This window comes from Aphidius gifuensis, linkage group LG4 (genome assembly GCF_014905175.1).
Source record: "Aphidius gifuensis isolate YNYX2018 linkage group LG4, ASM1490517v1, whole genome shotgun sequence".
NCBI classification, from domain to species: domain Eukaryota; kingdom Metazoa; phylum Arthropoda; class Insecta; order Hymenoptera; family Braconidae; genus Aphidius; species Aphidius gifuensis.
In genome coordinates this window covers 7,453,942-7,598,120 of record NC_057791.1, presented here as the reverse complement: position 1 = coordinate 7,598,120, position 144,179 = coordinate 7,453,942, and the positions used below count along the sequence as shown (strand labels likewise).

At 29.1% G+C, this 144,179-nt stretch overlaps 4 protein-coding genes and 1 long non-coding RNA gene across 10 annotated transcripts; 3 read left to right on the top strand and 2 right to left on the bottom strand.

Annotated features, from left to right (window-relative positions):
- The first annotated feature begins 41,297 nt into the window (after nucleotides 1-41,297).
- On the top strand, nucleotides 41,298-43,587 carry LOC122854958. 3 transcript variants are annotated; one of them, XR_006374019.1, is made up of 5 exons: nucleotides 41,298-41,462; nucleotides 41,550-41,599; nucleotides 41,664-42,100; nucleotides 42,228-42,987; nucleotides 43,059-43,587. XR_006374019.1 is itself a non-coding variant. In XM_044155997.1 (5 exons), exons 3-5 carry the CDS (start codon nucleotides 41,742-41,744, stop codon nucleotides 42,296-42,298), a joined length of 327 nt encoding a protein of 108 aa, XP_044011932.1. In that variant the 5' UTR covers nucleotides 41,298-41,462; nucleotides 41,550-41,599; nucleotides 41,664-41,741; the 3' UTR covers nucleotides 42,299-43,587. The 3 variants fall into 3 exon arrangements, 2 of the variants coding, with proteins under 2 accessions (XP_044011932.1, XP_044011934.1); XM_044155997.1 differs by having other exon boundaries at nucleotides 41,664-41,799; nucleotides 41,903-42,100; nucleotides 42,228-43,587; XM_044155999.1 differs by having other exon boundaries at nucleotides 41,530-41,599; nucleotides 41,664-41,799; nucleotides 41,903-42,100; nucleotides 42,228-43,587.
- Nucleotides 43,588-46,048: 2,461 nt separating this feature from the next.
- Nucleotides 46,049-48,775, top strand: LOC122854953. The gene is made up of 3 exons (XR_006374015.1): nucleotides 46,049-46,473; nucleotides 47,466-47,815; nucleotides 48,681-48,775. It is a non-coding gene; the product is annotated as an uncharacterized LOC122854953 (long non-coding RNA).
- A 626-nt stretch (nucleotides 48,776-49,401) lies between these two features.
- LOC122854952 lies at nucleotides 49,402-59,818 on the top strand. 3 transcript variants are annotated; one of them, XM_044155991.1, is made up of 4 exons: nucleotides 49,402-49,700; nucleotides 57,428-57,596; nucleotides 57,718-57,884; nucleotides 59,664-59,818. In XM_044155991.1, the coding sequence occupies exons 1-4, from the start codon at nucleotides 49,511-49,513 to the stop codon at nucleotides 59,666-59,668; spliced, it is 531 nt and encodes a 176-aa protein (XP_044011926.1). In that variant the 5' UTR covers nucleotides 49,402-49,510; the 3' UTR covers nucleotides 59,669-59,818. The 3 variants fall into 3 exon arrangements, with proteins under 3 accessions (XP_044011926.1, XP_044011927.1, XP_044011928.1); XM_044155992.1 differs by lacking the exon at nucleotides 49,402-49,700 and adding an exon at nucleotides 57,198-57,215; XM_044155993.1 differs by lacking the exon at nucleotides 49,402-49,700 and having other exon boundaries at nucleotides 57,208-57,596.
- Nucleotides 51,236-56,267, bottom strand: LOC122854951. Of its 2 annotated transcripts, none has more exons than XM_044155989.1 (4): nucleotides 56,161-56,267; nucleotides 55,892-56,076; nucleotides 55,054-55,322; nucleotides 51,236-54,964 (listed from the first exon to the last, which is right to left on the bottom strand). In XM_044155989.1, exon 4 carries the CDS (start codon nucleotides 53,730-53,732, stop codon nucleotides 51,276-51,278), a length of 2,457 nt encoding a protein of 818 aa, XP_044011924.1. In that variant the 5' UTR covers nucleotides 53,733-54,964; nucleotides 55,054-55,322; nucleotides 55,892-56,076; nucleotides 56,161-56,267; the 3' UTR covers nucleotides 51,236-51,275. The 2 variants fall into 2 exon arrangements, with proteins under 2 accessions (XP_044011924.1, XP_044011925.1); XM_044155990.1 differs by having other exon boundaries at nucleotides 53,275-54,964.
- A 3,390-nt stretch (nucleotides 59,819-63,208) lies between the features above and the next one.
- On the bottom strand, nucleotides 63,209-86,995 carry LOC122854950. The gene is made up of 4 exons (XM_044155987.1): nucleotides 86,821-86,995; nucleotides 63,857-64,171; nucleotides 63,527-63,782; nucleotides 63,209-63,441 (listed from the first exon to the last, which is right to left on the bottom strand). The coding sequence occupies exons 2-4, from the start codon at nucleotides 64,061-64,063 to the stop codon at nucleotides 63,314-63,316; spliced, it is 591 nt and encodes a 196-aa protein (XP_044011922.1). The 5' UTR covers nucleotides 64,064-64,171; nucleotides 86,821-86,995; the 3' UTR covers nucleotides 63,209-63,313.
- Between the last annotated feature and the right edge of the window lie 57,184 nt (nucleotides 86,996-144,179).

Here is a 144,179-nt window from a genome sequence, read left to right as displayed (position 1 = left end):
AGAGTATACATATAAACGAATAAACGAAAATATAGAAAAATCACTGAATATAAAGAAAAATACGATAATTATAGAAAAATATTAGAAAAATATGAGTAAACAAAAAAGAAAAGTATAGCAAAATATCATGGAAAAATCGTATTTAACAACAAGATTTTTCAACAAAAAGATTTTTAAAAAATTATTAACATGACAAATTATTAAATATTCAAGTTAAACAAAATATATACGATCACTGGAGGATTAGTGAGAAAAATTAATGAACAATATCCATCAATAAATAATAAAGAAATAATCATACCAGTAGAAGCTAATATAATATTCGATGACGATAAGGAAAATAAAAATTACCAAAAATTAATTTCGAGATTAAAATACAAGAAATTGTACATCTACTAATTAATTCATTTGCAGGCAAATAATTTTAGCGAAAAAAAAAAAAAAAAAAAAGAAAACTATTCACCAATAATAATGACATTATTTAGATTTCATCGCAATCATAATAGCAATAAATAAAGTGGAATTTATATATGCAATGTCAGGACGGTTATTAAAATAAAGAACAATAACATTAGCAGACGACAGTGATTATGAAGTAAAATAAAATTTAAATGAAAAAAAGTTTGATTAAACTAAACAAAGATAATAAATTTACCAAAGGAAAGATATTCTAGATTGAACTAAATTTATGGAATGAAGAGGCAGAAAATTTCTAGGGAAAAAAGGGTGATGTGATAGCATTAAAGGAATTGAAAATAAATGAATATAAAAAAATCAAAAATATAACGACGACTTCAGCAACAACTAAAACGTTAAATCCTGATTCAACCGAGAGAAAAAAGTAAATAAAATAAATACAATCGAACTCGACAATTTTGTAATAAATATTTAACATTGACAGGCTAAAATCATAGTACAACAAAATGAATAAAAACGGAGAGTTTATAAGCTTAGAAGAAAGCGATTCTGGACATAGAGATGACCGATTAGAAGGAACAAGCAAAATGAATGAAAATTAAATAAATTTTAGTTGTAACAATAATCATTGTAACGATAGAGAATGAAATAAATTTGTAGTCACGAATTTCGATATATATTAAAGAAGAAATTAAAATTCCCCCCGCAGTGAAGGCACAGTTTCTTTAGCAACTGTATGATCATTTTTTTTATTGTCTAGGGTTGCCAATAATTTTGGAGTTTCCCTGGTTTTTAGAGGTGGTTTTTCGCGTACTGGCGCTAACGGAAAATCTTTATGATGATGATCTTACAGGATGATCTAAATCAAGTTCAAGAATATATCCATATTTCCATATTATTCAAATAAAAGTACATTAAAAATGACTCTTCTTCCTCAGGATTATGGATTATATTTGTTTCCCATATATCGATTAAAAATTGAATTGACGAATTGGAGGACGTCAAAGTTGACTCGATGGTTTCATTAGAAAAGATAAGAAGCCCTGTGGTTTAGTGGTCAAGGCCCGGTAAGCAAAAGACCCGGGTCTGATTCCTGGCGGGAGAACTTCGTTTTTATTAATAATAATTAGCCGTTTTTTCCATACTTCAATTTCATTTTTAACCACTTTGCGCATCTGCAGGAATTTTTTCCGTATTTTTCCGGTAAGCGTGAGAAAATTTTCTATAAAAACTAAATAAAAAAACATGTTGTCTGGGATCAAGAGGCACTACCCTCGCGTCAAGTATGAGAAAAAAAAAGAAAGTGGGGAAACGAGATAACTACCGTGCCTAATATACATGGCATAGAGCTAACCCTGACCCTCCAATTCCTTGGGAATTTATTTTAAAATATGATTGATCAGATAAAAGAATTTTGTCTTCTGATCATCTTATAAAATCAATATCAAACTTTTTATTAAAAAAAAAAATTTGTGAGCCATCTAGACTTGCGGGTTTATTATAATATTATAAACGCGGACTTAGAATAATTAGGTGCAGCAATAGAGTTAATGATTGAATATAGTAAATTGATTTTTGCAATAATTATTAACAAATATGAATATAGTAAATTATAATTTATTTATTTGGCTATCTCCTTTTCTTAGCTATTTTTTCTATAATAAATTGAAAAGCTATTGGCAAATGGCTAAGGGAAAGATGTAACCAAATAAATTAATTAGTAATCTTCATTAATTCCTCAGCAACATTTGCCATAATTAATTAATAAAAAAACTATTGGCAAATGTTTCTAAGGAAAGGATGTTGCCAAATAACATAACTATATAATAATTTTACAGTCCCTATAACGGAGACTAAGTAAAAAGTCTAGTGGCTAAGTAAAAAATCTAGTCGCTCAGTTAAACATCTAGCGGTTTAAAAAAAAAAAAAAAATTGAATATATCGAAATTTTCATTTTGACGTTCTTTTTTACTCGAAGAGTTTTATTATTAGCCATTATTATATTTGTAAAAAAAATATATATATTGAAATTTATAAATTATTATCTAAATTTTTATTGAAACATTTTTATCTTCTTGACGAGCTTCATTGATTGATATTAATAAATTTCAGAATTAATCATTATTCTAATAACTATACGATATATAACCGATAAATAGCCGTTTTTTCCATACTTCAACTCCATTTTTAACCACTTTGCGCATGTATAGGAATTTTTCCCGTAATCGTGAGAAGATTTTCTATGAAAAACCGAATAAAAAAACATGTTGTCATATGATAATATTCTCTGAAAGTGTCGATATAAGAGATTTGTATTTGTTTCATTCATATTAATACGTCTTCACTCTTATACGCCGTGTAACATACATAACAGCACCTCAATAGTTCAGTTCCCAAAATATACTTACAAACACTATCTTGCATTTAGTATGTTCAACGAACTTGAATAATTTAAAATCAATAAATATCGACAGATGAAATATCATATGTAGTTGAATCCTAATAATATCGATATTGAAACTTTGAATATCACTGTGTTTTTTCAGACGTAATACATTATATACTTATTAAAAAATGCACTTTTTAGTTTAAATCAAAAATTATTATTTAAATTAAAAAATACCTTTTTTAAAACACTATTATAAACATAATAATTATGAATATGAATATTTATCAAGTATACCATTTTTCTTTTACTTTGAATAAAAAAGTATAAATAAATTATATTGTGAAATTATTGTACAATTACAATAATATTTTTCTCTTCCAAACACATTAATGTCTATTTCTCGTTTTTTAGAACATAAAATTAGTCAATATTATAAATAAATTATTGTATAATAATTCAATATTATGTTTTGTATATAGGAAATATTATTTTATATAAACAATAATAATAGGTATATTTATCTAGTAAATGAAAAATACTCGCATACGCATGTATATATATGTACAATATGAACTTTACTTCGCCTAACAAATGCAAGTATAACTGATACTACAAATAAAATACTTGTATATTAATATATACAACGGCGCATATATACATAATTATAAATAAATTAAATATATGAATACTCGCATTTAAATTCATGTGTATTCAATATCGCAGCAATGGTGCGCGCTATATGAAGTTGGGATATGGGCGCGAATCCTGCTCATCAGGTGTGCTTATGTACTAATATACAACATACACATGCTTGCTGATAAACGTAACCTTTTGTTTATACATCCTTTTGTCTTTATCGTGCCTTTGTTTCTTGTGCCTTATGGAATATATTATTTAATTGATGTGAAAAATATTCTGTCTTCTGATCATCTTATAAATTAATTGAAACTTTTTAATAAAAATAAAAACAGATTTTTAAGATGTATACTTTTTTTTTAAACTTCAAAATCATTTTCAGAAATTGCGTTTTTCTTGAAGATTATTTAAAATCTTTCTGCACTCTGACAAACATTATAAAAACAAATCAGATCAAAGCAATATGGTTTCCAAGTCCAGAGCAATTTAACAACATTGTAAAAATAAAATTGTGCAAGGTGTGGGAAACCTTCATATTTACTTCAGTATCCAATATCGCATCGATGGCGCAAATTAAATAATGATACTTTAAGCTATGTTCCCAAGTCACATGTTATTGTTTATTTTTCTTTCCATCAAGTTTAATATAAAAATATAAAATAAAGGATTTATTTTCGAATATCTAAATCAGCTGCCAGAAGCATCGGTCTATAGAACTGCAAATCCGTGGTGTCTCTCCGTGACTGCAGAACAAGCTTGTTCTAAAATCACGGATTTGCGATAAATTTAGTAAATATAGTTACTTTTTGGTGATTTTTATAGCCGCCATGTTTACAAGCGGAAATTTTAGCTTGTCGTGGGTTCGCACCCTAAAATTGATGTCAAGTATTGGTTATTTGATTGAAGAAAACCTTTAATTTTCGAAAAAAAACTGTTTTTGAAAAAATTCCATGTTAAATGAAGTGTATTTTATATTTTGTTATTTTTAGCTTATTAATATTATTTTATTATTGTTTTATCAATTATCGATATTTTATATATTTTTTCATTGTTGTCAAGTGTATTACATTTTAGATCGGTGTGTTCACACGCAAGTTTTTGCTGCAATGGTTTATGCTTCATGAATGAGTGCCTTTACCGGTAAGTTTTCTCGCTCACTGACGAATCGAGTCTCCGCTCGGTCTCTACGACTTTACAGCTCTATGGTGTTATTCATTTTCCGTTAGCAATGTACAATTGCAGCTACGAAAAAAGTATTTAAAAAACTGTGAATCGTGTTCATATGTAAATGTTTCCTTGTCAAACGAATTTATGATAAATCTTTTAATACCAAATAAAAATAACACATTCACTTTACAAGAACTAATTGATCAATCACTATTATTGTGGCACGGAGGGGTTGGTGTCGATTGTTTTAGATCAACGAAGATTCTAAGAAAGATTGAAGTCCTCAAAATTAATGATATCATTGTTTTAAGTCTACTCTACATCAATAAATTTAAATGGTCAAGTAAAAATGATAATTGCTTAATCAAAGGAATACCCACTAATTCATCTACCTATTTCATTGATATATCATGAGACCCGGTAGAGTCTCTCGTTAAAGTTGTTCAAAAATGAGAGACTGCCGGGGATATATGTCTTTTAAGTTCGTGTGTGTGACGTCATTGAATTATAGTCAAGTCCATATCTTTTGATTGAGCAATCGAAAAAAAAAAATAACAACAGTTTGACTATATAAATCGAGGTTCCTCTTTCAAATGAGCCTATTATCGAATTTTTCGGTGCCTTATTTAAAAAGATATAAATATATGATAAACCGGCCCCCCGTTTTTTTGTAAAAAATTAATTTCTGTCGATTTTGTCGATATTTGAAGTTTTTACCAAGTTGGCGTCCTGTATCTGATAAATTCACCCCAGAATATTGGTTGGTCATCCTGCTCTATCTGATTAGCAGTATGTCATATGGCAGCGAAAGTTTAAAAATGGCGTAGCGATGCTGCGCGCACCATACCTTGTTTTTTATCATTTCCTGTGATTTCTAGGGCCTCTCATTATTATTACTAATCAAAATAATAATTGTATGAAACGACTTATGTTAAAGATTGTAAGTACATTAGTTAACAAATTCACATTGGCAAGCACAACTGTAGTTGCGTACGCTGGTTATCGCGCAGGATTGTTTTGCCAATATTTTTGAATCTTTGCTGCGATCTGCGATACTGCAAGTCAGTATTAAACGTATGACATTGTCAGACATTATCGTCAAACTATCCAACGCTGAACACTGCCTCAAAATATTGCGGTAAAACGTTTTATTGTGAATCCCGATGCGATCTGAAATACTTCCAAGATTCTCCAGTCAGTATTTCAGATCATAGTGTGATAAAAATTATTCATCAATCAACTAGTTATTGAATTTGTAGCTATTGTTGGAATAATATTTATAAAATAATTATAAAATAATAATATTTATTGATGATAGTAATATATAGAGCTTTTAGTGCCTCTAATTTATACAAAGTTAAGTCTCGATGCGATCTGAAATACTTCCACGAATTCCCAGTCAGTATTTTAGATCATAGTGTGACAAAAATTATTTACCAATCAACTAGTTATATTAAATTTGTAGCTATTGTTGGAATAATATTCATAAAATAATAATATTCATTAATGATAACCATATATAGAGCTTCTAGTGCCTCTAATTGATACAATATTGAAGACCGCAGCAAGAAAATAATTGGTGTATATACCGAAAAACCTAGCTTCAGACAGTATTTTAGATCGCAGTAAAGTGACTATTGATAGATGGCGTAAGACACCTGCGTGCGCCGTTTGTTGATAAATTTTTTAAAAAGATGCCTTCGTAATGGTAAATTAACGGCCTTGCCACTAAAATCGGTATCACTCTGAACTATATTAATTTCTAATGGATTTTTTATTTTTTTATTTCTCTTATATTTTTAAAATTATTTTTTTATTTTTTGGTAATACAATCATTCATGAATTGATTGATTATTTTTACTTTTAAGCTGAATGTTTAAACAAAAGAAGTGAAATAATATACAAAATCAAAAATATAATTTTTGTAAAAAACAAACTCGTTAAAGTTGTTCTTTACGTTAGCTTAGTACTACTGTATATACTAAATTTTTATTCGATTTAACAAAAAAAAATAAAAAATTCAAACAAACGATGATAAATAATTTAGGAAATTAAAGCTGCCTGTGTTTGAAAAATAAAATCGAAATAAAAAAATATCACGTTTTATCCTTATTACACAAACAAACTTGAACGCCGCAGTTTTCTTCACAATTCCAAGATTAGGTTTTTCAGACGAAAACTTTCCAGCAAAGATGCAATTCGATGATCAACAATCTCACTATTTTGCATATATCTTGTTATTGGATTAACTTTTCAGCTTGTTTTTAGATGAGCTTGATATTAGATTTTTTGGTATTTGCAGGGTATTTCATATAAATTTTTTTGGAAACGTAAATTATATTTCTGTTTTTCTGTATTTTTTTGATGACTCCACCTTCCATTATAGTTATCACAACACTAGTACAGCTGTAATTGAGTTGCTGATGAATAACAATCAAAAAATCAATCAATGCAAACGACAAATATTCTTGTTTACCTGGGATAGGCATAAAGAAAAGATTTTTTAATTTCTTCATTTTCAATTTAAAATAGGCTATTTTGGAGTTACATCACATATTTGAGTCCTCTTAAAGAAAAAATTTGTCAGCTGTACCTGATTAATAATCAAAAAAAATTTTTGTCAAATACGCCCTGGTAGAAATATTTCTCCGACGTTTCACCTCTTTACGAAAATGACCCATAGTTGGAGAAATGGCGGACAAATTTCTGAAACCTTTTTCCAGCTAAAAACTTACTCAATTTTTTTCCGACTTTTCTCCAACTTTTTTCCGCCAATTCTTCAACCTGAAATTTACTCCAACTTTTTTTCAACTTCTTTCCAACTTTTCTCCAACCATGGGTCATTTTTGTAAAAAGGTGGAGAAAGTTGGAAAAAAGGCGGAAAAAGTTGGAGAAATATTTCTACCAGGGTGTGCATACGATATCTGTTTTCTAATAATTTGACGTTTCTATTGAAAAATTAATCATTCGCATGTGATACAATATCGAGTCTTAGATAAAAGTATTGTCGATTATTTTGAATGGACATATCATGAAATTATATTAAGTCTTAGCTGTCTGTCAACCTGATCTTGGAATTGTGAAGAAAACCGCGGCGTTAAAGTTTGTTTGTGTAATAAGGATAAAACGTGATCTTTTTTTATTTCAATTTTATTCTTCAAACACAGGCAGCTTCAATTCTCCTAAATTATTTATCATCGTTTGTTTGAATTGTTTATTTTTTTTTGTTAAATTGAATAAAAATTTAGTATATACAGTAGTACTAAGCTAACGTAGAGAACAACTTTAACGAGTTTGTTTTTTACAAAAATTATATTTTTGATTTTGTATATTATATATATTTTCTTTTTCATTTCTTATAATTTTCATTTTTTTTCGCGGTTTCAGTTACATTTTATTTGCCTGGTATTAAAATTTCCGTTGGCTCGACGTCGAATCAACTCAGACTTAATATACTTATACATATACTTATGCATTTAAAGTCGATTACGTAGTATTATGTAGTAAAGTAATTTACCACATAATAAAAAAATGCATGGAGGTTTCATCTTTCATGCCTCTAAGCTCGACGACTACATGTTGAGCTGATGCAAATTGTAGAGTATATATATATTTTTATCATGCTATGCAGACGCGATTCTACTGCTGCACAAAAATATGTTTATCTTTCTTGATTGTCAATTTTTAATAATTCATCTACCTATTTCATTGATATATATATATTTTCTTTTTCATTTCTTATAATTTTCATTTTTTTTCCCGGATTGAGTTACATTTTATTTGCCTGGTATCAAAATTTCCGTCAGCTCGACGTCGAACCAACTCAGACTTAATAAATACATATACTTATGCATGTAAAGTCGATAAAATGACTCTACTTTGACCACATGGATAATCCATGGAGACAAAATAATTTACTACATAATGAAAAATTGCATGGAGGTTTCATCTTTCATGCCTCTAAGCTCGATGACTACATGTTGAGCTGATGCAAATTGTAGAGTATATATATATTTTTATCATGCTATGCAGACGCGATTCTACTGCTGCACAAAAATATGTTTATCTTTCTTGATTGTCAATTTTTAATAATTCATCTACCTATTTCATTGATATATATATATTTTCTTTTTCATTTCTTACAATTTTCATTTTTTTTCCCGGTTTGAGTTACATTTTATTTGCCTGGTATCAAAATTTCCGTCGGCTCGACGTCGAACCAACTCAGACTTAATAAATACATATACTTATGCATGTAAAGTCGATTAAATGACTCTACTTTGACCACATGGATAATCCATGGAGACAAAATAATTTACTACATAATAAAAAAATGCATGGAGGTTTCATCTTTTATGCCTCTAAGCTCGACGACTACATGTTGAGCTGATGCAAATTGTAGAGTATATATATATATATATTTTTATCATGCTATGCGGACGAGTAGTTATACAAGGCCGGTTTCCGATCAGCGGTGAGGGGTTAAGGGGACAGGGGTCGGGATCGGGGGTGTAAGATCGGGGTTCGGGATGGGGTAGTCTCAATCGGGGGGTCGGGGTCGGGGAGTCAGATCGGAGGTGTGAAGCGATATCGGGGTGACAGATCGGAGGTGTGAAATGAAAGAGGTCTGACACCATATATCGAAGGTGTTGAAAGGTATTGTAGTCTGCCACCATGTATCGGGGTGTCAGATCGAAGGTCGAAATTTCGAGGTGTTGAAAGATATCATAGTCTGACACCATATTTATTCAATCGTAATTTTATTGAAGAATTCTGAGAAAAATTAATCTCGAAAAAATTTCCAGAATATTCTTTGTTATTTATTTTGGAGGGGCAAGTTCTATAAGAATGTCAAGTTTTTGATTGAAAAGTCAGTCGATTGCAAACTATCGTGATCGGGATATCTGAAAAAAAACTGAGTAATTAAACTATTGCATAAAAATGGCAATGTTCGTTGACATTCAAGGTTTCCAATTATCCGATACGTTTATTCTGAAAGAATTCGCAAGCATCGGTTTACATGATGATACAATCGATCACATGATAATTACACCACCTATACCATGGAAGGAATAACATCCAAAATATCAATCGAGTAACAATCGTCATACACTATCCTGGCAAGGTAATATTGTACCATTTGAAGGTTCATTCAAAAAAATCAATGAAATTTTGGAAAAAGCTGATTTTATTTGTGTCAAAGGATTAGAAAAGAAAAAGTGGTTAGATAATATCATGAATTATTCAAACTTGATCTTCATGATTATGGTTGTTCAGCTTTGAAAAAAATACGAATTCCTCTTTATGAAAATCACAAATGTGGATACAAAAAAATGAGAAGTAGAGAAAACGTTGTACATACAAACTGTGCTGCAAAAAACGTTTTAAATTCAAGACACTGGTATATATCAATGTAAGTATATGTTCAATGAAATAAAAAAATAATTATATTTAAAATAATTAAAAAATAATAATTAACTTTCATTTTAGGTTATTAGAAGTAGACTGCTGGGGTGAATCTACACTTTTTTCAAAATTTTTATCATTATACCCAGAATACATCCATAAGTTCACTCAAGTGAAAAGTTTTCGTGAAGACTTACGACTCTTCTGGGAAAGTATGGAGCTTCTGAGAAAAGATTTCGGTGTCGAAAAACAGGAACAAGTATTTGACGACGATAGCCAATCACCTTTGATTTATTTGAGTACAACACGACCATGGGTGACAGATCATCATCAGCTTGTTGAAAAATATTTTGATAAATCATCATATGCGGACTTCAAACAATTGATAAACTATTTATTTAAGTTATGGGACAAAACTGAAAAACTGAAACTCCGCATTCAAGAAAAAGAAGAAGAAGAAGAAGTTGCAGATGATGATGAAATGAAAGAATAATTATCGAAATAAATATTTAATTTTTAAAACTAAAATTTTTTCCTATAAATTTTTTTCCTATCCTCATTATATTTAAAAAAAGTTAAATAAAAAACAATAATTTCTTATTTTTTTTTCAAAAAAAAAATTTTTATTTTATATTATTTACAAATTGATAATATTTTCTTTATTAATATTGGACTGATGATTTCACTCAATCGTTGAATTCGTTGATGATCACGAAATGTTGAAACGTTCATGATCACGAGCAAGTTGTATCCATTCTCCACATCTTGCAGCTTTGTATGCATACAACCATGTATACATCATATGAATTGTAGGTGTTGAATTGAAAGAAACTTGACTTTTATTTATCCTTGAGTCTTTCATATTTGATGTTTTCATATTGATTTGGTTTCTTCTCTCTCTCCCAATCATATGACTTTGGTTGACTGAATTTTTTTTCTTTTTCTTCATTCAACAAACAAGTTTTATCAGAATTCTCCTTGGCAGATTTATCTTTGCTTTTAAACATTTTTATTGTTGTCTCATCAAAAGATAAATGATATATGAGGAAATTTTTTGCTCACACTCCAATTTATAACAATTTTCGAACGGAACCACTTATGGGTTTGTATTCCACAATTCGATCATGTAATATTGAACAATAAGCTGATGTATTTGCGGGAAACTGTTCCATTGATTCAATTTCCAAACGTATATCCACAGGTCCACTTTTTAGAAATTCATTTTGTTTAGAGCAGTCTATGACAATGAGTGGTGCTTGCTCTAAAAATTCTGTCTTTGTTAATAATGGTTCTGGCTCTTTTTCAAAGTATGATAATTGAAAATTTGTAAACATATCATAGAGCAAAGCAAATTGATTCTTATTTATATTAATATTCAAATTTCCATATGGGTAGGATTGTGAATTTAAAAATAATTTTATATCTCTCAAATTACAATGATCAAAATGACTTGCATTTTTATCAGTTTGATTTTTGCGTGCAGTTTGAAATCCTAAAACCACATATCTTGGTTTCTCGAGTTGTGTTGATGTTTTCACACTCCATACATGTTTTGAAGTCGCAGGAAGTAGAGGGTAATCATACAGCTCCCAAGCACGAAAACTTAGTAAAATAGCTGGATCTTTTGATATGTAGTTTAAAAGTTGAATTTTATCTTTATCTGAGACTCGAATGTATGGTACAACCCATTCTATTTTTTGAATAGCAATTTTTGCAATTTCTGCTGCTGTTGTCTTTAGGTATGCATTGGTATGAGTCTTTGATCTTGTAAGAATGAGTTCATGTTTTGCATTGATTATCACTTCGCGATAATCTTCAGCAAATCCAAGTAGTAAGTTCAATGGTATTTATTAGGGTGTTTTTTTTTTTTTCGATATTTTTTTTTTTCTTCACCCATCTCCATACAAGTTTATACAACTCTAAATCATGCCCAGGAAAAATTTGAACTCAATTAAAAAATATCTAGAGGTGGTTCAAGGGTCATTTGTTTTTTCCATTTGATTAACATGGGGTTAATACACTTCCTTCACTATTTTGATCATGGAGGCTTTAATTTTCGACCGTTCAAGTTCGCGTTGGTCTCATTTTATAGAGTATTGAATTTTATAGCATATAATATTCATAGTTTTGATCATTTACAATTTTGTTTTTCAGAAAAATTGAAAATACTGCCTTTTTTAAGCAATATTTCACTATTGTTTTAAACTTTCTCATTCACAATAACTTAAACATGAATTGAATCTTAAAACCGAATGAATATACTTCTTTTGTGATATTCAAAAGTAATAACTGAGCACAATTGTCATTTATGATGAAAATAAGTGAATTTTACAGGGAATAGAATGAAAATCACCAAATGATAAGAGAATGAATCAGTATTTTTTATTGAAATTACTATTCAACCGTCGACTTTAGGAAGAAATAAATGTTGAATTATTACAGATAATAATAACAATAATAGAGATACCAATAAAATGACAATAATAACAATTGTAATATATATAATTATAATAATAAATAATAGGGTGGCCGTTATTTTTTTTTTTTTTCGAAAAATTCTGCTCCTAGGGGTTTTTTTTTCTTTAATCCGTGAAAAAAAAATATACGCAAAATTTTAAAGCTTTATCTCAACTCTAACCCGTGCCGCTGGAATATTGATTTTTGCATTTGAAATAACATTGCATTCTTGTGATTTTCAATTTTTTTTTTCTGGAGGTCGTAAAAAAAATCGGAAAAATATGAAATTTGCGGTGTTGAATTTAAGAATTAATGCACTTTAAACTAGGAATTCTCAAACTGCTGGATCGTATATTTTGCGCTTGCCCATAGACGTTATCCAGTGATTTTTTCTGATTTCACACAAAAATGACGGTTTTTTTCCATTAAAATGGTTTATACGAACTGTAATCACGTTTTTTCTATTAATTTGAAATAAACTACTCGAAATTATGGTAAAAGTAATATTCCGTAAAACATTCTACAGAAAAAATTGTGATCCATTATTTTAACAGCAAAACCCTGGTGAAAATATTTCTCCGCGATTTCTCCTGAATTTCTCCGTGATTACTCCGAATTTCTCCTCATTTACTCCGAATTTGTCCGTGATTACTCTGAATTTCTCCCGAATTGACCCATGCGGAGAAATGAGTGGAGAAAGGTATCAAAATTTTTTTCCGAATTTTCTCCGAATCGACTTGGGTAGAGAAACGTTCGGAAATATTTTTCCACGATAAGAATACGCGGAGAAACATGTGAAAAAGAAAATTTACCGCGGAGAAATTTTTTACGAATTTTCTCCAAATCGATTTGGGCGGAGAAACGTTCGGAAATATTTTTCCGCGATAAAAGTACGCGGAGAAACGTGTGGAAAAAAAAATTATCACAGAGAAATTCTTCCGAAATCAACGACGAGGAGAAATTTTTCCACTTATTTTCCCACATTCATCAATTGATGAAACGATCACGGGAGTTTTGTAGACCAAGTACCTCAGGTATATCAACTTTTTTGAAAAAAAGTGTCTTCGAATTTTCATTTTTTTCAAAAAAAATAAACATCATTATGCTTTGCGTTATGTAACAATTAATAATTAGTCATTCTTTTTTTAAATAATTGAAAATTAAAAAAGTTGGAAAAAAATTGAACAAATGGTGGAGAAAGTTGGAGAAAGGGTGGAGAGATTCGTCCGCCATTTCTCCAACCGTGTGAAAAAAAAATTTTACTGCTGAGAAATTTTTTCTAAAATCAACGAAGAAGAGAAATTTTTCTTTCGTTTCTCCGAATCAACTTGGGTAAGGGAACATTCGGAAATATTTCTACGCGAAAAAAAATACACGCGGAGAAACATGTGAAAAAAATAATTTTACCGCGGGGAAATTCTTCCGAAATCAACGACGAGGAGAAAATTTTTCCACTCATTTCTCCGCATGGGTCAATTTGGGAGAAGTTCGGAGTAATCGCGGAGAAATTCGGAGTAACCGCGGAGAAATTCGGAGTAATCACGGAGAAATTCGGAAAAATTCGGAGAAATATTTTTACCAGGGAAATATCAAAAGAATAGCAGTAGCTAAGAAAAACATGTTTCTAAGAAATTAATGTTGCAACAAACATAATTATTTTGGCTACATTAATTCCTTAGCTCCATTTTTTCCTAAGTCCTGCTTCTCCTTGAGATTTCCATATATTAAATAAATAAAATACATGTAATTGTATTTTTAAAAAATACAAATGTCAAAAGACAAGCAGTAGCTAAGGAAAAGATGTAGCTAAGGAATTACTTAAGCCAAGAAAAGTATGTTTGTAGCATTATTAATTCCTTGGCCACAGCTTTTCTGTAGCTACCGCTTTTCTCCGGACATTTTTGTTTTTGAAATAATCAATCACATGTATTTTATTTATTAAATAAATGGAAATCTCAAGGACAAGCAGAAGCTGAGGAAAGGAAGGACTTACTTGTTCTCGGATTTTTCATTTATACAATAAATAAAAAACATTTAATTCATTATCTCAAAAACAAAAATGTCCAAAGAAAAGCGGTAGCTACGGAAAAACTGTGGCCAAGGAATTAATAATGGTACAAACATACTTTTCTTGGCTTAAGTAATTCCTTAGCTATATCTTTTCCTTAGCTACTGCTTGTCTTTTGACATTTGTATTTTTTAAAAATAAAATTACATGTATTTTATTTATTTAATATATGAAAATCTCAAGGACAAGCAGGAGCTAGGGAAAAAATGGAGCTAAGGAATTAATGTAGCCAAAATAATTATGTTTGTTGCAACATTAATTTCTTAGACACATGTTTTTCTTAGCTACTGCTATTCTTTTGATATTTTTGTTGTTAAAATAATGAATCACATGAATTTTATTTATTAAATAAATAAAAATACCAAGGACAAGCAGTAGCTAAGGAAAAGATGGAGCTAAAGAAGTATTGTAGCCAAAAAATTGTGTTTTCAGCAACATCGATTTCTTAGCAACATCTTTTTCTTAGCTACTGCTATTCCTTGCCCATTTATATTTCTTAAAATTGAAATTACATGTATTTTATTCATTCAATAATACGGAAAAATTTTTTCTGTAGAATGTTTTACGGAATATTACTTTTACCATAATTAGGAGTAGATTATTTTAAATTAATAGAAAAAACGTGATTACTGTTCGTATAAACCATTTTAATGGAAAAAAACCGTCATTTTGTGTTAAATCAGAAAAAATCACTGGATAACATCTATGGGCAAGCGCAAAATATACGATCCAGCAGTTTGAGAATTTCTAGTTTAAAGTGCATTCATTCTTAAATTCAACACCGCAAATTTCATATTTTTCCGATTTTTTTTACGACCTCCAGAAAAAAAAAATTGAAAATCCCAAGAATGCAATGTTATTTCAAATGCAAAAATCAATATTCCAGCGGCACGGGTTAGAGTTGAGATAAAGCTTCAAAATTTTGCCTATTATTTTTTTTCACGGAATAAAGAAAAAAAAACCCCTAGGAGCAGAATTTTTCGAAAAAAAAAAAAATAACGGCCACCCTAATAAATAATCATGTATTCAAATTAAAATAAATTATAAATTTATTTCAACAACAACGTTATAAGTTAGAAATTCATAACTCCATGGTAGACAGAAACGTTTTTTTATGTTCATTTGGAATTATTTTTCGGTGATGGCTAATAAATTGATATATAAATTGTTTCTGTTCCTCATTTCTTGTTAAACCATCGCCTAGATATTGCATGAGAGCAATACCTCTCTCTGCGACGTCATTTACAACTTGTAAATTTTTAAATACATGCAAACATTTTTTATATGAATCAGCATTTTTCCATTGACTCTGATCTGTTTTCAAAAAATCGTACGATAAATCAAAATTTCTAAAGAGATCAAGGGATTGTTTTGTCACAAAATCACTCACATCTTGTGATAAAACGAATGTATAGTTTTTTTCTTTCAACAGCGGTTTTCGTTGATTGTCAAATTTTTCTCTAGAAAATATAGCATCAGTCATTTTTTTTTTGATCTCGCAAGATACATTTTTATCGAAAAAACCTAGTCCTACGAGTTCTTGTGACAAATACCACATGTGTGACGTTACTTTATTGATAGCTGCCTTCGCCATCGTTGAATTAATTTCACGATATTTTACTAATTCTTGCAATAACGTTAAATCAGTGTGCGGAGCTTGAATTGCACTTGGTGCAGTAAACCAAGATCTCAAGTAGAAAAGTATTATGAAAATACAAATTTCTCGTAAATTATTCAAGTCGTCATCTGCTAACTCAAATAATTCTCTGAAAATAAACATTTTCAAACTGTATATGGCTTTTGATAGCCATCTTGCAGTACTTCTCCCAAGAATATAAATGATAACTCTAAAAACTCGGCGTAATCACATCTTGGTTGTATTACCTGAAATTTGAGTTCAGACGATTAATTATACATAAATTAAATATAGAAAGATGTTAATTAACCGAGTAACGGGTCAAATTTTTTGAGTTAGCTAAAACTTGGATTAGAACGGAAAGAGTTAGTCAAAATTTTCCTGGGCTTAAATAAAATTATAAGTTATATAAAGATGAAGTAAATTGTATCGTGAAAAAATTCCAAGTTTTTAATGAGTATTTTTAGATTCTACGTCACGAGACTAAAACTCATTCCTCTGCGTTAGTATACTTTTTTTCCTCTATAATTTCCTTGCTCACCTCAATTTGATTAGAGATAAAACTAATAATTTCTTCTCGTTTTTCCCATGATATTCTTTGAACTACTATATTGTCTTCCATTCCTGATTTATAATCCTTTGGATTAATATTACACCAGACATTTCTAAAAGATTCAAAAATTGGTACTTTTGGACCAACCGTTTTGGGCCAGCATGTTTCAAATACACTTCGAAGTTTAAGTTCTCGTGTGTGGTGACGACAAGCAAAATAAAATAATTTCTTGTCTAACATTTTCTCGATGAGAGCACAACCTCCATTTTTAGTTCTTGTAAAATAAGAAAAAAAGACTATTAATTGTTGCAAACTCTATACAAGCTTATTGAAATATTCATTTTGTGTTTTTTTTAATTATTTAATCAATCAATTTTTCCATATTGTAAATAAAGTAAAGAATTAGAAATTTTTCTACATATTGTATTTTGAGAATGAAATAAAATTACTTTTGAATGACGCGAACATGTGATCAGAAACAGAAATTTGATGATAATCGTAGTATAAGTAAGTATGAAACGAAAAATCCTGAGTTATGCGTTGCGAACCAAAAAATAGTGTGACAAGTGCTCAAACTTTACCTGTATTTGTAGCAGTCGTATCAAAACACATGCCCTTTACTCTATCTGTAATATTCCATTCATTTAATGTTTCAACAACTATTTGAGCATAGTTAATGCCTCGAGATTCATTCATTTTTGGTATTCCAAGAAGCTGTTCGTTTCCTAAACCCGTTAGAAAAATCGCTACTCGATCAACTTTTTTTAACTGTGAAACTTCAGTGGTCATTTTACCATCCCAATGCACCACTAAAGAATCTGCTGTTTTTAAATTTTTTTTTATTTCGGTAGAATACGCTGTTCTATATTTGATTTGACGCTCGTATATTGTCGATGCACTAACATTCACTGTATCGAGGTCAATATTAAGTGCTTTTAAAGCTGCAATTAAAATCATCGAAGCGGCTCTGTTTGTAGTCTTCGTTCGATCGAGAACTGCGGCAAGTTCCGGTGTGATAATATTAATTTTCTTTGTTTTCTGAGTAAACAATATATCGTTCTCAAAATTAGAAATTTGTCTTTCTACTTCATGATGAGATGTCATAGATGATTCACTAGTTGCTGTCGAAACTTGGCTACAACCTTCGCAGAATGGAAAAATTTAACTATGATTTAGTAAAAACAAAAGTATACGAATTTTTATTACCTGTTATTGTGTTACTTAAAACATTCGTTCTGTTAATTTCAATGCAGCCAGATTCACTTGAACCTGTTAAATTAATTTATTTACTTTAATTTAATTAATTATTGATGTTATAGATATAGTTAGTATATTAATTATTTTATTGTTTACCTGCGTCATTATTTTCTTTGCCTAATACTAAACCCGAAAAATCTCCACTCAATGTGCGATTCACTATGTCTATGTGAGAAAAAAATGAATTAAACCCAAAAAAACTTCAACTACATCTATTGTTGTGAGAGAAATATTTATTCTTTTAAAAAAATCGATAAGTAAAACAAGTCATCCTTACCAGATTCAAGTTGTTTTTCCCCCAATATATTTGTATCCACCTCTCTAACTTGCAGCACTGGAGTTATAATTCCACGACGGTGACAATCTCTTTGCGATTTTAAAAAATGAGTTGTCCGTGGTGACAAGGATTTTTCAACTTTAATTAAAGCAATATCGAAACATGTGTTAAGAGCTTTAATGAACTCAGTGTATTTCACTGAAGCACTAGAGGTTTTTTGTAGTCTTTTTTTTTTTATCACTATCCAAGACTTATGTAATTCAGTTATTTTACGCAGAACAGATGACTTGGAACATACTGGGATACCAGCTTTTTTCCAAAATTGTTCAACTTCATTATATACATTTATAGCAGACTCTCGGATGGTTTGTTTTAAAGACAAGTGTTTGTATAAAAAAAGCTGTATCACTTGACGTTTCGTTGGCAACTTTCGTGAAATAATTTTTTCAATTCTTTTTCCAATAAGATACTCGTTTTCACTTTTTTGTTTTTTATTTTCCATATTAATCAATATTCCAACTTATAAAATGTAATTACAATGCTTTTAGATATATTTTTCAACTGAACAACAAGAAAGAAATGTCAAGTAAAATATGTCATCCTTACTTTTTCCGTTGGACTCATAAAAATTAAGATGGCGGCCTCACTATAGCCAATTAAAAACGTTCAGATGAAAATATTAAAACAACTAATAAGAAAACCCTTATATAAAATAAATTCTATTTGATAGATGATAGTATCCCAAGATAGAAAAGAAAAAAGAAAAATAATAATATCCAAACGAAAATTATATAATCATCATTATTATTGTTATATTATTGTTATTATTATTGTTAATATTTCTACTAAAACGAATTTACTTTTCTCGTTTGATTCTAACTATTTTTCTATATATTTTTATTTATATTAGTAGAAAAAGCATTCAAAATACAGGAAAAATAAAAAAAATAGTGAAATAATGCTTCAAAAAGGTAGTATTTTCAATTTTTCTGAAAAAAAAAAGTGTAAATGATCAAAACTATGAATATTATATGCTATAAAATTCAATACTCTATAAAATGAGACCAACGCGAACTTGAACGGTCGAAAATTAAAGCCTCCATGATCAAAATAGTGAATGAAGTGTATTAACCCCATGTTAATCAAATGGAAAAAACAAATGACTCCTGAACCACCTCTAAATATTTTTCAATTGAGTTCAAATTTTTTCTGGGCATGATTTAGAGTTGTATAAACTTGTATGGAGATGGGTGAAGAAAAAAAAAAATATCGAAAAAAAAAAAACACCCTAGTATTTATATATTAAAGTATCCATCAGCATTATTAATAGCAGAATCTGTCCAGCCTGAATTTTCCAATAATGATTTTTGGTTAGGTGTGAGTGATACATAACCTTTCATTAGAGTTGTGAGTCCTACATTTTTAGTACGATCTATTTCAACAGCATTTATTTCATAGCGGATTTCTTCAAATAAATGAGCAATAGCCATTTTTACTAGACTGGTAGTATTTGCAACAGCAGCTACATCATTTTTTGTAAATTTTCCTTGAATGTGTAGAGTACTTTTAGATGGTAGTATGCACAGATCTTGATGTTGAATTCCAATTCTTATTTCATCATTATTATTGAAAGATGGCGCTCCATATGGTTGATGATCATGGAGTTCTATAGACTCATCAAAAACAATCGATTTTTGAATGTTTAAGATTTCTTCCATGGTATAAAACAAAAAAGACAACCCAATTTTACTTTATTGGACGTAGTTTGAGACCAAGGCTCTTGAGAAATTGAACGTTTTGACGTGTTAGCTTCCTGATTGTCTGATGACGACTGATGGGTTTTTGGCATGTTAATTTCTTTATAAACTGCTTCCAACTATTTTCTTTTGAAAGACAATACCCATCATTTTATACTCTTTACATGTAGTCTTATTGTTATGACTTCTCCTCGAAAATTTATTAAATCTCCGTCTTGATCAACAATTTTCAGCCGAAGATGGTGTATTGCTCGGACGGCGACTGGTAGATAAATGATATGTGACGGCACTTCTATAATCTTATAACCTGGTGGAACACCAGGAAAAAATTCATGAATAGTATGAACTTGTTGATTATTTAAATATGCACCTGTTGTTATATTACATTCAACACGTAGAGCATCAACTTTCAATATTGTCACTGGTAAATCAGATTTATGAGTCACATTAGGTTCCAAGATTTGAGGTGAAAATCCTAATAATTTTCCAATAGAATCTTCAGGAATAAAATTTATCGGACGATCACATTTATCTTCACAACACAGTTCACTATTATTTGGTTTAAGACTTATTGAGACCATTTGCAGAAGGTATTTTTCAATGTCTTCAATTTCATAACTTCCTGTTGGTATATATAGAACAATTTTACTTTCATAACCAATATAAAACTTATTGTTATGTAAATCAATATTAGGTATTGAATTAGAAGTAAGTAACTCGACAAGTCCAATAACATAATTTTTCTCATGTGATAATTCAATTGGTGGATAATATTGTGCTTCTAGAACGGACGATGTTCCAGACAACGTTAACGTATACGAGTCATCCATGACTGATGTATTAATTATGTTTGTTTTTGTATTTATAACTCTCCAGTCAAAAATTTTAAACATAAATGTCCGCATATGACTGTATCATAATTTTGAAATTTTTGATAATTATATTTAATGCTACCAACATCGAGATATTTTACAAGATCTGCAGGTGGTTGTAAGTCTCCAAAGCTATCGAAATAAATGACTTTATTATTTCTTTTTTTATATGCTACCCAGTGTGTACCAGAACCATCTTTGTCATCAAGATTTATAATGGCTGATTCGTATTTCCATGGTTTAGTAGTTGGTAAATCATTTCTCATGAAAACTCCTCTAAAATATGGGATTTCCATAGCTTTAGCATACTTCAATAGATCAATATTAGTGAGTGCCCGATGTGGTAGCTTTACATGTTTTTTGATGGCTTTGAAAAAAGACCCATTCCTCTTTTATGAGGCTGAAGATATAAGCCTTTACCCAATGCAATTGTTTCCATTTTCGTGTTGTGACGTTTATTTTCTTCAAATTGTCGTTTGGCAGCACTAGCATCATTTATTGCTTTCGTTATACTAGCAGCACCCCCACTTAATGCTCCAACAGCACTTAAACCAGCAAAAAGTGGCATTACAAATGGTAAAAAACCACCTATTTTTGATGGCAATGGTAAAATGAGTGGCATCCGTATTTTTCCTCGCCCTCCTGCTTTTTTAACAGCATCGTGTGCTCCTTCAAGTGCACATTTAATTGGGTCTTTGCCTGGTTTAATAAATTCTTTCGATGCATTTATAATTTTTCTGAATAATGTTTTTTTTTTTTCACCAATCTTTTTTTTTTTAATTTGTACATTTTGACTTCTATTTCTTGTCTTTCTTTTTTTCTTAAGACTCATACCTAATTTTGCTTTAGCTTTCATTGTGTTAGCTATACCCCAAGCAGCTGCTTTTTCACCTATGGAAGAATCTTTTGCAAGTACACGTTTCCAAGCTCTCTCAACAAGGTCTCTATCAGCTTGATTTCTGACGCTGATAATATCTCGATTTTCAGAATAAGCAATATCGTGCTGTTTACAGGCAGCGTCTAATGGATTATACCAGGATCACCTCGAGCTAACCTTTTCGATAATCTAGTACCTGGTCCGCAGTATTGGTAGCCCATAACGTGAAGTTCAATAGGCAGTTTATTGATTAAAGTATTTATGAGACCTTCACCTCTTTTTTTCCGACGTCTATGCACAAGCATAGTGTTGTGATGAATGAAATCAAAGCTATAAAAACCTAGTATTTATAGAAAAATATTCAGTCGTGAACATGGAGTTTGCGGAGCAGAATGTTAAGTTGCCAGTAGTCAATTGTGATAATGTTGTTCAACAAAGTTCAAATAAAAAAAATCAAAAACGACATGGGAAGCTTTTACCTAGTAGTGTGCGAGGAATTTTTTGTGGTCCATCTAATTGTGGTAAAACAAATGCCCTCCTAGCTATAATTACTCATCCAAATGGGCTACGATTTGAAATTGTATATGTCTATTCGAAATCTTTAAATCAACCAAAATATCAGTTCCTAGAGAAATTACTTGAATCTACGAAATGTATCGGTTATTATCCATTTAATGAAAATGAAAATGTAATTGAACCTCAAGCTGCTCATCCAAATTCATTAATGATTTTCGATGATGTTACGTGTGAAAAACAAGACAATATCCGGGCTTTTTTTTGTATGGGTCGTCATCAAAATGTTGATTGTTTTTATCTTTCTCAAACTTATGCACGTATACCAAAACATTTAGTACGAGATAATGCAAATTTTCTTGTACTTTTTCGACAAGATGAAATGAATTTAAAACATATTTATAATGATCACGTGAATACTGACATGTCATATACTCAATTTCGAAATTTATGTCTAGCTTGTTGGGATAGTGATAAACATGGATTCGTTGTTATCGACAAGGATAGTGAAATCAACAATGGCCGATATCGGAAAGGATATGACTGTTTTGTTACTATAAATTTAAAAGAACTTCTGAAATGAAAATAGTTATGTAGTAAGTGTGAGAGCATCAACATGACGAGTAAAATGTTCGATAAAGAAAAAAATAATCTGTATCAGATTACAGAAGCTAGCGATGCAATACGCCGTAAACATAAAATGTTAAAAACGAATCAAGACGCTTCGGAAAAATATGCAAGTGATATATTTAAACCTATTGTCACACCTTTGGAAAAATTGGTAAATCAAAAAACAACAACAAGTGATATAAAAAACGAAGTAAAGAATGAACTTGACGATAATGTTGTGAAAGAAGAACAAACAAAAGAGGAAGATGATGATGATAATGATGTTTTTTATGAATCGTTTGATAAGTTTGATGAGGATTCTGTAAAAGAGTCACTTGATCAAACATCTTCTCCACTCGATAATGAAAAATATATGGAAAAAATCGATGTCAGTAAAACTCGATCAACAGGATTTCTAGTACGGAAACTTGATAATAATCTTATGTTTGGAAACTCAAATATTAAATTTTCAAATAACAAAATCTACATTGAAGATAAAACTTATCAAGAGACGCCAGGTTTATTGGAACTCCTTTTCAATTATAAAGTTGATGACTCATTAATAAATAATGATGATAAAAAAAATTTTATTAAAATTATTAAATTAACAAATGCTCAGTATAGATATTTTAAACCTAATGGTGGACTGAGAAAAGAAACAAATCCCAAGTATGAAAAATATATTTTGCCATTCATGAAACCTTCAACAAAAACTGGTACATCATTACCTCGTTATAAGATTACAAACAAAAGTAACAAATTTGATTACGTTCATTGGGATAATCCAAATGAACTTATTGATCGTCTTCGATTAATATTGGCTTCCCAAGCAGCCGGTAATCCGAACCATACTAATGAAATCGTTTCCATAATTGAAGAACTGAGAGAAGCTGGCATTATCTATTAATTTATATGCATATGACGCTTAAGCTCAGTTGCTCATCGGCTGTCAAGATGAGTATACATATTTTTGGACGACAATTAAAAAATAAAAGTTCATTACAAAGTGTTCGAGGTCCTCCAGGTGATAGTTTTTAACGAACATCAGATAGACATTATGATATAAATAATAAACGATTAAGTAATGTTGCTGATCCTGTAGAATTGAATAATGCAACATCTGTTAAAATTACTAAGCCAATCATAAAAGAAGAAACACGAATTTTATATCAATTAAATAAATCTCTACGAGATGATGTTGATAATAATAATATAATAGCCAATTCACTTCAGTCTCAATTTCAAGAATTCATTAAGAATTATCGTCTTGAATTTGAAACAATACAAAGTCTTTCACTCCAGAATATAGAATCCATTCAGACATTGAAGTCCAGATTAACTTCATCGAATAGAGCGTTTGAGAATTTCAAACTAAATTTTGAAAAATCACTCAACACATTGAGCACCGAAATTGGCAATTTGGAAATTAAAATAATAAAGAAACTGACAATCTTAGATAATCATATCAGAACACTTAAAAATCGTTTAAATGGATCATAAAAAAGCTGTGTTGCTCATGAGCTACACAGACCCGCTCGGAGAAATTATACTCGCCGTCATGTTGATATTAGAGGATTGGATGAAACTTGGCAAGCAGATCTAGTTGACATGCAAGCTTATACATCTGTTGATCGAAACTATAAATATTTGCTCACAATTATTGATGTATTTTCAAAATTTGCATGGGCTATACCAATAAAATCAAAAACTGGAAAAGATGTTACAGCAGCAATGAAATCTGTACTTGATGAAGGACGTATTCCAAAAAATTTACATGTTGACCAAGGAAAAGAATTTTACAACAAGGAATTTGAAGCTCTTATGCAAAAACACAAAATAAATATGTACTCAACATACAGCAATCTTAAAGCATCAATTGTTGAACGTTTCAATAGAACTCTGAAAAATAAAATGTGGGAAAAATTCACTTATGAAGGATCCTACAAGTGGTTAGGAATTTTATCGAGCCTGCTTGAAAATTATAATAACTCAAAACACAGAACAATAAAAATGAAACCAATAGATATAAATGAAACAAATGAAGAGCAACTATTGAAGAATGTTTATAAAAATTTTAAAGTAAATCGAAATATTATAAATAAATTTAAAGTTGGTGATAAAGTTCGAATTAGTAAATACAAAAATGTTTTTGAGAAAGGATATACACCAAACTTCACAACAGAAATTTTTACAATCAAGGAAGTAAAAAATACGGATCCAGTGACTTATAAGCTCATTGATTATGAAGATCATCCGATTGAAGGAGGATTCTATGAGGAAGAATTGACAAAAGTTAAATATCCTGACATTTATTTAATCGAAAAAGTAGTGAAAAAACGTGGTAATAAATTAAATGTAAAATGGTTAGGTTTTGATGACTCGCACAATAGTTGGATAAATGAATCAGACCTGTAAATAAAATATATATTATAATTTTGGAATAAATATAAAAAATCATAAAAATATGTTTATTATCTTTTTATTTTATAACCCCATAGCACAGTATCAGTAGTATTTGGTAACAATTGTCTCTTATCATCTAACCAACTCAATGCTATTTTCTTTTGTGCTATAGTATTTACTTTATGTATCTTACTTCTAATTAAATACTGAGTTTTTGTTAATAGTTCATGGTCAAAAAGACATTTTTTATAATCCTCAAAAGTAATTTCATTTAAAGTTGAACTTTTTACCCCTTTTGCTCTTTTAGTATCTTTTTCTTCTCCAAGAACACGAAATGTATAGAGTTTAGCTCTCAAACCAATGAATTCTATAATTTTTTCACAGCTTTCATCTTTCATGAGTCCAAATACTTTTTTATTTACACGAGGCATTTCGAAAATATTATTCTCAGAATAATCTGAAGTAGCAAATTTATCTAAATTTTTTTTTATTTCTTCATAAATATTAAAATTAAAATTATATAATAAACTATCTGTGTCGTGATACATTAATTTTGCATTGTTACCAAATTTAGATTTTATATAATTATAATAAAAGTCATAAAGACATGTTTTTGATATATCAAGTATTGAAAATCCTACATAGACTGGTTTATTAAAATTAATTTTTGTTCGATTCATTTCAATAATAACAATATCTTCCCCAAATACTGTTAGACTATGGAAATTTGGTTGTTGAATATAGTATTTAGCACCATATCTATTTTCCCACCTAGTAACCATTTTAACATCTTTCTGTTTTCTTACACTTTCAATACACTTTCCATATACGGCATTATTTAAAAGTTTATAATAATCTTTTTCGAATTGCGTTGTTGCTTCTTGTCTTTTTGTGGTATTCAAATCTATGTATTTTTTCAACCAAGGTGATTGTTTAAATTTGAGAACTCGATAAATTTTTAATAATTTCATACCGAGTTTTAAATATTGCTTGAGGTTTTTATAATGGATGATGTATTTTTCTTTTGAAAAAAAAGTTGTCATCAGTTTGCATTGTTTAGAATTAGGTGGTACTTTGTGTTCTGGACACAATGGAAGATCTATATGTAAATCATATAATTCTTCAGGATATTCTAAATCAACTTCATAAATATAACCTGTCGTAGAATCATCAGGATTTGATAAAATTTGTTCTACTGACCATTTATCATTGTCCCACTCAAAACCACCGTATGGCAGATGCTGTGACTTTGCCAATCCATATAAATTGTTTACATCAAGGTACATGAGATACGAATCCTCTTTGGTCAAATCATATTCATCACCCATGTATTGATTGTTAGCTTTTCCATATCTGTTGGAACATACAGCTACTCCACCGCGTATTCCTTTTTCGATAATCAATAGTTGTTCTACATCTGTTAGTAATTCTAATTCTACACCAGTATATTTCAACATACAGTCCCATGAAAATCCTGGTGTTGTAAAGTAATGGAGAGGATCTAAGTTGTATGATGACAAACAATTTTTACGAAAATTTTCAAAAATATCAGCTAATAATCTATAGCTAAATAAAGATCTGAGTTGTCACCGAGTGTTTTAATTCCAAATTTTTGCCAAACTGTTTGAGCATGATTATAGTCATCATTTGAAATATTGCTATTGTTTAATCTTGAATAAAATTTATCAATTGATGGTAATTTTGTATCATCAAGTCTTTCCCAGTTATTTATGTATTCATATGGGAAGATTCCTTTTCTTTTTAGTAATTGAAATTTTTCTGGACTTTCACAAAAACGTCTTGTAATTATTTTATCATTATCAGTTAAGTTCGATGCTAATTTGCCATAAACCTGTAACAGTCAATAAATCTTAAGTTGACAAGTCGATAGCCTTTTGAGCATGGATACTTGACTTCTTTTGTGAATGATATATATTTTTCTTTGTTGATTGGTAATATTCTAATTGAGCCTTTGAACATGTTTGCTAAAGGTTTCAAAAAAAAATGTGAATCATAACCTGAAAGATTATGAAACACGACTGGTATCGTATGTGAATCTGTATAATTCACGTTACATTCGGGATGAGCGGCACCACGGAAAAATCCGGTTCTGTGATCGTGATCGTGATGCCTAATGTCTGTCGGTAAAAATTTTTCTTCACAAATATGACATGTTTGAGCTATTTGAAAGTCTATAATTTGTTCTCTAGTAAGAGGTTTCATTGGTATTGGATGATTCAAAATATTATTAACTTGTTGAGTTCTCTTTTGAAGTTCTTCAACAAACCATTCTATACAATCAGGACCACGATGAGTCATATATTCTGACAGAGAGTCGTCATAGGTACAATGGAAATAATAGGCAGCACTGTATGGTATATGATTGTCCGAGTCATTCTCTCCAGGTTCCAAAATACATTCAAGATCTCCATATATAACAAATGGTACTGGTAGTTTAAAACGATAATTTTTAAATTTTAATATATTTTCACCAATTTCCGGTAAAATCATTCTTACTTTATTGTTATTTTTACAGTCTGCTAAATGTTTTTTATATGAGTTTTCAATCTTAAAATGACAAAGACAACGATCACATAACCATTTTTTATGATTATTTTTTGAAATTTGCGAACTGACAAGTCGAGATAAATTTCGTATCCAAGCAAAATGAAATATCGGTTCATCAGTTGTCAGTTCACTATTCATAATTAATAAATGAATTGTTGGTTTCAGCGAATTATTTTTACTCAAATATACAGGTGACACTTCACATTTTTTTTTATTATTATCATCAATACCGTAGACATTAATTGATAGACCATTCATAACCTCAAACTTCAAAATGTCACATAACATTATTGGAAAATTTATCCCATCATATTTTAAAACTGTTCTAAAATCAGGGTATGATGAAACACGGCAACTATTTGTTTTAACTGGATGTAATGCTGCTGTGACTGCATACAAAAAACAGAACTTATCATCATTCTTTATATTGACAACTGCATTTTTTAATCGGATACTTTCTGGTACTTCAACGAATGTTGATAGAGCACCTCTGAGTGGTTCATACTGATTAATATTAATCATGAGATTGACTATTGCTCTAAGTGTCCATCCAGAATCTTTCTCTTGAAAATCTTCTATTTTTGTGAGGAATTTTTTTATTAAATGATCGTTAAACCAATTATTTAAATCAGTTGTCGGTAAAATTACTTGATTTTTCGTATTAAAATATTTTGTTTCATCATGAGTTTCATTATTTTTTACCATTCGGAATTTACACGCTAATACACCATTTACTTTCAAATTCCCATTATTTTTAAGAATATTTTTTAAACAGTTAATTGTCATTTTTTTTGAATCTTCTAAAAATAATTGTAAATCGGTATGTTTGAGATTCACTATGGTTCCTGATCTTATACGTCCCTGAAAAGCTGAATTGCCATCTAACCACTTGACTCTATCACTTAGTTTTTTGATATTATTTCCCATGCCAGCACCATTTTTTTGTTCACATTTAAATTGTTCATTCAATGATCTCAGCTGACATATTGTCGTTTGTATTCTTATTTTTTCACCATTATTTTTCGCAATTTTTAATGCTTTGTTTAAAAGCCGAATATTTTTTGATTCAAATTTTAACCAATTCGCAACTTGTTCCGGTGTACGAATTATTTTGTATGCTTGCTCCATAATTTTTATTAATTTAAGACACTGTTCTGAATTCATTTTAATTGTTATTGAACTACCTTGCTATCAAAAGGAATAGAATAGAACTGAGCATGCTATGTAAGTCTCACGCTTTATATAGAACGAGTTTTTCTTCGAGAAAGATCAAGAATATTCTTGAGGAATCGAGAATCTTCGAAAAGCTTTGGAAATGATCGATTAATCGATCGATTCAAGATTAGTATATTTTCGAGATAATTATCGATCTTTCGAGATAATTATCGATCTTTCGAGAGTGTTCTAGACTGTTCTGGACCTTAAAAAAATCTGATGCAATTTTTTGAGACTCTCGAAAACATTCTCGTGTTCATTTTTTCAAAAAAATGAATTGACGCATAGAAGGACGTCGGAGGTAACTTGATGAAACTTAGAAAAAATAAGAAGCCTCGTGGTCTAGTGGTCAAGGCGTTTGCCCGGAAAGCAAAAGACCCGGGTTCGATTCCCGGCGGGGGAACTTCGATATTTTTTCTAAGTTTCTGGTTTTTTTTCAAAAAAATGTCTAGAACATTTTCTGACTATAAAAAGAGTGCGATCGGAGTCCTCATCATCAATTCAAGTCAACCATTTGAATAATATTCATCGTGTCAAAAAAATCAAGGTATACAATGTATACTATTTTTTTTTTTTTATTAATCTATTATTTCATATGAATTTTAATACTGATCATTTGTTATTTTTTTCAAATTATTCTTACAGAAAACATGGATTTTTCATCAACAATCAACGAAGTTGCTTCTGCCAGTAACCATCGACCATTGAAAAAAATATCTGATTTAACACCTGGAGCTGAGTACAAAATTACTAAGATACGAAAAGCGAATACAAAATATGGATGGAAAGTTATGGTGACAATCGAAAATGAATTCGATATATTTTTACCCAACAAATTATCTACATTTTTGGAGGCAGATGAAGAATTTAAAAAAATGAAAACGATGGTGGATGCTAACAATCTTGGGATGCGAACTGAAGAAACTGCTCCAAACAGTTATAAATGTAAATTTATTGCTGTTTAATTCATGGAAAAAAAAAAAAAAAAAATTCTCAAAAATCATGAGCATGAATAATAAAAAATATCTAAATTCTGATAAAATAAATGTAATTGAATATAAAAATTTTAAAATGTGTACTTCTCTTTAAAAACCTGAAATAAATAGAAATTATAAAAAAATAAAGAAAATTTTTCATTGAAAAACTGAAAAAAAAGCTGGCTGAAATATTTAAACCTTGATTTTAAAAAAAAATTCCCAAATACATTTTTTTTTTCCAGAGAAACCTGAATTATATAAAAATTGAAAAATCTTTTTATTGAAACTAAAAAAACTGAAATACTCTAATTTTAAATTTAAAAAAAAAATTCACTTTCAAAAAAACCTAAAATAAATAAAAGAATTATAAGAAAATAAAACAAAGAAATCTTAAACTGAAAAAAAAGCAAAATTATTTTCATTAGAATTTGATGAAAAAAATACAATTATATTTATTCTTTTTATTTATTCATGATATTTAAAGAAAGAAAATAATTGAATACATAATCATCCAAAATAAAAAAAAAGGATTGTTATTATATATATATTTATGATAATATTTTTTTAGAATGGATGATTAAAATTAATTTTTTATTCTTCAGGATCATTTACTGGAATGAAATACATCTCGTTCCCTGATTTTATTACTCTTGCATTTCTGTTCATATAATTTATGTGCACACATCTTGTAGTCGGAGTAAATAACCTCTTTGCTGTTCTTATAATACGATTGAGTGTTGTAGTATCAATCGATTGTACCCATTCTGATGGCATATAAGCTTTGGTAACTGGATTTCCATTGGAAACAAACAGAATATATAATCTAAAAAAAAAACAAAAAATAAATTATAAAAATAATCATTTACATTTAAAAAAAAATGATTAATTGTAGTGTAATGAAATTTTCAACAAAAAAAATATTTGAAAATAAAACTTTAAATTTGAATTATTAAATAACAAAAAAATAAAAAAAAACTTCAAGATCATTTACACATTCAATCACTTAAAAAATAATCAACTAAAAAATTATTGACAATTTGAAGACCTTGAAAAAGTATTTACATTTCATAAATATTGAAAAATTATTAATTTTAGTGTAATAAAATTTTCAAAAAAAAAAAAAAAAAAAAATATCAAAAAATAAAACTTTAAATTCAAATTATTGAATAACGAAAAATTAGAAAAAACTTCAAGATAATTCACACATTCAATCACTCAAAAATAATCAACCAAAAAATTATTGACAATTTCAAGACCTTGAAAAAATTATTTACATTTTAAAAATATTGAAAAATTATTAATTTATTGTAATGAAATTTTCAAAGAAAAATATTTAAAAATAAAACTCCAAATTCAAATTATTGAATAACAAAAATTCAAAATCATTCACACATTCAATCACTTAAAAAAATAATCAGCTAAAAAATTATTGACAACTTCAATAGAAATAAAAAAATAAAAAAAAAACAAAAAAAATCTGAACTTTCGATCTTGAAAAACCTAACCGTAACAACAAATAACATTTGACCCCTTTTTCCTTCAGAAAACCAATTATTCACTTTCCGATCAATCACTCAAAAAATAAATAATTAAAAACCTGCACTTCCAAATTAAAAAAAAAAAAAAAAAAACCTAACAATAATAACAAATTTTAATATTCAACTTTTTCCCAACAACACAAAAAAACAATAAACTAAAAAAAAATTAACACTTCAAATACAAAAAACCGTAAAAAAAACTTGCACTTATAAACTTGAAATAAAAATAACACAGTTATCACGGCTCCAACTTACCCTGACATCTTCCTTTTTTTTTATTCCTTGATGTAATGTATGTCACGTCAAAATAATTAATGATGATGCTAATGAGGCCGTGGGTCTTAATTAAAGGTCTAAAAAATTTTATAAGAAGAAAGGGGATGCACGAGAAATATGCGACTAAAGATCGGTCCAGACTAAACAATTTTTTAACCTTGATAAATAATTGTCAAATGAAATTGATCGTCAATAAAAGATTCTTATAACAATAATTATTTGATGGATTCTCGATGGATTATTTTTTCCGAGGGATGATTTTTCATACGATATACCGACATCATATAACACCTCATTCATCCCGACTTGTGATAAAAATCTGTCATATTGAAGATCAATTTTATTTGAAATTATTTTATCAAGGACAATATTTAACATATAATAAATGAGTGGAAATATTTTATTGAAAAAAAAAATTATGATTTTTTATTTTTGATTCATTACATAGTTTATATATATCAAACTTACTCAGTTTTTTTTTTATTTTTTTAAATTTTTTTTGGAATAAATAAAGGATATTTCTCGATCACGTTTGACAACTTCTACTTGTTTTCTTCCAAACTGAACATTTACAGTATTTAAAAGTTGTCTCCCACTTGTTCTTGCAACAATTTTTATTACATATTCAAGTGTATCAATATCCGTATATTTCAAAAGATTATTCGGTATCCATACCGTGTAAAGTGGATCCTCACAAACGAATTGAACTCGGTAGCTGTCAAAAGAAAAACTTGTCAATTAATTTTTAAATAATTATTTAAAAAAATAAAAAAGAAATTTTAAAGCTGATAAATGCAATTTATAGCCCTTTGTATATACTCGCATGGGTCTTCACTCATATAAAAGCGGTGCGCTTTGCGACGCCCTGTAGACTTTTATATATATATATAGATATACTTTTGTATGAGAAAGCATATAGCCTCACGCAAGTATAAACGCTTGACTATATACTCGCATGGGTTTCTATACTTAGTCATACAAAAGTAAATAAGATTGTGAGTTTCCACAATGCCCTGTACAATTTCGTATGAGTAAAGGCGTACGCGAGTATAGACACATGTGATGACAGATTCATTCATCAAAATATCAGCTGTTCAATTTCTTTTTCACTTTTTTTCTCTTATCAACTTTCCACTATATACACTCACAAACTGCACTATAAAAATTTAACATTTAGCTATTTAATTGTAAGATATATAGGGGAAAGCGGGGCACAATGGAACGGCGGGGCACAATGGAACACCCAAAAAAATATTTTGACTCATATTTTTTTTCATTTTTTCGTCACTCTTCGATTAAAAAAGCCGGAAGAAAATAGATGCAATAAAAAAAAAAATTTTTTGAAAATTTTTTGAGCATTTTTTTTAAAAACAAAGAAAATTATTTTTTATATGTTTTTTTTTGTTCGTCGAGAAAAATGGTGATAAATTGCTTTAAAAGCAATTGTTCGTAATTATACATGAAGAGAAATAAAAAAAAATTATTTTTTGTGATTAATATCACATTTTATTAAACAACAATAAAGAAAATTTATAATAATAACTTTTTTTTTAATTTTTAAAAATTATTTATGTTTTTTTTATTAATAAGTGAGAAAAACTAATCGGAAAATACTATTGTCATACATCAATTTATATTTTTTCCTTAAGTGTTCCATTTTACCCCGCTTTCCCCTATATATTATATATATATATTTTTTTAATTTTCTACAGAATTTGAAACGATTTAAACAAAACTACATTCCAAAAAACAGTTCCAATATTTAATTTTTTATTTATTATTAACCTCAAGAAATTTTTGAATATTCAATAGATTTTTAAAAAATAAAATAAAAAAATCAACAAACTGATTATAATTTATACTTACTCAGACATCTTCGTTTTTTTTTTTTTTCTTTTTTTAATTCTTTTATATAATCACTCGACTGTCGTACAATGAGTAATGATGAACAAAATGATTTTGGAGATATTATTTGTAGGAAAAAAATATGTGTAGACAAGATAAGGTTTATAAAAGAATAAATAAAGAAACAGTTTGGTCACAATATTATAATTTAAACAAACTTTATATAAACATTTATTTTAAAAATCATAACACTCGATGAATCTAGAAACCTTGAAATAAATACTGCTTTGAAAAATTGTTATTATTTATTCCAGTCATTTTTTTGTAATAAAAATTATTTAAACAAATTTTTAAAACAGTCTTTATTCCAAGGTTTTTACATTAATCGATTGTTATAATTTTTATATATTTTTTTTACATGATAATTGATTGGAATTAAAAAATTATTGCTCCCTTAAATTTTATTGTTAATTTCGGGTTTCATAGATGGGAAGGAGTTGTCGCGCGCTGTGCAGAGGATTATGCGTGGGTGGGTTATACATACAGCAGGGAGTTGTCTCGCTGTAACGCACATGGGTGAATGCTTGCGGCTATAGTAGGAACGCATAGTCAGCTATCTCCTCTACCATATTCTCTCCTGACACTTGTCTTTATTATTCCGTTAATTTTAATGAATGACAGGTGGATACAAGGTCAGATGTCATACTGTAGGATTTATTTTTTTATATTTTCGATCATTATTACTATTATTATTATTAATATTATTATTAATATTATTATTAACATTATTATTTATATTATTATTAATATTATTATTTATATTATTATTAATATTATTATTATTAATATTATTATTATAAAAGAAGTATCTCGAACCTTCTCGAATTTTCTAATGGTGTCAAACCTCTTTCATTTTACACCTCCGATCTGTCACCCCGAATCGCTTCACACCTCCAATCTGTCATCCCCGATCCCGACAACCTGATCGAGACTCCCCCATCCCAACCCCCCGATCGTACACCCCCGATCCCGACCCCTGTCCCCTTAACCCCTCACCACTGATCTGAAACCGGCCCTGTATAACTACTCGGACGCAATTCTACTGCTGCACAAAAATATGTTTATCTTTCTTGGTTGTCAATTTTTAATAATTCATCTACCTATTTCATTGATATATATATATATATATATATTTCTCTTTTCATTTCTTATAATTTTCATTTTTTTCCCGGTTTCAGTTACATTTTATTTGCCTGGTATTCAAATTTCCGTTGGCTCGACGTCGAATCAACTCAGACCTAATAAATACATATACTTATGCATGTAAAGTCGATTAAATGTCTCTACTTTGACCACATGGATAATCCATGTAGACAAAATAATTTACTACATAATAAAAAAATGCAGGAGGTTTCATCTTTCATTCCTCTAAGCTCGACGACTACATGTTGAGCTGATGCAAATTGTAGAGTATATATATCTTTTTATCATGCTATGCAGACGCGATTCTACTGCTGCACAAAAATATATATATCTTTCTTGATTGTCAATTTTTAATAATTCATCTACCTTTTTCATTGATATATATATATTTTCTTTTTCATTTCTTATAATTTTCATTTTTTTTCTCGGTTTCAGTTACATTTTATTTGCCTGGTATCAAAATTTCCGTCGGCTCGACGTCGAACCAACTCAGACTCAATAACTACATATACTTATGCATGTAAAGTTGAATTAAAGACTCTACTTTGACCACATCGATAGTCATGCATACGAAAATATCGAGACTGTGATAAGCGACAGTACATGTAGACAAGATAAAGGTGAATGTGCAATGCTACATTTCTCCGTTAAGTTATCGTGTTTGTGAGCCTCATTGTTTTGCTTTCTGCTTTGATATTGCTTTGAGTTTTCAGCATAAGCTTTTAACATTTCACTGCTCCTATCAACTTTAACAATTTTATATTCTTTTATATATACACTCTTAATGCGTACATATTAATTTATATGTCAGTTATTACTTGTTACTATCATAAATTTATTCAAATAAATAATAAAAATCGAGACAATAGAGAATTCAAACAACTACAAGAACGATAGTTGGCTTGGTTGAAATGGTACACAATGCGGTATTACTATTTTCATTATAAAAAAGCAACGTGGTCATGCATTTAATCGTGTTTGCTTGTCGATTGAAATATCGTGGGCAATTCAATGAGAGGTATATCCTGAACTTGTTTACGATGCATTTACTAGCAACAGTATTTTACTCAACAGGACAGATATCAAACAAATGTGTTATATATATATATATATACAAAAAGATGTAGTTTCGGTAAAAGGGTATATGTACATTAGGGTGTTTTTTTTTTTCGATATTTTTTTTTCTCTTCACCCATCTTCATACAAGTTTATACAGCTCTAAATCATGCCCAGAAAAAATTTGAACTCAATTGAAAAATATTTAGAGGTGGTTCAGGGGTCATTTGTTTTTTCCATTTGATTAACATGGGTTTAATACACTTCATTCACCATTTTGATCATGGAGGCTTTAATTTTTGACCGTTCAAGTTCGCGTTGGTCTTATTTTATAGAGTATTGAATTTTATAGCATATAATATTCATAGTTTTGATCATTTACAATTTTGTTTTTCAGAAAAATTGTAAATACTACTTTGAAAACATTATTTCACTATTTTTTTAATTGTAAATGATCAAAACTATGAATATTATATGCTATAGAATTTAATACTCTATCAAATGAGACCAACGTGAACTTGAACGGTCGAAAATTAAAATGATCAATAGTGAATGTGTATGTTAATCAAATGGAAACTGACTTGAACCACCTCTAAATATTTTCAATCGAAAACCAGAAATATGAGTTGTATGAACTTGTATAAAGATGGGTGAAGAGAAAAAAAAAAAAACACCCTAATGTACATAGATATAAAATGATAAATAGCAATAGTATATATAAACAATATTTGTACAGAAGTATGTATGCTTGCATGTAACTGAAACACAAGAGAGGTAGAAGTATGGGGAGAAAATTGATGTCATGAATATTCTGAACTTGACCCATTCACCGAGTTTGAGAAGCATAAATATATAAACTCTTGTATTTTAAGAGTAATGACATCAAGTTATGAACTGCTCGAGCGACTGGTAACGTGATAACTCCTGCGTTAATAAATATCTATACTTCTCGTTCAACAACTTTTTTTTTCTCAATCTTATTTATCTACCTATTTCGTTGTTTTCCGACAGGCTCCAAAAGTTTTAATTTTCGTACGAGTACGAAAAAAAGTTGTCGTATACGGCTGTTTCCGTCCCACCGAGCAGACATTAAGCAGCCTTATATTATATGTATACAAATATTGATGAAATCATGATTTCATCTGCAAGTGTAATAAATTTCGATTTCCATTAGACAAAAACTGATGAAAACAACCTTTTTAATTTTATTCTTTATGACAACCAACCAATTCGTTGCTCATTGACGAATGTCCAATTTATGTCAAAAAAAAAAAAAAAAAATAAAGAAAAAAATAATACATGAAAATGTTCTTGAAAATCATAAATAAATACGACAATAGAGAACGAAGTTTTATCATCATCATTGTTCATGACTTCATAACTATATAATTTGGCTCTCAAGCCAGCAAACTCAGTCATAATTTTACCATTATTTTCGTCTTTCATAAGACCAATAACTTTTTTGTTGACTCTTGGCATGTTATAAATATTATTTGGTGGATAATCTGATGTGTCAAATCTTTATAAATTTTCCTTTATTTTTTCATAAATATCAGGAACTTTGAAATTTAAAATGAGTGAATCAGTATCCATGTAAAGTGCTTTGACATCATTGTGATTGAATTTTTTTTTGATATAATTGTAGTAAAAATCATAGATCCAGATTTTTGAAAGATCTAGTATTGTAAATCCAGAATAAATTGGCTTATTGAAAATTATTTTCACTCGTGACATTTCAATAATTGCAATATCATCTTTATAAACTGAGCAGCTGTGAAAATTTGGTTTTGCAATCAATGATCTAGCTCCATAGTGACCTTCCCATTTTGTTACTATTTTAACATCTTTTCCTTTCCTTACATTTTGCATCGTTTTACCATACACACTGTTGTTCATTAATTTGAAAAAATTTTTTCCAAAATCTGTGGTCGCTTGCTGACGCATACCAGTATTGAGATCAATATATTTTTTCAGCCATGAGCTTTGTTGAAATTTCAATATACGATGAATTTTGTTCAACTTCATGCCAAGTCCCAAATATAGTTTTAAATTTCTATAATGTATCACATAATTTTTTTTTGTCATAAAGAGTTGTCATTAATTTTGATTGCTTTGAATTTGGTGCTGTGAATTGCTCTGGACACAAGGGCAAATCTTTATGCCATTCATGTAAATATTTTGGATAATCCAAGTCAACTTCCAAGATATATCCAATTTCAGCTTTATCAGATATATTTGTCACATCAATATTTTAATTGTCTTCCCATTGGAAACCTCCATAAGGCAAATATTGACTCATGCCAGCAACATATAAATTATTTACATCAAAATACATAATGTATGATTCTTCTTCTTCTGGATTATATTTATCACCCATATACCGATTGTTGGCTTTTGCGTATCGGTTCATAAATTGTGCAACACCACCTCGAATTCCTTTCTCAATGAAAAGATGCATTGCTGGGTCTGTCAAAAGTTCAAGTTCCACACCTGTATACTTTAACATTGCATCAAATGCTAGACCTGGTGCAGTAAAATAATGGAGTGCATCTAGACTGTATGTTGATAAACAGCTCAAACGAAAATTTTCAAAGATATCTGCCAACAAAAGCACATCAGTTTTCAAATATAAATCAGAATATTCACCTAATGTATTTATTTTAAATTTTTCCCAAATATTTTTGGCATGTTCATAGTCTGCATCTGATATATCGGAATTATTTAATTTTGAGAAAAATTCTTTTTTTGGTGGTAGAGATGTTTCAGCTAATTTTTCCCAAGAGTCAATATATTCGTATGGAAATACTCCTTTTCTACACAATCAATCAAAGTATTCACTATTGCATTCACTACGTGTTATAATTTTGTGATCATTGCTCAAATCAGATGATAATCTATCAATACTACTAGACATAAATCTAAATGAGTCGATGAATCTTAAACTTACAACAGTATTATCCACTTTTTTTGTGAATGAAATGTATTTTCCTTTATTTATTGGTAGTATATGTATGCGACCATTGGATGCCTTGCAAAGTTCTTGTATTAAAAAATGCGAGTCGTATCCCGATAAATTGTGCATGACTACAGGTACGTTGTGAGACTTTGTATAGCTAATATTGCATTTAGCATGAGCTGGACCTCGATATGATCCGCTGAAATGATCGTAATCATGGTGCTTAACGTCTTGCTCCATGAAAATCTCCTCACATATATGACAAATTGTGGCATTTTGAAATTCATGCTCCTGTTGCACAGTCAATTTTTCCATTGGTATTGGATTTAGAAGTACATCATTGACCTGGTGAGCTAATTTTTCCAATTCTCCAATAAACCATTCAATACAATTCTCACTACGATTCATTCTGTAGAATGATAATGTATTATCATAAGTACATTTAACATAGTACGCAGCACTGTGTGGAATATGTTCTTCAGAGTCGGTATTATCAATCGGTTTTAAAATACACTCCAAATCAGCATAGACGACAAAAGGTACAAGTTCTCTATACCGATGATTTTTAAATTTCAGTATATTGGAATCTTTTCTTGGCATAATCATCCGTGCATGATTAATTTGACAACAGTCAGCCAAATGTCTGTTCAAATAAAGCTCTGACGAGAAATGATTTCGACATCTATCACAAATATATAAACGACAATGAGCCTTGCTGACTTGTGAGCCTACCAAGCGTGATAAATTTTTAATTAATGCAAAATGGAAAATTTTTTTTCCTTTTTTACTGCTTTTGAACATAATTTTCATATTCATTTTCTTCATCAACTTCTATTTTATTGTCGTCATCGTCATCATTATCATCATCATCGTCGTCAGCCGAAAAACATTCATCATCAAATATACTGTCATTAGTATTGGTAACATTTTTTTTTTTATTATCATTTCCGTTTTTATCGACTGCCAACAGATGAATCGTTTGACTGGGAGGGACATTTGCACCGGATGACCTTGAGAATTACAAGTGAGTCAACAATCTTCTATGGTGGTAGTCTATGGTGAAAGTAAAAAAGTGGGGAAGAAACATAAATTGTAAGATAATTTTGAAATAAAGATAATTTTACTTTAGAAAATTAGTTTTAGTTTTATAGATACGAAAAATGTCCTCAAAAAAAAATATATCTATGTTTGATAGTAACCAATGTGAAAACCACCAATCACCAATATGAAAACCACTAATCACCAATATCAAAACTACCAATCACCAATATCAAAGCTACTAATCACCAATAATAAAATTACCAATATTAAAACAACCAATCACCAATATCCCAACTACCAATATTCCAGCATAAAAAGTTTCATGTTTCATCCAGTATGGAGCGACTTGCTGTGTTCATGAGCAGTACTATTCTCGGAGAATGTGTTCACATGCAAGTTCTCGCAGCAAGACTTAGCAAGACCTTAAATCACTAAATGTGACCAAAATTTTCAGTAACTTGGTGGAAATATTTCTCCAGCATTACTCCGTTTTCGGCCTATGGTCGGAGAAATTACTCCGGCATGAGATTGATACTGGAATAATTTCGTTGGCATGAAATTAGTGCCAGAAAAATTATTCTGGCATGAGATCAAAGAAGGAAAAAAAACTCCATCATTGATCTCATGCCGGAGTAATTTCTCCGGCAGTGACCTCATGTATTTTTGCCGTTAGTGATCTCATGCCGGAGTAATTTCTTAGGGAATGGGCCAAAAACAGAGTAATGCCGGAGAAAGCCAGAGTAATACCGGAAAAATCTTTCCGCCGGGTATTTTCGCGGTTTTAAAAAATTGATTGCTAATTACATATCTCAAAATAAAAAAGAATACAAAAAAAACACGAAATATTTAACGTTCAAAAAATGTTTCATATTACTATTGGCTTGTTTATTGTCAATCTCATTTTTCTGTCATCAATTGAATACTTTGTCACCGGTGATTAAATGTAAATCATAGTAAAATAAAAGAGTCAATATTGATCAGAAAGTTGTTTCAAATAGTTTGTGAATTTATAAACTTAATAGTTATAGTGAGCTTACCTGTAGTTTCAATGAATGTATACTCAAGTAGTTTCATAATTGCTTAAAAATATTGCAAAACATAATGATGGATTAAAAATATAATCTTGTAAATTTAAATTTATCACGCTTAAGCGGAATTCCTATATTATTTTTATTTCTTTATAAATTTTTATAAATATAAAAATATAACTTTGACATTTTTGAAAATGATATTCAGAGAATTTTTCGGTGCTATACGCGCATGCGCGAGTAGTTTTTTTTTTTCTTTTTCTTTTATTTAGAGGGGAGAGAGTAAACAACAACAAAAAAATCACCTAGGTTATCACTTATCACAGCTGTTATGTTGTGTTGCTAAGAGAATTTGTGATTTGACAATTCATGTTTTTTTTATTATTTTATTAAATTTCTACTTGACAACAAAACAAAGTTGCATGCAGTTGGATTAAATTTTGTGAATTAAATTTATTCATCAGAGTAAGTAGAGTATTAAATAAATAATTAATTGCTATTGATGTTAACTGCCAACAACTAAAGTTCAAAGGTTTTTTTTTTTATCAACAGATATGATAAAATAAATGATACATTCTGGACGAACAGGGCTGAATTATTGAGTAATTTTTTTTTAATTTTTATCAACAAGGAAATATATAAATAATTTTAATAATTGTGTTCTAGAGCCACTAGTAATTTTTTATGCACTTCCAATCAAAGAATTAATACCAAATCAAAGAATTAATATCAGTATTAAAAAATATGGGTTTTGTTGGTAAACTTGGTGGTGAATTACTGAGATCATTAGCAGAAAGGGAAGGTTAATTTTTACAACATTTGGTGTAAAAGATCCACCAAATCAACAGAAAATGTTGGTGAAGAAAAATCAAGAAAACGAAAATTTATCAAAACACTGTTTACAGCAATTTTAGAATCAGCTATTGAGCCAGTAGAAGATTCAAGATATTTTTATGGTGCGATGACACCTTATCAACGTGATCGTATGAAGGTTATACATCTTTTACATATTATGAGACATTATATTGATTCTAATTTAAAATCAGAATTACAATGTCTATACGCCATGAGTGATGTCATGCATAAATACAGAAATCTTTCAAGTAAATATTATTTGTTTTTCTACAATCATCTGGTGATCAGGCCGGTTGTCGAATCACAACAGACCTTGATGATTTTGAATTTTATATTAATCATTTAATGGCATATTTGTTTATTGTTTGATTCAAGGTTTTGGAGGGTTTATAATTCATCAACTTCACGAAGAGAAAATCATATTAGACAATGGTTTTTTGGCATAGCATAGCTGCACAAATAAGACAGAGTCGATTGGTCATGTTAAAGCTGTCGATTGCCTACTTAATCCACCATTTTGGATTGAACTTCAAAAGAGTTTTGATAACTCAGAGGACGAAGCTTAGAATGATTTTACCAGTGAAACCCCCCCCCCCCCACAAATAAGTGATAAAAAAAAATAATAACCATTAATCGAGTCAACGATATAATACTATTATTATTATTAAATTGTGATCGATGATATTTTTTTTATGTATGGGATTATAACTGTTTGCTGTACATAGAACTTACAAGTATACATACAAGTAAAATACAACTGAAGTAAAGCAGTCAAATTACAGTCATAATCTTGTTATGTTAATGAAAAAAAAAAAACAAATACTCAGACGGTCATTTGTACCATTTTCATATATTTTAGTGTATTTTAGTGAACGGTGTAAATGATTCTTTAATATTGTGGTTTATAATTTTACTTTTGATACATGTTTTGACATCACCAATATATGTAAACAGATTGATAGTTAGAGATTAATTAACCGCAACAATAAATAACTTTTCGTTTTTTTTGTTTTTTAAATTTTAGATTGCATTAAAAGTCTATCAAATAATAAATGTATAAAAACATCTATTTTATATTAACTAAAAATACGACTTCAATAATTTCTTGGACCACCAAAAAGTCACTTGGTGCATGGTAATAAATTGACAATATGTTTATTAAAATACAGCTAATATTTTAGGTATTATTATTTTTATTTTTATGAGGTACATCATTGCCAGTATCAAGCCAAAAAGTAGAAGCATCGAATAAATTGAAAGCTCAAACAAGTAAAATAGTATCAAGTTTTAAAAATCCAGTTGTAGCATGTAGTATGCAACATCAATACAGTGGTCATATAGATGGAATATGGAAAATTTCAATTGGTCGTTCAATGTTTGGCAAGCAGCAGTTAATTGGGATATATCACTTGATCGTACATGAATGACTGCAACAAATGGTGATCAAGATGAACTACCAACATTACGTACACCAGTACGTAAATTATTAGGACATACTGGTGCTGTTATGGCTGCTAATAGGTTACCAGGTGCTGAACAAATTGTAACAGCATCATGGGATCGTACTGCAAATCTTTATGGTGCTAAAACTGGTGAAATTATTCATACACTATGTGTGATCAAGAACTTACTTATGTATCAACTCATCATGCACAACGTCTTTGTGTTACATCAAGTTGTGATACAACTTTTCGTTTATGAGATTTTCGTGAACCAATTTATTCTGTATCTGTTTTTCAAGGACCTACAGATTAAATTAATAATTTAATTATATATTTTATTAAAAACAACATCATTTAATCATCATTTAAAAACAATATCATTTATTTTAATATCATTTATTTTAATATTAATTAATTTTATGTTATATTACATAGCTGTAACTTAATATATAATATTATTATATATATATATATATATATATTATATATATTATTATTTTTAAAATATCTTCTCCATATTAATTTTTTTTTCATCCCCAAGTTTTGGTTTTTTAGTATTTATCATCAAGTCAGACCCTTTATTTTTTCTTTTCATTCCTTCAAAATTTTTTTTAGAATTTGCTTCAATTTTCATTTCTGTATTGTCCATTGTTTCATCTTCTATTTGACCTTTTATTTCTTCTTTCACCTTTTTCATTTCTTCAATATCTTTGGATTCAGCTTCTTTGTTTTTTTTCAATTCTCAATTTCTTCTTTCAATATCGTTATTTCTTGTATACTTTCAGCTTCTAATTCTTTTAACATTCCATAATCTTTTTCTAAGTTTTCTTTTTTTTCTTTTAAAACTTTTAAATCATGCTCTTCGTTTTCTTTTATCAGCTTAGCCTCACTCTCAATTTTTCTTTCATTTTCTTTATTTTTTCAATATCTTTCAACTCATTCTCTTTCACTGTATTTAAATTTTCAATTTCGTTTTTTAGTTTTTCTTCTATAGTTTTTTTTTCTTTAATTTTTTCATCTTGTTTTTTTTCCAATTGTTTCATTTGCACTTTCATTTCTTCTATCATCTTTCTCAATCCGAAGATTTCTTGCAGGTCTTCTGTTTCTAATTCTTGTAGCATGCCGCAATCTTTTTCTAAATTTTCTTTTTTATACTGTAAAATCATAAAATCATTCTCTTCTTTTTCTTTTATCAGTTTAACTTCTCTTTCTATTTCTTCTTTCATTTGCTTCATTTCTTTTATATTTTCATATTCTGCTTCTTTTGTTGTTTTTAAATTTTTAATTTCTTCTTGTAGTTTTTCTTTAATTAGTTGCAATTCAAAAGCTTCATCTTCAATTTCATATTGTCTGTATTCCTTCTCTTGTATTTGTACTTCTTCTCCTTCTTCCTTGTCTAATAATTTTTTTATATTTTTGCATGACTTTTTTTCAGTTTTTGATTTTTTTTCATATTCTCTGTACTTCTTCACTATATTCTTCCTCTTGTTCTTGTATTTCTTGTTCTTGTATTTCTTGTTCTTGTATTTCTTGTTGTTGTTGTTCTTCTTGTTCCTTGTCTTTTGAGTTCATTTTATATTTATTTTCACAGGTTTTTTTTTTTTTTTTTTCAATTTTTTTCTAGATTCTTGTTCTTCTTGTTCTCGTATTTTTATTTCTTCTTCTTGTATTTCTTCTCCATCTTCCTTGTTTTTTGATTTTTTTTCATTGTTATTTTTACAGGTTTTTTTATTTTTACAGGATTTTTTTTTATCTTTCTTTTTTTTTCTAAATTCTTCTTGTTCTTCTTCTTGTTCGTATACTTGTATTTCTCGTTCTTGTTCTTGTACTTCCTGTTCTTGTTCTGGTATTTATTCTTCTTCTTGTTCTTGTATTTCTTCTCCATCTTCCTTGTTTTTTTATTGTTTTTCATTGTTATTTTTACAGGTCATTTTATTTTTACAGGATTTTTTTTTATTTTTCTTTCTTTTTTTTTCTAAATTCTTCTTGTTCTTCTTCTTGTTCGTATACTTGTATTTCTCGTTCTTGTTCTTGTACTTCCTGTTCTTGTTCTGGTATTTCTTCTTCTCATAATTCCTTCATTAATTCCTTAGCTACTGCTTGCCTTTGGTACTTTTACTCATTTAATAAATTAAATGCATGTAATTAATTAATTTTAAAAAAAAATGTCTACGGAAAAGCAGTAGCCAAGGAAAAAATGTAGCTAAGGAACCCATGTTGTTTACCACATAATTTTTTTGGCTACAATTTTGGCTACAATTCCTATGAGCTCAAACTGACGACAAGCAACATTTCGCTTGTAATCATGGTCAACATAATTCTAAGAGATCTGAGCATGCGCAACACATAAAATTACTAGGAAAAACACGTCAACTAGGAATATATCACTAGTTTTATGAGAATTAGGACTTTTTGGACGCGCCCTTGAAAAACTGAGATTACGAAAAAACGCAGCCATTTTTCGGTCCACGGTAAGCCATTTTTTGATTTGAAAACAAATGAAAATTGTGTTTTTTGTTTCATGTCAATTATAATTATTGTAATTTTGAGAGCGTACATTCTGTGTCAATATTTTCTGAATAAAATTATATATATTCATATTGTTAATATTTGTTGTTGTTATTAGTTTATTGTTATTAGTTTGTTGTTATTAGTTAGTTGTTATTAGTTTGTTGTTATTAGTTTTTAGTATTATTACTTCGTTATTTCTATAGTTTGTTGTTATTAGTTTGTTGATAATGTTTAGTAGTTGATTTTTATATCAACTTGTAAATATACCGTAAATACTTTTTTCACATAATGTGGCAAAAGAGATTGGACAGTTGTTTTTTTAATCATCACCGAAGGAGTCAATGTGATAAAGGAAACTGTATTTTAAAAACTATCGCTGGGATTCGGGAAGTACAGAGTGAAAAAGCAACTTATTATAGATTTGAAAATAAATTATACTTTTATAGAAAAGACATCGTCTCATCTATGTCATTCAGATGCCGAGTCAGAGGATGTTCAGGCTCAATCAATCTGAATTTCAAAGATGAGTCGATTTTTCATGTACATAGTTGTGAAATAGATGCGGATGAGTTTGAAAATAAGATAAAATTGCATAACAGTATTAAGTTAATTTCGAAAGAAAAATCATTTTTGACAGCAACGAAGATTGCGAAAGAAGCTGAAAATGAGTGAGTAATTTTTTTGATGTTCACTAATTTCTGAAATCCACCAATTCTGTATTTTTCTTTTTTTTTTTTATGCTAGAATATTTACTTTAAATTATATATTTTATAAAATCACCAATTTCTAAAATCCACCAATCCTGTATTTTAATTATTTTTTTTTTTATCTATGCTAGAATATTTACTTTGAATATTATATTTTACAAATTCACCAACTTCTAAAATCCACCAATCCTGTATTTTAATTTTTTTTTATCTATGCTAGAATATTTACTTCGAATAGTATATTTTACAAAATCACCTATTATCTAAAATCCATCAATCCTGTATTTTAATTTTTTTTTTTCATTTATGCTAGAATATTTACTTTGAATATTATATTTTACAAATTCACCAATTTCTAAAATCCACCAATCCTGTATTTTAATTTTTTTTTTTTTTTATCTATGCTAGAATATTTACTTTGAATATTATATTTTACAAATTCACCAATTTCTAAAATCCACCAATCCTGTATTTTAATTTTTTTTATCTATGCTAGAATATTTACTTCGAATAGTATATTTTACAAAATCACCTATTACCTAAAATCCACCAATCCTGTATTTTAATTTTTTTTTTTCATTCATGCTAGAATATTTACTTTGAATATTATATTTTACAAATTCACCAATTTCTAAAATCCACCAATCCTGTATTTTATTTTTTTTTTTAATCTATGCTAGAATATTTACTTTATTTATATTTATTTATACTTATAATTAGTTAATTGTATACAATTAATTACGTATGGGATTACTTATGCTTCAATTAAAAGTAAAAATTCATATAAAAATAGAATGCGCAAAATTCACCAATTTTGTCCTGTCCACTAAAGTCACCAATGCTACTCAAAATTAACAGTTTGAAAACACATTGATTGATTGATTGATTGATTGATTGATTGATTGATTGACTGATTGATTGATTGATTCTTATTATCAATTTCAATTATTTAGATTTCCTGATATAGTAACTAATTGTTCTCGAGAAGCTCTAAAGAAGATGGCTACTCGTGAGAAAATCAAATTATTAAGTCATACTCCAAAAACTATAGCAGAGCTAGGAAAAATGTATAACACTTCTGAATCTTCTGGTGTTCCCGGCCATGAATATTATCGGGGTCACTTAATTACAAAAGATGACCAGGAAGTAATTCTTTTTGCTGGTGACGAGTCGATCAATTTTATGAGAACGCTCGGTTTGCCTCCAAATCGATGGAAATTTTAAAGCCATTCCTCGACACCAGAAAAATCGGTACTTCAATGCCAGACAGCTTTTTGTAGTTTGTGGTGAACTGACTGAAGAGGTAACTATTTTTTCTACTGAAACTTTTTTTCATGGCTGCCGTAATTTTGAATTGAAAATCCTATGCATTTAGGAAATACGACGGCCATGTTTACCCGCTAAACATTGTCGAGCGGGTAAATATAGCTGTCGTATTGGAAATACATAGGATTTTACATTTAGAATTTCGGCAGCCATGAAAAAACGCAAAAGTTTGCGTGTCGTGAGTTAGAGTCCTTATTTTATCGGATCTCCAAAATGTCAGCAAATGAGAGTTTCTGAACGGACCCCTGGCAGCGTTCTTTAGCCAGTTTCTTTTTCACGCATTCTGACCACGCAGTCGCGCAGAAGTAGAGGAATCAAGTAAAATTTCTAAAGTATATATGTGTGCGTTACATACACTTACAAACACTTGAAAACGCACGTGCTTTTTCAGCTTTTGCGCAAATGCGTGGTCAAAAAGTGCTAAAAAAACATTGACGAAAGAACGCTGCCTATCATTTTTTCGGATCTTCAAGATGGCGGACATCAGTGACTATGTGCTCAAACTCACGACAAGCAACATTTCGCTTGTAAAATGGACTGAGCATGCGCAACAAGCTGGGTTGTGTCAAACTTGTAAACATGGCCGTTCTAATTCTCATAAAACTATAGTGATATATTCCTAGTTGACGCGATTTTCCTTGTAGTTTTACGTGTAGCGCATGCTCAGATCCCTCAGAATTATGTCGGCCTGTTTACAAGCAAAATGTTGCTTGTCGTGAGTTTGAGCCCTATCTAAATTGCTGGGCTGAATCGCCGCCATCTTGAAGATCCGCAAAAAATGAGAGTTTCTGAACGGACCTTGATATAAAGTTTTGAATGAAAACCGACTCTAATAATTTCAGGGTGAAACGATTCCTTTAGCATATGCGCTCTGCAGTGGAGCCAAAACAGATATCTACAAATTTATCATAGAAAATTTGAAAAAACTAACAGGCGGATTGCCTAATCTTGAAAGTGTCACTTCGGACTTTGAAAAGGCTGAGATAAAGGCAATTTCGGAATTACTTCCGCATGTAAGATATATTGGTTGCTCATTTCATGCTTCAATGGTAAGTTTTATTTTAAGTTATTATTATAACTTGTAGTACACGAAGAGAAATCCACAGCAAAAAATGCTATATAGACTCATACAAATTTTACTGAAGTTTACAGTAAGAATTTTTAAAAGAGGTTAGAAACACACTCGATTTACAATAAATATTCGTGTCATCTAGCAGGAAAAATTCCTATTAACTACAGTTAGATTTAGCATAAAGTATACCATTAACTCAAGACTTTAAATGTTCAAATATATGTATAATAATTATTAGTGAGTGGGAATTAATCGCTGAAATGACGTCGGCCATGATTGTTACTATATTACTACAGGGATATTTGCTGGATTTCTCTCCGTATAGCTTTGCTTTGCAGTAGTTTGATTTGCATCATGTTCCGGTTTCTAGAATATTGTAAAAAAATGGAGTGCAGAATTTCCAGGCCAAAAATATTGGACCAACAAGGAAAAAAAAAAAAAAAAGATGTAAATAAAAAAACTAAAAAAAACAAGAAAAAAGAATCTGCAAAAGTTCTACATTCAAAAAAATGTCCCCGTGAAGGGTATTATTTCGCTTTGAAGCTGGTAATTCTACCAGCTGAAGAATTCCAAGAAGGGGTCAACGTAATTGCGCGATGGATGGAGTATCACGTGGCTGAGTTTCCAAATTTACTGGCTTTTTTGAACTACCTCCAAAACTGGGTAGACCGCCGGGAACAAGCCAGTGTGTTTGGAACATTAAACACAACCAACAACTCAGTAGAATCTTATAATAAACAAATAAGATTAACATTGGGTTCTCCTAACACGTTTGTAATGGAATATCTTCGTATGTTATTTATTTATTTTGGTTCTAACTCGCGTTTAGTGCTTGCTTAATCATTTTCTTTCGGTGGTTTATTTTTTTTCACTTCGATGCACATGATCATACGCATGCGCATATTATGCAAACTTGTGTCGAATACATTCGGTGGGGGACGTTCCAAAAATCACTCGGAAACCCGGAAGTTCAAAATTGTGATCATAGAAAATTTTTGATATTTTGTTGTGGTAGACATGATTTTTTGTTCATGTATTTTTATAGGCACAAATCAATAAACTATTATTGTTTAATCATTAATAATAATTATAAAAATACTTTTCACACCTGTAATAAGTAACAAAAGCAAATGGCATATGCAATATGGCTGTTTTTGTTGTTTACAATATCTACAGTAACCTCTAGCTACTTTTAAGTTGGTTTTATCATTATATTTTTCCGTCCACTGCGCCGCTTCCGGTTTTCCGAGTGATTTTTGGAGTGTCCCCATGCTTTCTTTTGTTTATTAATTTTTTTTCACTTTCATGCGCCTGTCATGCAAACTTGTTGAGAAAACAGTGGCGTCGAACAAATAATCTTTCAAAAATAAGAATTAAAACCCTCATGTCTTACGCTGTTGCAAACTGACTTTTTGCTGACTGCGCATTTAACTGCGCGTGCTCAAAAAAAAAAATTAGGCAAAAATAAACTACCGAAAGAAAACACCTGGGGTGCATTCCTTTAATAAAAAATTTTTTTTTCGTTTTGCAATTTCGCCCTGTAATACCGACTAAAAACTAGAAACAGAAACAACGACAAAAGTGATAAAATTCTCTATGCCATATTCCAGACTTTACAGTTTACGATAATGTGTGGTACGACCTATGTGACAATAACAAACAATCACAACGAGTCAATTTTTTATTTATTTCAGTTTGATATAAACATTGAACAGTTATCCACACGGAGAGAAATATTCAACAAAAATTGTTAAAAAATTACTTAAAAATTGTTGAACAGAACCACAAAAAGGTGGCAAGATGTCAATCCAATAAAATTTGTTGTGGTCAACATCAAAATTTGTTTTACCGACCCACAAATTTTATGGTTCCCGGGGACACAAAAATTATGGTTCTGTACAACAGAATCTATTGGACACATATTAAAATCTATATAACTTTCAATAAAAATTCTCATACAATACACAAATTTTGTTCTTTCTCAAATAAAAATTCTGATAAAGTGAACAAAATTTGTTCTTATTTCGTATAAAAATTGTTGCACAGCACAAATAACATTTATTTGATTTCAAATAAAAATTCTTGTGAATTAAACAAAATTTCTTGGTTTTTTAATAAAATTTATTGTACAATAACAATTGAATTTATTCAACTTTTAACAAAAATTCTTACCAAATGAATAAAATATGTCTTCCACCTAAATAAATATTAATAAACTCTTTAAATAAAAAAAAAATTATTAATAATTAGTAATTAATTGATAATTAATGCAATTTATATATGGCAAGTCTTTTTTATTACTGTTACATGAAGCTTTACATTTTTTAGAATCTTATTTTAACTTACTTCTATTTAAATTACGTTTTTACCACCAGTTTTTCATTATAAATCTATGCCCTCCAAATGCACGTACAATGTAGCTAATATTACAACTATATAAATCATTTTGCGTTAGAATTTTCCATTGATAACGATAAGTTAATAATTTATACGCTTGGGTATGTAAATCATAAAAAACATCGGGTAACAATTTAACGATTAATATAAAATTATTATTCTCTCCAAGAATAATATGATTGACTTCAAAGAATACTGGTCCTTCTTCTGATGCAGTCACAACAACACATTGGTCTTTTATTAGCATACCATCCCAAGTTAACTCTTTAACTTTTGATATCAATTTAGTGATTGGATCACTTAATGGATACAAATATTCTTGAATTTTCAAGCAACTACTAATTTCATCAATGAGAAATGTCCTAACTAAATTTTTATTATAAATTAACATTTTACAAGATTCATTCATTAAAAATCTATAGTTTAATTGAAGTTGATGCTTTATTGCAATCGTCTTACATACATTTAACCTACTGATAGCGACAGCTGAGGTTCTTTTACCATCACGATGTTTTGCCTCAAATCTAATCGTAGATATTCTAGATAAAGATCCAGTTAGAAACAATACTCTGGGATAATGCAATAAGAAGTGATGTTTTGGTTTCATACTATTAGGAAAAAAATTATTACGAAGCGTTAAATAGTCGGTTATTATTTCACTTAATGTTAAATGTGTGTCACAATCAAGATAATAGCTTGTACAAATATCAATTATATCTTTTAACAGTAAAAATATTTCCCAAAGTTTATCATTTTTGTTTATATAATGGCCAATAATTAAACTAAAATGTCGAATCAAAGTCAACATTTCTGAAGCAGACATAATAATTGATTTTTTTTTTGTTATTTGTTTTAACAATATTTCGGATGGTTTATTTTTTATAAGTCCGTAATAGAAGCCTTTAATTCGACTATTAAGTTCATCTAGTGTAAATAATTTTTCTACAATGATATAATGATTTAAAATTAATGCCATGTCATATCGACATACACCTTCTAACAAATCGTGTGCATAATCAACGGAGGCATTTGTTATTGGATGGAAACCATGAACCCCGAATAAAATACTTTTTTTTTGAATCCCTGTTAACTTAGGTTTTTTTTTTTTAATATCTAATTCATAACTATTTTTTGTTCTTAAAATACATTTTTTTTCTGAAAAAACTGAATTTATTTGTTTTTTATTAATCTGACAAAAACGACAAAATTTATGTTGACTAAAACTTTCGGTAAAACCAAGCATATAATGCATGCCTAAATTATCTCCAAGAATTAATGATAATTTAAAAAATATAGTGATAGGTCCAGACGTGTGATTAATTGTAATACCTGTGCTTCCAAGAAATTCAAGTTCATCTTTTATCCTCGAAAAAATAATTTCATTTTCAAAATATTTCCGGTCAACAGTATTAAAAAGTACAAATAAAAATATGTTTTCAAGTTTTGCTTGGTATCGTGGAGGCAAACATGGTAATGATACGTAAATAGCCCCACACTTAGATACACCACGATGACTACCTAAAGGGTTATCATTTTCGTAATCATCGTAATAAAAAAAAAGGGGAAGTATAAGTTTATTTTCATCATGAGAAACTATTTTTTGCCATAAATTACCTTGTATAAAATTACTATTAATTGTCGGGCTATCTTTTAAAACTTGAATGTAATTAATCATATCATTATATACGTGTGGTAGCTCGAAAAATTTTTTAAAAACATCTCTGAGAGGAATAAATTCAACTGTAACTTGAATCATTTTTAAAATTTGATTACTTTGTTTTTGATAGTATTCTTGTCTATTACCTATTAAATATGAAACTGGTGGTATATAAGTCCCCAGCTCTTTAAAACGTTTAAAAGCCTTATGCTCTGTTTTAAACTCATTAAATTCATTAGTACAATTTTCAAATATTTTAGAAATAGCTGACTTTTCACTGTCAATACTTAATTTATCAATAATATTTTTTTTTATTTTTTGCAAAGACGTTTGGGCATAATCAGATGTGAAATTAATTATTTCACTTGTTTTATTTCTCGGCATATCTACATAACTATATAATCTCGCTGCTAAAATTAATGATTCATTATTATTTGTTGTTGGTATTTGTTCATGGCTTTCAATATGACATGGTGCATCAATAATATCCAGAGTATTGTTCCTATTATCAGCTGTCATACTATCAGCTACTACAGCATCAATATCATCAATTTTTAATTTTTTATTTATCTGTTGAACTGTGCTAATATTACGCTTTTTGTGTGTCCTATAAATATGAGATTTTATTGTATTAAATGAGTTAAATACTCTGTTACACAGCTCAAACCCACATGGGAATGTATTTTTATTTGAATGACAATTCTTTAAATGAGTAAGAAATGTTTTCGACTCACTTAATGACTCGTTACACAATGTACAAGTGTACATAATGATAACAATTTTAATAACTACGATACGAATGATAATAATACTAATATCACCTAAATACTAATTGAATTTAAAACTAATATTTCTTGATAACAAATATAGTTTTCTCCGAAATTATATTTTGAAAAAAATTGTATAACAAATACGTTTGTTAATGCTTTTCATGTCGAAAAAAATTTTTCATCAAAAAAAAATAAAATAAATTATGTTTCACGACTATAATTAAAAAAAAATTATTTATCATTTACTTTAAACTTGAGATTAAATTATTCTTAAGATTTCCAAGGAAATCAAATAACAAACAAATAAATTTAACAGTTAACACAATACTCAAAAAAAAATAATAATAATAAATTACGTATCAGTCTAGTTATAGTATTAATTGGGTTGATGGTTTTCATTTGAAAGTGTTATTGCATGTTCAACTTGGCCAAGCAACTCTAATGTTTGTCTACTACATTTACTTCCTATTGGTAAAATTATTTCATAAAGCCCCTTTTGAATAAAATTCCATAAATGATCAGCTTTTTCCGGAAATTTGCATTGCAACGAGAAAAATAACTTGAATGTTAAATCAATTGCATGAAGAACAGAATTGACGACGTAAATACTTGAATTAACTGTCTCGTTAACATATACATAAACCGATTGAATATCATTTATTGGCCCTACTAACACTGGGATGGGTTGAAAAGTTAAATTATGATTTGAAAGTATGTTTCTTTGACGATTAATAGCTGGCTGAATATCTGCAGCAGTTTCTACGTGAATCATAAAAAAAGCTCGTCGTTCAACTATAGAAAGTTTATTGTTTTTTTCACCTTTTTTAAGTCTCAATGATGGTGCTTGAATGATATATGGTAGTAAGTAAAAAATTATAGCGTCTTGGTTGTGATGGGGTAGTGTTGGCAATGCGTGTACCAGACCGCTGTCAGCTTGAGTAATATCTTTACAACTATTTAAATAATTTATTAAAACAGGACGTACGATTTCCCATCTATCAAATAATTTATCAGCAGCATCAGGGTAAATTTTGTTAAAATCTGATGACAGTAATTCTGCACCAATTGCTACTTCCAAGCAAGGAAAATCTTTGTAATACTCGTGCAATTGATAATTACCACTTTTCAGTTTTTGCTGTCTAATTCCAAAAGATTGATCCCACTTTATTTTCACTTGATCATCTGGATCCAAATGATGAGACAACCAGTCTACAGCTGTTTGTTCTTCTTCTGTTGAAAAAGAAAAAAAAATTAATATTTTTAAACATTAATAATAAAAAATCAATGTACAAAATTTTGGCTATAAATAACTAATTTACCATTAGCATCTCTCACAACAGGAGCTTCAATGTGCTGCCAAGGATCTGTTGTTAAATGCTTCTCTTTTAATTGTCCTTGAGTATATGAAAGATGATTAACGAAAGATCCACTAGCTTTTATTTTTTGGACTCGTTTAACTATTTGTCCATCTGGCATTGATTCTTGTACTCTATGAGAGCGATATGGAGTATATAATGCTGTCTTTGATGTGCCAGGGAAAAGAATAACTGCTTCATCTGACCACGTATTGAATTGTTCTTTTGAAATACTGTAAAAAAATTATTAATTAATCATGATCTACATTTTTAAATGAATTAAAAAAAAGTAACAGAGAAAAGACAATTAAGTGGTACAAAAATAAACATCTAGCATGCTTAAATAAATTTACTACTGTGAAAATGAAAATACATTTTTTTTTTTAATAATAAATAATAATAAATCTATATGCATCTAAGAAAAAGAAGCATTCTCAAGTGCATATATCTACCAACAATCTTATTAATGAAAAAAAAAATGTGAAATTAGTTTAAAAAAAAAAAAAACTCATGTAATTGATGTTGTTTATGTCGTACATGTCCTCCAACAGGCTTTATACATATATACAATACATACAATAACTGGTCATGCTGAATGGTTAATTAAGTGATAATAAAATTTAAAAATGTGGAAATGAAAATATGATTTAACTTATTTATAAACTTATTTATAAAACAAAAATATTATTTTTTGGATAAATAATTGAAATTAGTTCAAGCATGAAAATTTACTTTTTTAAATGAATTGATAAATTATTTTGATACAAAAGACAAGTATTGTTTCAACATTTAGCATGCTTACCTAAATGATTTTAGACGCCTTGGTTGTCCTTGTTGATAAATTGGATCAAACTGACGATTTTTTTCATTATCAATGATAAGTCGAACCATTAGATTCCTTGTATTTTTATCAAGAGACCCATTACGAATGTAAAATTTAAAAACACTTTTACCATCAGACGTTTTCATCAACGTTTCATAAACAGACTAAAATACATATATTTTATTAATTAAAAATTATTAAATATACAATGAAACGTGAAATCAATTAACATGGATTTATAAACTTACATTATTTTGAATTTCAGGACGTGCAAAAAATTGATTCTCGTCCTACCACAAAAAAAAATAACGATTATTATTATCTTGATATTTGACTATCCTTTTCAGGATTTATTTTAAATTATCTTCATTATGTTATCAAGCAAGAATTTTTCGAAGTTCAATAAAAAAAATCATACCATAATTGACACTGGAAAAAAAAAAAAAAAATTGTTAATTTAAAAAAGAAAGGTTATGTAATGAATAAACATCCAATAAATTAAAATAATAATCTACTTACCAATATAAGATTAATGAAATAATTCTATACAAATTATCACACTGGTCAAATTAAAATTCACAATTGTACATAAATATAAATAAGTAAATGATAATTGTTGAAGATTTCACCGACAATTTCGTTTTTTTTTTGTTTTCGTCATTGACAAGTCTCAACTAGTTTGAACAGCCAACAGAAATAACTCACACAACGAAACATCCCCTCCAAACGTATTTGTGTGTCATCTGTTGCTAGCTGCCAATAATTGTGGTTCCAGAACCATAAAAATTGTTGTGATTTAAAACAAATATTCTTACACAGTTTACAAATTTTGTTGAACCACAAAAATTGTTGTACCGTTTAACAAAAATTATTATCCTTGAAACAAAAAATATTAGATTGGAAATAAAAATTATAAAACAAGAAAATGAAAATTATAAAACAGATAATAAAATTTGTAATACGGTTAATTGAAAAATGTAGTCCAATAAAAATTGTTGTACCGTTCAATAAAAATTATAAACCTACAAAATAAAAAATATAAAACATTTAACAAGTTTTATAAGAAAAACAAATAAAAAAAAAGAAGCTTGCATCTTGCCACCAAATTGTTGTACCAGAACCACAATTTTTGTTGAATATTTCTCTCCGTGCATCTAATAATTGGGAGCCAAAAAAAAAATAATGTCATGTGCCAGTACTGCCACTACAAAAAACAGCTTTTTTCTGTAAAATTTTGGCCGGTATTACAGGGCGAAATTGCAAAACGAAAAAAAATTTTTTATTAAAGGAATGCACCCCTGTGGTCCGTTTAGAAAATCTTATTTTTTCGGATCTTCAAGATGGCGGTGATTCAGGCCAGCAATTTAGATAGGCACTGATGTCCGCCATCTTGAAGATCCAAGAAAATAAGACTTTCTGAACGTGATGGACATCAGCGCATGCGTAGACGCACTTATTTATCTTAAAAAGAATGGCAGTGCCTTGAATAATATTGCAATAAAAATTTTTTCTTAGAAAAACTGCAATCGGAAATAACCAACGTTGGAATCCAAGCCGGCAGATATACGAAAATGATGGATTCCAACAAGGAAATGAGAAAATGTTCTGCAGCTAAGAGGGCAATTGAAAAAGATGCCAAATACAAAAATATAAGCGAGGCTGAAAAGAAGTTGATTGCAAAAAGGTATTACATCAAACATAGAGTGCATTCCTTTAATAAAATTTTTATTAAAGGAATGCACCCTTTGATAAGTAAAAAGTAATTCAGTCAGCCTCACTGATATTTGTCTAATTGATATTTTTAGAATAACTGTAGCTGAATTTCTCTTTGAAATCTGTTCACCAGAAGATAAAGAGGCAATTAAAAAAGAAAGGCGAACAACAAAAGGTCAAATATCCGGTCAATTGAAATTCGATAGTGTGGCTGCGGCAGTGGATGCTTTTTCTGATGAATCAGACGATGAATATACAGGTAACTCGAGTTAATATGTATTTTAAATCTTATAAAATATTCAGGGGGACGTTCTAAAAATCACTCGAAAACCCGGAAGTTCAAGATTGTGATCATAGAAAATTTTTGATATTTTGTTGTGGTAGACATGATTTTTTGTTCATGTATTTTTATAGGCACAAAACAATAAATTATTATTGTTTAATTATTAATAATAATTATAAAAATACTTTTCACAACTGTAATAAGCAACAAAAGTAAATGGCATAAGCAATATAGCTGTTTTTGTTGTTCACAATATCTACAGTAACCTCTAGTTACTTTTAAGTTTATTTTATCACTATATTTTTTCGTCTACCGCGCTGCTTTCGAGTTTCCGAGTGATTTGTGGAACGTCCCCCAGAACGCAGTGACGATCTGTGACTGCGCATGTTCTGGTCAAGAATATAGAAGCTCGTTCAGTAATTATAATTTTTTTGGATCTTCAAGATGGCAGCAAATACACCAGTTGATGATTTACCAATTAAAAAAAATTTCATATAATTACAAGCTTAGTTTGAATGATTTTTTTCTGTTTACTTTTTTAAAATACGTATAATCGGGGCTCAAAAACTTGAATAAGTAAAACAAGCTATCTTGAAGATCCAGAAAAAGGATGATTACTGAACGGACATTATTATTATTATTATTATTGTTATTATTACTATTACTATTATTATAATAATAGGAAAGTCATGTCCAACTACAAACTCCGAAAAGACTCAAAAGAAACCATGGAGTTATATTCCTTTTCCGATTCCTTCAACCTCTTCAATCCCACTAGAAGAAGCAAGCAATACTCCAGCACCAGCAGTAAACCAAAGCCGAAAGCGTCCTCTTTAAACAGTTGATTCCGTTCAAATTCCAAAAAAACAAGTAGTTACTATTACTATGTCGATAATAATTTACAATATGTCCTCTTCACCTATTTACTAAGATGTTTTTTTGTAGTTTTTGACATCTATACCTTTATAACTTTTTTTTTTCGAAGTCAATTTAACAAACTTCATGCAGACTCTGTAATTTTAGTTTGCTCACAGTAATTTTTGTTGCATCATAATGAAATCATACTACATCAAATATTCTTTGATACAGTATGACTTTACATGATCCACAAAGTTTGGTGCAACGTGAAACTCAAAATAACAATTTTCCATAAGGTGTTTTCTTTCGGTGGTTTATTTTTTTTCACTTCAATGCGCATGATCATACACATGCGCATATTATGCAAACTTGTGGAGAGCACAATGGCGTCGTACAAGTAATTCTCAAAAAGCAGGAATCAAAACAGGTGCTTTCTTTTGTGTATTTATTTTTTTTCCTGTTTATTTTTACGCATGCGTAATCGAATGCGCAGTCAGCATAAAGTCAATTTGCAACAGCGTAGGACATGAGGGGCTGGATCAGCCATGTTGCAATTCTTATTTTTTAAGAATTATTTGTTTGACGCCACTGTTCTTTCATCAAGTTTGCATGACAGGCGCATGTGCATGATCATGCGCATCAAAGTGAAAAAAAATAAATATACAAAAGAAAGCACCTAACATAACTAATCCAGCTCCTCATGTACCACGCTGTTCCAAACTGACTTTTTGCTGTTTGCGCATTCAACTGCGCATGCTCAAAAATGAATTAGAAAAAAAATAAACCACCAAAAGAAAGCACCTATTGAAAATGCATGGAGGAAATTAATTCGAAGCTTCGAAAAATGATTTTGACAAAAAAAAAACTTAAAATTAATTATATATCATTTATTTCTAGATTAATTCAGGAATCGAACCAATTTCATACATGGAAGTACATGGAAAAATGTACAAACTCATCAGTATTCCAGCATCAAAACTCATCAAGAAAAATTAAATCTTTAATAAATTTACGATTGTATTGTATTTGATAAAAAAATTTAAAAATTTCAAAAATTAAAAGAGACATTTAATAAAAATTGTATTTAATAATAAAATGTTAAATTTAAAATAATTTTAAATAAAGATAATTTGGTACCAATTATTTTAATGATAATAATATATTAATAATAATGTTATAATAAAATATCCTTATAATTTATACAACAGTATGAGAGGAGAGTGGCCTGAAACGGACACTCTGTTTACATGTATTTAGATAGGGAAAAAGGTGTCCGCATACTTCGTGGCTCTATCTTTGGAGGTAAAATATGCCACATCTAAAATTTCGCTTCAGAATACATCAATTTTTAACCAATTCATTGGTGATTTTCATTATTGGTGGTTTTAATATTGGTGGTTTGTTATTGGTGGTTTTAATATTGGTGGTTTGTTATTGGTGATTCTAATATTGGTGGTTTGTTATTGGTGCTTTTAATATTGGTAACTTTAGCATTGGTAATTTTCATTTTCGCGATATTATTTTGTTTTTTGTTATTATCTTAAATTCTTAAGCAATCTTAAGTTCATCCCCTCCCTTCTTTTTTTTGTGCCATAGACTATAATGTTAACACCAGAGCGGCTTGCTACTAAATATAAAATCCGGTGCAAATGTCCCCCCCCTCAAGGAGCAATAATACTTTTTTTCGGATTATTTGAAACAATTGCGTAAACATTTATTTTCAAATTGTTGAGTATTTCAAATTTTGGTATGTCTCGCAATTTTATTGGAAAAGATATTCCATCATATGATAACACTGTACTGAAATGTGGATATGAACTCACACGACAAGGATTTTCTTGTACAGAGTGCGAAGCTGCAGTCACAGGATGTAAAGCTGCAGTCACACACCACAAAAAACAAAAATGATCTTTATTTTCTATATTCAAAACTGCTCTTTTTTTTTTAATATCATCAGGCATCTGTACAAATGTCGAATCACCACCACGCAACGGTTGATATTTGCATACAGTAAAGATGATGCTCTGAATTTTTTTCAAGCTCCAACCAGAAATACCAAGATTAAATTCCTCAATTTTTTTCAATATAGAATCATAAAAATATTCATCGAACCAGTCATCGAGATTTGTTGTTGGTAGTATAACAGCATTTTTCGTATTAAATGACTTAATTTCTCTAACTTCTTTATCATCTTTAAGAACCTCATATTCACAATGTAAGCATGAATTCACCTTGAGATTTTTTTTTTCAAAAAAGCTGTAGTTTTTTGCTGACAACAGTTTGAGCATCTCTCAAAAAAATTTCAATCCCTATATGATAAAGATTTGTTACACTTCTAGTTATGATATTTCCTTTAAAAATATTCTCCAAGTCATTCCATTTTACTCTGTCATGCAATGTTGGTTCATCATGATGAGTACTCATACCAGCACCATGATGTAATGTCTTTTCTCTTTTCACTTGCAGCTTTTCAACTATAGTTGTAAGTCTAACTACGACTAGTTGTATTCTTTTTTTAAACCGACTGAATCAGCTGAATTTTTCAAAAATTTATTCAATAGTTTTACATTTACACTACCCCATTTGATCAATCGATCAATATTTTCAATAGTATTTGCAGATGAATAACCCGCACTTAAAATGTTAACAAGCTTCTCACACCTTTCGATAGAATACATTTTTTAATATATAATTTTTTTAATAATCAGGAGGAAGTAGTTGCCGCGAGATCAACTGACCACTGACTAATGACACAAGATTGACAAAAAAAAATGAATTCAATAAATATATTTATATATTGTTTGAAGAAAAAAGAAAGGAAGTGGAAAAAATTATTCTATTATTTTATATTTAAAATAAAAAAAGAGAGAAATAATAATACGCAAAGTAAGCGAAAAAATGAATCTCGATACATGATTAAGACAATGCAGCTAATAAATGAAAAAAGAAAGCAACAATATTGTCCGGAGGTCGAAGAACGGGAAGATGAAAAAAAACATTCAATTATTTTATATTTAAAATAGAAGAAGAGAGAAATAAAAATGTGCATAGTAAGGAAAAATGAATCTCAATGCATAGATGAGACAATGCAGCTACAAATGACCGCACGTGTTAAAAACGAAAACATTTAATTATTTTCTATTCAAAATATATGAAGAGAGAAATATGCATAGTAAGGAAAAAATGAATTTAATTATTTTATATTAAAAATATAAAAAGAGAAATAATTGAAAATGTGCATAGTAAGGAAAAAAAAAAATCTCGATGTATGATTCAGACAATGCATCTAATAAATGAAAAAGAAAGCATTAATATTGTCTCAAGGTCAAAGAACAGGAAGATAAAAAAAAAACATTCAATTATTTTATATTTAAAATAGAAGAAGAGAGAAATAAAAATGTGTATAGTAACCCAGGGAAAAATCGTCAGATCAAATCAGATCAAATCAGATCTGACCAGATCAAATTTGATCTGGCATATTCCAGATCAAGCCAGATAAGGATTATTGGACAATTTCAGATCTAACTTGATCTGACTTGATCTAACTTGATCCGGCTTGATCTGACTTGATCTAACTTGATCCGGCTTGATCTGACTTGATCTAACTCGATCTAACTTGATCTGGCTTGATCTAACTTGATCTAACTTGATCTGGTTTGATCTAACTTGATTTGGCTTGATCTGGCTTGATCTAACTTGATCTGGCTTGATCTAACTTGATCTGACTAGATCTGAGTAAATCTACTTAGCTCTAACTTGATCTGATTCGATAAAGTCAGATCAATTTAGATCTGATTAGGTCAGATCAGATCGGATCTGGTCATGTTGAGATCTAGATAACTAAGATTTTTTCAGATCTGTTCAGATTTCTTTAAATATATACAGATTTTCTTGCTGTATAAAAAGAAATACAGGTTTGTTCTGTTTATAACGCTATAGAAAAAAGTTACATATACTAGAATTATTTTTTTTATTTACTTTCTCAGATAACACCTTTTATATGCTTTTTTTTTATTGCTACATAGTTATTTTGATTATATACTTCTTTTTTTTACCTATACTTAAATGTATTTTGAAAAGTGACTTCTATTTATTGTTCATTTTTATAATAATACTCTTTTCTTTGTATAAAACCCGTAGGATTATCCTAATTATACTTATATACTTAGGTTTACATTTGGTATTTTAAATTAATCACAAAGTAGAAAGAAACAAAAAATAAAAAAATTTTTTTTTTAAAAAAAGAATAAAAAAAAGTTAACTTTGTTTTCAGAAGTTTAAGAGCGAATAAATGATATTGTACACGCGAAAAAGAAAACTACAAAAAAAAAAAAGACTAAACAGACGCAAGTGCACTTTGTACTTCAAGGTGAAAAAAAATACAAAAAAAAAAAAACTATAATCAGATGCAAGTACATTTTGTACATTAAGTATAAAAAGAATGCAGATCAACTGTGTTTTCAGAAAATCCAAAACGAAAAAAAAAGAAAACTTTTGCAAGTTGAAAAAGTTTGATGGCGGTGAAACTAAATGTCAGTTGCAGGATCTTATATAATTGAGTTACGATTTCTCAGTTTTTTTTTTATTTCTCCAAGTCTTTGGCTTATTGCTTCTATAATTTTTTTGTCATCGTGTTTAGCCCAGCCATTTGTAGCACCATATTTTTGACAAAATACTGTTAAAGAACAAAACAGAAAAATTTAGAAATTATCCTTCAACATATATAATCAAAATTGTAATTACACGTAAAAATTACTTACATATGAAAGATTCTTTCGTTTGCTTATCGAGAGAATAAACTTGCTCTAACATTCGTGCCTTGCCTTGAGCACGAGGGGGTTGTCCAGAATACGTACACTTCATTAAAGCATCATCAGTAAAAATACCCTCTATGAGACGTCGTGCTAGATGTGAAGCTTTGCAACAGCTCCCGCCGACTGCACTATTCCAAACATCTTGTTTGCAGTATATGGTTATTGCTTGCTCAGACGCTGCGTCCAAACGTATCATCTGAAACTAAAACACGTCAATTTTAATTTTCGCCTCGTAACAATACGATATAGTTACCAAGCGGATATAATCGTGCATACTGGGTTTGATTCACTTTTCATTCCATATAATTGTAGATTGCCACTGTTCATGTTTTTTATTTCATTCATCGAAGCTTTTTTTTTAGTTATCTTGTCATCATCATCATCTTCAATCATACTATCTTCATCTTCAACTTCCTTTTCATTTGAACTTTCTTCATCTTCTGCTTCTATTTCATGTTCACTTTCTTTGCTTACTACGTCCATTTCATGTTCTTCTTCAAAGTATAGAGGATCCTCTTCGCTAGTGGCTTTATCATCATCATCAATCGTGCTTTTTTCATCTTGCTTTTTACGTTTGTCATCATGATATACCTGTATGTGTACAATGAAATTTGGGTATAAGATAACATTTCTTAATTAAGAAAATAATGTTAATAAAACAACAGAACAGTAATTATGATTTTTAAGAAAAATTCCTATTGACATCAGTTTTGTTTTTTTCTGTTCTTAATATCTTTCAATTTAGTTATGAATCATATCGACTAATTACTTTTACGAAAGCTGCTTTCTGCTGAGATAAAAAAAAATCGTATTAAAAATGAATGTGATTCCAGGAAATTTAAAACGTACTTTGTTGCCACTCTTTAAATAGACAGCATTGGAAGAAGATCTGGATGCTTTAACTTCACTTTTGTTTAATGGTAATGTTTTTTTTGATTTAATTTTTTGTTTTTTTTTTTCCTGAAATCAAGAAAAAAAAAACACAGTTATATATATATATATATTACTAGAACGCAGTTGATCAAAATATTGGTTCATTTTATATACTTTTTGAAGTTTTAACAACTCCTGTGAATCTTTCTCAATGCTGTAGACGTTTGTATTTGAATAATTCTCATTTTCACTATCACTACTAAAGCTGAGAGTTGTTGCCACTACGCTCTGCTTTCTTCCAAAATCACTTGGTTTCTTTTTCTAAAATCAAAATAAACATCACAGTTAAAAAAATAGTTTAACAATTGAGTTACTTCGCATAAGATAGTAAAAATAATGAGTTGACATTTATGTTATCCGGATTCACAGCTAATATAACACTTGTTTTTTTTTGTTTCCCAGATGAATCTGGAGTGTCACGTATCAGAGGTTTTTTTTATTCTTTTGTTATTGTCATTTACTGAGTCAGCAGTCAGACGAAACGGTTTGCCTGGAAAACATGGTTAGGTCTGCATTATCAGAAGCTTGAATTTTGAAAGTTTAACGTCACATTTTCATTTTGAGTATGTAATTTGAAGTAACTTACCAATTCTAGAAGACATTTTGACAGAACTTTCACCACTTGTATGTATACTTGATACACAAAAGATTCAAGCATGCATTTGATGATTGAATATATTATATATTTTTTAGAAGCACACACATTTGTTGCAGCTCAAGGTGGACGCGAGTAATGGTTTGTCGAGTGAAACCGTTAACCGGCAGACGGCAGATCACGAGGTATTTCATGCGCATGCGCAAGTATTGAATGACACAAAGGCAAATTGTAGTCTGTGTGAACAAGAATTGTCAATAGGGATACAGCCATTCACACAGGCATACAATTTGCCTTTGTGTGCTGTGGTGTGCTGCAATATTCACACATGCGCTTAAAATAACATGTATTTGTTCGAAGACTTATTTGTCAAGTAAAATTACATCATTCTAAACTGCCCAGTAGTATCACCAAATTAAATAACTTAAATTATTTTATAATAAAAAACAACGAGAATCATAATTTTAAATATTTCAGACATAAATGCATTAAATAAAAAAAAATGTCTGAGACCCGACCACAGAAACGAAAACGTTACATAAGAGATATTTCGATACGTGTAAGTTTTTAAATCATTTTATCAACTGACTACAGATTCATGCAGTTTTTTAACTTTGATGATTTAATATTTTGTCGAATGATTAAGCAGGTTCCACGGAGCACAAAGTATTCATGGAAAAAAAAGAAATTCACACCACTTTTGAACATATGTCTTGATCGGGAAACTGAAATCTCAAATAGTGATAGACACGTAGAAAATCAAGCACAAATGAATGTTTGGGATTTCAATCCATTTAATATAGATGGAAATATTAATACAGGTATAATTTAAATTTTTCTAAATAATATTGACGATAAATGTTGTTATAATACTTATTTTTGTTGAAATTTTAATACAGATAAAGAAAAAAGTTATGAAATCGCATTTGATGAAACTTTTTCTGTGGGTGGGACAACTAAGGATTATTCTGAAAAAGCATCGACGAGCGATAACGATATTAATTTAAATGAATCTGTTGATTATTCTGACGAAGAATCTACAGGAAATAATGATATTAATTATGACGAATCTGATGATTATTCTGAAGAAGAGTCTAGTACAGAAAATGACATCAATTTTGAGGAACCGATTGATTGTTCTGACAGAGAATATAACGATAATGAAGATGATCACAATGATACTTCTGAATCCCGAAATGAATATGTGCATCGTGATTTATATGCAGATTGCGAAGTATCTGTTGAAGAAATTGTTTCAGATATTATGGATATTTACGTAAATGAAAAACTCACGGATACTGCCCTTGAATGCATCTTGAAATTACTGTCAAAAGTTCTCCCAAAACCTAACAGATTGCCCAAGACGTTATATAAATTTTTCCAGTTTGTGGAAGCTAAAGTACCTCAGATATCAACGTCTGAGCATCATTTTTGTAAAAATTGTAGATCATATAGACCGACTGATTGCTTGAAAGAGATTTGCGAATCATGTGAAACCACATCTGATACAGGAATATTTTATGAGCTGGATATTCATAGTCAAATTCAGTTTCTCTTCGAGCATCGAAACCTTGCTGAAAAATTAATGCCTTTTGAAGTTCGAAAAGACAGAATAATATCTGATGTAAAAGATGGCAAAGAGTATATTCGGGTAAATTCACGGTCTAGTCGGGCACGATATGATTTAACTTTGATGGTCAACACCGATGGCCTGTCATTGGTAAAAAGTTCAAAAAGCCACTGCTGGCCGTTGATGTTTATGATTCTTGAAGATCCAGAATATCTTCGCGAAAATTATTCGATTGTCACTGGTCTTTGGTACGATACTAATATAAAACCTTCGATGAATACATTTCTACGTCCATTTTGTGAGAAAATGAATCAAATTTTTGATCATGGTATCACCTGGACTAATCCGAAGACCAATGAAGTCTGTACAACTAGAGTGGTGGCACCTTTATTCCCTGCTGATGCTCCAGCAAGAGCAGATATCCTAAACATGCAAAATCACAATGGTACATTTGGTTGCAATTGTTGTGAAATTTAAACAACGTCATGTAAAAAAGTGAAACAAAAACGTAACATTCGAATTTATGCATATAGTGAACGACGAAACAAACTCCGAACTAAAGAAAGTATAAAAAAACAAGCTACAGTGGCAGAAAGAATTAAAAAAAAGAGAAAAACTAAAAGAGAAACTAAAGCAGACAAGTTAAAGGAAATGCGCGTATGTAAAGGTATAAAAGGTGAGTTTATTATATCATCTTTGCCTTTGCTAGATGTATCTACATGTGTGTTGTCAGAAGTTATGCATTGCTTATTGCTTGGTGTTGGCAAACAGTTTTTGAAAACTTGGACCAAAAAAGCAGGAAAGTGGAATATTAAAAACAAAAAAAATAATATCAACACTTTCATGGCTGGAATTCGTCCTCCTTCATGGATTAGCAGATTGCCACGTAGTATATTTGATTTTGCTTTTTTCAAAGCTCATGAGGTTTTGAATTGGATTTTATATTTTTCTCTACCAACTCTAATCGATACTTTCTCTGACTCGAGCTATTCGCAGCACTGGATGTTACTTGTTATTGCAACATTCATTCTCTTCAAAGATGAGATCACTGAAATCGAATTGCAACAAGCAGACATTTGTTTACGTATGTTCGTGAGAGACATTAAAAAATTGTATTGTGATAAAGAATATACGTACAATGTTCACCAGCTTTTGCATCTTGTTTTGTTTGTAAGAAGATGGGGACCATTATATTTCACATCAGTATTTCCTTTCGAGAAATGTAATGGCTGGATCTCAAAATCTGTTCATGGATCAAAAAATTTGGGTCCAGAAGTAATAAAAAAAATAAAAATGGCTCAGAATGCAATATATTTGAGAAGCGAAATCGATGAAGTAAAAAATACAATCAACAAGTAACAACAAAAAAGTATAAACAATTTTAAATTTCTCGGCACAGGTAACAAAAAGCCAGTTTTTAATAATATTGAAAAGATTTTACTATTTTCAAAGAAAATATGTATTGATAATTCAAGTATTTATGCCCGAGCAATGATCAGTGGTGACATATTTACATCACAAATCTATAAAATAACAAAATCAAATAATTCTATCGTTAAAATAAAACTTGTAGATAATTCGATCGTTTATGCTTCTATCCGATTCTTTGTGCATATTGATAAGAATTTTTTTATGATGATTCAAATTCTTTCAATCGACCGTCATAAAAAATTTGTTCATATAAAAACTGGTATAACAATTGAACATATTATACCAGTCGAAAAACGAAACTTATTCGAGTTATTAAATCCTGCAAGCATCAGCTCCATGAATCATCTTATTGAAGTAGGCAACTACGTTTGCGATCAACCCAATCAATATTTTAAAAAAAGTCATGTAAAACCATTTATTTGTATGATATTATGATTAAAATAATGTATAATGTTGGTTTATGTAATAAAAACTCCTACAACACGTTTTAGAATAAAATAATGATAATAATATTAATAATAAAATAATAATGATATCTGGTCAAATGTAGTTTGATATGGGTCCAGATCAAGTGTGATCTAGTCAGATCTAGTTAGATAAGATTTGACCTGGGTCCAGTTCAAGTTTGATCTAGTCAGATCTAGTTAGATAAGATTTGATCTGGGTTCAGATCAAGTTTGATCTAGTTAGATAAGATTTGATCTGGGCCCAGATCAAGTTTGATCTAGTCAGATCTGGTCAGATAAGATTTGATCTGGGTCCAGATCAAGTTTGATCTAGTCAGATCTGGTCAGATAAGATTTGATCTGAAACCAGATCAAGTTTGATCTGCACCCAGATCTGATCAGATCAAATTTTATCCGATTAGATCAAATCTTATCTGAGCCAGATCAAATTAGATCAAATTAGATCTAATTTGATCTGACGATTTTTCCCTGGGAAGGAAAAAAAAAATCTCCATGTATGATTGAGACAATGCAATGACCGCACACGTTAAAAAAGGAAACATTTAATTATTTTCTATTTAAAATATATGAAGCGAGAAATAAAAAAATATGCATAGTAAGGAAAAAAAAATGAATTTTATATTCAAAATATAAAAAATAAATCTCGATGTATAATTGAGACAATGCATCTGGAATTACCGCGCGTGCCTGCCGGCCGTCAACAGATCATGTTTCGATGTTCGTTCTCCATGTAAATTGTTTGTCTTTTATTAGACATATATATGTATAGCATAAAAGAATTATATATTGAATCGGAAAGAAATATGGATATCTCTACTTTTCTAATTATCTTGCATTTTTTGTCTTTTTATACAATTTACCGGGATGATTTATGTCACTTTGTTCGGGATTGTTATTCAAGTAAGAAGCTGCTTTATTTTTTTATTTTGTGTGAATTATAAGTGCTAATCAAAAATGGATATGGACTCGTTGGAAACTCTGGTAAATATTTTTTTAAATATTATATTAAATTTTTCAATTTAGACATGAGTATTATAATAAATTTTTAATAAATTTGTTTAAAAAAGTTGGCTCCTCATCGAGACGCTCTTCGCAGATTATGTGAAACGGAAATAAATTGGCGATATGCACAACGCATGAATCGTCCTATTCCACCGGTATTGCGCCGCCGAAATTTAGTATTGGTTAGTATTTTATTTATAAATATTTTACAAATATAATTCAATAATTTATTTATTTATTTATTTATTAGATAAAATATCGTATTGAAGCTATTCTCAGAGGTTTAATAGCTAGCACTATGTTTCCAAGACTAAGTGGTTTTCAAATGTATGATGATGATGATTTAGATGCAAGACCACGATTTAGAGTTTGTATGTATTTTATTTTTAATAGTAAAAATCGAGATTCTAAGTACCACTGATAATAATAATAAATTCATGCTTTTAGACAATATTCCTGCTAACGAGGCAAATGATAATAGTACAGTATTGGAAGATGAGTCTGACTTGGCTATGGATGAGTTGGACCATCTCATAATATTCCCATCACTTGGAGGTAATAATTTGTGTGATTTTTTCTGATATATTTTTTTATAATATTTATGTCGATGTATAAATTTTTTCTAGCAAAATATTCATTGATACCAGATGATCGATATGGTACAACTATAACTGTTGGTGAGTAATAGTACTTTGTGATACAAGTGCATAAAATAGGACTTAGTCAAACGCGGTGAGTGATACCCGAGACAGAGTGAAAACATAAGCAAAAGGCGCCTCGAGACGTAAGACTTAGTCCTATTTTAGGCACGAGTATCACATATTATTTTTCATCACGTAGGCATAATTTAATTACCGCGTAATTGTGTCGGGCCGTAATGCGGGTCCAGGGGTGCAACCCCTGGCTGAGTCCAGGGCAAGCAGCCCTGGCGGGTTCGAAGGGCGGAGCCCTCGTCAGGGGGGTCTGGGGGGGGGGGTGAAACCCCCTCAGAATAAAAAAAAAAAAAACAAAAAGAAAATTAAAATGATAAATTAAAAATGATGATTGCATTCATAAAAAACGACTTTACAAAAAAATAAACATGATCAATAAAAATTAAAATAAAAAAAATAATAAAAAACTCAACTGGTAAATGATAAACGTCAATTAAAATGATAAAAAAAAAAAAAAAAATTATAATATATAATAAAGTAAAAATTTTTTTTAACTAAGAACAAAAGACAAAAAAAACAAACTTCGTTGCTTGAATTAAAATTCAAATTCATATCTGATAATCATATTATTAATTTTTTAAATTCATTTGATAGTCATCACAAACATCAAACAATTAAATTCAAAGTACTATCTATTACAAAACCAGTATTTTTTTTTTTTCTTTTTTCATAAATTAAACTAGTTTTTATTTTAAAGAACACAGTTATTTTTCATTACAACTATCAATTTTTGTTTTATTAACAACAATATCAACAAGTTGCAACATGACAGGTCCGAGTATGTCAAATCTTACGTCAAATGATACACACACACTAACACACACTCAAAATGCAGTCAGATCGCATAGAATAGCTAAAGTTGTATCACACCAGACAGCGCTACATCATAATTCTAATTATTTGACAAAAATTTCTAAGTCTACTTGTAAAGAATTACTAGGAAAGCAACTTAGTAGCCTCAATAAAACAACTTAGCAGCCTAAATAAAGCAACTTAGTAGCCTGGGGACATTATGAGTGCGTGTTAGCCGAAAGATGGGGTAAAGTATCACTTTGTGAACGCAAACGCGTGGAATAAAGTAGGGTAAAATATGCCTCAGTGAAGAAAATATTTCTTTATTATAATGAAAAAGGTAGTAATATGATTGCTAATTTATATTTTTTAATTTTTGTTGTAGAACTTTGCAGTGTTACGTATGAGTCAGATCAAGAGATGAATGTAAATCAAGAATCTGATACTGAAACTAACGAAGTTTCAAGTACACAAAATAATGATGTTGCCATAGAAGAATAATATATAAAAAGGAAAAAATATAATAACGAATTCCTATTTTTTTTAAATGCTGAGAGAGAATTATATTTAACTAGTAGATAATAATTAATAAAATTGATTAATATAAAAATTAAAACATCATTTATTTTTGTTACCCGTATGACTTTTTTACATTTTTCAGTGGCATGGGAACATAACACATGGGAACATAACACATACTACATGGTAACATGGGACATACTACATGGGAACATGGGAACATGGGACATACTATATGGGAACATGGGAACATTGGACATAAGACATGGGAACATAACACATACTACATAGGAACATCGGACATCGCAATTTAAAATGACAAAACCTGTATTACCGACCGCGGGTAAAAAATTTCTTTACCATCTCTACATTACCGGTCTCATTCCCCTGTCCCCTCGCCGATCTACCTTTTTTCGACCACCCTCTGTCATAGAACGCCTATAGCTACACTACTTATTTAATACATATATTTCAGTTTTAATCTTTGACAAAATTTTATACTTGACCATATCTGTAGACTTTATGATATTTTTTTTTAATTTTTCGGCCCTCTATTCTTTTTTTGAATAATCAACAAAATGTAATGTCAGATTTGTTTTTGAAAGATATTTTTTGAACTACAGAACCCAATCGGACGATATTAAATGAAATTCATGCTTTTTTTTTTCCCCAAAAACAATCGTCATATTTACTTCTAGTTTTTGAGCCTTATTAGATTTAATAATTCTATTTTCTCACAGAACCTAATTGTGAATATTAACTGATAAATTCCTGCAATGTCGACGACGCTTCATCTGTAGACTTTACGATAATTTTTTTTAATTTTTCGGTACTTTCTTTCTTTTAGGGAATTTTTTAGGGAATTTTAATTTTCTATTGTTTTCGCTTTTTTTTTGGACCCCTCTCCCCCCCAACTATGGTAGACACCCACCTAAAAATTTTCTAAGTCCCTTAATCTCAACCAATACGATATATATGGAAAATATGAGTAAATATGAAGAAAAATGTAGAATAGTCACTGAATATAAAGAAAAAAAAGATAATTATAAGGAAATATCAGTAAATATAAAGGAAAATATAGAAAAGTGACTGAAGATGAATAAAAATACGATAAATAAGGGAACATATCAATTATGTTCCCCTCTCCCCCCCAACCATAGTAGACCCCCTGAAAGTTTTTTAAGTCCCTTAATTAAGCACGATGAATCTAAGCAAAAAGAAATATAAAGTTGATATTTTTTCTTATTTATTCACTGCTGTTGCAAGTGGATTTCTATTTTAATATCAAGAATTCATTGAGTATAAATTTACTCGATATGAAAATATAAATTTTTTTTATTATTACTGATGCAAGTAAATTTATCATATTTATATTATCAAATTATATGTATACCTATAATTGTATATATAATTGTATATATTAATATACATACATATAATTGTATATTGTATATTTTTATACTTTTTTTATCTTTTTTAGACTTTTCAGCAGAGAATAAAGACAATCTCTTGGAAACGCAGCACCATGCATTTACTGATGAATCAGATCTTGTAGGACAATCTGAAGGACTCAGTGTTGTCATGAAACGATATTAGGGAATAAAAAAATTAGGCCATAAACTTAGAACCAGAAAACGACACAAAAATAGTAATAATGATGTAGATACGTCTGCAAGGAACAGTAGGTTCATAATTTCCTCTTTATCACACATCATCTAAACTCGTATTTTTGGTCTGTGTACAAAACAATTTTAAAATTTTTTTTTCTCTGCAGAGACTCATCATCTTTGCTAAACTTAAAAGCGTTCTATGATGACGAAAATTATATTGTCACTGATACTTTGATTCCACGAATGTTTCTTCTCCAGGACAAAATCAAAGTGTTCATCGTGAACCCAGGACAGTTGATGAGATAAGAGATGAAATACATCAACTTTGTGGCATGTTGTCTAGTATAATAGAAACTCAAAATAGTACGATAAAAGTTATCAATGAATTAAATGAACGATTTTCAATATTTGACAAGTCAAAGCTTTGGAAGACGAAATGTTTTAAATTTAAAAACCCAATCGCTCAAACATCTAACGACGTCAAAAACACATTTGAAAAACAAATATAATTTTTCTCTCCCAATGACTAATGAGTTGATAGTACAGGAGTTTGAAGACATGTTAGATTTAACCTTCATTCAATAATGAAATGGAATGTACATAAAAATTAGTAATATTGTCTAGCACCCAATAGTTTTGATCAATTAAGTTTTTAATTTAACTAGACTTGCCCGGCCGGCAAGTGGCCGCCTCTGTCGATCACAATCCTATGTTCCCATGCACAACATTGGGTCTGTTCCGTGGCTCCTATTCTTAAAAACTTTAAAATGAAGATATGGACTAAAAAAAATGAATCATAAAATTTTTTTTTTGTTTACGGACTTTTTTTTTTTTTTTTCAAAAAATGAATTGACGCATAGAAGGACGTCGGAGTTGACTTGATGAAACTTAGAAAAAATAAGAAGCCCTGTGGTCTAGTGGTCAAGGCGTTTGCCCGAAAAGCAAGAGACCCGGGTTCGATTCCCGGCGGGGGAACTTCGTTATTTTTTCTAAGTTTCTGGTTTTTTTAGCGTATTGCTTATTTTTATAGTCAAAGTCAAAGTAGTTTAATTTAGAAAGGCTAATGACGTTACACAATTTAAAAGGCCAGCTTTGTAGATGAACGGATAACTTTTCGCAAGGAAAGACCGGGTGCTCGTCCCCATATGGACTTCTTTTTTTTTTTTTTTTTTTTTCTTTCAAAAGCGCATGAATTTTTTTTATTATACTTTATAACTGAATATCAAATATTTTTCAGATAATTAGAAAAATTTTTTCTCAGTATATTCACTGCTTACATGATGCCAATAGCCTGATTAATCAGACATTCAAAAATTTAAATTATTCATATAATTACGTATACACGTAATTTTTTACACAACTCGATTCTCATTGATTTCCGAATTGCATTTTGAGAGAGTCCCATGATCAAACTATTGATAAGGCAACATCTTAACTAAATTGAAAACTGACGTGTTCCAAACTCGAAAGGATATACGAAAAAATACGATTAATAGAAAGAAAATTAGCGTGTTGCGAGTACGCGCGGGGGAAGTGAAACTTCTTTCAGAGTAATGTCACGCTGAATATTAATAATAATAATAATAATAATAATAATAATAATAATAATAATAATAATAATAATAATAATATTAATACTGACAATAATATTCAAATGTAAATATTATTAGTTAGTAATAATTATTAGTATTTATATTTCGAATATTATTATTATAAATTTTATTATTTATATCGTCACATTAATGGAAAAAAGGCGTAAGTGCCATTTTTAGGAATTTTTTTTTTTCTAAAAGAAAAAGGGCGTGAGTGCGAATTTATAAATTTTCGGGCTTTGCATCCAATTTTAAGGCTTAAAGAAAAAAAAAAGGGCGTATGTTCAGGGACTTACGCCTTTCTTCCATTCTCAAAATCATTTTTAATGAAAGATGAAGATTTGTAATTATTTTTATGTTTTTCTTATTGATAATAAATTATGTATAATTATCAGTAAACAATCAATAATTTAAAAAATCCTGCCATTAAATGAATTTCAAATAAAATTGAAAGTATGCCCTTCATCTTTTATCAAAAATTATTTTGATAACGGGAAAAAAGGCGTAAATCCTTGGACATACGCTCTTTATCCTTTATCAAAGGTTGTTACGCCCATTTTCGCTTTTTTTCAAGTATTAAAATTAGATAAAAAACCCGAAAATTTATAAATTTGCACTTACGCCCTTCATTCTTTAATGCGACGATATAATTGATACTATCGATATTATTATTAATATTATATTGATATTATTGTTTTATTTGTTAATCATAATATTATTGGAGTTATTATTATTTATAATAATATTATTCATATATAACCATAGTATAAATAAAATAATAATTTCAAAAATATCATCGATAATAATAATATCAATATAATATTAGTAATAATAACAATAATATTATCGATTTATAATAATATCAGTGATATTCATAATATGAATAATAATATTGACAATAACATTCATATATAAATATTGATAATTATTAGTATTGATATTCAAAATATTATTATTATAGATATTATTATTGATATCAATACTATTGTGAATAATTGGTAATATTATCAAAATTATTGTTGTTATAATTATCATTTATATATATTTATAATAATTTTATTGTTATTATAATAATGATTCTTCAAACCCGCGAGATAACTATTGCTTGATACGTTCAAATGAATTTTTTTTAAAAATCAATTATTTAAGTATTAAACTCAGTTGAACTGTTTAATAATATTTAAATAAATAAACAAACAAAAAGTCGCACACGCATACACACATAGCAGCTGACGCTCCAAGTTTATACGCTATATATAGTGCATGTATAATGCTTGCCGGCATCCCTTCTCTCTATGTAATTCTCCTCTCTTTATCCGCTTGCGACCGAGCGTATAGCAGAGAGTATAGCAGAAAGTATACGAGAGAACGTCTACAAGAGAGTATACGAGAGAGTAAACGCGAGAGTAAACGCCAGAGTATACGCGAGCGCGTAACGCTAGCAGGGCCTCGAATTTTTTTGCTACCCTCCGTAAAGAAGTTTCACTTCAAAAACAATTTCTCACCTTTTATCACCTGTTAAAATTTTACATCGCAATAATGGTATTCAACAATCTGATGCTTGTTCCATTACATAATACCTTATTAACAGATAAATCTCTGACAACTGTTTATCACAGAAAAGATGCAGCAAAGAAAATTGCCCAAAAACAACTTGGAGCTGGTATAACAGCTTTAGGCAAAGCCCTCACAAGCTTGTAAGAAGAAAATACAGAAATAGACACTGCAGAAGATGAAGTGAATTCGTCACTTATGTGATGCTGCCAAGCTTTTTACAGATTTGCACTATTACATGTCACCCCTGGCGGAAATGGTGGGAGCTAAGCCAGAAGAAAACGATATCGCTTTTGTCGCCAAAGCCAGAGCAAAACCATAGCAAAGCCAGAGATAATAAATACAGAATATTAACGATATCAAACGTTAATTTAGGCTTTATATAAATATATTATTTATATTCAATTATTATTTAACTTATTTTTGGCAATAATATTGATGTAAAGAGATAAATATGAGTAGAACAAGTAATGTAAAAGTTGACAGATTTTGACGTTTTGAGGTTGACTTGAATCGACTAAACACAAAAATCCCTTGCGTGAAGCAATAGTAAATCCAGACCTTTTCCAGAGTAAAGCCATTTAAAAACAATATCACTAATTATTAATGAACAATAATAAATTAATGAATTTTAATGACTTTTAGAGACTTTTTTATTATTAAAATTAATTTTTCGCTTAAAAAAAAAAAAAAAACACATTAATTTCTGGCAATACAAAAGCCAGAGGAAAGCCAGAGTAAAGCCAGACTTGTAAAAAAGACATTTATTTATAACAATATCACTAATTATTAATAAACAATAATAACTTAATGAATTTTAATGACTTTTAGAGACTTTTTTATTTTTAAAATTAATTTTTCGCTTAAAAAAAAAAAAAAACACATTAATTTCTGGCAATACAAAAGCCAGAGGAAAGCCAGAGTAAAGCCAGACTTGTAAAAAAAACATTTATTTATAACAATATCACTAATTATTAATAAACAATAATAAAATAATGAATTTTAATGACTTTTTTATTATTAAAATTAATTTTTCGCTTAAAAAAAAAAAAAAAACACATTAATTTCTGGCAATACAAAAGCCAGAGGAAAGCCAGAGTAAAGCCAGAGTAAAACCAGACAAAAGCCAGAGCAAAGCCAGAGTAAAGCCAGACTTGTAAAAAAGACATTTATTTATAACAATATCACTAATTATTAATAAACAATAATAAATTAATGAATTTTAATGACTTTTAGAGGCTTTTTTATTTTTAAAATTGATTTTTTGCTTAAAAAAAAAAAAAAAACACATTAATTTTCGGCAATACAAAAGCCAGAGGAAAGCCAGAGTAAAGCCAGAGTAGCACCAGACAAAAGCCAGAGCAAAGCCAGAGTAAAGCCAGACTTGTAAAAAAGACATTTATTTATAACAATATCACTAATTATTAATAAACAATAATAAATTAATGAATTTTAATGACTTTTAGAGACTTTTTTATTTTTAAAATTAATTTTTCGCTTAAAAAAAAAAAAAAAACACATTAATTTTCGGCAATACAAAAGCCATACTGGTATGAAATGCTTCTACTTTCTAATCTAAGCTTTATTTTATATTTCTATCGTCAACATTACTTTTCCATAATAATTTAATTTTTTTTTTTCCAAAAACAAAAATAAGCAGTTTATATTCCGATCAAAGTAATTGTTGTCACATATTATGTAATTGAATGATGGTTAACGATATCGTCGTCGTACGATTAATCTGTTTCCCAACAGTTCGCCATTCTAATGGCTCGTATTTTATCTTTTTTTACTACTTTGATCGCTGGCCCTGTGATTTTTGATGCATCAACGAATACTAATTCATCCGTTTCAACAATATCTTTGATAAATGTTGTATTTAATGCATTTCCTTGCGTTTTAAAACGAAGTAGAAAAATTCCTTTTATGACTTTCTCGTCGTGTTTGAAAGATATTATTTTTTGTATGTCACCAAAACCATAATCTTCACAAAACACAGTACAATTCGAAAAAGTTGTGTTTTTCTTATATTCTGAGGTCCGATACTCGATTCTATTGATTATTACTTTGTCGTAACTGTTGAATTCGAGGCACGACAAGTCATTTTTTTGCAATATTTCTATTTCAGCTTTATCAGCTGTTTTTAATATTGTTTTTCCGATAAATCTGACATTATCATGGGAACTCGTTTCAATCAAATTTTCATGAATCAATTTTATATTCAATTGTTCAGCAATGAAATTACGCGTTCCTTCATTAATAGTTGGATCGTACGCACAATTTTGTATATATTTGTTCATGAGAAATCTGACAGCTATTTGTTCTACTACTCCTTGAGCACTTGTTATACATTTTAATATTTTGTGATTTATCGACTCGAATACTGTCGAGTTATATGCCCATGTTGGTCCCCAGTTTCTGACGGTTTCAATAACATGTGTTAGTAAATGCATATTATACGTCATTTTTTTGATTCCATGTCTGCGTTGAAAATATTTCAAAAATTGTGGAACTAGTTTATCAACTCTCTTAAGTTCATCATGTGTTATTTTTTCTTGATTACATATATAAGCTATTTCAAATAATAATGCCAGATTATTCAGATCCTCGATCGGAAATATATCTTCTATGCATATGAGAAATACATAACCTAAATTTCGCCATTCAGATCCTTTGTATTGCTTGTAGTTTTCAATATCTTGAGGCTGCCTTGAGATACGGCTGGGTAGTTTTATTGAAAGTAGTATATCATTTATTAATTTTTTGTTTTTTGGACTTCCAATATACCAAGGATTGCATGTTTTTAAAGATTTTGACCTTCCTACTTCCTCAAGACACATTTTTATATAAGATTTAATAATGCCTGACCAAAGAAAATGCAAAGTATCTGGCACAGGTCCTAAACCTAAATCGAAGCCTTTCAATAAGCTAAGTGCAGATGGTCAAAGTACACCATGACCTGTTCACCATGACCTGTCCTGTTACTTGAACCAGTGAATACTTCTTCTCCCTTTTTTTTAATCTCATCATGAGTACGACGGTGATATTCTTTCGTATATGGATACTTCACTTGTTTCGATTTTTTAATTCCTGTTAACTTTGGTAATTTCCCTGGTATTAAACAGAACGTACAGCCTGCAACAGAAATTATATTAGATATATTGTATATTCACATTTTATAATGTTTAAGTATTTAATTATTGATTTATCGAAAGCGAAGGCTACGTAATATTATATATACTGAGTAAAAATAAAAGAGAACTTGATTTATAGTTTAAATGTATTTTGTTTTTCTATTCAATGTGAAAACTATCCATAGTTTTTTAAACTTTCAGACAATTCAATATTAAACTGGAATATTAAAATTTTTGTTCAAATGTAAGAAAAATAAAAAGTAAAATATATTCACCGAAAAATCCGTTGTATTGCTTCATTCGTAGAACCTGACAACGTGCTGGAGAATCTGCGTTAAAAATCACTGGAATCATTCGACTGACGACAGTCAAGTTTTCATTTGGTTTCCATTTAATTCCTTGCTGATATAACTTCAAATTACACTGTTTTACAAAAGGTAGAAAAAAAACGTTCGTGATTGGTTTTTGTCTGTGTACCCATAACCCTGCAAGCAACATATGCCGCTTTCGCATGTGTGGAGGCAATTCATTAATCAGAACATAGATTGGCCAAACGCTGGTGGTTGGAGAATCTAAACAGGAAGCACCATCTGTATTAAAAATGTATGAAAAATTCCATTCATTGTGAAGAAAATTTTCTGGAGCCCTGAGTTTTTTATATTGTTCACCATCATATATATCTGATATTGTGTTATCACTTGTTTTTCGATGATTTCTGTACATCAACGCAGTAGCTATATTAGGAATAGTTAGTAATTCAGCAACTTGAGATCGAAGATCGATTGCGAGAAAAAAAGGAATATCTTTTAAATCAGTATTTGGACCAGTTTTTTTACATGGGCATGTTTTTATAGCGTTTTTTGTTTTCCGACTTCACTTTTACAGGACTTGCAAAAATAATATCGTTGATATACTTCATCATTCCTATTTAACATTTTCCAGAGCATGTATTTTGTTTGAGGCAATTTACTACATATAAATGTAGAGTCAATCAATTTCATGTAAGCCAAAATTTCTTCATACGTTTGGTTGTATTTTACCGCTATTGTCAATATGCCAAGAAAATAATCATTATCGGTCACGTTGTTTCTTAATTTGAATAATGTATTCAACTTTTTTGGATTATTTTTCATGAATGGTCCAGTCAAAACATTTTCGTTGTTGATTGTTTGAAGTGAATTTTCTATTTCGTATGTAGCATCTAAGTTGGTTTCATCAATATTATCATCTTGAACTGGTGATAAGTCCAATATCTCGCTTGTCATCGTACGAGAATCAGTATCAAATGTATCCTCAAGACGTGACGAGTTTCGATTTTGCTATAAAAGATAAATACGATAATCTATTAATTGTTGACAGAAAATTGGTTTGGCTATGTTTAAAATTTTATAAATTTTAGTCTTAGACATTTTTTTAAATATTCAAGGTTGAAAGAGAAAAGATAGGAAAATTTTTTGAAACGTTATATTATAAAATAGAAGATTTTCTATAGTTCTCTGAGTATTTGAAATGTATTCGATTAGTTTGGCATTGATTATATTATAGATATATCTCAGATGTCTATTTAATGTTAATCACTTATTTTTTACATTTGTTTTTGTTAATTATTTATTTGCGAACTAATTTATTACGAGAAATAAACATTTATGTTGATAATTTTTAAGAATGGTCAAGAATAGATTGAGAGTTACCTGTTTTTTCCAATCTGAAATTGAAAAACCTTGAGGGTGGGCCAAAAAAAAAGCTTGATCTGCTTTCCTTTTACGTCGATTCATCGAACTTATTGAAAGATCTGACATCCTATTGTCAGTTGGTTTATAATCAGATTGGATGTCTCAAAGAATGATTCTTTAATATGAGAGTAAATAATATTTATAGTTTATAATAGAAAATCGTTCTTTTGATGACAATTTTTTGATATATACTCGCCAATAAATTATCTAAGCCCTAAAAGATATAGATGAACAACAGCCACAAAAAATAAAGATTTTATTTATCCTCGCATATTGTTTTTCGAATCCAAAGAAAAAAATAATTCAAATATTATTAAATTTATTTACCTTTTTATGTTAATTGAATATTATTTTTTTAAATGACGTTGCCATTTTTATTTAATAAAAATTGAATATATCTAACTGCTAAGAATTAATTCAATCTACTTACGTTTTCAATCACTGTCAAGAATTAATTCAAACAATTGTTTGTTTTTTAATACAAAAATGAATTTTCATTTGACAGCTGATTAATTGCTTATAAATTTACGTTACTCGCATTTATTTAGAGTCCAACTGTGGATATAATATCACAAATACCAGAAATCACCTTGAGACAAGGTCCCTAGATGAGTTACTGAATTTAGACAGGTCATCCGAAGCTAGAATTTTGGACGCCATATTGGGGACCGGTAATAATTGTGTGCATGCGTATATGTACGTAAAGTAGATACATATATATGCGTTGATAGTCACACATATTCACACATGTTTATCAATGTTTATATTTGACATTGTCTGACGTTGAATTGAATTTAATTTGTTAATTATAGATACTTGATATTTACTTATAAATGCAATTTGTGTAATAACATTAGTACTCCTATATTTAAATAGACAAAGTTAAATTAACATACTTTCATAATTATATTTTACTTAAAAAAAAAAAAAAGAAAATCCGTTCAGGTTATTTTATTCAATAATATTTCATAAACATTAGTATTCTTATTATTATTTTATTTCATATTAATATATTGATCATTAATGATGATTACAGATGCAAAAAAAAATTTTAATCATTTATTTTGTGACTGCAATTCATATAACTTGACGCCGTAGCAGTTTGAATTTGCGCGGCTCCGCCATATTGGGGATATCGACGATTTTTCTTCGGATGACCTGTATATGGAAAATCATTCTAGGGACCTTGACCTTGAGAGAAAGAAAAAGAAGAGTTCATCGTATCTTTTCTTTTGTTTCTACTTTTCACCACTTGGAAGCGGTAGAGTGAGCTTCCGAACTGTTTCTCTCACTTACACTCTCACATTTGTTATGAGTGCCCCGCTCCCTCTCGCACCCCGCACGAAGCAAAAATATCGCCTGACAACATTGTGTCATCTCGCACGTGTATCAAAAACAGTGTTAGTGTTGTGACAAATGGACAAAAGAACACTTGATTCTGACTGTAACGGTGGTATTGTAACAATACAATAGTGTCACCGAAAAAAGAAGTTATATGTCTTAGTTGTTTTTCTTTATAAAATAATAAAAAAAATTTATGTACACTTGTGCAATTTTCTTTTTATAATTTATAATAAAAAGAATTTATATGTCTTCGTTGATTTTTTTTATGTAAAATAATAACATTTAGCGACGATTACAAGTGAGTATAAAAACACAAGATTGACTGCAGGTTGCTGATATTTTATTGTACAAATTTTCAATATTTGTGTATCTTATTTTATATTATTTGTAATTCGGCAGGATAAATGTATATGCATTATAATATAATCGAAAATGGAAAGTGATGATCAATACTGTGTTGTTTATAATTATCATTTGAAGAAAAATGACGTTGTGTCATGCCATGAACTACGTCTACCTGATAGTCATGGAGATCACACTGTACTTGTGACAGAAGAAACAATATTAGATTGTCACAGTACTGCGAGACTATTACAATTAGGAAATACAATCCCAGTAAAAATAATGTCATCAGTTTGTGAGTATAATATGGAAATTTCTAAAAAAAAAAGATAAAAGAAAAAACTTGTTTTCATTTATTAATTACGATAAATCATTACTGATTTATATATATTTGAATTAATTTAAATTATTCATCTCTCAGGTAAAAAGGAAGAAGCTGAAATATTTTTATTAAAACAAAGGAGACTAAAAATACCTAAAAGATTAAGTCTGAAAACACCAGTGAAGCGACAAAAAAAAATCATCAAACCTCATATCAAAAAAATAGTTGAACCAAAACCACGGGTGAAAATTATCAAAAACAATGTAAATATGTGGCTATTCAATGAAAAAAAATCTAAATAAAAGTAACAAATGGATTTTCTGAAATGTTTTTATTTTCTGAAACTCATTTATTTTTTTTGAGACAATCAAAGATTTGGTAAAAAAAAAATCTGATCAATCAATAATAAACATGATGAATAATGATGTATGTAATTTTATTTTTTATTTAACTTAATTTTTAAATTTTATATTTTAATGATTGTTTCATAAAATTGATTATTTATTCATTAAGGTACACGATCAATCAGTACCTTTAGAAGATCAAACATGTGAGAAAGATTTTGTAAACGATACTGATCCTATACATTCAATAGCAACTGGAACGAATGAAGAACGTGTCGTAACCATCTCTGAAAAAGAAGGTTTTGGTTTTGTGAAATACATCGCAGGAAGGTGTGATGATGATTTGTTTGAAGTAAACCTTGTACCGGGAGATGGAAATTGTATGTTTCATTCAGTGATTGGAGCATTGAATTTGAATGATATTTCAGTGGCAAATCTAAGAGAGAAATTGTCGAGTCATGTAAAGGAAAAAGACCATCTAAATGAAGAGCTTATAGAAAAAATTCGAACTGATAAATGTTACGGGGATGACGATGTTCTAGCAGAATTATCGAACTTCCTAAACATTGATATTTGTGTTCATTATGTAGATCAAGATGATAAAGTTGTATATTTGCAGTATTTAAGAGACTTTCCAGGAAATAAAATTCATTTATCATTTACAATCGTACCTTCTCAACACTATAATTGGTTACGATTAAAAGAAAATACAAAAGAAACGGAGCAATCAATTGAAAAAAATGGACCAATGGAACAAAAAGAGATAAATTCAGGGGAAGATCTAAAAAAAGTTATTCAAGAAACAATCAGAGAGGAATTTCGTGGAGCAAAAGCTTTATTAAACGATAAAGAAAAAGAAAATAATTTCGACGTTCAAACAGATGAAATGGGCAATGTATAATAATTAATTATTAATAAACAATAACAAATAAATTTATATATTTATATATATATGAATATAATATAATACATATAAAAACATATAATATGTATCTGATAACCTTATTAAAAATAATATTCAACAGGTCATCGTCACGGAAACATTCAAAATTCCTTGGTATAACTTTTCTAAATTATTAAAAGGGCCAACTATGAAACAGAGGGTGAATTCTATTGTTGACTTATACTACAAGAAGGAAGACAAGCCCATATTATACAGAGTTACGGAAAGTTACGGATGGCAAATTAGTTTCTGAAAAAGACTATTTTGAATTTAAAAGTAAGTTCTTTTATAATTTGATTAATTGATTTTTCGATTGGTGCTTCATATGTAATAATTAAAATTCCAGAAATATTAACTTTTTTACAAAAAGTCAATAAACTAAATGGGCCCGAAGATAAATCCTGGGAAATTATGTACCCAAAGTGGATGAGAACGAAGCTCAACAATGATCGCTCGAATTTGAGGAAGAATGAAGGATGGCGATACGAAATATATATATTTTTTTATATTTATACGTCTTGTCATAATAATAAAAATCAAATGATATATTTTCCAGTCAAAAAATGCTTCAAAGATATTAATGTAGCTGATGTAATTGTTTATGATTGTTGATCAATTAAAGATATTAATATTATAATAAATATTTCATTAAAAATGTAGATATTGTTTTTGAAGCGAAAAATTAATTTTAATAATAAAAAAGTCTCTAAAAAACATTAAAATTCAATATTTTATTATTGTTTATTAATAATTAGTGATATTGTTATAAATAAATGTCTTTTTTACAAGTCTGGCTTTACTCTGGCTTTGCTCTGGCTTTTGTCTGGTTTTACTCTGGCTTTACTCTGGCTTTCCTCTGGCTTTTGTATTGCCAGAAATTAATGTGTTTTTTTTTTTTTTTAAGCGAAAAATTAATTTTAAAAATAAAAAAGTCTCTAAAAGTCATTAAAATTCATTAATTTATTATTTTTTATTAATAATTAGTGATATTGTTATAAATAAATGTCTTTTTTACAAGTCTGGCTTTACTCTGGAAAAGGTCTGGATTTACTATTGCTTCACGCTAGGGATTTTTGTGTTTAGTCGATTCAAGTCAACCTCAAAATGTCAAAATCTGTCAAATTTTACATTACTTGTTCTACTCATATTTATCTCTTTACATCAATATTATTGCCAAAAATAAGTTAAATAATAATTGAATATAAATAATATATCTATATAAAGCCCAAATTAACGTTTGATATCGGTCATATTCTGTATTTATTATCTCTGGCTTTGCTCTGGTTTTGCTCTGGCTTTGGCGACAAAAGCGATCACGCCAGTTCTGCCAGGGACTGTCAAGACGTTCCGGTGTTGCATATCACGTGAATCCAGTTGTTTTAAAAGCAGTTGAAAATACCAAGGTTGATGAATATCTTTTTGGAAAAGATCTACAAGAAAAGATAAAAACAGCCCAGTCAGTGGACAAAACATCTAGTTCTATCTCAAAATATAGCTATCAAACAGATAGAAGTGAACTATCAGGTGACAAAGAGAACAGACAAACACGATTTTCAGGTTTGTAGTCCAAGTCCAAAATATCCAAGAGATACAATCAGAGGGGCCAAAAGCGAACAAGTCATTACAGTCATTACAAAAAAATGTAAGTATGGTAGGCTTAAATTATTTTATAAAAATTGGCAGAAAATAACATCAAATACCATTTCTTAAAAAACCATATCAATTGTCTGATTTCAAAATGGAAGATTAGAAAAGTGTCATTTGTCTAATTTATCCTCAATGCTTAATGGCTACTATAGACTTAACAGACTCATATTTTTTAATATCAATCAATAAAAAATATTGGAAACTTTTAAGATTTAAATTTCAGAATCAGCTGTACCAGTTCAAAGTCATGCCATTTGGTTTGAATCTGGCTCCTCAAGCCTTTACCAAACTTCTAACACCTGTAGCACATAATTTAAGATCTAGAGGTTTTTAAATGATAGATTATTTATTTAGATGATATTTGCATGTAGGGAAAAACGACAGAAGATTGTCTATCAAACGTTATTATAGAAATAACAAATGTAAAAACATTGTATCTTTGAAAAAAGATCCTGAAGCATGGAAAATAGATGCATTCACAATATCTTGGTCATAATTGTATTTTTATGCTTTTTCACCATCAGTATCATTAACAAAGTGTTGACTAAAATCAGAGAAAACCAGGCGGAAGGTGTCTTGGTTGTACCATATTGGCCAGTGCTGGTTTCCTGTCTTTAAAAAACTGAGCATCGAAGAACCAATATTATTTTCACCTATTGAAATCTTGTTCCAGGCAGTCTCACCCAATACAAAACAGCCTTATCCTGGCTGCCTCGAAATTATCAGGCAGAAGCACCGGAGTCTTCAATCACCACCATCGTAGATTCCATAGCAAAGAGTACATAAAAACAATATGAAGTAACGTGGAAATCCTGGTGGTCATACTGTCGAAACAATAACATTCCATTCCTTGATGCCAATCTAAAACAGAAATATTACGGTATATATCAGATCGAGTAGATGAAGCTAAATCATACAGTACCCTAAATACAGCAAGGTCAGCATTATCATTCATAGTTACTGCTAACATTGGGGATGAAAAAAGGATAAAACGTTTTTTCAAAGGTATTGATATGATAAAACGACCAAGACCCAAATATGACAACATCTGGAATCCAAAAGAAGGTAATAAACCTGTTAGCACAGTGGTATCCCAACAACGAGCTAGCCTTAGAAAAATTAACTAAAAAGTTGTAACACTTTTAACAACAGGCTAAAGAATCCAAACAATCCCAAAAATTAAAATAGAAAACATTTCAATCATAACCATCATAACACCATACATATTACCATTCTTGACAGATTAAAAACAACATCCAGAAGTAACCCAACATTAGTAGTGCATTTATTTACAGAACAACCAGAACTATAAGTTGATTCAGCTTTGTTGGAATATATAAAAAAGACCAAAGATCTTAGATCAAATTCAACTTTATTTATTATATGCCGAAAGCCTCATCATTCAGCTACTTAACAGACGCAACTGGGTAAAAGCAACAATGAAAGAAAGTGGTATTGACACCCACAGCAATCGTCATGCACCACATCAGCTGCATACCGAAGTGGTACTATTAAAAAATCTGCTGGTTGGACTGAAGAATCCCAAATATTTGCCAAATTTTAGAACTTGCCAATGATAGAACCTAAAGAAAATTTATTTTCAGCCATATTAAAATTATCATACAACTTCATTATTTCATTATATATAAATTAAAAAGATAATATATAGTATCAAATCACGATACTTTAAACAACTACCATTGATCGAGACTACAAAATATAATTATCTGATCAAACGAGCCACCGGAGGCAGGTCAAAAAACCTAAAAAGCAGCGAAGTTTGATCTACATTATATGAGTCCGACCAAATCAAACCCATAATAATGAATTGAGATTAATACATTATTAATTTATAAAAGTAAACATGACAGCTTATAATAACAAATTAGTTATTGATCAACATATTGACATATAGACCAAAATCATAATAACAGTTTTGGTCATAGACTATTTAGTTCTTACATAGACTATATTCCCACCCCACGTGAGAGAACTTATAGATTGGAAAGTAATAAAGAACAACGGGGATGTCGCCAGAGAGCATAAGTAGTATAGGCCCTATAGGGAATATTGATTCTAAAAAGATTTTAAAATGCATTATAGGGATTTATTTTATGAATATAAAAATCTGTGGACCGCATAGTAACTACTATTGATCTGTTCGGACGAGACTATACTCATAAAATTCAGATCAAACGGTAATTATGTTGCGAAGTTAATAATAAATGAACATGTGGTAAGCCACGTTTTTGGTATTTTGTAATTACAAAAACATAAGCTTGATCTGTACCAAAAATTTTTTTATCTTCAATAATATCAATGAATTCGTTTTTTTTGCCTTCAAAAATACGTGCAACTAAATCTGGTCTATCTGAAGTGGTTTGACCATCTAAAAGATTTTTAGTGATTTCTTTCCATTTTGGATTCGACGTCATTGTTACTACGGGCTCAATTATTGTTTTCGGGCTTGCCAAATCTAAGAACAATAGCCATCGCATCGTTATAAGTTTGTAGCATATTGCGTGAAGAGCCTCGATATGATGATGGAAGAATTACGACTTTTCCAATTGGACTTTGTATTATTCGCCATGTTCTGTACGTGTTCGAGTAAACCTTCATAGGAATCAGGTCTTATTTGTTGATTATTGCGTAAGGACGTCATTCTATCTCTTTTCATTGTTAAATAATGATCAATGAACCCATTGTTGAACTAATCGTCGGCCTATCAAAATATCATCACGAATGGCCATTTGATATTTAATGTATGCATTTCTCGCGACTCTTGGTACCATAAGGATATAATAAAGGATATCTCTATGCTTCAACATTTTCATTTATTGTCGAAAAATATCTCTTTAGTATGTTTATTACATACGTTACATACGTATAGTGCCATATGATTCTGGACTGTCACCATCTGATGTAGTTGAAAATACAGCTGCAACTTCGTTAACTAGTTGAAAATTATATCGTCTCTGATCATGTCCTGAATAGTAATGTCCTGGGTTCAGTACCAGGATTTGCTGTTATCATTAAATCTAACTCATCTTTCATCATTTAATAAGACTGTATAAATACGTTATGTTATCGCATAGCAGTATCGATTGCTCTCAGAATATCGCCTGGACCAGGCCTTCGACTTCTAAACGTAACTAAATTAGCATTGAATGATGCAAAAGAAAATGAACTATTATAGGGACCTATAAATCATAAAAATGATTCGACAATGGACGGGTATCAGGAAATAACTCTTTTAAAATTGATGGTGGATCAGGCAAGGGATCTAATTTAACTTTGCTATCGCTACAACAATCATTAAAAGTCCTTTTATTGAATACCGTTTCTGATGCAAAATGTTTTGCCGTACAGTGAGTACATAATATATTCATGGAATCGAGATAATGTTCTGCTAATACCGATTCATTGAAATCATTATCTCTTTGCAAATTCTGATAATGAGATCTACACAGTTGAACCGGACGATTTTGTAATATAATATCATTTGTTATGATAGGCATTATAGTTGAAAGAAGTTCAGGTGTTTTATCTGAAGAATCATCCATTTTAACGTCGAATTGTTGCTTCCTTGACTTTTTTTGTTGTTGGAAAGAATATTCTGCTTTTGTTAGTATACGTTCGTTATACTTAACATCATGAGCTATTTTGGCGTTATGATAATAAGGTTTAATCAATTGAATTTGGTGATTTCGCTAAATGATATTAGTTTCTTATTGTGTTCTCTGGAGTTAAAGAAACTACAAATGATTTATCTACAATCGAGAATCATCAATTGTAACGTTTAATCCCTCATACTTGTCTTTTGCTTATAAGAATCATCTGATATAAATTCATAATCTTGATTCTTTACATCAAATTGCTGTTTTCTTTTTTCTCGTTTAAAGTTTTGCATATTGACGTCGGGCTGTATATTTTTTTCATTTAGATACCTACTATATTATGAACTGAATTTACTATTATCTATTTATCTTATTCCAACTGGCTTTCTGTTTCTAAACTTCGTTTGTCATTAACTGGTTATCTAATTATTTTACTGTTATTATTTGAGCTTTTTTCTATTTTATTTCTATTGTATTTGGTTTTAATTCTGTTCTTCTTTTTAGTGTTCCGTAGGACACTTATGTTTTCGCTTTTCTGTGACTTTTTGTTATTTCGAGATAAAACGTGAAGTCCTGAATCGAATTGGCTTGTGAGATGCTCATTTTCTTTATTTTTTTTGGCCAAAAGCAATGGTCATATTTATTTCCAATTTTGGGGCCTTATTAGATTTAATATGCCCATTTTTGGACATGGCCCAATTCCAAATATTGACCGATTGATTCCGGCAATGTTTTAATCAACAACGGTTCATCTGTAGACTCTACGGTAATTTTTTCAAATTTTTCGGTCGTTTATTTTTTTTTTTATTCAACGATATGTAGTGTCACAAACGGTTTTTTTACATTATTTTTTGAACCGTTGAACCGGATTAGTCGATGTTAAAACAAATTTAGGTTTTTTTTTTTTTTCAAAAACAGACATGATATTTTTTTTTACTTTTTGGGCCTCATTATATTTAATATGCCCATTTTTGGACATGGCCCAATTCCAAGTTTTGACCGATCAATTCCGGTAATGTTTTAATCGACGACGCTTCATCTGTAGAATTTACGATAGTTTTTCAAATTTTTCGGTCGTTTTTTTTTTTTTTTATTCAACGATACGTAGTGTTACAAACTTTTTTTTTTTACAATATTTTTGTAAACAGCAAGAAAAAAAATAAAAAATCCTACAGAACACTTAGGGTGCACCTTGGGGAACTTGACTATCTTTTTTTAATTCTAAATCTGATGGACTCGTTCTTGGAAAAGGATTAGGATGTTGATATGTATAAGAATTTTTTAGTGAAATAGTGCTTTTGCTTGGACATATTTATTGTTTAAAGATGATTTACAGACATTTTCTTTATGAAATAAATAAAAATCCCAAGGAAACGTAGCAGCTAATCAATTAAGGTTGCGAAAAAACAACATTAATTCCTTGAAACATAATTTTTTGGCAACCTAAATTCCTCAGCCACTGCTTTTCCTTGGAAAATTTTTATTGTTCAAAAATAACTTTACCTGTATTTTATTTGTAGAATAAATAAAAATTTTGAGGAAAAGATGTAGAAAAGGAATGAAGGCTGCAAAAAAATTATATTGACAGCAACATTAATTCCTTGAGACATATTATTTCGGCAACCTCAATTCCTTAACTACATCTTTTCCTTAGCTGCTCTATTCTTTGGGATTTTTATTTATTTTATAAATAAAATACATTTAAATTTATTTTTTCAACAATAAATATGTTTAAGGGAAAGTCATAGCTAAGAAAAAGATGCGGCTAAGAAATCAAAGTTGCCAAAATATTATGTCTTAAGAAGTAGATAATGCCTAAAATATAATTTTCTGACAAGCTTAATTCGTTAGCTACATCTTTTCCTCAGCTACTGCTTTTCCTTGGACATTTTGATTGTTCAAAAATAAATTTACCTTTATTTTATTCATAAAAAAAATAAATGTCTCAAGAAAAAGATGTATCTGAGGATTTGAAAGTTTTAAAAAAATAATGATGCTCCAAACAAAATTTTTTGGCAACCTTAATTCGTTAGCTACATCCTTTCCTTAGATACTCTATTCCTTGGGATTTTTATCTATTTTATCAATGAAATACATGTAAATATATTTTTTAACAATGAATATGATCAAGGAAAAGCAGTCGATACAGTAAATATAGAAAATCATGTTTTAAGCAACGAAAATTTCTTAAAACATATTATTTCAGCAACCTCAATTCTTTAGCTATATCTTTTTCTTAGCTACTGCTTTTCCTTGGACATTTTGATTGTTCAAAAATAAATTTACCTGTATTCCATTCATGAAATAAATAAAAATCTCAAGGAAAAGATGTAGCTAAAAAATTAAGATTGCCAAAAAGTTATGTTTCAACATTATTATGTTGCTTAAAACATAATTTTTTTGCAACCGTAATTCCTTAGCTACATTTTTCCCTTAGCTACTCTATTTCTTGGGATTTTTATCTATTTTATAAATGAAATACATGTCAATTGTTTCTTTACTGATAAATGCGTTCAAGGATAAGCAGTTGCTAAGATACAGATGAAAAATTATGTTTTAAGCAACATTAATTCCTTAAAACATATCATTTTAGCAACCTTAATTCCTTAGCTACATTTTTTCCTTAGCTACTGCTTTTCCTTGGACATTTTCATTGTTCAAAAATAAATTTACCTGTATTTTATTTATGAAATAAATGGAAATCCTAAAGAAAAGCAGTAGGTAAGAAAAAGATGTAGCTTAGGAATTAAGATTGCCAAAAAATTATGTTTTGAAGGAGTAATGTTGCCTAAAACATAATTTTTTGGCAACCTTGGCTACATTTTTTCTTTAGCTACTGCTTCTTCTTGGGATTTTCATTCATTCGATGAATAAAAAACAGTTAAGTTCATTTTTGAAGAATAAATATGTTCAAGGAGAAGCAGTAGCTAAGGTGAAGACGTAAAGTTATGTTTTGAGCAACATTAAGTCCTTGAAACATATTATTTTAGTAACCTTAATTCCTTAGATACACTGAGAGAAAAATTGCTAAAATATAGCAAGATCTTGCTTGAAAGTTTTAGGCTTTGATTTAAAAAAAAAATGTATTAATTTGAACAAAATATTTTTTAATTAAAGCAATTTATTTGCTTTAATTTAAGACAGCTTTTTTTTTATTTAAGAGAAAAGAGAATTAATTTAAGAGAAACTTTGCTAAAAAGGAAGCAAAAATATCCTTCAAATCAAGCGAATAAGCGGTCTAGTTAAGACAAAAGTTGCTAAAATTAAATGACATTTAATTTTATTTGATGGGTAAATCGTCTAATTTGAAGATAATATTGATTAAAATAATAGAAAATTGTTTTTATACAAATGACAAATAAATTAATTTACAAAAATTATGAATCAATTCAAGACAAAAAGCGATCTAGTTAAGACACAAGTTGCTAAAATTAAGCGACATTTCATTTAATTTAATGGGTAAGTCGTTTAATTTAAGGAACTTATCGATTAATTTGAAAAAAATTATGAATCAATTTAAATCAGAAAAGCGATCTAATCAAGACGAAAGTTGCTAAAATTGAGCGACATTTCATTTAATTTAATGGTTAAGTCGTTTAATTTGAGGATAATAATGATTAAGTTAATAGAAAATTCTTTTTATACAAAAGAAAAATGAATTAATTCAAAAAAATTATGAATCAATTTAAAACAAAAAGCGATCTAGTTAAGACACAAGTTGCTAAAATTAAGCAACATTTGATTTAATTCAATGGGTGAGTCGTTTAACTAGAGGAAATTATCGAATAATTTAAAAAAATTATGAATCAATTTAAAGCAGAAAAGCGATCTAATCAAGACAGAAGTTGCTAAAATTGAGCGACATTTCATTTAATTTAATGGTTAAGTCGTTTAATTTGAGGAAGTTATAGATTAAATTAATAGAAAATTGTTTTCATTTTGGATTGAAAAAAATGAAAATAAAAAAAAAAATCATTTTTTTATTTTTTGTTTTTTTTTCAGGACTTAATTTATTTTACAATTGAAGATTTAATTGTTTTTTTTTTTTTTGTCCTAACCGAGCCTCAAACCTCTGCTTAATCTAAACCTATCTAAACCTATACTTTTAAAAGCCAGTGCGTTACCCCCTGAACCATCGCGCGTTAACGTATCAGAGAAAAAATTATGAGGCCCTTGAATCAAAAGTTTCATCACATCCCGATAACCTGGTTGGTTGTATTTTTTTTTACATGTAATTGTTTAAATTTTTATTAATACAACTTTCTGTCACTTACCTTATCTCACTATAGGCACTTAGTTATTTTATTTTAGATGTCGTCTCAAAATAATTAGAAATAAATATTCAACTGATAGTTGTAAATGAATACTGTCATTAATGTTTTGATTTTCGTCTAAATATCATTACGAGTTTGAATCTGTTGTTACAATGCATAGTTTTAATGATGGGGCAAATCAGTATCATATGTAGCATTATAGCAATTAATGATTTTTTGACTGATGGTGTTGATAATGCACTTTTTAATTCACTTGATGTAAATGTTTCATTATGATTTTTTTTTTTTTTTTTTGACAAACTATCGAATAATTCCGTGAATGTCTCATTATATTTTCTATTGACATATTATTTAATAAACATGTATTGACAATTTTGTCATATTTTGTTGATAAAACATCAACTAGTTCAGTGAATGTGGCATAATTTGTTTTTAGGGAATTTTAATTTCCTATTGTTTTCGCTTTTCATCTGGCCCCCCCCCCCCCCCGAAAATATTCTAAGTCCCTTAATTAATCTAAATACGATAAATTTGGTAAATATAAAGAAAAATACAGAAAATACCATAAAAATGGGAAAATATCAGTTGATATAAAGGAAAATACAGAAAAATATATGAAAATATCGAGAAAAACTACTGAATATAACGTAAAATACGATAAATATGAGAAATTTTAAAGGGCAAATCACTGAATATAAAGAAAAACACGATAAATATGAGAAAATATCACGTAAATATGAAGGGAAATATACGAAAATTTCATAGGAAGATCACTAAATATGAAGTAAAATACGATAAGTATGAGAAATTTAAAGGAAAAATCATTGAATATAATACGATAAATATGGGAACATATAAATTATTTATGAGAAATTTAAAAGAAAAAATCATTGAATATAAAGAAAAATACGATAAAAATGGGAAAATATCGAGTATATACCAGTAAATATGAAGGAAAATACAGAAAAATACGATGAATATCCGAAAATATCAGTAAATATGAAGGAAAATTTCATGGGAAGATCACTAAATATAAAGAAAAATACGATAAATATGAGAAATTTAAAGGAAAAATCACTGAATATAAAGAAAAACACGATAAATATGGGAACATATGAATTGCCCCCCCCCCTTCTCCTACCCCTTCACCCTCCCTTCCCTGAAAATATTCATTTAAAAAAAAAAAAGAATGAAAGATGACCAAAATCCAAAACAAAAAAATCTTCAATTTTTTTTTATTAATAAAATGTCAAATTGATATCAGAGATGTCAACATAATTTGCGACAACTAAATAGCAAATTTTCATCGTTATAAATTTGAACTAAATTTTCTGTAGTAATATTAAATGGTAAATATTTATTGAAATGTAGATAGATTTACTGAATAATTTAATTCTTTACAGGTTACTCACAAATCAATCACTAGAATTAGATAAATTAAGTAGAATTAATAACATGCCAGCACAATCCGAGGATGCAAAACGTCGTGAAGAAGAAAACAAAAATAAGCGCAAAAAAATACGGTTATTAGAAGATGCAAATTACAAAATCCATAAAAATAAAGCTAAATATGTTTCAAAGAACAAACGTCTTCAAAATGATTTAGATTTCAGGAAGAAAACATACATCTCCAATACTTCTAGAATAAAAAAACGCCTGATGAATGATCCAAATCTAAAATTAAAAAAAAGGAAGACTCAAGAACTATCAAAAAAAAATCGTTATAAAAAAGATGAAAATTATCGAAAATTACAAAAGCAAAAAAAAGATCTCCGGAAAAGTGAGCGTTTAAATAATGATGAAATTTACAAAAATCATAAACGAAAAATAAAAGCTATTTCTATGAAAAATCAATACCATGATGACCCTGTTTGTAAAAAAAAGAAAAATAATTTTAATAAAAATAATTATGCTAAAGAAAAAAAAAAGGTCAATTCTAAAAAATTATGGGAAGAAATATTTAAAGAGTATCAATTAAAGATTGAAGATGGAATGTGCTTTCGTTGTCAATGTTGTGATTGAATGTGGTATTCAAATGGTGTAAAAAAAATTAGTGAAATACATGAATCAGTTCAACAATGCTTTGAAAACATTCAATGTGTTACACTTGTAATAAGAGTTTACTGTGAGGTAAAATTCCTGAATTAGCGAGAATCAATGGTTTTTATTATCCGATTAAACCTGATTTACCACTTTTAAATAAAGTAGAGGAACGATTAATTTCTCCACAAATTCGTAAACTAGGAGCAGATGGCCAATTCGGACTGAAAGGAAATATCATCAATTCAATTTTCTTTGATGTCGATCAAACAGTTTGTAGTTTACCGAGAAATATGGATAATGATTGCACAATCAATATACATTTGAAAAAAAGGCTAGCGTTTCAGTCATCGTATTTAAAAGCGATTACGTGAATACTAAATCCTATTTCAACAGAGGGAAAAAATTAAAGTAAAAGGAAATATAATATAGAAATTTATAAATAGACGTTCACAGAGTAAAATCATGGTACAACAAAATAAATAAAAACAAAGAATTTAAAAAGGTAGAAGAAAGCGATTCCGGAAATGAAGATGGCCCATTAGAAGGTATCATTATTTTTTTTTGACCAATACATTCAACGATTTAGACGTAAAAGTATTATTTGTATTAGTAAGAGTATTACTGTAAAAATCTATCGTCAATTTCACTATTTAAATTACCCAACTAATCTTCAGAAGATGGATTACTTCCAGAAACATCACTAAACATACTTATTTGCATCATTGATTCAGTTGAAATTTGTGAAACAGCCATTGCTAAACGATCACCAATATCATCGTGACATTGTGAATATTTCAATCCATTGTTAATAAATTTATTATTGTTATTTTCGTTTTCATTAATATTATCAATATTTGTTGTTGATGTATCTAAAAAAAATGGTCTTGACGTGTTCATAATTGATGCATCCTTAAATCAGACGTTCAATTGCTAAAAGAATTAATACCATTTGATTGTGACATATTTAAAAATGTATCAAGACTTTCTTGACGATTTGATAATGACAATGATACTTATAACCTGCCTGACACTGATGGTCTCAACATTGCTGACACATGTTCTCTGTCTTTTTGATTTGTATTATCATTTCCATTATTTATTTTTATTGATGATTTTTGTTGATAATTTAATTTCCAAACATTATGACTTGTTGGTGATGTTATTTCCATTATTAATTCCAAACTCTTTCTTCCATTTTTTTTGTTGTATATCATTTGACAAATCATCAAGTGAACTCACTTGATAAATCTTTTCTTAACCAAGCTTGAAGATCTTTGACACTTGATGATATTCTGTCACTCACTGACAGCAACCATCTTTCATTGTCATCACAATTAATATGTGATAGATCATCTATACAATCGCAAAAATCGTTGTCTTGGGCATCATTGTTCTGAATATTATTCATTTTATCTGACATTCTATTATTATTAATATTGATTACTCAAAACTACAAAATAGTTGTTCATCAACCATCACAAAAAGATGAACAAGTCAAAAGTATTTAAAAATATGTTTGCTTTTTTGCTCTATAAACAGATGCTCCTGCAGCTGATTTAGATATTCAAAAATAAAAACTTTTTCATATATAAGTTAAAAAAAAAAAACTCATTAAACTCGATGAAATGAAAAATAAACAATAACAACATGTGACTTGAAAAGATAGCTAAAAGTATCATTATTAAATTTGCGCCATTGATGCGATTCTGAATACTGTAAATATACCCAAAGGTTTTTTCGCACCATTTACTATTCTTGCTCAATTTTATTTTTATTGTGTTGTCGAATTGCTCTGGACCTGTAAGGAATGTTGCTTTGTGTTGCTTTGATTTCATTTTATAATGTTAGTCAGATTGCCCTAAGTTTTGAAAAAAATTTCGAGAAAAACGCAATTTCTGAAACTATAATAATCCTAACAACATATGGCGCGCGCACCATCGATGCGATATTGAATACTGTACTGATATAAAGGTTCTTTCACATCATTCTACTATTCTTGCTCAATTTTATTTTATAATGTTGTCGAATTGCTCTGGACTTGGAAGCCATATTGCTTTGATTTAATTTTGGTTTTTAATGTTTGTCAGAGTGCCCTGAGTTTTTAAGGAAATATCAAGAAAAAACGCAATTTTTGAAAATGATTTTGAAGTTTAAAAAAAAAGTATACATCTAAAAAATCTGTTTTTTTTTTTATTAAAAAGCTTGATATTGATTTAATGAAATGATCATAAGACATAATATTTTTATCTTATCAATCATATTTTAAAATAAATTCCCAAGGAATTAGAGGGTTAGTGTTAGCTCTATGCCGATAATATATTGGCACCGTAGTTAATCTCGTTTCTCCCACTTTTTTTTTCTCTCATACTTGACCCGAGGCACTACCGTGCCTCTTGATTTATAAATATATTACATGTTTACTTTGAAAAATAAAAATGTCCAAGATAAAGCAGTTGCTGAAGAAAAGATGTAGCTAAGAAATTAATGTAGCCAAAAGAATTATGGGATATGCAACATTGTTTTTTTAGGCACTGCTTTTCCTTGGTACTTTAATTTATTAGGAAATAAGATTGATGTTACAAATGATCTAAAAAGTTAACGTATATAAGATGCCCAGTATGAATTAGCGCAAGTTTGTGGCCCCACGTTAAGCCTCGTTTCAGTCTTTTTTTGACTTTGATTCAAGGCTTCAAGAAGCGATTACGCCGAGTAAGCATAGAAAAATACTATAAAATTCACGTATTTTGTTATCAAATGCATAGTAATAATTATTTTTCTTATAATTCATAATAAAACTATAATAATTTTAAGAAATAATTTTAATTTTAGGTGTATTTCAATTTTTTTTTTCTTTACCTTGTTCTAGTCTCGTTTCAGTCTCGTTTCCAGATCGGATTGAGGCTAAAGAGAGGTTACGCCAAGTCAGAATAGATAAATACCTTAAAATTCTTCTATTTTGTTATTTAATCAATGATAATTATTAGTATTGTCTTTATTTATAATGAAACTTTTATAAATTAATAAAATAATGACAATTTTGGTGTTTTGTTTGTCTTTTTTTTTACCCTGTTTTGGTCTCGTTTCGACGTCGAATTGAGGCCAAAAAGCGGTTACGCCGAGACTGAATAGGAAAATACCTTAATTATTATTAATAAAACCACGAAGTTATTGAATTTTTCAGTTTTCTCTATCATATCTTATCAGTTTTTCTATAATTAATAATAAATGTATATGAAACAATAAAACATCAACATTTCATAGGTTTTATCCCACTTTTTTCTTTTCTACCATGTCTTAGCCTCGTTATAGTCTTGTTTCGGCGTATAGATCAGGAATTAGCCACGATCGATGTTGATTCGAGGCTGAATTTCTACCTGGGTTTACCGTTTTGCTCTAAAATTTTTTCGTTCTTCTTCGATATTACTCCGATCTTTCTGCGTTACTCTATTATTTTCCGATTTACTCCACTGTTCTTACTGCTAAAGTAGAATTTTTAGATCTTTTTAATATGGTACTCTGCAGGTTCTTAAAATTTCTAATTTTTAAAATACATTGATACTATCCAGTGAGAGGGACTGATGATGTGACTCTGCTTGCGATGGCTGATATGGAGGATATTATTCATAGACCCAAAGTATCACTTATTATTTCCTAAATAAAATTATTACATGGTGACATTGACTGTCATGATGTTCTTTCAAAAGTCCGCTTTAACACTACTACTAACAAACTTCGATCAATTGCACCTTTCACCATATCAGTAGAAGGTGGCTCTTCTGGGCGAATTCCGGGAATTTGGTTCTCCTTCCTTTCCCCCTCGTGTGTGTTGTGCATGGGCCCGCATAGGATGCATGAGGTAAAAATAAAATAGCATAGGAGTGAGTGAGAGGTATGTGTGTGAGAGAGAGAGGTATGTGTGTGAATGTATATAGTATAGGATGCATGGGGTAAAAATAAAATAGCATAGGAGTGAGAGGTATGTGTGTGAGAAAGAGGTATGTGTGTGAATGTATATAGTATAGGATGAATGAATAAGGGCGCGTACTAAAAATGCATGGGTGACGTCACGGGGCAACGGTGAAGCACATATAGAGCATAGGCCAAACGTAGTATAGAAATAGAATAAGAATAGAGCATAGGTAAGCGTAGTATAGGCATAGAATAAGGAAATCGTACAGGTAGATAGTTTTTTTAGCATAGAGTTTTCAGTTGTTTTTTAGTATAGTTTTTTCGGCTTAGTATTTTTAGTATATAGTTTTCAGTAGATTTTTTTTCGTATAGTTTTTTTGCTTTAGTTTTGAAAAACAGGTGTTTAGTTTTATAGTAGGAAAAAGAATAGAGTTTCAAGAAAACATAAATAAAAGTAGTTTTTTTAATATAGTTTTTCTGTTTAGTTTTTTTTTATCATAGTTTTTCGGTGTTAGTTTTGAAATACATGTGTTTAGTTTTATAGTAGGGAAAAAAAAATAGAGTTTTAAGAAAACATAGATAAAAGTAGTTTTTTTTAATATAGTTTTTAGTATAGTTTTCAGAAAATATAAGAATAAAGGAGTTTTTTTTAATATAGTTTTTAGTTTCGTATTCGAATCGTATAAGGGTAGAATAGAAAAAATCATCCCGCTGTTAATTTAGTTTACGAACGACATAAATTTTTCTGAAGTTTAAAATGTTGCTTTTGTTATTTTATTTTTACGACTTGCATGTTTTTCAGATTTCCCTTTAAAAAAGGTAAGTTTTTATTTTAAGATGTTGTATAGGATTTTTTATGAACTGATTTTCTAAAAAATTTTTTGTAGTTTAAAATGTTTCTTTTGTTATTTTATTTTTAAGAGTTGCATGTTTTTCAGATTTTCATGCCGAGGGTTAATTTTTTTCGATAGACTTTTTCTAAATGTTCCTGCTGTTTATTATCTAATTTTACGAGCGACTTGCGATGGGTATTTTCAGATTTTTGTACGTGGAAAAGAGTCATAAAAACAGTGGGTTATTTTTTTGTATTTGAGTAAGTTTTACCGACAAATTTCTAAAAATTTTAAGATACACCTGTTATTTTTTTTTTTGATTTTCTGATTTTCTATTGGCAACATCTTAGCAAAAATTGACCAATTAGAAATGATAAGTATTTATGGTGGTGGGAAAATGGGCCTGACTAAAATTATTTTGACTATCATCCCTGAAAATTTTCACGACAAGTGTCAGTTGTGTTTTCCGGGTCTACTTAGTCACATCTTAACTACTAAAATAAAAATGAAACGCGGACTTGAAACTAACGAAGTTGAATTTACTTGTAAAAAAAAAAAAGTAGAAGATAGCCGTGATAAAAAATGGGTACACGAAATTTATAAATACCCTGAACTGTTAAGCGAGCTGAAAAATTTGAAGTGTACTGTGATTGCCCGCAGATATTGGGTCTCCGGGTTTTTCAAAGATTTCCCTAAAAAAGATAGGGAACTTCACTTTTATTCGATATAAATTACTCGGTAACCCGACAGATATGCGCTATATAGAAGAGTATCCGGAATTAGAAATACAGTATGAAAATATCAAACAAAGAGTTTACAATAGATGTGAAACAAGTGAAAAAAGTTCTACACAGTGTGAAGATCTGTTGAAGGATTTTGAGAAGGCTGATGAGGATGATATGATGTTTTTAGGTAAATAAATTTTCAATGATACTTTTTTCTTAACTAATAAATAAATCAAATTTTTAATACTTTTTTTAACAAATAAATTTTTAATAAAAAAAATTTTTTTTAATACTTTTTTTCAACAAATAAATTTTCCATAAATAAATTTTTAATACTTTTTTTTTTAACATAAATTTTTCAATAAATAAATTTTCAATATTTTTATTGACAAATAAATTTTCAATAAATAAATTTTTAATACTTTTTTAACAAATAAATAAATAAATTTTCTCTTGTTTTTTAAAGACATTGAAATACCGACTGACGAAGTTATGATACACAATGAAATCACAGTTGATGAGACTGTACGAGAAAATCATTATGTAACACCTGTAGATGACCCAGTGGTCGAAAATGAAATACCGACTGGTGAAGTTATGATATACAATGAAATCACAGTTGATGAGACTGTACGAGAAAATAATAATGAAACACCTGTAGATGGCCCAGTGGCCGAAAATAAAATACCCGTAGATGTTGAAAAAAATGACATGGCTAACACAGACCAAAAATATGAAACAGCGGCGGAACTGTTTGCCAATGCACAGTTGGAGATAAAAGAAAATGAACCAGTTGAAGAGGAGTTGGATAAGTTTTTAGGAGGTGAAATATTTTTTGTTCATAATATTTTTACGCGTTATAAAATAATAATAATGATGATAATAATTTTATGTTACAGATCTAGTACAAAATGCTCTTGAAGAAAATGGTCTTGGAGAAAAAATATATTCAGAAATTAAAAAACCTGCAATTACGTCGGTGGAAATATTACCTCCAACTAAACGCATTACTATGAATTCTAAAAAAATAACTAAAAAACAAAAAGGTAAATATTTGTAGTAAAAATAATAATAATAATAATAGAAATAATAATAAAACATATTTTTTATTACAGAACGCAGTAAAGATGACAATACTGAAAAAGAGGATCCAGTATTACCTATTCGATGCGGGAAACACGGAAAAAAAATGATAGCCGTAGATGATGATGAAGGTAAATATTTTATAAATAAAAAAAAAAAATTTTTAAATATAAAAACGATAATGATATTAATCATATATATTTTTTGTATGACGTGGTTATATTGAGCCAATCGTCAACGTCTTCGTCATCATCATCGTCATCGGGGTCGTCACCATCGTCATCGGAACCACCCCCGATTATGAACGAAAATAATGTTGCTGAGGAGTATGATAAAAAAAATAAATATCGAGCTGAAGCAGGGTCTTCAAAGCCCCGTGTCACGAAACTTAAAAATGATCCTGTAGATACTTCTGATTTTTGCGTTGACTGCGAGGGGTATCAATGCCCAAATAAAGCAGCCACACCATACCACCAGTTTTGTAAAAATTGTCTTGAAAAATGGAAGGCGGGTGAACAACCACATATCCCACAACCATCACCAGTAGAAATACCAAACACAATAATTGAAAAACGACAGAAATTGGTAGATGCAAGGATAACATGTTTGCAAAACCAAATCCGTGAGCTCGAAGAATCATTAAACAAAACTAAATGTGATCTCTGCTGTGGAGAACCAATTGTAAATGAATTTGGTCATTGTGAACGCTGTACCCAATTAATAGATAATAATAATAATAATAATAATAAATTGTTTGTATGTCTTTTTAACAGGTATTATTGTATCGAAAAAAAAAAAATATAATGAAACAATAAATAAATAAATAAATAAATTGTTTTTATGTCTTTTTTTACAGGTATTATTGTATCGCAAAAAAAAAAAAAAAAAATATAAAAAAACAATAAATAAATAAATAAAAATTTTGTATACCTTTTTCCTTTTGCCTTCTTTTTACAGATATATTTGTTATTGTTAAAGATTTTTCAGGTTACCCATCATATTTTTTGTTTTCTTTTTACAGCTATCAAATATAATTTTGTTTAGAAAAAAAAAAAAAAAAATTCGTTATTTCTTTTGCTATATTTTTTTCACACTAGAGGGCCAGGAAAATTTTCAATTTTGTCGGGTAAAATATTTTACGAAACAGGTGAATTTAGAAAAAAAAAAAATCAGTTTTGCGGTGACCACTGCAGTGTGAAGATCTTTTTTCAAGTTGTTGCTAAAAAAATGGAGCGTGTTTTAGATGATGATGGTGGAGTTGATAACAGTGCAGAGTGTGAGTTTTTTATTGATAGTCTACTCGATGGTAGTTTAACGAACAATATTATAGATCAACGGTTACAACAAGAGCATTTGGATCAGCATTCACGTGTACCACAAGAATCTGAAGTTTTACAACAACATCCTCTTTTGCTGCTGACGATAATTTTATCGATATGGATATAATAAATCGGATTATGCAATCGCCATTACAACAACATCATTTAAGTGAAATTTTACAAAGAGGTGGTGGTAGTGATAATAATTTTCAGCGTATAGATATTGTTGATGAAACACAGACATTTGTCGCAAAATATAATTTAAATAAACATTTAATAAATTTTAAAGTGAAAGAAATACCGGAAAATACTGTAGTTGAAACATGGATTGAAGAAGCATTTGCAGAAGTATACAAGCTGATCAGAAATTATTCAAATAATGCGCGTGATCGAGTTATTCTCAGTTTCAAAACCCCTTCTATGAACTCTGAGGCACATACTCACTTGACACCTGTCAATAATTTTACATTTGAACGGTTATGGGAGATTGTAAGTAGCATTTGTCAAAGTAATGATCCAGTGCAAGCCAACGATCTATTTACTATTGACTTGGTTGTATTAAAATCAACGACTGGTGGTAGTGTCCCGCACCAAGTGATACAAAAGGCTCGTGGTGCTCTGGAACTGAACCACGATAATCTATATTTATGTTTGCCACGTTCTATTGTAACGTGTTTATCAATAAGAAAAAAGGAAAGAACTATAGTTGCTGGTAAAAAGCTGGGTCTCGAACTTTGTCAAAAAGCTAACATTAGTGTGCCCCCTGGCGGGTGTGGGATCAATGAAATAATTTTATTTCAAAATTATTTAGTTACTGAATCTGCCGCATTAGTTATCTGGAATTTCGATATTAATGATAGTCATACAATTTTTTTTGATGATAAAAAAACTTTACTCAATCGTGGTGTTTCGCGTGAAAATATGAAAATTTTTAATATTGTGTATTATCCTGATGACAAACATTTCGCGCCTATAAAATATATGCATGTATTTATGGCTGCAAATATAAAATTCTGGTGTGATTGGTGTCGTATCGGGTTTACAAAAAATAAATATCATAAACAATGTTGGACAAAATGTGACAAGTGCTTAAATTTCCCGGCATGTAAAATCAATAACAGTAATAATGATGATTTTAAAAAATGTTTGATATGTAATCGAGTATTTCATAGTGAAGTGTTATGAAAAACATTTACAACCAGACTCGTATTCCAAAAATTTTTCAGTTTCTAATCGAATTAAAAAATGTAAGATTTGTCGTAAAATCTACGTCCGTGACAGTGAACATTTGTGTGGTCATTATTATTGTGCGCCCTGTCAAGACCATAAACAACCAAACCATCTGTGTTACATGAAGCCACGGCCGATAAAGCAGAGTGCCCGTAAAGAAAAAAAAGTTAACGGATTTTTATTTTTTGATTTTGAAACGCGGTCTGAGCTGAGATCATATAAAAATAATAAACAATTAAAAATGCATATCGTCAATTATTTTTGTGCGCAAATAGTTTGTGAAATTTGTTCGGAGTCAGACGGTACAGAAAATTGTCATTGTAGTGAGACGCACGAATTTACACATCGGGGTGATGATGCCATGGAAAAATTTGTTGATTTAGTTTTAAAGTCAAAATCAAGATACTCAAAATTAATTTGTATAGCTCATAATGGCGGTGGCTATGATGCTCAATTTGTCTTACGTGAAATAATTAAAAGAGTGCCTATAACAAATATTCAAACAATTGTTAAAGGAACTAGACTTACATTAATATCTTTCGATAACGTCATATTTATAGACTCGCTGAATTATTTTTTCATGCCATTAAGTGCGCTACCAAAAGCTTTTGGAATCAACGAATTGACTAAGGGTTTTTTTCCTTTCTTCTTCAATAAACCAGAAAATCAAAATTATATTGGTCCTTTACCGCCTAAAGAAGACTTTGGTGTGCGTGCGCTGACTATTGAAAAACAACAAGAATTTGATAAATGGTATAATGAACGACTTCAGGGCCCACCATATGATTTTAAACGAGAAATGGCGATGTATTGTAAATCTGATGTAGAATTACTTAAGAAGGCGTGTATTACATATAGAAAATTAATGATGCAAGTAGGGAATGTTTGCCCATTCACCGAAGCTTTAACTGCTGCATCGACTAGTTTATTAATTTATCGTAGAAATTATTTAAAAGAGAATGAGGTAGCACTGATTCCCAAGAATGGATATAGGTTAGGTGACATGCAATCTACCATAGCTATACAATGGCTACTATGGCTTGAACATTCTCAAGGGATTAAAATAATTCATGCTGGTAGAGGGCGTGAGCGTAGAGTAGGACCCTATCTGGTCGATGGCATTTCAGAAGATGGCAAAACCATATACTCTTTTTTAGGTTGTTACTATCATGGATGTGATTGTTTTGAATTGATCAAAGATGTGGATGCAGATTTAGGGGATAATACAACGCTTAGAACGAGGCGCGAGAATACTGAGTACATAAATGCATATTTTAAAAAAAAAGGTTATGAATTGATTGAATTTGGGAATGTGATTTTAAAAAAATGTGTCAAAACAACGTAGATTTGGAAAATTTCTTGAAAACAATTAATAATAATTTTTATAAAGAAGCAATATTGCCTCGTGATGCTTTATTTGGTGGGCGAACTGAAAATTTTTGTGTTTCACATACTGTTACTGGTTCTGAAAAGATATACTACGTGGACGTCACATCACTTTATCCTTCGGTATTGAAGAAAAATATTTACCCGCTAGGCCACCCTAAAGTTTTTGTTCTGGATGATATACGTGAGCTTTGTCCAGATAATAACATAAGTAATTATAGATAGGATTAATTAAATGTCGAGTTTTGCCTGAGTCAAATTTTTTTTCAGTTATCATCATGGCTTGGCAAATGACACATCCATTTAAAATTATTATTTCAGGACCGTCAGGGGCTGGTAAAAGTGTTTGGACTAAACGTTTCTTAAAAGAATTATCGGGATTATGTGATACTGAATTTGACCGTATTATTCTATATTACGCCGAATGGCAACCTGTGTATACTGAATATAAAAATGTTGAATTTCAAGAAAGGTTACCAGACATGAAAGATTTTAATGATATTAAAAAAAAAAAGGTAATCATAATGGATGATTTAATGCGTGAAAGTAGTAGTGGTTCATCTGTATTAGATATATTTACCAAGGGTTCACATCACCGTAATTTAAGTGTATTATTATTATCACAAAATTTATTCCATGGGGGAAAATTTTATAGGGAAATTTCTTTGAATACAAATTATATTGTTGTTTTCAAAAATCCTCGTGACAAAGCTCAAATTTTTCATCTTGCTAGACAAATATCCCCATTGAATACAAAATTTATTCAAGAAGCTTATTTAGATGCTACATCAGCGCCACATGGTTACTTATTAATTGATTTGAATCAGTCAACACCGGAAAACATTCGTATTAGGACATGTATTTTTCCTAGTGACCCTGTAAATTATGTGTATGTCCCAAAACAAGTACGTGATATAAATAATAGTGATCCATCTTTAAATTTACCAGTTGTACATCTATAATGTCTGACAACACAACAAAGCGGGTGCCTTTGAGAATACCATTTGATCGGAAAAATACAATATTATTAACATCACTTGTTCATGCTAATCCAAAACAGCGTCGAGCAATACTTCAACACAGTGATTCTAAATTTATTCATTGTATTCGTGAAATCATTTTGAATTATTTGAAAGGGGTTTTACCAATAAAAGATAAGGAAAAAAGGAAGCTAAAAAAATATAAGAAAATTTTGAGACAATTAATTTCAAAAATAAGTTGGGCATCTAAAAAGAAAATTATCATAAAGCATTGTATTGGTATTTTAGCCTTATTAATTACGCCTATAATAAATCTTTTATTTAAAAATTTGGCGTGAAAATATGGAGCATACACGTAAGATGGCCCTCGTACCTCACGATTCTATAAATAAACTCAAGTCGCTTGAAAATGAAAATCATGCATTAACAAGTATCCAAACACCGGGGGATCCAACATCACGTCTTGATAAAGAACTTACAAAAATTTTAAATTCTTCTAAAAATGATGCAGAAAAATGGAGTGAATATCGTGAGTTATTCAGGCGATTTTTATTTTTTAATAGTGATGGTGACAGACTACATACAAAATTAACATATAAAGATATCGATGATACTACAGAGGATTCATCGTCGAGAATATAATAAAAAGTGTTCCTCCGCGATATCAGCAAAAAGCTAAGGCAATAATTGATCATATTAACACTGCGGATATAGATAAGCGTTTTAAATGGGATAAATCTCGACACATAAGTATAAACAACAATAAAATACCCAATACAAATATTGTTGATTTATTGAATGATGCTTTACGTTATCGTAAAAGTCATAATGCTGTTGGTCAAGAAGAATTTGCAAAGTTTTTCCGTGGTATAAATACTCCACGTAATTTTGTAGGTAATGACAATTTCTGGAAGTCACCTATCATTTCAGAAGATGAAGATGATGAAGAGACAATATTGTTTTCAACACCATTAGCCGACCGCCCAAATCACAGAGTTAGTAAAAGACTTGAGCCGCAATTTCCGGATGGTGAGCAACCAACTACTAGTGGTGAACCTGAAGTATCATGGCAAAGACTAAGCCCCGAAAAGAAAAAGTCAAAAAAGACCCCATAAATACTAATGAGAAAAATATAAAAAATAATACACCCATTGCAAATATTTATTATGATTTATCAAATCCTGTTGCTTATACTGGTGCACGTAATATTGTAGCAAAATATCCAGATTTAAGTGATAAAATAAAAGAGTATTTAAATTCACAAGACGCGTATACATTACACAAACCTGTCAAACGTAAATTTCCGCGTTTACATTATAATGTATATCAGGCATCCAAGCAATACGTAACTGAACGAAGCGCTGATTTACAAAGTATAAAATCAGAAAATAATGGTATAACTTTTTTACTTGTTGTTATTGATGTATTTAGTAAATTTTTATGGATTGAACCATTAAAAAATAAAACCGGTCCTGAAGTATGTTCAGGATTTGAACGTATATTTAAAAAGAGCAACGGCCGTATGCCTGTTTTTTTACAGACCGATTCTGGAAGTGAGTTTAAAAACAAAATTATCCAAAAGATGTTAAGCGATGCTAATATTTATTTTCGAGTGGCAAGAAATCCTGACATAAAAGCATCAATTGTAGAACGCGTAATACGTACAATAAAAGAACGTATTTGGCGTTATTTTACACATAAAAGAACACATAAATATATAGATTTATTACAACAAATTGTCGATGGGTACAATAATTCTATTCATACATCGATTAAAATGACACCAGCTGCAGTGACGATAAATAATTTGGAAATCGTTAGAAAAAATATAGAAAGTCGTTATGATGATGAAAAAATAGTTGATCGATTTAAATATAAAGTAAATGATCGTGTGCGCATCAGTACAGCGAAAGGTGAATTCCAGAAAGGATATACCCCTTCATGGTCTCAGGAAGTATTTAAAATAACGAAAGCTACATCACGTCAAGGCAAACCAATTTATGAGTTAGCCGATTTAGCTGGTGAAGTTATTGATGGTATGTTTTATGAGGTTGAATTGTCTCCAGTCAACAAAAACATTGAAGAAAGTGTATTTAAAATCGAAAAAATTCTAAAAACACGTGGTAAAGGCAAGCGAAAAGAATATTTTGTAACCTGGCTGGATTGGCCATCGAAATTTGATAGCTGGATTCCTGCAAGTAATCTACAATGAATAATGGCAGAAATTTTTACCTCACACTTGTTAGTAACAAAAGTACTGAATTTAATCCTAATAATAATGCATCAGAATTTAGTATACAACTACCACGTGAAATCAATTTGGAGGGCGAGTGGGTTGTTGGTCTCTGTGATATAAATATACCTATCGGTTTTTTACATGTCTACCCTCAAGAAGGTTGTATAGGTGTTGATGTAACACAGTCTGGGGTTATTACGATATTTTTACCTCATGGCGTTTATCAAAATACTGAGGCAATAATTAATGCCTTGAATGGAGATAAAATACTGAATCAACATTTTGAATTCAAATTTAATTCCCAAACACGCTTTACCAGTATAAAAAAAATTTGTGGTGAAACCTGTGCTTCACATTCAATAACACTAACAAAAAATTGTCAGATATTCTAGGCTTTAATTACATAGAGTGTGGATTATTATTTTCCAAAAAAATTCCAAAAAATAATTTCCCAAATAATTCCCAAAAAAAACGTCTTAGTGAAAAACCAGCCAGTTTGTTGAGAGCATTGCCAAACTTATTGTATGTTTATTTGTTCACCATATATTATAAGTGATAAAAATAAACAAGTTTTAAGAATTGTACCTTTTGATAGTAATGAATATAAGTATGGTGGGAATTATAATGTGAATTTCCAGCCTTATTATTTATCAGTAATTCAACAGACTTTTCAAACAATATCATGTATTATAAAAGATTCTAATGACCACATAGTCTTATTTGGGGATGACCCTTTGACCATGACGGTTCATTTTCAAAAAATTGATTAATCATGTCAATGTATTTAAAGTATTATGACAATCAAGTCGGTGGTGGTGTAACAACTCATCAACGTCAATACATTACTTATAATCAGCGTGGAAACGGTGTTGGAGGTTTTCTCAAGGGATTGTATAGAACAGTATATCCTATATTACAAAGAGTAGCTAAACCTGTTGGTGGAGAGTTGTGGCAGGCTGGAGTTAATGTATTGGATGATGTACTAACCCATAAATCTGATTTTTAAAAATCATTAGAGACACGATTAAAAGAATCTGGTCACCGACTCAAACGTAAAGCAGTAGATAATTTAGAAACATTGTGGAATAACCGTGGGGGTGGTAGCAGTAGTCATAAGAAAAAGCGGCGTCAAAAAAATATTCAAAAAGGCTATGGTATTAATAAACAAAAGGGTGTGATGAAGAAAAAACGTAATCAGAAAGGTAGTGGTCGTCCACGCGTCAAGAAGCAAAAATCTCGTTCTAGAGTCCAGAAAGGTGGTGGTAAAAAAAAAAGGAAATATATAAAGAAAAATAATAAAAGAAAAAGATCAATAAAAAAGAAAAATAAACGTAACGTGTACGATATTTTTTCTTAAATAACCATGTCTTTTTTACATAATAATTCGTGTGAGTGTACAAAGTCGGAGCTTGACTTATTTACAATACCTCCAACACAAACAACGATCGAAGATTCTACATGGGCTTATTACAATCCTGTTAGTTCAATGAGTGATGATTCGCAAATCGAATTTCATGTACCTGGAACAAGTGAGGAATATATAGACTTACCACATACACTGTTAAAAATTCGTGCTAAGATTGTGGACACGGAGAAAAAAAAAAGGTAAATATTACCAAAAAAAAAGATAAAATTTACATTTTTTTAGGTAAATTTGGTGACAAATTATAAAAAAAGATAAATATTACGTTTTTTGCAATTAACTATAAAAAAAAGCAAAAATTATCTTTTTGAAAGATAGAAACCAATGAGCTAATATTTACAAGAGAAAAAAGATAATAATTAACCTTTTCCAACGTGAATAACATCTCTGATAATTACAATATAAAAAGATAAAATTAACGTTTTTCAAAGGTAAATAACATCTCGTACATTTAAGTTCAAAAAAAGTGAATATTAACGTTTTTAAAGATAAAAAAAATCTCTTACATTTTCCATAAAAAACGATTAAATTAACGTTTTGTTAAGGTTAAAAAGCATCTCGTACATTTGCTTTCGGATAATGTAAAAATTAACGTTTTTCGAAGTAAATAAAATCTCTGACATTTACAATATTAAAACGTAAAAATAAACGTTTCATAGAGGTAACAAACATCTCGTACATTGACGTTCGAAAAACGTATGAATTAACGTTTATCAAAGTAAATAAAATCTCTGATATTTAGAATATGAAGAAATTGAATAAATCATTAAAAGTAAAAAATACTTACCCCTTTTTTTTAAGCAAGATTACGATAACCGTGGCGACAAAGTTTTATGGGTAACATTGGAACGTCATTTCGAGCAAAAAATAATGGCCGCAACAGAATTTCGAAATTTACTGCTTTTCCTTGAAAAATTTTTAATCTATACAATAAAAAAAGGACCAATTTCTTGGAAACGCAGTTTTATGCAAAGTACTCGTCCGATTTACTTGAAATTTAACATAGTTATTCAGTTTGGCTATCTGATTGTTTAGATGACAAAAAAAATTACCCTGGCGACTTTTTGCGATCACCAGGAGTCAAAAACTTATTTTTCCATCATCTTCAGGATTTTCTCAATTTGATAATATATCATCTATTTTTTCTTCTGGTTTACTTAAAGATGATATATTTTTTCTGGTCTATTGGAAGATATGATATTTTATTCATGAATTTTTGATTATTGCTTTACGGTATAGAAAAAATAATTATTATTTGCATTTTTTTTATTTCCGATTGATTCAAAATTTAACATATATATATGCTGTTTGGTTGTGTGATCATGTAGATGACAAAAAAAATAACCATGAATAAGATTTGTGATCACCAGGATGTGAAAACTGATTTTCTCATCATCCTCAGGGTTTTTTCAATTTGATAATATATAATTTGTTTTTTTTTCTGGTCTATTAACAGATATGATATTTTTTTTTATGGTTTATTGGAAAATATGATATTTTATTTGGGAATTTCAGATAAATGTTTCATGTCATAGAAAAAATAATAATTTGCATTTTTTTTCAAGTATACAGCCTACTTCAGATATGTATACAATATAAAATAAAAAACGATCGATTTTAAAAAGTATAAGCTGTCAATAAGATTAACCTATATTAAAACTCATTCAAGTTTACGAAAGTTCAATAGCAACAAACTAACCGTATCAATGAATTTAATTTGAACAAAACTATCAGTAGCATACAAATAATATTCTTATTATGCCTAAAAAGGAAAAAAAAATATTGAATGAAAATCTTTGTTGGCAAAAGATTGAAAAATTTAAAGAACCTCATAATACACAACAAAAAATCTAAAATAATTCTGGACACGAAAGCATTCAATTATAATTATAGTGATATATATGATGATGATTGTCGTATTTCTATTGGTAACATGGATGTTGAATGTAGTTATTGTCATGCTTTGAAATTTAAAGATGAATCTGTTGGTATGTGTTGTGCAAACGGTAAAATAAAATTGCCTTTTTTGAATGATCCTGAAGAGCCTTTATTGACATACTTGTCTGGCTTAACCGATGAATCAAAACATTTTCTGGATAATATAAGAAAATATAATTCATGTTTCAATATGACCTCATTTGGTGCGAATAGAAAAAAAGAGTCAGGCTATCAAACTACCTTCAAAATTCAAGGACAAATTTATCATCGAATAGGGTCTCTTGTTCCATATAATAGAGATGAATCTTCTTTTTTACAAATATATTTTATCGGTGATGATCAGATAGAGTCACATCGTAGATATTCAATTGTTCCAAATGTACAACAAAAAATTATTAATTCTTTACAAAAATATTTACATAAATATAATGTATTGATAAAATTATTCAAAACTTCATTGGAAAATATGCCAACAGATGAATGCAAAATAGTTCTTCGAGCTGATAAAATACCTGTAGGTGAACATGAACGACGTTTTAATTTACCTGTTGTTCATGAAGTAGCTGCAATAATTAATGGAAATGAATTTACAAAGCGTGATATTATACTACGAAAACGTAGTAATGAACTCGAATTCGTTCAAGAAACTCATAAATCATACGATGCTTTACAATATCCACTAATTTTTTGGCAAGGGGAAGATGGATATCATTTTGAATTAAAGCAAATAAACCCTAACACTAATTTAACAACAAAAAAAAAAGTTTCTGCAATGGATTTTTACGCATATAAACTTATGATACGTAATAATGTGAAAAATTTTTTATTATGTTATAAACAATTGTTAAATCAGTTTCTTGTTGATATGTATGCAAAAATTGAAAGTGAACGCTTACGTTATATTCGATGTAATCAAAAAACTCTTAAAGTAGAACAATACATTCATTTAAAAGATGCATACGAAAATGATGAAAATGTAGATAATATAGGCCAAAAATTTATTTTACCAGCAAGTTTTATTGGTAGTCCAAGGCATATGCATGAATATATACAAGATGCTCTTTGTTATGTAAGACATAATGGAAAACCATGTTTATTTATTACATGTACATGTAATAATCGATGGGATGAAATTAAAAACTTATTGTTGCCTTATCAACAACCAAGCGATCGTCATGACTTAATAGCTAGAGTATTTAAATGTAAATTGAAAAAGTTAATTAACCTGATAACTAAACATAACATTTTTGGTGATGTTATATCTTGGGTTTACTCAATAGAATGGCAAAAAAGAGGTTTACCCCACGCTCATATTTTAGTATGGTTGAAAAATAAAATTCATGCAAACCAAATTGATGATATTATTTCTGCTGAGCTACCAGATCCAGAACAAGATCCACTTTTACACGAAATAATTTTAAAAAATATGATACATGGGCCATGTGGACCATTGAATCCTATTTCACCATGTATGAAAAACGGTAAATGTTCATATAATTATCCCCGTGCTTTAATTGATGCTACAAGATCGGATAGAAATGGATATCCTTTGTATAGAAGAAAAAGTGTAGTAAATGGTGGTTTTCAGACTACTATTAATGCTAAAATTCATAATAAATATGAAAAAATAAATATCGATAATCGTTGGATTGTCCCTTACTGTCCACTTATTTCTAAAATAATGGAAGCACATGTTAATGTCGAATTATGCAGCTCGGTCGTTGCGGTTAAATATATATTAAAATATATACATAAAGGTAGTGATCAAGCAATTTTTACCATAGAAAATAAAAACGATAAAACATTGTGGGCATGGCCAATCGCTGTAAGCAGTTGGCAAAAAAAGAAACTTCAAGTAAAGTATATCCCATTAGCATAGAATTTTATTGTTTATTAAAAAAATGTTATTAACTATTGAGCATATACTTTCATGGGCACAAAAAACGAATTCCTCACGAAATTTCCTTGAAGAAAATCGTATTATATATGCGGAACATATTAAGAGTATTGGTGTAAAAATTGATTCAAGTGATGAGTATCATGTGTTTGCCACTTGTAGACGGAGAGAATTTCCGATATATTATCAAAATGTGATTTTACTTTGACAGGTTGTTGTTTGTCTAACCTCGAAAATGCATAGAAACTTAGATCTCTATTTCTCCTGGAATAACTGTTGCACCCAGAAACGTAAAGTCTTGTTTTTTTTTTTTTTAATCAATTTCGGTGAAAATTTTGTACCAGACATTTCAAACTATTTGTAAAAATATTATTTGTTTAATAATTTAGCATATATACTGTGTATACCACATACGAATGACTGGAAGAGTTAGTTTCCAGAAATTTACCACCAGACGTCGTGGTGAATTGTGCGTTTCCCAATATAAGTAGTAATTTGTGAATTTGTGGATTTAAAATTCATGATCGATAACCAAATATCAAACATTGGAATGTTCACCTCGAAAATGGACAACGCGTTAATTTTTCAAATGAAAATATAGAAACAAAAGCTCAGACAGCACCAGAAACAACATGAACTGCTTTTTTTAAATTATGTCAAATAGATGATTTTGCAAGAACATTATTATACTATGAAATTCCGAAGTATTTTACATGGGATAATTCAAATAATGTTTATCAATATCTGGTCAAAATTTAGAGCATTGGGGCATAATATCCCCTGTTCGAAATAATAATATTCAAGATTCAGAAATCATACGTGAAACGTCATATGATATTAATAACTTGGGTGAATATATTAATGGTAATGAATTATTATTAATCGACGACCAAAAAAGCATATAAAAGATTATTAAAATATGTGAAAATGATAAAGGAGGACTTATTTTTTTAGATGCCCCAGGAGGAACAGGTAAAACATTTTTATTGAATTTAATATTAGCAAAAATTCGCATTAGTGGAAAGATAGCATTAGCAGTGGCCTCATCTGGTGTAGCAGCAACTTTATTACACGGTGGACGTACTGCACATTCAGCACTCAAATTGCCAATTAATTTTAATTTATCTGATGAGCCAATTTGTAATATTATAAGTAACCCTGCAACATGTAAACTGTTAAAGCAAACTAAAATAATTATTCGGGATGAATCTACAATGGTCAAAAAAAAAGGATTAGAAGCCTTATAGATAGAACTTTGCAAGATTTAAATAACAAAAAATTTATAATGAGGAAAATTGTTGTTATTTTGGCTGGTGATTTTTGACAAACTCTACCAATTATTCCACGAGGAACATCAGCTGATCGAATAGATGCATGTTTAAAAAAATCATATTTATGGAAACATGTACAATTAATAACATTAACGAAAAATATGCGAGTATTTCTAACGGGTGATTCTACTTTAGCAGAATTTTCGAAACAATTATTACTACTTGGAGATGGAAAATGGGAGAAAAATTCTGATGATACCATCACATTCCCATCAAATTTTTGTAATATTGTAGAATCAATAGATTCATTAATAGAAAAAGTCTTTTCTAATATACATATAAATTATTCTAATACTGAATGGTTATGTGAAAGAGCTATTATCGCACCAAAAATGATAAAGTTAATCAAATAAATAGAGACATTTTAAATGTTCTGCCAGGAACTTGTAAAGCATATGAATGAATTTATTGATACAGTATGTTCTCCTGAACAGGCAATATATTATCCCGATTAAAGCATTTAAATGCTGAACTGAATTACCGTCCCATATATTAACATTGAAAATTGGAGCACCGATAATGATTTTAAGAAATATTAATCCACCTAAATTATGTAATGGAACTCGGTTATGTATAAAGTCATTGAACAATAATACAATTGAAGGTAGAATATTGACTGGATGTGGAAAAGGTGAAGATGTTTTTGTTCCAAGAAATAAATATATATAATCTTGTGAAATATATACACTCAAAGAATATAAATTGGAAGAATGTAAATTTAATTTTGAAAATACAAAGCAAGTAGCTAGAGAAAAGATGTAGCTAAGGAATTAATGTGACTAGGGAAACATAGTTTTCCGCTAGTTTCTTAGCTACTGCTTTTCCTTGGACATTTTTATTTATTTTATAAATAAAATACATGAAAATTTTTTTCAAAATACAAATGTCAAGGTCCAGCAAAGCTAAGGAAAAGATGTAGCTAAGGAATTAATGTGACTAAGGAATTATATCTATGAAACATAATTCTCTGGCAGCCTCAATTCCTTAGCTAAATCTTTTCCTTAGCTACTGCTTTTCCTAGGCCATTTTCATTTATTTAATAAATAAAATACATGTAAATTTATTTTTTAAAATACAAATGTCCAAAGAAAAGCAGTAGTAAGGAATTGGCCAAAAATTATGTATCAAGGAAATAATGATGCTTCGAACATAATTTTTGGATCTAAATTTTTCTTGCTATCCTCAAATATTTTATTTTTTAATAAATAAAATACATGTAAATTTATTTTTTGAAAATACAAATGTCCAAGAAAAAGCAGTAGCTAAGGAAAAGATGTAGCTAAGGAATTAAGGTTGCCAAAAAATTATGTATCGAGGAAATAATGATGCTTCGAACATAATTTTTTAACCTTACCTTTATATAGCTACATTTCCTTTTGGCCATTTTCATTTATTTAATAAATAAAATACATGTAAATTTATTTTTAAAAATACAAATGTCCAGGAAAAGCAGTAGCTAAGGGAAAGATGTAGCTAAGAAAAGATGTAGCTAAGGGAAAGATGTAGCTAAAGAAAAGATGTAGCTAAGGAATTAAGGTTGCCAAAAAATTATGTATCGAGGAAATAATGATGCTTCGAACATATTTTTTGACTTAATTTTAATTTTATATCTTTCCTTTAGTAGCTACTTTTCTCATTATTTATTATTTAATAAATAAAATACATGTGAATTTATTTTTTAAAAATACAAATGTCCAAGGAAAAGCAGTAGCTAAGGAAAAGATGTAGCTAAGAAAAAGATGTAGCTAAGGGAAAGATGTAGATAAGGAACTAAGGTTGCCAAAAAATTATGTATCGAGGAAATAATGATGCTTCGAACATAATTTTTTGGCAACCTTAATTCCTTAGCTACATCTTTTCCTTAGCTACTGCTTTTCCTTGGCCATTTTCATTTATTTAATAAATAAAATACATGTAAATTTATTTTTTAAAAATACAAATGTCCAAGGAAAAGCAGTAGCTAAGGAAAAGATGTAGCTAAGGAATTAAGGTTGCCAAAAAATTATGTATCGAGGAAATAATGATGCTTCGAACATAATTTTTTGGCAACCTTAATTCCTTAGCTACTGCTTTTCCTAGGCCATTTTCATTTATTTAATGAATAAAATACATGTAAATTTATTTTTTAAAAATACAAATGTCCAAGGAAAAGCAGTAGCTAAGGAAAAGATGTAGCTAAGAAAAAGATGTAGCTGGGAATTAAGGTTGCCTATGTATCGAGGAAATAATAATTTTTGGCAACCTTAATTCCTAGCTACATTTTCCTTAGCTACTGCTTTCCGGCCATTTTCATTTATCCTAATATAAAAGGACAAACATCATCGGTCTTCCGGACATTTGATTGGTCATTGTTTTTTTCTCACTTACTCTCATACAAATTTCTTCTGTTTGCCTTTTTCTATTATTTTTTTATTTATTTCGTTAGCAACGAAAAAACAACAAAAAAAAGCGAGTAAACAAAATTTTTTTTGATATTTTTTATATTTTTTTTTTTAAAATTGACATATTAAGCTAGCACAACTTTTTTAATAATCATCGGATCTCGATGCAATTGGGCTTAAAATTTTGTGCGAATTATGTGTTTTTCATGTGTGAAGCAATAAATTTTAAAAAAGATTTTTTTTTTATTTTTTACATTTTTTTTTAAAAATCAAATATTAAGCTAGCACAACTTTCTCAATAATCATCGGATCTCGATGCAATTGGGCTTGAAATTTTGTGCGAATTATGTGTTTTTTATGTGTGAAGAAATAAATTTGAAAGAAAATTTTTTTTAATATTTTTAATATTTTTTTAAAAAATTGACATATTAAGCTAGCACAACTTTTTTAATAATCATCGAATCTCGATGCAATAGGGTTTAAATTTTGTGCGAATTATGTGTTTTTTATGTGTGAAGAAATAAATTTGGAAGAAAATTTTTTTTTTATTTTTTACATTTTTTTAAAAAATTCAAATATTAAGCTAGCACAACTTTCTCAATAATCATCGGATCTCGATGCAATTGGGCTTAAAATTTTGTGCAAATTATGTGTTTTTTATGTGTGAAGAAATAAATTTGAAAGAAAATTTTTTTAAATATTTTTTATATTTTTTTTAAAAATTGACATATTAAGCTAGCACAACTTTTTTAATAATCATCGAATCTCGATGCAATAGGGCTTAAAATTTCGTGCGAATTATGTGTTTTTTATGTGTGAAGAAATAAATTTGGAAGAAAATTTTTTTTTTATTTTTTACATATTTTCTATATTTTTTTTAAAAATTGACATATTAAGCAGCACAACTTTCTCAATAATCGTCGGATCTCGATGCAATTAGGCTTCAATTTTGTGCGAATTATGTGTTTTTTATGTGTGAAGAAATAAATTTGAAAGAAAATTTTTTTTTTATTTTTTACATTTTTTTAAAAAATTCAAATATTCAGCTAGCACAACTTTCTCAATAATCATCGGATCTTAATGCAATTGGGCTCAAAATTTTGTGCGAATTATGTGTTTTTTATGTGTGAAGAAATAAATTTGAAAGAAAATTTTTTTTTTATTTTTTACATTTTTTTAAAAAATTCAAATATTAAGCTAGCACAACTTTCTCAATAATCATCGGATCTCGATGCAATTGGGCTTAAAATTTTGTGCGAATTATGTGTTTTTTATTTGTAAAGAAATAAATTTGAAAGAAAATTTTTTTTTTATTTTTTACATTTTTTTAAAAAATTCAAATATTCAGCTAGCACAACTTTCTCAATAATCATCGGATCTTAATGCAATTGGGCTTAAAATTTTGTGCGAATTATGTGTTTTTTATGTGTGAAGAAATAAATTTGAAAGAAAATTTTTTTTTTTTTTTTTACATTTTTTTAAAAAATTCAAATATTAAGCTAGCACAACTTTTTAATAATCATCGGATCCCGATGCAATTGGGCTTAAAATTTTGTGTCTATTGGAAGATATGATATTTTATTCATGAATTTTTGATTATTGCTTTACGGTATAGAAAAAATAATTATTATTTGCATTTTTTTTATTTCCGATTGATTCAAAATTTAACATATATATATGCTGTTTGGTTGTGTGATCATGTAGATGACAAAAAAAATAACCATGAATAAGATTTGTGATCACCAGGATGTGAAAACTGATTTTCTCATCATCCTCAGGGTTTTTTCAATTTGATAATATATAATTTGTTTTTTTTTTCTGGTCTATTAACAGATATGATATTTTTTTTTATGGTTTATTGGAAAATATGATATTTTATTTGGGAATTTCAGATAAATGTTTCATGTCATAGAAAAAATAATAATTTGCATTTTTTTTCAAGTATACAGCCTACTTCAGATATGTATACAATATAAAATAAAAAACGATCGATTTTAAAAAGTATAAGCTGTCAATAAGATTAACCTATATTAAAACTCATTCAAGTTTACGAAAGTTCAATAGCAACAAACTAACCGTATCAATGAATTTAATTTGAACAAAACTATCAGTAGCATACAAATAATATTCTTATTATGCCTAAAAGGAAAAAAAATATTGAATGAAAATCTTTGTTGGCAAAAGATTGAAAAATTTAAAGATACACAACAAAAAAAATCTAAAATAATTCTGGACACGAAAGCATTTAACTATACTTATAGCGATATATATGATGATGATTGTCGTATTTCTATTGGTAATATGGATGTTGAATGTAAACATTGCCATGCTTTGAGATTTAAAGATGAATCTGATAGTATGTGTTGTGCAAACGGAAAAATAAAATTGCCTTTTTTTAGTGAGCCTGAAGAGCCTTTATTCACTTATTTATCTGGTTTAACAGATTATTCGAAGCATTTTTTAGATAATATAAGAAAATATAATTCATGATTTAACATGACTTCATTTGGTGCAAATAGGAAAAAAGAGTCAGGTTATCAAACTACCTTCAAAATTCAAGGACAAATTTATCATAGAATAGGGTCCCTTGTTCTTTATGATGTCGATGAATCTGCTTTTTTACAAATATATTTTATTGGTGATGATCAGATAGAGTCAGAACGTAGGTGCTCAATTGTCCCAAATGTACAACAAGAAATTATCGATTCTTTACAAAACCATTTGCACAAACATAATTTATTGATAAAATTATTCAAAATCTCATTAGAAAATATGCCAACAGATGAATGCAAAATAGTTCTCCGAGCTGATAAAATCCCTTCAAATGAACATGAACGACGTTTTAATTTACCTGTTGTTCAAGAAGTAGCAGCAATAATCAATGGAAATGAATTTATAAGACGTGATATTATATTACCGTAGTAACGAATTCGTCATATGATGCTCTACAATATCCACTCTTTTGGCAAGGAGAAGATGGATATCATTTTGAGTTGAAGCAAATAAAACCTAATACTAGATTAACTACAAATAAAAAAGTTTCAGCAATGGATTTTTATGCACAAAAACTTATGATACGTAATAATCCAAAAAATTATTTATTATGTTATAAGCAATTGTTAAATCAGTTTGTCGTTGATATGTATGCGAAAATTGAAAGTGAACGTTTACGTTATATTCGATGTAATCGAAAAACTCTTAAAGTAGAACAATACATTCATTTAAAAGATGCATTCGAAAATGATGAAAATGTAAATAATATAGGGCAAACATTTATTTTACCAGTAAGTTTCATCGGTAGTCCAACGCATATGCATGAATATATACAAGACGCGCTTTATATGTAAAACATAATGGAAAACCATGTTTATTTATTACATTTACATGTAATAATCGATGGGATGAAATTAAAAATTTATTGTTACCTCATCAGCAACCGAGCGATCGTCATGACTTGATAGCTAGAGTATTGAAATGTAAATTGAGAAAATTAATTAATCTGATAACAATACATAAAATTTTCGGTGATGTTATATCTTGGGTTTACTCAATAGAATGGCAAAAAAGAGGTTTACCCCACGCTCATATTTTAGTATGGTTGAAAAATAAAATTCATGCAAACCAAATTGATGATATTATTTCTGCTGAGCTACCAGATCCAGAACAAGATCCACTTTTACACGAAATAATTTTAAAAAATATGATACATGGGCCATGTGGACCATTGAATCCTATTTCACCATGTATGAAAAACGGTAAATGTTCATATAATTATCCCCGTGCTTTAATTGATGCTACAAGATCGGATAGAAATGGATATCCTTTATATAGAAGAAGTGTAGCGAAAGGTGGTTTTCAGACTACTGTTAATGCTAAAATTCACAATAAATATGAAAAAATAAATATCGATAATCGTTGGATTGTCCCTTACTGTCCACTTATTTCTAAAATAATGGAAGCACATGTTAATGTCGAATTATGCAGCTCGGTCGTTGCGGTTAAATATATATTAAAATATATACATAAAGGTAGTGATCAAGCAATTTTACCAGAAAAAAAAACGATAAAACATTGTGGGCATGGCCAATCGCTGTAAGCAGTTGGCAAAAAAAGAAACTTCAAGTAAAGTATATCCCATTAGCATAGAATTTTATTGTTTATTAAAAAAATGTTATTAACTATTGAGCATATACTTTCATGGGCACAAAAAACGAATTCCTCACGAAATTTCCTTGAAGAAAATCGTATTATATATGCGGAACATATTAAGAGTATTGGTGTAAAAATTGATTCAAGTGATGAGTATCATGTGTTTGCCACTTGTAGACGGAGAGAATTTCCGATATATTATCAAAATGTGATTTTACTTTGACAGGTTGTTGTTTGTCTAACCTCGAAAATGCATAGAAACTTAGATCTCTATTTCTCCTGGAATAACTGTTGCACCCAGAAACGTAAAGTCTTGTTTTTTTTTTTTTTAATCAATTTCGGTGAAAATTTTGTACCAGACATTTCAAACTATTTGTAAAAATATTATTTGTTTAATAATTTAGCATATATACTGTGTATACCACATACGAATGACTGGAAGAGTTAGTTTCCAGAAATTCACTACCAGACGTCGTGGTGAATTGTGCGTTTCCCAATATAAGTAGTAATGAAGCAATATGGTGAATTTGTGGATTTAAAATTCATGATCGATAACCAAATATCAAACATTGGAATGTTCACCTCGAAAATGGACAAGGCGTTAATTTTTTAAATGAAAATATAGAAACAAAAGCTTAGACAGCACCAGAAACAACATTAACTGCTTTTTTTAAATTATGTCAAATAGATGATTTTGCAAGAACATTATTATACTATGAAATTCCGAAGTATTTTACATGGGATAATTTAAATAATGTTTATCAATATCTGGTCAAAATTTAGAGCATTGGGGCATAATATCCCCTGTTCGAAATAATAATATTCAAGATTCAGAAATCATACGTGAAACGTCATATGATATTAATAACTTGGGTGAATATATTAATGGTAATGAATTATTATTAATCGACGACCAAAAAAAAGCATATAAAAAGATTATTAAAATATGTGAAAATGATAAAGGAGGACTTATTTTTTTAGATGCCCCAGGAGGAACAGGTAAAACATATTTATTGAATTTAATATTAGCAAAAATTCGCATTAGTGGAAAGATAGCATTAGCAGTGGCCTCATCTGGTGTAGCAGCAACTTTATTACACGGTGGACGTACTGCACATTCAGCACTCAAATTGCCAATTAATTTTAATTTATCTGATGAGCCAATTTGTAATATTATAAGTAACCCTGCAACATGTAAACTGTTAAAGCAAACTAAAATAATTATTCGGGATGAATCTACAATGGTTAAAAAAAAAGGATTAGAAGCCTTATAGATAGAACTTTGCAAGATTTAAATAACAAAAAATTTATAATGAGGAAAATTGTTGTTATTTTGGCTGGTGATTTTTGACAAACTCTACCAATTATTCCACGAGGAACATCAGCTGATCGAATAGATGCATGTTTAAAAAAATCATATTTATGGAAACATGTACAATTAATAACATTAACGAAAAATATGCGAGTATTTCTAACGGGTGATTCTACTTTAGCAGAATTTTCGAAACAATTATTACTACTTGGAGATGGAAAATGGGAGAAAAATTCTGATGATACCATCACATTCCCATCAAATTTTTGTAATATTGTAGAATCAATAGATTAATAGAAAAAGTCTTTTCTAATATACATATAAATTATTCTAATACTGAATGGTTATGTGAAAGAGCTATTATCGCACCAAAAAATGATAAAGTTAATCAAATAAATAGAGACATTTTAAATGTTCTGCCAGGAACTTGTAAAGCATATGAATCAATTTATTGATACAGTATGTTCTCCTGAACAGGCAATATATTATCCGATGGAGTTTTTAAATGCATTGAAACTGTCTGAATTACCGTCCCATATATTAACATTGAAAATTGGAGCACCGATAATGATTTTAAGAAATATTAATCCACCTAAATTATGTAATGGAACTCGGTTATGTATAAAGTCATTGAACAATAATACAATTGAAGGTAGAATATTGACTGGATGTGGAAAAGGTGAAGATGTTTTTGTTCCAAGAAATAAATATATATAATCTTGTGAAATATATACACTCAAAGAATATAAATTGGAAGAATGTAAATTTAATTTTGAAAATACAAATGTCCAAGGAAAAGCAGTAGCTAAGAAAAAGATGTAGCTAAGGAATTAATGTGACTAAGGAATTATTTCCATGAAACATAGTTTTCTGGCAACCTCAATTCCTTAGCTACTGCTTTTCCTTGGACATTTTTTATTTATTTTATAAATAAAATACATGAAAATTTTTTTTTCAAAAATACAAATGTCCAAGGAAAAGCAGTAGCTAAGGAAAAGATGTAGCTAAGGAATTAATGTGACTAAGGAATTATATCTATGAAACATAATTCTCTGGCAGCCTCAATTCCTTAGCTAAATCTTTTCCTTAGCTACTGCTTTTCCTAGGCCATTTTCATTTATTTAATAAATAAAATACATGTAAATTTATTTTTTAAAAATACAAATGTCCAAAGAAAAGCAGTAGCTAAGGAATTAAGGTTGCCAAAAAATTATGTATCAAGGAAATAATGATGCTTCGAACATAATTTTTTGACAACCTCAATTCTTAGCTACATCTTTTCCTTAGCTACTGCTATTCCTCGGCCATTTTTATTTTTTTAATAAATAAAATACATGTAAATTTATTTTTTGAAAATACAAATGTCCAAGAAAAAGCAGTAGCTAAGGAAAAGATGTAGCTAAGGAATTAAGGTTGCCAAAAAATTATGTATCGAGGAAATAATGATGCTTCGAACATAATTTTTTATAACCTTATTCTTATGTTACATCTTTCTATACTTTTGGCCATTTTCATTTATTTAATAAATAAAATACATGTAAATTTATTTTTTAAAAATACAAATGTCCAAGGAAAAGCAGTAGCTAAGGAAAAGATGTAGCTAAGAAAAAGATGTAGCTAAGGGAAAGATGTAGCTAAAGAAAAGATGTAGCTAAGGAATTAAGGTTGCCAAAAAATTATGTATCGAGGAAATAATGATGCTTCGAACATATTTTTTTGACAACCTTAATTCTTAATTACATCTTTTCCTTAGCTACTGCTTTTCCTCGGCCATTTTCATTTATTTAATAAATAAAATACATGTGAATTTATTTTTTAAAAATACAAATGTCCAAGGAAAAGCAGTAGCTAAGGAAAAGATGTAGCTAAGAAAAAGATGTAGCTAAGGGAAAGATGTAGATAAGGAACTAAGGTTGCCAAAAAATTATGTATCAAGGAAATAATGATGCTTCGAACATAATTTTTTGGCAACCTTAATTCCTTAGCTACATCTTTTCCTTAGCTACTGCTTTTCCTAGGCCATTTTCATTTATTTAATAAATAATATACATGTAAATTTATTTTTTAAAAATACAAATGTCCAAGAAAAAGCAGTAACTAAGGAAAAGATGTAGCTAAGGAATTAAGGTTGCCAAAAAATTATGTATCGAGAAAATAATGATGCTTCGAACATAATTTTTTGGCAACCTTAATTCCTTAGCTACTGCTTTTCCTAGGCCATTTTCATTTATTTAATGAATAAAATACATGTAAATTTATTTTTTAAAAATACAAATGTCCAAGGAAAAGCAGTAGCTAAGGAAAAGATGTAGCTAAGAAAAAGATGTAGCTAAGGAATTAAGGTTGCCAAAAAATTATGTATCGAGGAAATAAGGATGCTTCGAACATAATTTTTTGGCAACCTTAATTCCTTAGCTACATCTTTTCCTTAGCTACTGCTTTTCCAAGGCCATTTTCATTTATCCTAATATAAAAAGGACAAACATCATCGGTCTTCCGGACATTTGATTGGTCATTGTTTTTTTCTCACTTACTCTCATACAAATTTCTTCTGTTTGCCTTTTTCTATTATTTTTTTATTTATTTCGTTAGCAACGAAAAAACAACAAAAAAAAGCGAGTAAACAAAATTTTTTTTGATATTTTTTATATTTTTTTTTTTAAAATTGACATATTAAGCTAGCACAACTTTTTCAATAATCATCGGATCTCGATGCAATTGGGCTTAAAATTTTGTGCGAATTATGTGTTTTTTATGTGTGAAGAAATAAATTTAAAAGAAAATTTTTTTTTTATTTTTTACATTTTTTTTTAAAAATCAAATATTAAGCTAGCACAACTTTCTCAATAATCATCGGATCTCGATGCAATTGGGCTTGAAATTTTGTGCGAATTATGTGTTTTTTATGTGTGAAGAAATAAATTTGAAAGAAAATTTTTTTTAATATTTTTAATATTTTTTTAAAAAATTGACATATTAAGCTAGCACAACTTTTTTAATAATCATCGAATCTCGATGCAATAGGGTTTAAATTTTGTGCGAATTATGTGTTTTTTATGTGTGAAGAAATAAATTTGGAAGAAAATTTTTTTTTTATTTTTTACATTTTTTTAAAAAATTCAAATATTAAGCTAGCACAACTTTCTCAATAATCATCGGATCTCGATGCAATTGGGCCAAAATTTTGTGCAAATTATGTGTTTTTCATGTGTGAAAAAATATATTTGAAAGAAAATTTTTTAAATATTTTTATATTTTTTAAAATTGACATATTAAGCTAGCACAACTTTTTTAATAATCATCGAATCTCGATGCAATAGGGCTTAAAATTTCGTGCGAATTATGTGTTTTTTATGTGTGAAGAAATAAATTTGGAAGAAAATTTTTTTTTTATTTTTTACATATTTTCTATATTTTTTTTAAAAATTGACATATTAAGCAGCACAACTTTCTCAATAATCGTCGGATCTCGATGCAATTAGGCTTCAATTTTGTGCGAATTATGTGTTTTTTATGTGTGAAGAAATAAATTTGAAAGAAAATTTTTTTTTTATTTTTTACATTTTTTCAAAAAATTCAAATATTCAGCTAGCACAACTTTCTCAATAATCATCGGATCTTAATGCAATTGGGCTCAAAATTTTGTGCGAATTATGTGTTTTTTATGTGTGAAGAAATAAATTTGAAAGAAAATTTTTTTTTTATTTTTTACATTTTTTTAAAAAATTCAAATATTAAGCTAGCACAACTTTCTCAATAATCATCGGATCTCGATGCAATTGGGCTTAAAATTTTGTGCGAATTATGTGTTTTTTATTTGTAAAGAAATAAATTTGAAAGAAAATTTTTTTTTTATTTTTTACATTTTTTTAGAAATTCAAATATTAAGCTAGCACAACTTTCTCAATAATCGTCGGATCTCGATGCAATTAGGCTTCAATTTTGTGCGAATTATGTGTTTTTTATGTGTGAAGAAATAAATTTGAAAGAAAATTTTTTTTTTATTTTTTACATTTTTTTAAAAAATTCAAATATTAAGCTAGCACAACTTTCTCAATAATCATCGGATCTTAATGCAATTGGGCTCAAAATTTTGTGCGAATTATGTGTTTTTTATGTGTGAAGAAATAAATTTGAAAGAAAATTTTTTTTTTATTTTTTACATTTTTTTAAAAAATTCAAATATTAAGCTAGCACAACTTTCTCAATAATCATCGGATCTCGATGCAATTGGGCTTAAAATTTTGTGCGAATTATGTGTTTTTTATTTGTAAAGAAATAAATTTGAAAGAAAATTTTTTTTTTATTTTTTACATTTTTTTAAAAAATTCAAATATTAAGCTAGCACAACTTTCTCAATAATCATCGGATCTTAATGCAATTGGGCTCAAAATTTTGTGCGAATTATGTGTTTTTTATGTGTGAAGAAATAAATTTGAAAGAAAATTTTTTTAAATATTTTTTATATTTTTTTTAAAAATTGACATATTAAGCTAGCACAACTTTTTTAATAATCATCGAATCTCGATGCAATAGGGCTTAAAATTTCGTGCGAATTATGTGTTTTTTATGTGTGAAGAAATAAATTTGGAAGAAAATTTTTTTTTTATTTTTTACATATTTTCTATATTTTTTTTAAAAATTGACATATTAAGCTAGCACAACTTTCTCAATAATCATCGGATCTCGATGCAATTAGGCTTAAATTTTGTGCGAATTATGTGTTTTTTATGTGTGAAGAAATAAATTTGAAAGAAAATTTTTTTTTTATTTTTTACATTTTTTTAAAAAATTCAAATATTCAGCTAGCACAACTTTCTCAATAATCATCGGATCTTAATGCAATTGGGCTTAAAATTTTGTGCGAATTATGTGTTTTTTATGTGTGAAGAAATAAATTTGAAAGAAAATTTTTTTTTTTTTTTTTACATTTTTTTAAAAAATTCAAATATTAAGCTAGCACAACTTTTTAATAATCATCGGATCCCGATGCAATTGGGCTTAAAATTTTGTGCGAATTATGTGTTTTTTATTTGTGAAGAAATAAATTTGAAAGAAAAATTTTTTTTTTATTTTTTAAATTTTTTTTAAAAATTCAAATATTAAGCTAGCACAACTTTTTCAATAATCATCGGATCTCGATGCAATTAGGCTTAAAATTTTGTGCGAATTATGTGTTTTTTATGTGTGAAGAAATAAATTTGAAAGAAAATTTTTTTTTTATTTTTTACATTTTTTTAAAAAATTCAAATATTAAGCTAGCACAACTTTCTCAATAAACATCGGATCTCGATGCAATTAGGCTTGAAATTTTGTGCGAATTATGTGTTTTTTATGTGTGAAGAAATAAATTTAAAAGAAAATTTTTTTTTATTTTTTACATTTTTTTTTTAAATTCAAATATTAAGCTAGCACAACTTTCTCAATAATCATCAGATCTCGATGCAATTGGGCTTGAAATTTTGTGCGAATTATGTGTTTTTTATGTGTGAAGAAATAAATTTGAAAGAAAATTCTTTTAAATATTTTTTATATTTTTTTTTAAAATTGACATATTAAGGTAGCACAACTTTTTCAGTAAACATTCAATCTTGATGTTATTAGACTAAAAATTACGTGTGAACTATGTAGGATTTATGTGTAAATAAATAAATTAAAAAAATTTTTCGTCAATTTATTCATTCTTTTTTTTTTTTATGATAATACTTGTTTTTATAAAATCAATGAACAATGAACCTTTTAGAATGTATAGATACAGGCGCGCGTAGCGCGCCAATGTGCTTGTTTAACAAATAAAATACATGTAAATTTATTTTTTAAAAATACAAATGTCCAAAGAAAAGCAGTAGCTAAGGAAAAGATGTAGCTAAGGAATTAAGGTTGCCAAAAGCTTATGTATCGAGGAAATGATGATGCTTCGAACATAATTTTTTGGCAACCTATTTTATTAGTTATCTTTCTATTACTGCTTTTCCTCGGCCATTTTTATTTTTTTAATAAATAAAATACATGTAAATTCATTTTTTAAAAATACAAATGTCCAAGGAAAAGCAGTAGCTAAGGAGAAGATGTAGCTAAGGAAAAGATGTAGCTAAGGGAAAGATGTAGCTAAGGAATTAAGGTTGCCAAAAAATTATGTATCGAGGAAATAATGATGCTTCGAACATAATTTTTGTTAACCCATATATCCTTCAGCTACTTTTCCTAGGCCATTTTCATTTATTTAATGAATAAAATACATGTAAATTTATTTTTTAAAAATACAAATGTCCAAAGAAAAGCAGTAGCTAAGGAAAAGATGTAGCTAAGGAATTAAGGTTGCCAAAAAATTATGTATCAAGGAAATAATGATGCTTCGAACATAATTTTTTGACAACCTAATTTTCTTTATTAATAGTATTCCTCATTTTTATTTTTTTAATAAATAAAATACATGTAAATTTATTTTTTGAAAATACAAATGTCCAAGAAAAAGCAGTAGCTAAGGAAAAGATGTAGCTAAGGAATTAAGGTTGCCAAAAAATTATGTATCGAGGAAATAATGATGCTTCGAACATAATTTTTTGGCAACTTACTTAGTTATCTTTTAGCTACTGCTTTTCCAAGGCCATTTTCATTTATTTAATAAATAAAATACATGTAAATTTATTTTTTAAAAATACAAATGTCCAAAGAAAAGCCGTAGCTAAGGAAAACATGTAGCTAAGGAATTAAGGTTGCCAAAAGCTTATGTATCGAGGAAATAATGATGCTTCGAACATAATTTTTTGGCAACCTTATTTTTAGTTATTACTTTTATATTGCCTCGGTTTTATTTTTAATAAATAAAATACATGTAAATTCATTTTTTAAAAATACAAATGTCCAAGGAAAAGCAGTAGCTAAGGGAAAGATGTAGCTAAAACAAACAAATGAAATCCGAGTAATATATTTTAGAAAATTGAAATACCAAGGGCAAGTGGTAGCTAAGGAAAAGATGTAGCTAAAGAAACGGCGCAGCTGGTAGAATAAGCTAGATATGATTGTTTGGCTTTAATTAAGACTTAGTAAAATATGTAGCTTCTAAATAAAAAATATTTTTCATTTTAGTCTAAATATAACCATTGATATTTGCAATTTTCAACAGTTAATATCTCTAAAAATATTCAAGATGTTGCGGTCTTTTTTTTCGCTTAAAAAAGCATATAGGATCTATCATAATATTTTGTTGCCATGGATATTGTAGTATTGTCTCTTTCATGTAAATAGTGAAAAAACAATTTTACATATTTTTATTTTCAATGAAAAGGCAATTTTATTAATGGCTAAGTATACAATTTTTTCAGTAATGCAGCAATATATAATTCATATCACATCAATGATAATTAAGTCTAGCTACTTACAAGCAACAATATATTTACATATTTAAATAAGAAACTAAAATATTATTATTCATTGTAATAACTTATTGGCATATAAACGTACATTACATTAGAAAATTATAATTAAAATTATGTCTTGTTACTAACAAGCAACAATGTTTGTATGAAAAAGAAAATATAATACTATTATTTTTATAAATAACTTAGTCGCATATAAACGTAAAATACATTGGAAAATTATGATTTCTTTCTACTGTTTTTGGGATGCAACAAATAATTTTTCAGCTAAGTAAAATAAATTATCAATATGTCTTTAATAATATGCAAATGTACACAAACATTTGAAACTGTCAATTGACAATTGGTATATTTGCACTAAATACATATATTTTGGTAATTATAAATTTTATAATTCGAAAATGCAAAGTCAATTGCTGCACTAATGTTGATTATAATCATTATTGCTCTTTACTTTGAACAAATGTACCATTTTTTATTTGGCAACTGACTCTTCGAAAAAATTCCATCAACATTTCTGATATTCATAACACACAAACAATCATTGTCCAAACATATTATTTCATGAGCCTGGAAGTGCCTATCAAACAACGACATTTTAATAGGATTTGTTACAAAAAAAACCTGTTCATTGTCATCTAACAGAATATGGATTATATTGAAAAATACTGGGTCAATTTTTCGGAGAATTTCCTCATCTTTGTACCTATCTCCTTGGTACTCAATCCACTTGCATAAACGAACTTTTGTCAGATAAATCTAATTGAGGTTCAATCTGGTCAAAATTAGCCATTTCTTTTAAATCAAATAATATGGTAGGACCAATAATCAACTCTGCACTATTTACAATATTTCTGCAAACGTAATTATGGCTTTTAAATGCGTAACTAACGACACCGTTTTAGCCGTATTTACTTGTGATTGAGATGTACTTGCAATTTTCTTCAAGCATTGATGTTTGCTTTCCTCTCTCATTGTCCACAACTTTACAGGTGGCCCACACAAACGAGCAAATCGAGGATAATGAGTTCGGATATGAGCCTTTGGTTTCATGTGTTTATTAAAAACCTTAATATATAATTCAAAATGCTCAGAAATTAATGTTTCGAGAAGATCAATCGTATTTTTATGATAAGTCGTCTCTAACAGCAAACTCATCAGTTCATTCAACGAAATATAAACCTCCCAAACTGGATTATTGACAGGAATAAGATCTCCTATGAACATTCCCAAGTGACGAAGTAAGCAAAGGGTTTCAGACGCTGACATTTTTAATTCTTTTTTGTTTATTGATAATGGAGAAACATCTGGAGGGCGATTACGCTTACAGTTCTCGCCAAAATTGAAAGCCGCAATCCGATCATTCAACGTCTCTTCACTGATAATTTTATTTACGTGCTGTAAATAATATAAGACCTCCCCTACTTCCCACTTAACATGACCTTCTAAACCATTATGCAACTCATCAAGATACACATTTTCGACTACATGAAACCATGGTAGTTGATTCCAAACACTATCTTCCACGATCCTCATTGAATGACCGTGTTCAGGATTGAATTCAGATAGAGCCTTGTTGTATGTATCTCGTGTGCGTATATAGCTTTTATTTTCATGAGATGAAATTTTACATAAAGGTTTTGGCAGTTCGCAAATACGACAGTAAAAATTACAATTAAATGATGTTTGAAATCCTAGCACTGTATTTAAACCAAGATTATCCCCTTTGATCAATCCTAATACAAAATATAATTGTTTTGACCCAGACTTAGATTGAACAGTAATACCCTTATTAGCCAAATCCAATAAATCATTAACAATTCTTTGATATATTGCTCTATTACCATATATTTTTTGATCAAGTGATTGAAATATTTGAACTGTAAAAATGTTATCTGTTTTACTTTGGAATTCAGGAGGTAATGTAGGTAAATTCATGTAGACACCGGTTAACTTACCGGAGGCACCAGCATGCGCTGACATAGGATTGTTTACCTCGAAGTCATCAGCATATAAAAATATTGGAATTATTATTCTATTTTGCGGAAATGACGACAAAATTTTTTTCCATAAATCCCCCTGAATAAATATAGACAAAACTTGTTTATCTTCTTGATGTTCAAGATACTCAGTGTATGAAATAACTTTTTCTAAAATTGTATCCATTTCAAAGAAATTTTTTAATATTTTACCCATTGGGAAATACTGATGTGTAACATTTACCCGCTCTATTACTGATTTATTGTTTTTAATTTTTATTTTTTCCTCTGAACCAATAACAATATCAATTGGTAAAACAAATTTTTCGTCATTTTTAAAATTTTTAATTCTTTTATAATCCGTTTCTTGATTCAAAAATGGTTTTTTTAAGCTATCAAACATTGACGTAACAAATTTAACTACTTCATCGTTACAATCAGACTGACCTAAACACGCGATGGTTTTTTGTTCGAAAAAATTAATTGCTTGCGAGTTAAAGAGTTCTTGTGTATCTTTGATTATTGATTGTATAGTTTTACGAGGAATATTATAGTGGCCATGGAGTTTTGAAACAAATGTAGTGCAACTATCATTAAATAAATTCTGAAAAATATCAAAATTCACGACGTTACGTAAATTAACATTTTCCCTATCACGTATTTCATTTTCATTGGTACCGTTATTTATGTTTTTAGTTTTATTATTAGAAAAATCAGTTTCTCCAGCTTTATATGGCAGTATACAGTCATTTGTCGGGATTTTTCGTATATCTATGAAGCATTCATTTGATGTCTCATCTATTTCCATCGATAAACTAGTCATATCATTGGATACTGTTTGTTTGACCGTAGTCGCATATAACTTGTGATTTTTTAAATGTTTTTTCAATGAATTTAAAGATCCGAATTGTCTATTACAGTCATTGTGGAGGCATTCATAAAACAAACACTTTTCAAGATGGTTAGGACTCTTAATATGTAACGAAAGCATGTCAATGTTTTCAAAGGTCTCTAAACATTTACATTTTATCGAATCCATATTGCAAAATAACTTTTGCACAGAAGTAAGTTTTATTTTTAGAAGTGGTTTGTGAATAATAAATTTATATACTTTTTTAATGCACACAAAGTCAAACGAAAATCTTAGCCCTTTACAACTACTATTAGTACAAAAACAATCAGGAAGAAAATAGTTTATACTTTCAATATTTATCGTTTTATTTCAATTGTTTTTTTTTTTTGGTTTTTTTTGAAAAATTATTTCGATATAAATTTATGTTGCTTTTAACTACGTCTATTCAATTGACCTATCAAAAACTAAAAAAAAAAAAAAGTCAAAATGAAAATAATAATATTTTTTGTCAACTAAAAATAATAATAATTTTCTAAATTATTTGCAACTTATGTTTTTGAGCTCAGCCTTATTATGATAGCAATAAATATTTAATAGCAATTGCTTATAGCAAGACAACTCAACCAAAAATTGCCAATGAAAGAATATATTATTTGCATGCTCTCATTGTGCTTTTTTTTTTTTTTTTTTTTTGTGAATATAATTACGATATTTTATTATTTATGTGTAGCTAAATAACGTCTACTTAATAGAACTTGGTTTTATAAAAATATTTAAACTCTACTGAAAAAACCTCAAGTACATAATGGCAAGCTTGAATAATTTACGAGTAAAATAGTATTTGTACTATTGAATATTTGTTAATTATTATCAAACTAGAAAAAAAAAATTCAAGTGAATTCGTTGTAAATCAATAATGATTTTTTTGGTAATTTGAATAATTTCACGATATAGTTTAAATTTTTTATATTAATTTTGAACTTGTGTTCTTTGACTCAACTTTAATTTAGCAGCACGAATTGCAACAAGTAGGTCACTGATAGCAGGTGACTGATTGGAAGATGAAAGACGAAATACTGCAAATGCCATAAATTGCCAAATATTTTTTGCTTCAGGAGGGCACTCACAATTTAGTGCATAATATACTTTCAGCATCGATTCAATTGCATGCGTTGGATTTAGAACTTGAAATAAATCCTCGTCGATTGAAATATAACTCGCTGTGATTTTTTCAATACTTCCTACTACAATAGGGCGAGGTTGTAGATTCTGATTAACCCGAGCTTTTGCTTCACGAAGAGTCTTTAGAGTTGGACGTATGTCATTGGCAGTCTAAAAAAACAAGATTATTTTTATTTTTGATCAGAAACAAGTTTGATTAATTAATTATTGGGGATTCTTGCTTGTGATAATAATATTCTTCGAGTTCCATATCTTTCATTTTATTTTATAAAAGAAAAATTGAATGATAGGCAAGTTTGTAACTAAATTACCGGACAAATAGAAAAAAGAAGAGATGGAACTATAAAAAAATAATTCTATCAAGACAATTTTCCATGATAAAAATAGTTCTCGAAATTATTTGATGCGAATTTATTTTTACAAAAACGCGGAAAGCAATGGCCTTTAAAGTTTGTTTTTTATTTTTCTAATATTTAAAAGTTTAATAAAAAATATTTTATTTTTATTTTGGATAAATTAATCATTTTTTTAAGTTTCCAAGAATAACTTCTAAAGCAATCTTAAAAATTATTGAATAATCTTATCAAGAATTAAAAAAACGTGAATAATTAAAAAGTTAAATTGGAAGTGTGAGTATTACCTGAACATGCATCAAAAAACTTTGTTGTGATTCTGCTTTGGTTGCAAATATTTTTTTTTTTTTTTTCGGTTGCGTACTATCAGTTCCAGCAACACAAGCTACTGTATTTGTTGTTGCTTTGAAAAAAGTAGGAAGCAGCATAAATATGTAAATATCGAGTTGATCTGGAAAAAAATAACATATTTTCAGAGATTATTGTGTTGAGAACGACCAAATGACTGGATAACATTATCATGTACATACTTTTTGAACTGCCTGATGTGATACACTGGTAGTACCAGAAGATGTACTTTGAATTGCCTGTTGTGATGTATTAATAGTACTTGCAATACCAGATGTACTTTGAACTGCCTGTTGTGATGCACTGATAGTACTTGCAATACCAGAAAATGTACTTTGAATTGGCTGTTGTGATGTATTAATCGTACTTGCAATACCAGATGTACGTTGAATTGCCTGTTGTGATGTATTAATAGTACTTGCAATACCAGATGTACTTTGAATCGCCTTTTGCGTTGGAGTGATGATACTTGTGATAACAGAAGATGAACTTCTACTTGGTTCTTTAAATAGTTGACTTTGAATATTACATCTATTTAAAATAGGTGGATTAATTCGATTTGAAGGTGAAGTAAGCTCCAGTAAGTCAAATGAGTCAGTATTATTATTGGTAACTGGAACTTCTATTTCTATTCCAAGTTTGTCAGTCGTTGAAAATGTCTGAAAAAATCAAAATTTTACTGGACTGAAGAAGTTTTTTTCTGAATTTGTTATTACCCAATGTAACAATAAATATAATAAAGCTAGGTGCATGCTGTGTGCTGTTTTGTTCTTTGTTAAAACAAATAATTATACTTGAAATTAGTTAATGTACGAATCGATTGAACTTGAAGTATTTATTGTATGTGGACAACCACTTGTGAAAATAATTTTTTTAATCAATAAATAGTTTCGGATATTTCAGTGCAATTGTGAAAAAATCGAGAAAACGCTAATAATAAGTGTATGAAAAAATAAATGTAAAATTTTGATGGAATAAATAAAAAAAATTTATATAGGGTAGATTTTTACCCTGTCCTCTAGTGGCTCAAACAAAAAAATTGATTTTATATGAGTTGCTTTACTAATTATTACTAAAAAATGGATTGAAAAAAGAACTTAACGTGTTGCATGTATATGCGTGAGGAAAGTAAAGCTTCTCTCGAGACAGTTGCATACTATAATAGCCGTAGAAATTGAATGGCAAGATTCAATACTACGACAAAGCAGTTGCTTAGAAAAAGATAGAGTTTAGCTACGGCTTTTCTTTAGTATTTTATTTATCCAGCAAATAAAATAAAGTATAATAAAGTCAATAAATAAAAATACTACGAAAGGATTACCAGCCAAAGGAAAAAAAGGACGAAGAAATTATATCGTGAGCTTTATCTTTTTCTTAACAACTGCATTTTCGTAGTATTAATTTTTTTAACATTTTGTAATTTGTCACCGGTTTTATCTTGGAAAACGTAAAATTTAAGTTTTTTTTTTCTCCGTGTTGAATATTCGAAGTTTAATAAATAAATAAATAAATTCAATATCAAGGAAGGACTAATGCTAAGGAAAAATGAGACTGAGGAAAGATGTAGCTCTGCGTATAATTTTTTTTGGCTACATCGATTCCTTAGCTTTTTTTCACTTAGCTATTAGTCCATTCTTAGTATTGAATTTATTTATTAAATTTATTTCAAAAATTCAATACTACGAAAAAGCAGTTGCTAAGAAAAAGGTGAAGCTCACCAGTAAATTTTTTTGACCACATCTTTTCCTTAGCTCCAATATTCGTTAACGCCAAAAGAATTATGATTGTTTACACGTGGGAAATAATTATTGCTCATCACGAATTATAAAATAAATAAAAATTTCTGGCTGCTGATGGAATACTGAACAGAAAATATTTATTATATAAAAATTGTTTGGTACACACTAACCGCTTCTAATAGCTGATAATATAAGTAAAAAAAAATCCATTGTAATTTAAAATGCTTATGGTTTTATATAAATCACCACGACTTTATATTGAGCATCTCGAGCCACTAGAGGTCAGGGTCAATATGTTATTTCCTGATATAAGAATTATGGATAAATATTTTTTATTAAATCTATTTCAAAAATAAGTATTGTCATAGAAAATTCGAAAAATGACAATTTATCACGAATTACGGCAAAACTGAAACGTGGGTTATTCTCAAATTATTTAGACATAATCGGCACCGATTTACGTTATCAATAACTGTAATTGTATTATTGGGAATTTCGATCTAATTGTATTCCAGCAAAAGCAAGTGCAATTAGCTTCGAGTAATTTAATAAGAATATTTCAATATATAGATTTTTAAACAGCTAGCCCACTTGATATTCAGTGAATCGATTTTTCTAAAACTCGAAGTGAGCTCAAAAAGCCTTAGCTTTAAATATCAAATTTATTTTGAAGTGACTAAAAAAAAACTTTTGACATCTGAACTAGTTGCTGAAACTGAAGTGAAGCTACCTGTTTATTGGCACATGAATAAAAAGAGATCTGAAACCAGCACCCTAGAGTTTCACGCCTAATTGAAATCAGCAAAATAGGGTATACCTGCAGCAGGGGCCTGCAAGAATTAACTAATTTTATTTTTTAGAAAATCAAAACCTGTCAGTGGTCGCTTTTATCACTGTGTTACATCCTCAACTTATCGTAACTCGTAAGAAAATAGTTTAGAAAAAAGTTTTCCCGTAGCCAATTTTCTTAAGCGCAAAAAACCTATTTTTTTTCAACTATACTGCTGTAGTTATACCCTCTTACGTCAACTTTCCTGGGCGTGAAACTCTTGAAAGCTAGTTCTAGCTCTATTAAATAAAAATACCTACAGTATCATTATGTGAAAATACAGAGTCATGGACAAATGGCGATTGTCCAAACTCTATACTACTCTCCATTTGAGTTACGTCGTCAAAATTATTTTCTTCAGGCCAATTAAGTAGGCGTTGATAATCAATTCTTTCTATGCGAGTAAAATAAAAAACAATATGTATTATCATTCAAATATTATATTTAACAATCAATCAAAGGGTAGAGGAATTCCTTGGCACGGTGAAAATTTCGGTTTCGGTTAATAAGTCGACTAATAGATATAAACTCAATCATAGTTTTCTGCGAAAATTTTTCTACCCACAATACCTAAATGTAAGTTTCTTCTATCATAGCACTTTATTTTTTTTCTAATTGTTTTTATAAGTATTTTTTATGAGTCAAAACACAATATAAAATTGTGGCTATCGAAATCCACGTATTTCCTACAATGATTTACAATTTTATTTATTTTAAATATTACTCAAATGTGAAACTAGCGAAAGCGGTTAGCGAACGGACAATCTTCTCGTAGTTTGTGAGATTTTTTATCTTGAAAAATTAAATGAACAAATAAATTAATATTTATGAGTTGAAGTTGAAGTTTAATATTGTTTTTTATCATTGTCACAATATCAACAACAGCTAGTATAAATAATAACAAATTCTATTGATGGAAGTAGATGGGAAAAATGGATTTTTTTTTTAGAATTGATAATTAAATATTCAAACATGGGAAATGAGTTGTTGCTGTTTTTTTTTCACCCACTCCCACCCACAATATCACAAATACGGAGCTGAAGTTGGCAGGCAAATCTAGGAAAGAATAGGAGCTCGGTGCCCCGCATTTTTGAATTATTAAAAAAAGGGTTGAAAATCATGACACTAAATTTGGCAGCCACGTCTAGCGGCTAGATATTTTTTTCCAGGGGCGAAGCGCCAGGTGACGCTCAGGCGCGTTACAATGATTGATAAAAAATTATTATAACTTTTAACCAAAATAAAAAATGTTTAAAAACCCCCATCTTCTGACTTTTTTCTTCTAGATTGTCGTAGACAATATTAATAATGTATATAAATTTTTCTAGGATTTTTCCATGTGGTATTCGAATGTAAAAAATAAAAATTAAAAAAACAAATAATATTTTCATGCCCCAATTTTCATTTCAAAGTTAGCAAAACAAATAATTAATGTTTCCATCCCCTCTGGCACCCCCTTAAAACGCTATGTTGGGGGTTGATATTTTTTTTTTCAACTTTTAATTCGTTGACTTCTGATTTACATAATATTTTCATGCCCCAATTTTCATTTTAAAGTTAGTAAAAAAAATAATTAAAGTTTTCGTCCCCCCTAGCCCCCCTTAAAACGCTATGTTGGGGGTTGATATTTTTTTTTCAACTTTAAATTTGTTGACTTTTAATATACATAATATTTTCATTTCAAAGTTAGTAAAAAAAATAATTAATGTTTCCATCCCCTCTGCCCGCCCCCCTTAAAACGCTATGTTGGGGGTTGATATTTTTTTTTCCACTTCAAATTTGTTGACTTTCAATTTACATAATATTTTCATGCCCCAATTTTCATTTCAAAGTTAGTAAAAAAAATAATTAAAGTTTTCGTCCCCCCTAGCCCCCCTTAAAACGCTATGTTGGGGGTTGATATTTTTTTTTCAACTTTAAATTTGTTGACTTCTAATTTACATAATATTTTCATGCCCCATTTTTCATTTAAAAGTTAGTGAAAAAAATAATTAAAGTTTTCGTCCCCCCTAGCCCCCCTTAAAACGCTATGTTGGGGGTTGATATTTATTTCCAACTTTAAATTTGTTGACTTCTAATTTACATAATATTTTCATGCCCCAATTTTCATTTCAAAGTTAGTAAAAAAAATAATTAATGTTTCCATCCCCTCTGGACCCCCTTAAAACGCTATGTTGGGGGTTGATATTTTTTTTTCAACTTTAAATTTGTTGACTTCTAATTTACATAATATTTTCATGCCCCATTTTTCATTTAAAAGTTAGTGAAAAAAATAATTAAAGTTTTCGTCCCCCCTAGCCCCCCTTAAAACGCTATGTTGGGGGTTGATATTTATTTCCAACTTTAAATTTGTTGACTTCTAATTTACATAATATTTTCATGCCCCAATTTTCATTTCAAAGTTAGTAAAAAAAATAATTAATGTTTCCATCCCCTCTGGACCCCCTTAAAACGCTATGTTGGGGGTTGATATTTTTTTTTCAACTTTAAATTTGTTGACTTCTAATTTACATAATATTTTCATGCCCCATTTTTCATTTAAAAGTTAGTAAAAAAAATAATTAAAGTTTTCGTCCCCCCTAGCCCCCCTTAAAACGCTATGTTGGGGGTTGATATTTTTTTTCAACTTTTAATTCGTTGACTTTTAATTTACATAATATTTTCATGTCCCAATTTTCATTTTAAAGTTAGTAAAAAAAATAATTAATGTTTCCATCCCCTCTGGCCCCCCTTAAAACGCTATGTTGGGGGTTGATATTTTTTTTTCAACTTTAAATTTGTTAACTTCTAATTTACATAATATTTTCATGCTCCAATTTTCATTACAAAGTTAGTAAAAAAAATAATTAAAATTTTCGTCACCCCTAGCCCCTCTTAAAACGCTATGTTGGGGGTTGATATTTTTTTTTCAACCTTAAATTCGTTCACTTTTAATTTAGATAATACTCAACAGGCCTAATTTTGTTGAATAACAAAAAAAAAAAACTTAAGCGCGGGGCACCCGACACACCATATGTTTTCAGGTCAATTTACGTTTAGCGGCCAGCTTTAGCGTCATTAATTTTTGTGTATTAAAAAAAAAAAAAATCTCAACTTTCCCCCCCCCCCCCCCCACCCGGAATATCAGTTTCATGGGGTTGAAATTTTAAACGAGGGTACCTTATTCTTGGAATTGTGACAATGATAAAAATAATAATGAAAACTCAATTGACGCAAAATTTTATTATTAAGATAGAAAAGCTGTGCGGTTCTCTTCTTTTTCTTATCTTATATATATTATTATTTTTATTATTGTTACAATCCCAACAATAACTGGTCAAAAAATAAATAAATTCCACTGATGCGTTTAATAGTTGAGTACTTGAATTTTTTTTTAACAACTTATTTAATAAAAATTAAACGCAACAATGGAATTCGTTATTATTGATACTAGCTGTTGTTGATAATGTGACAATAATAAAAAACAAAGTTAAAACTGAACCGACCTAATATTAATTAGTTTAATCAATTTTTTAAGTAAAATAATCCCATAAACTACGAGCGGACTGTTAGTCGTAAATGGCGTTCACGTTCATGTGGCGTAGGCGAATGACGAACTATCAAAAGCGTGCAAACAAAAGAAAAGAAATAAAATTCATCAGATATTACTTACCAATATGATGAGATTCTTTATCCTCCATTATCCCTTTTTTTTCACTTCTTTAAACAATCTCTTTAGTCACATTCACTATTTTCTTAACTCTACTTTTTCTAGTTTTTTCTATTGTTCTGTCACAAATTATCAATATTTCTGATGCAATCAGTGTGGTCGCGCGAATCCATTTAACAAACCACCAACACCAATTCCTCGGGGATTCCCTGACAGGGATGCCCACCAACAATTTTTTTTTTCTTGGTATATTTCGATTAACTCGGAAAAAGGTAACTCTTACGGTTTCTATCGGTAACAATAATATATGCTTACGGAACGGGCAAAGAATAACTTAAAAAACTGAAATTTTTACCTTTTTAAAAATTCAAAATCACGAGCTATTAATTCGCTTAAAAAAAGATAAATCTTACGGTTTCTATAGGTAACCCGTCGGTGAGCATGGTCACACGATAATGCATGCCTACAAAACGAGCAAAAATTAACTTGAGAAAACGTAATTTTTCCCTCTTGAAAATTCAAAATCACGAGCTGTAAGTTCGCTTTGAAAAAGATAAATCTTACGGTTTTATAGGTAACGCGTCGATGAGCATGCTTGCACGATAATGTATGCCTACCGACAGGGGCAAAAATTAGCCTGAAAAAACGTAATTCTTCCTTCTCGAAGATTCAATTTTGAAACTGTAATTTAAATCTCTAAAAACAGCTTTTTTTATCCATTTTGTAATTTGTCACCAGTTTTATCTTGGAAAACGTAAAATTTAACTTTTTTTTTTCTCCGTGGATAAAAATGGGGCAGCAGCACCGGCAACTGACGCTGTAGGGCCAGTTAATTTAACACTCCACAGTCTCTTTCAAAAAGTTGATGTATTATTCAATCAAAAATTAGTATCAGCTTCAAATAGCACATATCCTTACAGAGCATACATTGAAACAATTCTTAATTATGGATATGATGCAACAAATAGTCATCTTCAACTAGCGTTATGATATCCTGACACTCCTGGACGTATGAATACAAATAGTGTCGGTGCTGCAGATGCGAAAAATGAAGGCTTAGTTGCCAGATGCGTTCATTCAAATGCCGGAAAACAATTTGAGATGATTGGACATTTACATGTTTATGTATTTAACCAGGAAAAATTTTTATTGAATGGGATTGAAATGAAAATTAATCTCACACGGTCAAAACAAGAATTTTGTTTAATGGATGCCTCAAACGACAAGGATTATAAAATACAAATATTAGAAGCGTCATTGATTGTACGCCGAGTCAAGCTAAATCCTCATATGCATGATTGCTCATGCAAAAGCCTTAGCGAAAACGACAGCTAAATATCCCCTTACTAGAGTGGAGGTCAAGAGTTTTTTACTCACCGCAGGAATCCTTGGAAATTGTCTCGACAATATTATTATTGGTACTTTACCTAAGCGAGTTGTTATTGGATTTGTTGATAACCGGGGCTTCAATGGTAATAGGGTCCATAATCCATTCTACTTCCAACACAATATAAATTTTCTATGTTTCTACGTCGATGGTGAACAAATACCTGGGAAACCGTTGCAGCCTACATTTTCCAATAATATATTTGATGCTGAGGCATACCACACACTTTTTTCTGGTACTGGTATTCA

Bases quoted from the DNA above. Each gene is read 5' to 3' on its own strand.
- LOC122854950 (XM_044155987.1), bottom strand. From the start codon at position 64,063: ATGGACGTAGTAAGCAAAGAAAGTGAACATGAAATAGAAGCAGAAGAT. The intron at 63,783-63,856 runs GTATGCACGATT...GACGTGTTTTAG, and splicing joins TGAAAAGTGAATCAAACCCA to TTTCAGATGATACGTTTGGA. The intron at 63,442-63,526 runs GTAAGTAATTTT...GTTCTTTAACAG, and splicing joins AACGAAAGAATCTTTCATAT to TATTTTGTCAAAAATATGGT.
- LOC122854958 (XM_044155997.1), top strand. From the start codon at position 41,742: ATGGGTTTTGTTGGTAAACTTGGTGGTGAATTACTGAGATCATTAGCA. The intron at 41,800-41,902 runs GTTAATTTTTAC...CACTGTTTACAG, and splicing joins ATCATTAGCAGAAAGGGAAG to CAATTTTAGAATCAGCTATT. The intron at 42,101-42,227 runs GTAAATATTATT...GTTTGATTCAAG, and splicing joins TAAATACAGAAATCTTTCAA to GTTTTGGAGGGTTTATAATT.
- LOC122854951 (XM_044155989.1), bottom strand. From the start codon at position 53,732: ATGTACACTTGTACATTGTGTAACGAGTCATTAAGTGAGTCGAAAACA.
- LOC122854952 (XM_044155991.1), top strand. From the start codon at position 49,511: ATGGAGTATCACGTGGCTGAGTTTCCAAATTTACTGGCTTTTTTGAAC. The intron at 49,701-57,427 runs GTATGTTATTTA...ATTTTTTCTTAG, and splicing joins GTTTGTAATGGAATATCTTC to AAAAACTGCAATCGGAAATA. The intron at 57,597-57,717 runs GTATTACATCAA...TGATATTTTTAG, and splicing joins AAGAAGTTGATTGCAAAAAG to AATAACTGTAGCTGAATTTC.